The sequence below is a fragment of the Phocoena phocoena genome, chromosome 3 (genome assembly GCF_963924675.1).
Source record: "Phocoena phocoena chromosome 3, mPhoPho1.1, whole genome shotgun sequence".
NCBI lineage: Eukaryota > Metazoa > Chordata > Mammalia > Artiodactyla > Phocoenidae > Phocoena > Phocoena phocoena.
Window position 1 is genome coordinate 64,897,698 of NC_089221.1, and position 115,721 is coordinate 65,013,418.

General features: G+C 39.2%; 2 protein-coding genes across 2 annotated transcripts; one reads left to right on the plus strand and one right to left on the minus strand.

Annotated features, from left to right (window-relative positions):
- The first annotated feature begins 15,768 nt into the window (after window positions 1-15,768).
- Window positions 15,769-24,510, plus strand: ZCCHC9 (zinc finger CCHC-type containing 9). Its single transcript, XM_065874382.1, has 6 exons — window positions 15,769-15,833; window positions 16,969-17,375; window positions 20,037-20,187; window positions 20,506-20,598; window positions 22,555-22,623; window positions 23,902-24,510. Exons 2-6 carry the CDS (start codon window positions 16,992-16,994, stop codon window positions 24,018-24,020), a joined length of 816 nt encoding a protein of 271 aa, XP_065730454.1. The 5' UTR covers window positions 15,769-15,833; window positions 16,969-16,991; the 3' UTR covers window positions 24,021-24,510.
- Window positions 24,511-33,845: 9,335 nt separating this feature from the next.
- Window positions 33,846-81,867, minus strand: ACOT12 (acyl-CoA thioesterase 12). Its single transcript, XM_065874975.1, has 15 exons — window positions 81,615-81,867; window positions 76,752-76,821; window positions 71,583-71,643; window positions 60,282-60,383; window positions 55,741-55,876; window positions 51,085-51,241; window positions 49,409-49,528; window positions 48,396-48,546; window positions 47,834-47,889; window positions 47,485-47,548; window positions 46,726-46,809; window positions 37,627-37,760; window positions 35,756-35,884; window positions 34,261-34,387; window positions 33,846-33,995 (listed from the first exon to the last, which is right to left on the minus strand). Exons 1-15 carry the CDS (start codon window positions 81,745-81,747, stop codon window positions 33,846-33,848), a joined length of 1,674 nt encoding a protein of 557 aa, XP_065731047.1. The 5' UTR covers window positions 81,748-81,867.
- Between the last annotated feature and the right edge of the window lie 33,854 nt (window positions 81,868-115,721).

Genomic DNA, 115,721 nt, shown 5'->3' on the forward strand with positions numbered 1-115,721 from the left:
GTTTTAAGTCAGAATCCGACACTTATTTTTGGACGCATGTGGCCCACCCGTTATTTTATTTACCACTTCCGTCCACGCCTCTTTCCTGCACTGCACCCTTGTCTCACTCACAGTTTTGGTAAGCCCGCAAGCTAATCCTAGCCAAACTGAGTAAAAACCAAACGTTGTTGGAGAGCTTCTTTGAAAGGGGGGAAAGACCCAATGATGAGACAGCAGAAGACTCTAAGACTGCCAGCAAAAAGCTGCATTTAAAAGAAAATAACAAGAGTCCTACTTAAATTATGGTTTCATTGCAACAGGTGATTCACTTTCTCCAAGCCCGCTCTGTATAATATGTGGCGACTGGCTATCCAACAAAGCTGTAAAACCTTCAAAACTGCTTTGCCACATGGAGACCAAGCACCCTGCCTTAAAGGACAAGGCTTTGGACTATTTCAAAAGAAAAAAACGTGAACACGAAGAACAGAAGCAATTATTGAAGGCCCACTTCATCAAATGTGTCTGCACTGAAAGCACCATTCTTAGTGGTTAACGGCATTGCTAAAGCTAAGAAGCCCTTTATTACTAGGGAAGAGTTGATCCTGCCTGCTGCTGAGGACATCTGTCTTGAACTTTTAGGAGAGGCTGCATGCAGTTCAAAAGGTGGCACGTGTTCCTCTTTCGGCTAGCACCACAACTAGATGAGTTGATGAAATAGCAGAGGATACTGAGGCACAATTGTCAGAGAGGATTAATGAGTCACCGTGGTAGGCAATCCAGGTTGACCAGTCTACCGATGTTGACAACAAGGCAACAGTGCTTGTTTCTGTGCTATATATTTTTCAGGAGGATGTGCATGAGGATATGTTATGTGCACTTTTGTTGGCAACCAACACCACAACTGCAGAACTATTGAAGTCTTTGAATGATTGCACATCAGGAAAACTGACTTGGTCATTTTGTGTTGGTATATGCATGGACGGAGCAGCTGCCATGACTGGATGGCTTTCTTATTTCACTACTTGGGTCAAAGAGGTCGCTTCTGAATGTGAGTCTATGCATTGTGTCATCCCTAGAGAAATGCTGGCTAGCCGAAAAATGTCACCTGAACTTAACAAAGTTTGCAGGATGTGTTTAAAATTATCAACCACGTTAAAGTACATGCCCTTAACTCACATCTGTTCACGCTGCTCTGTGAGGAGATGGACCCAGAGCACACGTCTTCTCTTATACACAGAAGTGAGATAGCTTTCTAAAGGTAGATCACTAGCCAGAGTTTTTGAGTTATGAGAGCCACTCCAGAGATTACTTTTAGAAGAACAGTCACCACTGGCAGCACCTTTCGGTGACACAGAATGGGTCACAAAACTTGCTTATTTGTGTGACACATTCAACCTGCTCAGTGAACTCAATCTGTCAGTTCAGGGGAGAAAGACAACTGTGTTCAAGTCGGCAGATAAAGTGGCTGCATTCAAAGCCAAACTGGAATTATGGGAGCGACAAGTGAACATTAGGATTTTTGACATGTTTCAAACAGAGATTTTGAAAGAGACTGAACCAGGGCCTTCTTTCTCCCAGATGGTGCATGATCACTTATCTCAGCTTTCAAAAGAGATTGAGCATTACTTCCCAACTACTAAAGACCCCCAAACTGGGAAGGAATGGATCTGCGACCCATTTGTGAATAAGCTGGGTGAATTGACTTTGTCGGAGCTAGAAGAGGATCAACTGCTTGAGATCACAAGTGACGGGGGGCCTTAAAAGTATGCTTGAGACAATGTCAAATCTCCATACGTTCTGGATTAAAGTCAAGGAGGAATATCCTGAGATTGCCACAAAGGCACTGAAAAGCCTGCTTCCATTTCCAATATCCAATCTTTGTGAAGCAGGGTTTTCTGCAGTGACAGCGACCAAAACGAGATCACGGAGGAGACTGGACATAAGAAACACACTTCGGGTCACTGTCTCCCATCACCCCTGGATGGGACCATGTAGTTGCAGGAAAACAAGCTCAGGGCTCCCACCGATTCTGCATTATGGTGAGTTGTATAATTAGTTCATTATATGTTACAGTGTAATAATGATAGAAATAAAGTACACAATAAATGTAATGCCCTTGAATCATCCCGAAACCATTCCCCACCTACCAGGGTCCGTGGAAAAATTGTCTTCCACGAAACTGGTCCCTGGTGCCAAAAAGGTTGGGGACCACTGCTTTATTGTATTACCTGGAATATACTCATGTGTGACTTTACTCTTTCAGAGCAAGATATTCATAACTAAATGCAGTCATTTAAACAAAATCTGCAATGGATTCCTAAATACTCAGTCTGGCACCTCAGGTTTTGTTAAAACCTTCCATATTCATCAAATATCCTTCCCTGACAGCTCTTCAATTTTCAGAGCATGGAATAGCACTTAAATTGGATACAAGAATATTCTTTCTCCTCAAACATTGCCGGATATTTGAATGATGTGATCCTCTTTGCAGAAGTTGTGATTTCTTTTGCTACAGGAAACAAACGCATTGGCGATGTTACAGTGAAAATAAGAGATCTTTTATGTAACAAATGGGTCAATTGAAAGAGATAAAAAGACTTAAATATTAGTTAAATTCTAATTGAATGCCATATCTTTCAGCCAAAGTAGTCACAGCATGCAAAGACTTCCTGTTTACTAAGGTCTCGTTCAATCAATATTCATTGAGCAATGATGTGAACAAAGCATGGTTTTGTGTCACAAGACTTAAAATTTGCAATACTCCTTGTATCTGGGGCAGAATGCAGCTAGATTAGACTTTGATGGCTAGGAAACCATTCTGGCTATCTTCCTTGGGTCCTTCTCTTTGACTTCTGTGCTGCCACAGTATGTCTGCTTATGTGGAAATGTCTATGCCCACTTTCTGGAGAGTTTTTATTATAAATGGGTGTTGAATTTTGTCAAAAGCTTTTTCTGCATTTACTGAGATGATCATATGGTTTTTATTCCTTAATTTGTTAATGTGGTGTGTCACAGTGATTTATTTGTGTATATTGAAGAATCCTTGCATCCCTGGGATAAATCCCACTTGATTATGGTGTTTGATCCTTTTAATGTGTTGTTGGATTCTGTTTGCTAGTATTTTTTTTGAGGATTTTTGCGTCTATATTCACCAGTGATATTGGTCTGTAATTTTCTTTTTTTGTAGTATCTTTGTCTGGTTTTGGTATCAGGGTGATGGTGGCCTCATAGAAAGAATGTGGGAGTGTTCCTTCCTCTGCAATTTTTTGGAAGAGTTTGAGAAGGATGGGTGTTAGCTCTTCTCTAAATGTTTGATAGAATTCACCTGTGAAGCCATCTGGTCCTGCGCTCTTGTTTGTTGGAAGATTTTAAATCACAGTTTCAATTTCATTAGTTGTGATTGGTCTGTTCATATTTTCTATTTCTTCCTGGTTCAGTCTTGGAAGGTTATACCTTTCTAAGAATTTGTCCATTTCTTCCAGGTTGTCCATTTTATTGGCATAGAGTTGCTTGTAGTAGCCTCCTAGGATGCTTTGTATTTCTGCAGTGTCTGTTGTAACTTCCCCTTTTGCATTTCTAATTTTATTGATTTGAATCTTCTTCCTCTTTTTCTTGATGAGTCTGGCTAGTGATGTATCAAATTTGTTTATCTTGTCAAAGAACCAGCTTTTAGTTTTATTGATCTTTGCTATTGTTTTCTTTGTTTCTATTTCATTTATTTCTGCTCTGATCTTTATGATTTCTTTCCTTGTACTAACTTTGGGTTTTGTTTGTTCTTCTTTCTCTAGTTCCTTTAGGTGTAAGGTTAGATTGTTTATTGGAGATTTTTCTTGTTTCTTGAGGTAGGCTTGTATAGCTATAAACTTCCTTCTTAGAACTGCCTTTGCTGCATCCCATAGGTTTTGGATCGTCATGTTTTCATTGTCATTTGTCTCTAGGTATTTTTTGATTTCCTCTTTGATTTCTTCAGTGATCTCTTGGTTATTTAGTAATGTATTGTTTAGCCTCCATGTGTTTGTGATTTTAGGTTTTTTCCCCTGTAATTGATTTCTAATCTCATAGCGTTGTGGTCAGAAAAGATGCTTGATATGATTTCAATTTTCTTAAATTTACTGAGGCTTGATTTGTGATCCAAGATGTGATCTATCCTGGAGAATCTAATGTGTGCACTTGAGAAGAAAGTGTAATCTGCTATTTTTGGGTGGAATGTCCTATAAATATCAATTAAATCAATCTGGTCTATTGTGTCATTTAAAGCTTGTGTTTCCTTATTAATTTTCTGTCTGGATGCTCTGTCCATTGGTGTAAGTGAGGTGTTAGAGTCCCCCACTATTACTGTGTTACTGTTGATTTCCTCTTTTATAGCTGTTAGTAGTTGCCTTATGTATTGAGGTGCTCCTATGCTGGGTGCATATATAGTTATAATTGTTATATCTTCTTCTTGGATTGATCCCTTGATCACTGTGTAGTGTCCTTCCTTGTCTCTTGTAACATTCTTTATTTTAAAGTCTATTTTATCTGATATGAGTATTGCTACCCCAGCTTTCTTTTGATTTCCATTTGCATGGAATATCTTTTTCCATCCCCTCACTTTCAGTCTGTATGTGTCCCTAGGTCTGAGGTGGGTCTCTTGTAGACAGCATATATATGGGTCTTGTTTTTGTATCCATTCAGCAAGCCTGTGTCTCTTGGTTGGAGCATTTAATCCATTCAAATTGAAGGTAATTATCGATATGTATGTTCCTATTACCATTTTCTTAATTGTTATGGGTTTGTTTTTTTAGGTCCTTTTCTTCTCTTGTGTTTCCCACTTAGAGAAGTTCCTTTAGCATTTGTTGTAGAGCCGGTTTGGTGGTGCTGAATTCTCTTAGCTTTTGCTTGTCTGTAAAGCTTTTGATTTCTCCGTCGAATCTGAATGAGCTCCTTGCCGGTAGAGTAATCTTGGTTGTAGGTTCTTCCCTTTCATCACTTTAAATATATCGTGCCACTCCCTTCTGGCTTGTAGTGTTTCTGCTGAGAAATCAGTGTTAACCTTATGGGAGTTCCTTCTATGTTATTTGTCTTTTCCCTTGCTGCTTTCAATAATTTTTCTTTGTCTTTAATTTTTGTCAACTTGATTACTATGTGTCTCGGCGTGTTTCTCCATGGGTTCATGCTTCCTGGGACTCTCTGCACTTCCTGGACTTGGGTGGCTATTTCCTTTCCCATGTTATGGAAGTTTTCGACTGTAATCTCTTCAAATATTTTCTCGGGTCCTTTCTCTCTGTCTTCTCCTTCTGGGACCTCTATAACGCGAATGTTGGTGCGTTTAATGTTGTCCCAGAGGTCTCTTAGGCTGTCTTCATTTCTTTTCATTCTTTTTTCTTTACTCTGTTCTGTGGCAGTGAATTCCACCATTCTGTCTTCCAGGCCACTTATCCGTTCTTCTGCCTCAGTTATTCTGCTATTGATTCCTTCTAGTGTATTTTTCATTTCAGTTATTGTATTGTTCATCTCTGTTTGTTTATTTTTTAATTCTTCTAGGTGTTTGTTCTTTAATTCTTCTAGGTCTTTGTTAAACATTTCTTGCATCTTCTCGACCTTTGCCTCCATTCTTTTTCTGAGGTCCTGGATCATCTCTACTATCATTATTCTGAATTCTTTTTCTGGAAGGTTGCCTAGCTCCACTTCATTTAGTTGTTTTTCTGCAGTTTTATCTTGTTGCTTCATCTGGTACATAGCCCTCTGCCTTTTCATCTTGTCTATCTTTCTGTGAGTGTGGTTTTTGTTCCACAGGCTGCAGGATTGTAGTTTTTGCTTCTGCTGTCTGCCCTCTGGTGCATGAGGCTATCCAAGAGGCTTGTGCAGGTTTCCTGATGGGAGGTTCTGGTGGTGGGTAGAGCTGACTGTTTCTCTGGTGGGCAGAGCTCAGTAAAACTTTAATCCACTTGACTGCTGAGGGGTGGGGCTGGGTTCCCTTCCTGTTGATTGTTTGGCCTGAGGCAACTGAACACTGGAGCCTACCTGGGCTTATTGGTGGGGCTAATGGCAGACTCTGGGAGGGCTCACACCAAGGAGTACTTCCCAGAACTTCTGCTGCCAGTGTCCTTGTCCCCACCGTGAGCCTCAGCCACACCCCGCCTCTGCAGGAGACGCTCCAACACTAGCAGGTAGGTCTGGTTCAGTCTCTCCTGGGGTCAGTGCTTCTTCCCCTGGGTCCCCGTGCGCACACTACTTTGTGTGTGCCCTCCAAGAGTGGAGTCCCTGTTTCCTCCAGTCCTGTCAAAGTCCTGCAATCAAATCCTACTAGCCTTCAAAGTCTGATTCTCTAGGAATTCCTCCTCCCATTGCTGGACCCCCAGGTTGGGAAACCTGATGTGGGGCTCAGAACCTTCACTCCAGTGGGTGGACTTCTGTGGTATAAGTGTTCTCCAGTCTGTGAGTCACCCACCCAGCTGTCATGGGCTTTGATTTTATTGTGATTGCATCCCTCCTACCGTCTCATTGTGGCTTCTCCTTTGTCTTTGGATATGCAGTATCTTTTTGGTGAGTTCCAGTGTCTTCCTGTCGATGGTTATTCAGCAGTTAGCTGTGATTCCCATGCTCTTGCAAGAGGGAGTGAGCACACATCCTTCTACTCCGCCATCTTGAACCAATCTCTATCAGCAATTCTTTCACAAGTGCCCTGATTTGGATCAAGAAATTGTTTTGAGGTCAAAAGATCTGCCTTAAGTTCAAGCTCAGCCACTAACCAGGTGTATAACCAAGGGCAAATGATTTAACTTAATAGAGTCTTGGTTTCATTTGTAAAATGGAGATAATTTGCCTTACAAAGTTTTTATGATGATTAAATAATATAAGGCAGTGACTTGCATTTTTTTCTTTCACTGTAACCTCTGGGAAGAAATATATTTTACATTAGAATCTGGTACCCACATATATGAGTAAGCAAGTGAGTGTGTATGTGTATGTATGTAAAACCCAAATAAAAGTTTCAGGTAATAATAGTTATCTGTACTATGTGAGATGCACTTGATGCTTTTCTATTCTATATTAACTTATTCTCTTTCAGTTTAAAAAAAATTCTGATTGTGATCCTCTAAACTGATGTCACATTTTTGGGATGAAATTCACATTTTCAAAGACACAGACCTAGTTACCTGACTCAATAAACATTAAATTCTCTCCTTCTCCCACCCCCTTCTTTCAGTTCTAAATATTTTGTTCCACTACCTTCTGATTTTCATGGTATTTGGTGATTACCCTTTTCACAATGATGAATCCTCACCTGCTGGTCCCCAGACATAAGAAGTCTTTTATTGCTTTTTGAATGTCAAAAATATTTCATAACAACTTTTAAAAATTTGACATTTAATCATGCCTAATTTTTTTAATGTGAAAGGATACACAGTTGCTATTAATTTTAGTGGAGAAAAACTTTGGTACAAAGTATGCAATATCTACTGTATTTAATCCAATAATCAAGGTAGAAATGAAATAATCACCATCTCTCTACATTAAAAATATTCATTCTTTCTATCATCTGTGTAGGGAACTATACAAGGCTTTAGAATTTTATTGGGGAAGAAAACATATCTGAGGGAGCCTCAAAACCCTCAAAAGTGAAAAAAAGTAAATTTGCCATCTGACAACTAGAAAAATTTGCACATAATGGAGATTAGCCACCTGGAAGACTAAATCAAAGAACTGCCTGGGATCTAAGACTAAACCAAAGAACTGCAAGACTGGAATCAGATGATTCAGAAAAGGAAGCCAAATTAACTACATTTTACCCTTTCTGCAAAAAGCCTATGTGAAGAGAAGGCAAATGGTTATCATGGAACTTAGAAAAGGGGGATGAAGAGACCACATTTGGTGAAAGTGCCTTTAGCATCATTGGAGAAAGCCCCACTCGGGTGCTACTCATGTCCAAATCCTCTTTAGTTAGTTCCTATGATGGGGATGGGGTTAGATTGTTTGATCTTCTTGCTTTGGGTCTATATATTCAGAGAGTCACTTATTCTAGTACTGCGAAAATACTCGTACTAGAGATCAAGGATTAGAGGTGCCCCATAATTAATTGTGTTTTCAATCTGTAAGCTAAACCTGTATTTGACAATGAGTAAATCTAGTTTGAGAGATGTAATTATGGAATTCTAAGAGGATTTAAGAAGAGGTTTTTCTAAAAAATGAGTTTTATGAAACAGTTACAGTGGAAAGGCAAAACTGATATTCATTTACTTTCTAACATATACATGAGACTCCCTACTTTTCAAAAGTGCATTTGTCTCATATCTATATTCAGTCTGAAGATCTGAGGAAGAAATGTCATATTTTGGCATCTCCACAAAATCTTTTTTTTTTTGTTTGCACAGAACTCGGTTGTAGTATAAAAGCAGCTCTGAAAATAGAAATCTCTTTAAAATAATGTAGGTAAGGTCAAAAAGGAAGATGCTGGGCTCCTGGAATGTAAAAGCTGTGCTGTTGAAGACATGGGCAAACAGGCATAGAGTAGATGTAAATAAAGACATAATTTGTGATCACTCTGCAAACATGGCCTGAATTACTTGGAACTCATCAGTACTGATGAGGCACTAACTGCATTCAGGTGCACTTCAATCAGAACTAGATTATACCATTAAAATTAATGAAGCACTAGAAGACTTTAATGAGTAAAAGAGGGTTGGTTTTAAAGTCTTTTATGCATTCTATTCACATGACAACAATTTGGTTCACAGTGCAATCACAGCTCTCTCTGGTAGACAGGTAAAAAATTTTGGTTATTAAAGGTTTTAAGTAACACATTATGTTCAACATACTCCCTGACACATCTCTTCAACATTCATTTAAATGGCCTATAGGTTTAGCTTAATTAAAACAGAAGCTGAGTTATCTGTCTTTTGCTGTCCTGTTTTTTTTTTTAAAATAGAAACTAAATAATTGTTCTCTCTCAGATTCCAAATTTTCTCATTATATTGCTGAGATGTCATTTTTCCCTCTTTTAAGCTGCCTAGCACTTTTATAAGCCAATGCGGCCCCTGTTTTTTTTTTATCTTTTCTAGGAATGTATATATGTGTGTGTATGTATATATATATATATGATGCTTGGCGAGGGAATCTGTGTAGTCAAGCATATATCTTGGTAAAAGATTAATGCTAGTCACAAAGAACCGGTATGTCAAGTTAATGATTTCAGAGTTTCTCTATGTATGGGAAGATGCAAGAATCTAGGTTCATTAAAATTCTTCCTGAGATATACATCTAACTATGTATGGGGCCTGCTTGTCCAAAGCACAGCGCATCCTGTTATGGTCTTAATTTCCTCTCGGAGTGCAGTGTCAGTCAGTGACTGCAGCAGGTTATGACTTAATCCTTGCAGAATTGGGTGGTGAATAAAAACGCTCTTTGTTTACACTGGTAATTAAAAGGCAGACATAAGGCAGATTAATAGGAAAAAAATCAAATGTATTACATATGCATGGGAAAATCCTCATAAATATGAAGAATTCTGAAGATGGCAAGATGAGGTATATCTGTTATTCTGGACTAAAGAGAAGTAGGTAAGGGTCTAGGACTTCAAAGGGAAGTAAGGTAATTCACAGGATGGTAAAAAAGAGTTAACGTTTGGTAAACAAATGTTTGCTGGGCCATCCAAAGACAATGGGGCACAGAGACGACTTTGATCAAATGGACCTTGCTAGGTTTCTTCCTGTCTACCACTCTTAGTTCATATTTAAAATAGTTGTTATTTATGGTGATAACTCCTTCCTGGGACAAGCTTCCTATCTTAAATTCTTTTAGGCAGTATGGGGGATGTTCAAACGGTCTTCTCGAGTATTCTGGGGCTTGCTTGTTTTCAGCTGAAAATAATCAGCATGCCAGAGTGGCACATCTTAGAGCAACCTGCCCTGAGCCCCATCACTGTACATTCGGATCAGTTCTTGAAAGAAATCCCTCTGGTTTGCTGTCCTGCTCCAGGACATGGTTTAGAGATCTAAAGCAACATACACCCAATATAGGCAATTTCTATTTGAAAACTTGCTGGTGATTTCCTTATTGCGCTGCCTTGGACATACCCGGGCACACCTCCACATTTGCCTTCCTTCATTTACTCCTTGGGAGTATTATTGGCTTACTTTCCTGAATCCTCCACTAGATTACAGATTCTTCTGGGGTTATGGATGGTGCCCAATTCATCTTCATAGAGCTCACCATTATATACTCCCATCTTCCAGAATAAATGCAATATGATTGTACATTTTACTGGTCCATAAACGTTTCTTAAAATGTTGTGGGGGGGGTTTCCCTGGTGGCGCAGTGGTTGAGAGTCCGCCTGCTGATGCAGGGGACACGGGTTCGTGCCCCGGTCCGGGAGGATCCCATATGCCGCGGAGCGGCTGGGCCCGTGAGCCATGGCCTCTGAGCCTGGCTCCGGAGGCTCGCGTCTGGAGCCTGTGCCCTGCAACGGGAGAGGGCACAGCAGTGAGAGGCCCGTGTACCGCACAAAAAAAAGAAAAATAGTTGTGGGACCTCTTTTCCCATGATCATTTATTTGCTATGCCATAATTTTTAGAGGCCTAACTTTTTCCTACTATGTGGTATTCTTAAATTAATTATTATTATTTTTTTACCCAGAGACTTGTAGGTAGATTACTTAGTCACTAAATCTGTACTAAATATTTTGGCCATCTGGTTGTGTTCACTTTGGTCTTTTATAAAGTATTACCTTAAATTCGTGCATATATGTGTGTGTGTGATCGCGCCCTATTTACATGAAACATTTCAGCTTATTGAAGAGGATGGTTAGATTTTTTTCTTTTTTATTGACTCCTCCCCATAACCTCCCAAATCCCTCTTTCCAGTTGTCTGCAACACATTCTATTGTGAGGTTTTCCAAAAATCTCCCAGGAAGAATGACTTTATCTGTAATCTGTACTGCCGGTGTAGTTCCTTCACTTACCACCTTACTAGTGGTTTAGGAGTCTGCATGTCTTACCCTCACAGGCTGTTGGCTGCTTAAAGGCAAGGACTGTCATTTATATATATTATATCTAGTGTTTAACAAGGTATTGGCAAACAGTAGATATAAAAAAATGCTTTTTCCTCACCTACCCCATTTTATAGAATTCCATTTGTAACTACAGACCTCTCACTTTTCCTTTGGAAGGGACAATCTAAGGCCCATATCAGGTAGCATTTCCTCAGGCCTAAGGAGGAGGGGAGAAGTACTCACTTCAGAGAAGAGAGCTTGCAAATCTTACCACTTACTTGTAATTTAGGTTTAAGTATTCATTTGAAGCACTTGACACTCTAACCACTAAAATGCTTGATTAGGAACTCAAACAGAAGGGGGTGAGAGTCAGAAGACCACATCATTTTTGTGATTAATGTTTCCAGTGCTACTCTTTCTCATGTTTAAGCAAAGAATATGAAAAAGATTCAAGCGGAAGAACACAAACTTCATATTATTTCTATTCCTTAGCCCTTAGCAACCTCAAGCAACTTCCACTAACAGGTTTCTCCTGTTAGGCACTTCAGATCTTGCTTGTAACATTATTATTGAGAAAACCAACAATCAAATGAAAAACTAAAAATATAAGGCCATCTCTATGTGCATATCAGGTAATAAAATTCTGTGTCCTATGGCAATCACTTCTCTGACCTGTAAAACAAGATTTTTAAAGGTATGTATTTCTATGAATCTATATGTAATTGGAAATTCTCATGTGCTGTCTCAAAATATCCATGGATTAAAAAAGCTCTTTAATAATGATTTTAAAGGTAATTTATGCTCATTAAGGAACATTTGTAAAAATAATATTTAAAGAAGAGAAAAGGAACTCATAATTCTATTACCCATTGGTGTTATTGTAAGGGTCCTAAAGCAGATTAAAAAAAAAAATCACTGACAGATTTTTAATAAAGAAGCTGTTAGAATGTCACTGGTCTGGATCTCATTTTTATTTCCAACAGTAGAATCACTAATTCTTTTTCTCTACTGTGCTATTTTTCTGTATATTTAATGAAGTTCAGCAAGTGTCCAGAGGGTCCTGAGCACTGCATAAAGTACATTTTTCTACATACAACCCTCTTATGTATAGGTCTTCATTGCTTAAGCTCTAAAGGATAAAATACAAACACTTTGATTTGGCATTTTTAAAAAACCCTTTAATTTAGTAAAATCTGGTGCCAGCCCACCTTTTTAGATGCACTAACCCTTCATTCCAAATTACTCTACAGCTAAATAGGTGTTCGAAGCTGCTCGTGCTATGTGACTCAACTTGAGGGCTGGCTCATCCGGGGTGGGTCTTGGGCACTCCTAGCCCTACAGCACCTACTGGTGACTTTAGCCAGGCTGACAAGCGCTTCTTACTCTGAGAGAATCCAGGCAAGAATGAGGATTTAAAATTCTAATGGTAGTGGTTCCAATTCCAGGTAAGATGGAATGAGCACACCTCCACCCTGTCTCACAGTGAGTCCAGCTATAAAAGATAATGCATACATCAGCTATTTGAGCACTCTGAAATCTAGTAGCAGGTAAATTAGGGAAGATCAGAATTCAAAGTACCACTGAATCAGTGCTAAGTTTACATTCTGGGTTTTATCCTGGACATTATGGATGTTATTTTATATATACTCTGAGTTCTGTTTTATTCTTAGGGAAAAAATCTTTAAGCAGGCAATTAACTTATGTAGACTTGGGCTACAGGTTTGCCTCACTTTTTGTCAGTGGAAATTCAAATCTCAGTTTATTCTTTTAGCCTCCAAGTTTGTCTTGTGCATGTGGGTTCAGGGACCACCTTGAGATTTGTGAGGGATACATATACATACATCTACATCTACATCTTCATATACATATACATACAAATACAAAGGGAGCTTCGTGTGGCACTCTTCCTTCCAGGATCTTCTCCCCTCACTCTCCAGGGATGGCTGTTGCCTGCTTCTTCCCCTGGTTCCTCCAACCAGAAAGTTGATGGTGGGGTTTCCATTGCAGTTTTAGCTGTTCATGTACTTTGTGACTGTGGCCCACTCTCATGGCAAAGACACAAACACACAAAAGGACACACAATCATGTGCCAATTGCTTCTTCATATTTTGACTCCCCTCCACAAATGTCTGCTTTTACTTACTCTTCAGAATCCTCAGGTAATTGTTTTTTATATTTTATCCAGAATATATAGTCATCAGGATAAGAGATGGTTTGTAGAAAGCTTATATCATTATAACAAACTACTTTTGTTTGAAACATTAAAATGTACGACCTCTGCAAAAAAAATTAATATGATTTGAAACAATATCTGGCAATTGTCAGCTTCTTAAACTGGGCAGTGTTTACATGAACATGTGCTTTATGATTACTTCATATGTCATATACTTTTCTGTATGCATCATACACTTCACAATTTTCTAAAAATGAGGTACTTCAGCCCTTCATAACCAGAACTTCAGTTCCTTACTTAACATTTGTCCTCTGGATCATATTGTTTTGAAAATAACACATTTACAGTGTTTTAATGATATCTGAATGAAAAAATTTAATAAAAAGATAGTCCATTGAACTGTAAAAGTGAATACATTCTAAAAATAAATAAATAAAGTCTCATATGGGCAAGGCTAACTGAGTAAGTCTATTTTAAAGTGGGTTCAAGCTGGCAAACAATCCCCTATAGTATTTCAACATAGTGGAGCTCACACCTTTGGACTGAGCTTATGGTTCAAATCCTGACTCTGCCTCTTACTAAATGTGTGACCTTGGATAAGTCACTTTAGCTCTCTGAGCTTGTTTCTTCATTATAAAGTGGAGAAAATAATAGTTTCTACCTCTCAGGATACTGGGTGGATTAATGAGTTAATGAATGGAAAGCATTAAGCACAGAGTGCTAGGTACCTATAAAACGTTCAGTGGAAGTTAGCTATAATTAGTACTAATCCTTTCTTCTGAATCCCAAAGGATTTCTATGGCTGATTTGCTCAATTTCTAATTTTTATTTGATGCATTTCCACAAAAGCAAATTGAGATCATGTTCCTTCACTTCCAGGAATATACAACCTTCTACAGATTAAAATTCAGCACAATACTAAAGATGAGTTTTAGTTGAATGCACCCTCTAGTGGCATACATTATGTGCAAAAACCTGGCATCTACCAAAGAAAACCTCTTTATGAAATGTCAGGTTTTAGGTCGGCACTTAGAGCCTGAAGCCGGCTGGTTAAGAACATGATGGTATGAGTGGCACTCTCACATCTTTTAGGAAGCTCCCTCTCTTCCAGAGCTGGAGGATTTTTTAAAAAAAATCTTTTAAAACTTTCCCCACCTTAAGACCTAGGATATTTGTGATATTTACCATACCAAATTCCAATATTCCTATAGCATTGACTTTAATCTTTCCTCTTAAAATACAGTCATTTTCTAGCTTACTTTAACAAGCATTGCAAAATACTTATTCTTCATTTAGCTAACAAACCATACTGAGCATCAACTATGTACCAGGCAATTGGGATACAACAAAGAACTTATTACACAATTCATTATGCAATTACGAATTTGAAAAGCGCCATAAAGAAGTATAGAGTGCCATGACTGTATACTAGGGATTGATCTAGTTTGGGGAGGGGGCTTTGGAAGGCTTACTTGAGGATAAAACGTTAAAAACCTTGAAGGGTGAGTAGAAATTAATTGGAAGAAGAGAAGGAGGAGTACCATACAAAGAGAAGAGCATATATAAGGGCTTGGAGATAGCAAGATGCATGTGGCATTTGACAAACTGAGGAGACTCCTATGCATGGAGCTCAAAGAAGAAGCCGAACTTGTGCAGCGTGAGGCTAGAGAAATAGGCAGGGACTTATCTTGTTAATGAGTTTGAACTTCATCCTAAGAACAATGGGAAACTATGGAAGGGTTTAAAGCAGGGAGCAACAATCTGATTTACATTTCAAAAGTTTGCTTCCCTAAGGCACGGAAAATGGATTTGAGGGAGTGCAACAAGAACGGATGCCCAGATCAGCTGCCAGTAATCCAGGCGAGACATGATGAAAGCTGGAACAAGGGAGGTAGCAGTAGCGATAAAGTGGACAGATATTTAAGAGGTAAAAGGGATCGAGCATGATGATGGGGATGGGAGAAGTTATCCTGGTGAACTGAGTGGACTGCCAATTTTTCCACTAAGCACAAATGCTGGTGGTAGCCGGGTTTTTTTTGTTGGGGGGCACGGGGGGAGGGGTGGCTAGTTGAGATAAAGAGTTGCTCAGGAGACTACAATTTCTCTCTTAAAGGAGAACGTCTTTGGCTCCACAGGGTGGTATTTCAATTGAACGCTGAACTAGCATTGGGCAGGACTATGGGGCACCGCCCTTCACCTAGTAGGGCCCCAAATGTCCGTTTTTACATTTCTATCACAGTGATCCATTCCCACTGCGCTAATAGTTTTACTTTACTTCGGATAGAAAAACGTAACTCCCTCCCGCCGCTAATCCCAAGAAATATTTGCTTTATCTTTCGAAGTCCAGTACAAAGATCATTTCTCAGGGAAGTCTTTCGGGCCTTTCCCACCCCACGAATCCTTCCATCCATCTCGCCCACTATGCTGTGCGTTCCATACAGCACAGATTGCGCACTCTCAACTTCGCGTCTCCGGAGTCCAGAGCGGAGCCCTTCAAACACTGCGAGCTTCACATTTTCTAATTAGCCACATTTACTGGCGCTGAGATACACCATAGCGCCTGACAGCCGCACCTCAGCGTGTGAACCAATTGCCCCCCGGAAGTGACGCGCTGTCAGGGATGACGTGCTTCCGCTCCCGACTGTCGCGCCGCCGCAGCGGGACGGGTTTCTCTGGCTTGCCAGCTCTGCTGCTCTGGAGGATTCGTGCGTGGTAAGAAGCTGCGCGTGGGGGAGTAAGGTCGTGGGACCCCCTCTTTCGTTCCCTGGGACGCGGCGGGAGGGCGGAGGGAGTGGCAGCTAGGTCCCCGAGGGCCCCCAGCGCCAGGTGGGGCTGAAGCACCGGGCTCCGCGGCGGCACCAGGCCGCCGGTGACGGGATCCGCCTCAGCTGTAGGAGGCTGGCCGCTTGGGCCGGCGCGGGCCAGCCCCACTGGCACCCGTCGGGTCGAATGAATCCGGTCGACCGGGTACTCAGAGCTTCCCCTGTTCCATGTACTCAGGGGAAGGATAACCTTTCTCTTTTTGAACAGCTCCAGTTCCCATTGTGACAGTCACAGGATCTGCAGCGACGAGTGCGCGCGCGTGGTGTAAAGTGGCGTGCACAGCACCACACCTGTTTATTGGCTCCGCCCCGCAGCTTGTGCTGAAGGGATGTAGTGGCAGGAACTGAGGTTTTCCGCACGGGATGCTGCCCTAAAAGAGGGGCGTCTTAATAACTGAAAATTATTTGAAACAGCTGGGCTGGAAGTAACTTACGCTCTGATTAATAAAAGGAAGACTCGGTATTATCACGTGACTGCAAACACATATTTTGCTTATCAATCTGCCGGAAAGAGTTGTCATGACAGACTTCAGGTCAAAGGACAGGAGTTGTGTATACTTACTAATTTGCTGTGCAAATTATTTGCGATGAAATGGCAGACTAAGCAAGAAGATTGGAAGAAAGTAGACCTGGGACTTAGAGATAGGAAAATAAACCGCTAAGAAAACTGCAGAATTTGGGAAAAGTAACTTCATTTACTATTACTATGTGATTTAATTTTGGAAATAATTTGGTTTCTTAATGAATTGTTTTCCAGTTTGAAGCAAGTATTTATATCCTTGTGTTTTTTGTTGTTGCTGTTTGTTTTCTTACTGGTGTGGTAGCAAGGGCTAGATTTACATTACAGGCATATCTCTGCAGCATGTTATAGAATTAAATATACAGATATATAAATTAAGTTAAAAAGTGTTTTAATAATTAAAACTGTAACATATGGGTACAGGTTATATAGTGATATAGCATGTATCTTTTTTTTTCATTTTTTTATTTGAGATGGTGACTAACTGGCCATGCTTGTCTTAAAGACGGATAAACATCTGATGAAGCCATGACCAGGTGGGCACGAGTTACTACCACACAGAACAAAAGACCCTTCCCTGCAACATCATGGGAGGACATGAAGAAGGGGTCCTTTGAGGGAAAAAGCCAAAACCTACCAAAGAGTAAACAACTTGAAGCTGATAGTCTGTCCCTTAAAAATCATGCACCCCAAGCAAAACACAAAAAGAATAAAAAGAAAAAGGAGTATTTAAATGAAGATGTGAATGGATTCATGGAATATCTAAGGCAAAACTCACAGATGGTTCACAATGGGGAGATGATAGCAGCAGACAGTCAGGAAGTCAGGGAAGAAATTGCAGTTGCTTTAAAGAAAGATAGTCGCCGGGAAGGAAGACGATTAAAAAGACAAGCAGCAAAGAAAAATGCAATGGTAAGATTATCACTTCTACTAAAATGTTACTTTGTATGGCTAGAAACTATTATTCATACACTCAGATATGTATTTTAGCAGAGTCTGATTGTGGTTATGTACTAGACTTATACGGCATCTTTTTGAGGGCTAGTAATGACACTAGGACTTTTTTTGAACACCTTCTCTATGCTAGACACTTGATGTACTGATTAATTATCACAACATACAAAGATGGTAGCATTATTTCCATGTTTTGGGTAGAAAACACTGGTGTGCAGCTAGGTTAAGTATCTTGCTGAAAGCCACTTAGCGAGTAGCAGAGGAGAAATTCAAACCCAGGAAAAGGTGTTAATATTTGATTACTTAGAATCATGGTTGGCACTTTATAAGTATATGCGTTATTAAATAAATGTGAACCTAAATGAGCTGCTAACTCTATGTAGTTCAGCCAAAAGAAAAAAAGAAGATATTTAAACCCAGAGTCTGACTTTAAGACCTATGTTCTCACCCCTTCCAGTAGCCCTTTTTCAAACAGCCATTTTTAAAAAAGATCAAAATAAGGGGGAAGGTTAAGTACAACAGGTTAGATATGTGTGGTTCCCATTAGTTGGAAAGGATGTCTCCTTTTATCTTTATCCATGAAAAACTGATTGCACAGAAAGGAGATCTAATAAGAATCATACTGGTTGGTAACAGAGCAGAGTAATAGCAGAGTTAAAGCTCCTTGAGACTCTCCCTAGTCATTGCTCCCTCCTTCCCCATGTTACACTGAGAGGAGTGCTGGGGGCTACAGGTTTATTTCCGTGGTGCCAAGACCTAGATTTTAAACTGTGTCAGACACAGGAAATGAAATACTTGGTATAATTCTTTCCCTTCTCTAGCAAGGGATCTTCTAGCAGGATACTACATAAGAATCAGGATTTGTTGCTATTTTAAAGTTTTATTTTTTATCAGAATTACTACATGTAGAGCACTGTTTACACCAGTGTAGATTTGAAATGTTACAGCCTCCATAAATGTGGCTTCTGACTATGTGCAGGATTAGTTTTATGCAGTGTCATATTTAAAGATTCTTTTGTGGAGATGATACTGATAAAATGTTCCTTATGGATAAATTGGGATAGAAAAGATAATCATTTCTATTTGGACAAGATAGTTTTGTTTAAATTATACAATTTTTAAATATTTTAAAGTCAAGTTAATGTAAGGATAATGTAAAGATAATTTCATTGACATAGGCGGTGTGGTGAATTGCATACTTTTTGAAAAAGTTTAGTATTGTGACCTTTTAAGAGAAGTTTTATGTTTTTAATTAAGGGGAAGGACATTGTTTTTCCAAAAAAAAAAAGGAATTCTTTATATTAAAGCGTGTGCTTTAAATAGTATATGGCTTGTTGAGACCGTTCAAACTAATTTTCTTGTTTTTCTTTTTAATACCTCAGACTAAGCAGACTAAGCATCAGTTCTATTGTTAATAAGTTGACATCTAGAAATTTACCAGTCCACTCTCCACAATCCCATCTACATTAAATTTAAGGATCATTCAAAAAGTTTGTATTTGGTGAAGATTAGGTTTTTACAGATAAAACCCCAGTCAGTAAGCTATCAGGTTACTAGAGACAACTTTGACTTCACCAAGAATACAAGACTTCTTATGTTGGTGATCCAGTTTTGGGTAGTAACTTTTCCTGCAGTTGTAGAATAAATGAATTCTCTTTGTTTGCACTAGCTCATTTTAAATGTAAAAGTTAATAAAGACTAAAGGGACTCATTCTTTTCCAGTATGTTATTAAACAGGAAAAAAAGAAAGTGAGGACATAGTTGCAAAATATTATTTTGCCTACTGAATTTGCTTTTTAAAAACCTTGTGCTTATTTCGAAAAAAAATTAAATGATGAAATATTTGTTATCCAAAAAATGTACCTTTTTCCAGTTTAAATAAAATACTTTAGCTCTCTACCATCTTTGATTATGACTGATATTCTCATTCATTGCAGCGAAAAATATCCTGCAAATTGCTAGGTAGTGTGTAAAGAAACCAAACCATTGTTCAATGTTAGGCTGGAGCCAAATAATTCATCTTAGAATTATACCTTGAAAATGTGCATATATTCTAAAATGAAACATCTATCTATTTATGAATACTAAGGAATACGTATGAAAGATATAAAAATTTAAGTATACATTTTGGTATGAAATATATCTTATGATTCGAATCATAATTTCAATGGAATCACTTGACCCAAATTCATTCAATTATGTGAACTTTAAAAGTGAAAGTATTAATTTTGAGTGATAATTTTTATGGTCATTGTCCATCTCCTCCAGAAAACTCGGTGTTTCTAGGTACAGACATCCCCATTAATGAAATGAATAGTCCATATTTGCTTAATTCATTTAAGCAATTACCTCCTACAAAGACATTTATAACTTGTGTCTGAGACTGAGAGATTGATGGATTGAGGGTTTTCAAAAGCACTGAAACTCTCTGATGGAAATGCATTTCTTATGGTTTAGGAATATGTGAAACACTTTTTTCTACAGATAAAATACTGAGATTTCAGAAAAAGAACTAGATAACTTTAAAATGAGGAATGTTTTAAAGACATTTTTGATGACTAGAATTAATAAAGCCAGTGTAGTGTTGCAGTGTGGAAACTCACATTTTTGTTTTCCTAGGTATGTTTCCATTGTAGAAAACCTGGCCATGGGATTGCAGATTGCCCAGCTGCCCTTGAGAATCAAGAAATGGGCACTGGAATATGTTACCGGTGTGGATCCACAGAGCATGAAATAACCAAGTGCAAGGCTAAAGTAGACCCAGCTTTTGGTATTAATGTATCTTTTTTTCTATCAATTTTTTATTTGGTTAATGGGGAAAGTGGCCAGTAAGTAGCCAACTTGTTTTTTTCGTTGTTGACAGGGTTTGTTATGAGTGTGTCACTTAATATTTTGAAATCAAATGAGATTAAACTTTGAATCATGTAAAAACAAATATTTTTTTAAACACTCTGAGAATATAGTGTTTTAAAATAATACGAATTACATGATGTGTGTGTGTGTGTGTGTGTGTGTGTGTGTATATATATATATATATATATATATATATATATATAACTAACTTAACAGGAACTGTTGATTGTTACAGGTGAATTTCCTTTTGCAAAATGTTTTGTTTGTGGGGAAATGGGACATCTGTCCAGATCTTGTCCTGATAATCCCAAAGGACTCTATGCTGATGGTGAGTACTTTTACTCTTATGTCGAAAATGGTGAGTCATCATGCAGTTGTGATTTAGTTTATACTTAAACTTACTCAAGAATTATTTAAAAACTAAATTTATTTAGTTTTTAAATAAATTCTTGAGTAAGTAGCAAAATCTTGAGAATTTCATTATCTTTATCAAGCACTATTCTATGTACTAGACTTCTTGTGTAATGTAACTTGGTATTATTTTTAATACATCAAATCAGAAAAAACTGACGTGTATATTTCAAAATATCTGTGCTTGCTTCAGCATCATTTGTGAGAGTATAAGTATCTACTTTTAAACGTAACAGAAGCAAAGGGATAATTTCTCAAACTAGGAGAAGATTTAAAAAATAGTGTTGTGAATTTAATGTCAGTCTAGCATACCATTTTGGGTAGAAGGGTTGGTACACACTATTCATATTTGTAGTAACTTTTGTTTCTGAATATTTTCCTTAGTTAGTTGTCTGGCATGGGAATCAAGTAACTTTCTTACCTTTAGCTCAACTAATGGCTTAAGGTGCCCACAGTAAAGTCTGTGATGTTTAAAGCTTTAAGGAGGAGGTTGTCATCTGTTAATGTGAGTCATTTGTTAATGTGATGCTGGTACCATCAGGTTCTAGAAACCTTGTGTTGTGACTGGGTCCCCTTGCAGAAGTCCAGTGAAAAAGCATAGCTTTGGAGTTAGACCAGTTATAGCCTCAGCACTACCACTCACTAACTGTGGGACTTTGGCCAAGTTAACTTCTCTCTTCTCAGTTTCCTTACCTGTAAAATGGAGATGAGAGAATTGTATTTCATTGATTCTAAAATGTACATTTTTTTCACATTTTAGTATCTCTGAACTCATTGTATCTTACTATTGGGGCGTGTCACATAATTGGAAGTTTTTTTTTCCAGAGAGCAATATAAAATAATGATACATCTTATAATCAGTGGTATCTTAGATTTGATGAATTATGGTATTTTACCTTGAAGAGTTATGAGGATTAAAATATATTATTCAAGTGCCCCTTCTATTTCACTATGGCATCTACAATAGTAAAGAGTCCTGGACCTGGAAGATGCTCAAAAGTGCCTTTCAGTTTTGAACTTAAGAAACAGGTCATATAATATGACTAGTGAGCAAAGATGCCTTTGTATGGTCAACCAAAATGACTAGATATAAAAAAGTGCAGCAAGGGGAGTAGGTCACATAGAAGTGAGAATTCATCCTACTAGGATCATTTTTCTGAGTGAGTCACTTAACATTATGAGCATGATCGTGATAATGCTTGACCGTTAAGCAGTAGTGTTCGACCATCCAGTGAAGACTCATTTTAGAAACCAAATGTGTTGTAATTCACTGTCCTGGAATGTTGCTTAAAGAAGGGCAATAGGCATTTTTACTCGAGTTAGGATGCCTGGCAGATAGAAGGTACTGAAACAAAAGTTAATTTCATTCCTTTTGTAATTGCTCACCCCCATCTGACCTGTACAGCAGAGCAGTGGTTCCTAACTCTTTGGGGACCTCATAGCACCTCATGGTTAAACATTCTGATCATTAAAGAATCTGATTAAAAACTGTGGGCATTCTCCTCAAAAAATGCATCTGCCCACAGATTTTTCAGAGTTCACAAACCCTTCCCTGTCTAACCATGGTTAAGATCCAGGCTTCTGTGCAGTGGCTCTTGGACACTCCAGAGGACACGTACCTTCCGTCATATCTCACTTCTTTTTCCCACATATGCCCTGAAGGCCAGGGGCAAGAAATGGTGGGTAGGTACAGTTTAGTGCTCTTTGAAGTCAAGAGGAATGGAGAATGGACTTAATAGGAGTAAGTTCCTGGCTCCAGCTACCTTTGCAACTAACAAGGTTGTGAGGACCAAATAAGATATGAAAGTGCTTTGAGACCTTAAAAGCCCTATGTAAGTATTAGAGGTTTTCAATTACTCTGTTCTTTTTATAGGTGGTTGCTGCAGACTTTGTGGCTCTGTGGAACATCTTAAGAAAGATTGCCCCAAAAGTCAGAATTCAGGTGAGATCTCTGGGCCTCCATTTAGAAGGGGTGAGATTAGTATTCCTCTGTGTTTTTGCTGGATTTTGTTACTGATAACTTGTTGATGTACAACTGATTTTAAGGCTGCCTGGTTTCCTACTGCAGTAATGACTTCATCATTTCTTTATCAGCAGTACTAACTGAGCATCAGCTGCTGTTCTCAGGTGGGAAAAAAAATGACCAGTAAGCCCCAGAGGACCCTGATTTTATAAAGCATCTTATTCATAAATATTTTTATTTGCTAACCCATGTATTTAATAATAGAGCCAATTCTGTCACTTGAAGAAAAGTATGAGAAAAGTATTTCTCACTAAGAGAAAATAAGAAATTTGAGAATAACTTACAGTATTCTTATGATTGAGTATCCTCATGTATGCTATGAAACCAAAAGGATTCAGTTAGTTGCAAAAACTGCCGAAAATATTAAAATTGTGTTATCTACACAGCATCTGGCCAGTTATATTTTCTTCCCAGTGAAATACTACCCTCGGTCATCGAAAACTTCATAAATGTTCACCAAACCTAAGGCAGATGTTTTTGGGATGTGGAGACCATTATTACATTAGTTTACCTAGCTTAAAATGATGATAATCCTGAGTGAAAGAAAGCAAGACAGTAGGATAGCCCACTAGTGCTTCTTGGGGAAAAAGCACATTTCTTTTTATATCATATAGTCATAGTACCACACAAATAAGTCTGCTCATTCTTACTTCCTACCCCTAGCATTTGAATCTGAAAACCAAGAGTTCTTGTTTACAATCTTGTCTAGAAGAAGATAGTCTTTACTACACTGTAGGCAGTGAGATTGAAATGATGAAGTGGAATTTGAATTCTCCCTCCTGGGAGGATTGCCTCTTCCCAAATGACAAGACTGACAAGCAGATGTTGTATAATTTCACAGGTGGAATCTTGTTCATTTGAAGCTGATGCTTCATAAGTCTTGCTGTTTACAGACTCTTGGAATTCATTGACTCTATAATGATGAACTCTGGGAAAGAATGAAAGAGCTTTCTCATCAATTTGTGCATTGCAAAGCAGTTGCTGCATTTCCCTAATTGGGATGAGAAATTGCCTGTGGTACTCTGAAATCAAGGGTTATAATCAATTACAGAATTGCTCACTTTCCTTTAGTGATGGAGTCTTCTCTCTTTGTGATGATTCATGTCAAAACTAGTTCCTTTGCTAAACCAATACCAGTCTAGCTGATGTATTTGATGACTGTTTCTCTTACATTCTGACTTTTCTGTGTCTTTACAGATCGAATGGTCACGGTTGGTCGCTGGGCAAAGGGAATGAGTGCGGACTATGAAGACATTTTGGATGTGCCTCAACCACAGAAACCCCAAACAAAGATACCTAAAGTTGTTAATTTTTGATTAGTGCTGTCGTTTGTTAGCACCTCATTGTTAAACATTCTGAACTGGGCCTACTTCGTAAGTTGGAGCTGGACTCTCCCTTGGAGTCCTGTATTGTAGATTTCAATATAATCTAGGTGTGGTCAAACCAGTTCCTGAGTTCTGTCCATCAGGGAGCACTACTACAGTTGTTTGGAGAAAATCACTGAAAAAAAGTTTAATACGTTCAAAATGGATTTTCTAAAAGAATATATTTTTAACCAACAGAACTTAGGTGTAACTAAGTGGTTATATACCTGATTGTAACAATCATCTTTTTCTAAAAACAAAATTATGCATTAATATGAACTATCCCTAAACATGGGGTACCTGCTTTGCATTTGGAAATGAATTTTTGTTATATTGTTTTCTTGGCTCAAAGCATCAATTTATTGTTATATTAGAAATTAATTTAAAATTGCCACAAAATCTGTATTTTAAAAATATTTAATAAAAACTCACTTGCTATTTACTTATTTTTCTGAATACCTAATTTTGGATTGAATGAGCCATTGTCCATTAATGTCCATGTAACAATCCCTTTGGAAACACAGTCTTTATGAATCCTAGATGAGCTTAATTTTTTTTTTTTTTTTTACTCCAAGGATTTTATTTATTTATTTATTTTTAATGAATTTATTTATTTTTGGCTGTGTTGGGTCTTCGTTGCTATGTGCAGGCTTTCTCTAGTTGCAGTGAGCGGGGGCTACGCTTCGTTGCGGTGCTCGGGCTTCTCATCGCGGTGGCTTCTCTTGTTGCAGAGCACGGGCTCTAGCCACACAGGCTTCAGTAGTTGCAGCTTGCAGGCTCAGTAGTTGTGGCTCACAGGCTCTAGAGCACAGGCTCAGTAGTTGTGGCACATGGGCTTAGTTGCTCTGCGGCATCTTCCCAGACCAGGGATCGAACCCGTGTCCCCTGCATTGGCAGGCGGATTCTCAACCACTGCGCCACTAGGGAAGCCCGAGCTTAATTTTTATTAATTTTTGTTTTAGTTTTGACATAACAAATTATTGAGGTTAAAATAGAAGAGTATCTCAATAGCAGCTCTTTCTTTGCCCCTGATTTTCAAGAGAGAAATTCTAGCCAAAATTCAGTTTGTGCTATTTAACCAGAATGATGATGGCACATAACAGATTGTCTGTCAAACTTAATAGCATTTTGTTCACATGTTTTAGATGAGTCAGGATGAGATGCAAGCATCGTCATCATCAAAACAGAGTTAGAACACTAATCAGAGACCCATTAGCTTCTTTGTTTGATTTGATGAATACATGCATACTTAATACATATATTTCACAAGGCTTAAGCCTCCCATTGTACTGTATAATGGAATGACTGTTGGATTGTGTGCTTCATTTGGAATTTTACCTGATTGGATACATTTGTAATGAAAGGAAACAGCTGTGATTAGTTACTGATGTTTCAAAAGCAAAATATTTACCAAATAAGAAAAGGAACACTTTTCTGTTTTAATGTCTGTACCTCTGAACATTTCTAATCTTAATAGGAGCTGTTCTTTTTTTTTTTTTCAGTGACAGGAAAACATGAACAGAATATGGCTCAGCATCCCAGAACTTAAGGAGATGAGTGCCATTTAAAAGGAATGGTACAAGTCATGCAGCTGGAAAAGGACAGCAGTGCTGCCCTGGTCATTTAGTCTGAACACACCCAGATTTATTTCACCTGTCCTATCAGGAGCAAAAGGCTCTGGAAAGTCAAAAACCTGTCAGCTGCAAGTTAAGTCTACTGTTTTTTATGTAGTCTTCAATGCAGGGATGTCCATTTTGTCTTCTTTGGGGTTACTTTGTTTACATTTTAATGGTCTATAAAGTAGACAGTGAAATCATTGGAAATAAATTGAAGGTGCTGACTGTAACATTGGAAAACTATGTGGACACTTTGTTAAAGAAACTCACCAGCGACAGAAATTCTGACATCCTGAGATTGTGTATTGCTTGATGTTGGTTATTTTCTTAACTAAGAATGCCAAAAGAAGAAGGCACACATTTACTTTATTCATTATATATTTTCCAAGGACGTACTATGTTCCTGGTACTCTTTCAGGCACTTGAGATTGTGGCAGTGAATAAGACAAACAAGGCCACATGCATTCTGCTGGGGCTGAAGAATGGAGAGGAGACTTAGGAACAAAAAATACATATCAGAAATATCAGTAAAAATAATAGAGGGATATTTTATACATTTTATAAATATTTTGTTGAATCCCCTAAGACTTAGTGGTTAGCACTCTTTTCTTCCTTTAGTCCTTTGGAAGTGTCATCTCTCTTTACAAGCTTATCCTTCACTTTTCCGTGGCTGACTCCTAAATCTCCATCTTGCCCTAAAATCCCTGGTTTCGGTTCTGTCTTCTCACCTGCCTGCTGGACATTCTTACTTGGATGTTGCACTAACACCTCAAATTCATAATAGCTTTAAATCTCATCACTTCCCCTGAGGGAAAAAATGGGCTAATTCCCTTTGTCTCCATTTTATTCAGTACAATTATATTCCAAGCCTGTAGGCTCGTATCTCAAGTTATGCTTTTCTTGACATTCTCCCCACCACACTCCAGAATCAACCCTCTCTTACTTCGTTCAGGCGTCTGCTTATAATCTGCCTAATAGAGAGTCTTTTATGACCAGCCTTATAGGAAATAGCTTTTTCCTCATCCCAATAACTTTTCATTCTCTTGCTGTCTAAATTTTCTCCATAATTTATGTCCTTACATAACACTATTTGTCCCCTCTCCACCGGATTATAGGTTACATGAGGGCAGGAATTTTGTCTTACTCATTATCCTCAGAAGTGCTTGGTGCATACAGAGCATTCACACTGTTGAATGAATGAGTGAATTAAATGAATATGTGATAGAATTCACACACAGATGATACAAGAGGCTGGGTAGCTACTTCAGATTGGATAATCAGGGGAAGCCCTCTGAGAGGAGGACTTTTAAGCTGAAATCTGGATGACAAGAAGAAATCTGTTGTGAAGATAATGAGGAAGAGCGTTTAGGGAGAGAAAATAGTCAAAGCCATGAGCTTGCCATATTTGAGGGGCAGAAAGATGTGATCTTTTTGGCTAGCTTCCTTCACTTAGCATAATGTTTTCAAGGTTCATTTGTCATGTTACACTGTATAGTACACAGGGAGGTATTAGGGAGAAAGCCTTGGATATCTTGATGCGAGGTAATAAGTAAATGCAATGATACTGAGGAAGGAGCCTGCCTGGTATAGTTGGAAAACAGCAAAGAGGCGAATATGGTTGGAAAAGAGAGGGATAAACTAGTAGAAGATCAGAGAGTTAACAGGGATCCTATCTTACAGCCTCTACCAGTTTCTGCCACATAAAAACCACAAACTCTCAGAAGCATACACGAATGCGCGGTTATTTAGCTCATGCCTATGAGTCAGATCTAGACTGGGCTTATCTGGACAGCTCTGCTCATCTCATTTGGGCTTGCTCACATCCATAAGAAGTTTGGTTTGGGGTCAGCTGATCTAAGCTAGACTCAGATGAAGAAGCTCTATTGCATGTGTCTCTCTTCCTTTTCCTGGGACCAGCAGGCTAGCCCTGACATGTTTTTCTCAGGACAATGGCAGAGATGTAAGAGGGCAGGTCCACTTGCAAAACCATTTTCAAGCCTTTGGTTGCATCATGTCTGTTGATGAGTCACACAGTCGAGCTCAGAGATAAGAGTTAGAATAGTGCGCTCCATTTGTGGAGGTGGGGATGGTGGTGAGGGAGTGAATACTTCTGAAAAATAATCCAACGTACCACAACATACCCCAGACCATTATAAAGCTTTGGCTTTCACTCTGTGATACGCAAAATTTTTCACATGTTTGGGGAGAAATGTGACATGATCTGATTGCCGAGTTGAGAGCAGAGTGAAGGGAGGAGTAAGGATAAAAACAGGTTATAATTCAGGTGAGAGAAGATGGTGTGAATGAGGGTTGTTGTGGAGTTGTTAGAAGGGGTCAGGTTCTGATTATGTTGATACTTTTAACATAGAGCTAATAAGATTTCCTGAAGGAAGAAGAATTTATGGGGGGAAAGGTGGCAGAATTAAGAGATCTATTTTGGAAATGTGGACTTTGAGATGACGATTATCTTAGTGGAAATGTCAGATAAGTAGTTAGATATACAAGTGTGGAGTTCAGGAGAGTTTAGGGCTTGAGACACAGATTTGGGAGTTATTGGCAAGTAGATGTCTTTTAAAACCCAGAGGCTGGGTGGACTCACTGAGGAATGGAGATAGAGGAGAAGAGGCCAAGAACAGAGCCCTGGGTAGTCTAATATTTAGAGATCTGGTGGAGGAGGAAGAACTTTAAGAGGATTTAAAAGTGTGACTGGTCACACAGGAGGAAATCCAAGAGTGTGGCATCATGGAAGCCAAGCGGAGACAATGCTGCAAAAAGAAGGAACTAGTCAACTTTGTTAATGCTGCTCAGAGGCTAAATAAGCTAAGAACAGGTCCATTAGTGTGGCAATGAGAGGTCTTTGTGGAGTAACAGAGGGAGAAGTACAGTTCGGTAAATGAAATAAGGATATGAAGACCACATTTATAGATAATTGGAGTAGAGATGGTGGCCTTTAGGAAACTGGATCAGGTGAAGTGTTGTTTTGCTTTGTTTTGATTTATTTTAAGATAAGAGATAATAGTGGCTATGAAAATAATCCAGGAAAGACTCCTGAAATAGAGAAAAAAAGAGAATTGGAGGAGGGAAGCCTTGGAGAAGGTTAGAGAAATGGTTCTTTGCTAGGGCAGAGATGTTTAATTCATTGTGTTAGGAGGGATGGCAAAGATGTGGAATGTACATAGATGGGGAGATGAGACAACTTCTGCCTAATGGTTTATATTTTCCTCGAATTATTTTCTAAATTTCATTAACTGAGAAAGGGTAAGAGACATGAGAAACTTGAAGGAAGAGAAGGCAGTGTGAAATAGCAAACATATAGGAAATGTAGTAGTATTATCAGAGCCCTTTTGAAATCTGTGGTCATAAATTTCAGGTGAGACCCATCCACAATTTTCAGATGCTTAGTGCAGGGGTGAGGTATTACAAATACTTTAACCACAGTTTTGAGTTTGCCGGACAAGTCGAATGAAAGGAAAAGGTACAGGTGTTTTCCAGGGTGTGATATTAATGATAGACCATGGAATCTAAGCCAGATGAAGAAAGAAGGGAGGACATGGAGAGGGATAATGAGCTATGGAAATGATCTAAATATTAATTTCGAATCTATTTTCAAATGTCCCTAAAAATGTCACAAAATGAGGAAGGGAAAGATGGCATCAGATGTGTAATTTTTATATGGTACTTTATACCTTCAAGTACACTGAGAAAGACATTTTATAATATTTCTTTGACTTTTGAATCTGGAGGTGGGTTACTATCAAGAACTGTGAAGGGTCTGAGGTTCTTAATACACTAGTCTGTTACTGTTTCATGGACGTCAACAAGGCATGAGAATCCTGGTTCAGAGACAAAAGATAGTATTCATGGCAGAGCAAACACCATGAGTATCGTGAGTATCAACTTATTTCTGTTGCTTCCCTTTTTCCCTTAGTCCCCACAGGGTGACATGATGGGCCCAGATGGATGCTATAGACATAGCCGGTTTGTGTCACAGCTGAGGAACAAGTTGCAAACACTGTAGCACAGAGCAAACAAGCCAGCCTTCCTACGCCCAGAGAGTGAGCCATTACACTGAAGTCAAGCTGTGGTCACCTTGACCTACTTAATTGCCTATGGGACTAGCATTTGCCTGTGGATAAATAAGTCTTGAAGTTTGGCACACTCAGCAATAATATGCAGGACCCCTCTGGGCCCGTGGTGAAGTGTCTGTCCCAGTAGTTACACTACCTTCAAATGGGTAAAAATGAGTCATGAACAAGGTTCATAGTTTACATTTCAATAATTTATTCTAAACATAAAATATTCCTTAACATACACATTTTCAACATATATTTTCAAAACTACTCCTATAAATATACCAATAAAAATTTCCAAGGTTGTCTCTGAAATGTGCAATAAGAAATACGAACAAAACCATGTGATGGTATATATAAAAATACTCTGGATTTCTCTAGGTTTAATTAAAATTGTTCATTATTTCCTAGAGGTGTTAGACCATAACGGTAAACTATATTCTAAACTGTATAGATCAATTTTTACATTTTTTTCCTCGAGAATTCTTTAAAAATATGATAGAAAAACTGAATATAAATCAGAAACTCAGTTGCATTAAAACCAGGAAGAATTAATAGGGAAGAACTTCCTTTCTTAATCAAAAAGCTTTCAGTCCTGTTAGACGCACTGGAAAACCCTTACTATCAAGAAAGGTATGAAATCTTTAGTGTTCCTGGAGGATATTTTGACACTCCAAAGGAGAAAATAAGCATGACTACATTTTTCTGTTCCCTCTGTCCTTAGTCTCCAGCGGCTTGAGGCTGAGTGCTGATGAACGAGCTTTGCTGCTTATCCTTGGTTCAGGCGTGTTTGCTTAAAGTCAGGGCACCAAAGAAATCCAGAAAAGGCTGTCGTTAATTCATCTGTCTTTAATTACCTCTCTATTCCAGCCTCTCCAGCGTCTGCTTTTCCTGGAATGTGCCAGAAACACATTCCCATCTCAAAGGCTGTGCCTGGGCTAGTTCTTCTGCAGGAAACATGCTATCTCCAGAGATCCTCATGGTTCAGTCCCTCTCTGCCTTCAGGTTTTCACTGAAATATCCCTCAGTGGGGCCTACTCTGACCACCCTATCCATCAGGCCATCAATAACCAAAAGCCCGAATCCTGGATGTATATATTGCTACATTCGTTATATAGAATATTTACTATCTTTCAGTGTGAACTCCCCCCAACACCTTCTTGTTGTTTGACAAAAGTCATGTTTCATGGCCAGAGAAATGTTATTAAATTTTATGTCTTTAACTTGCAGTTCCCTTAAGGAGTAGATGTGAAGCTTCACACTTCTGACCCCTGGTCCACATGCCTGCAATTCCCAGGCATGAGGGCAACTCCTGGAACTCCTCACAAGGCCCCTCCAGCCCTGGCCCAGCTGGAGTGTGGGCGGCCGAGGTAAGGAGTGGGGGGCTGGGGCATCCTGCAAAGTCAGCGGGGCTGAGGGACCCAGGTCTCTGCACTGAGCCATAGCACTGGCCTCCCAGCCCTGGGGAGGGGGGCCCAGAAGCAGCAGAAGCATTTTCCTGCGGCTTCTGGCAAGTGGCCACCCTATTTAAAATATGAACAACTACCTCCAACACCTCCCCAGCACTCACATCCTTTACCCTGCTTTATTTTTCCATTTAACACTTATCTCCTAAATATTCTATTTATTTATCAATATTTTATTATGATGTTATCAGTATGCTTCTGTTCCTTGCTGAACCCACAGTGCCTAAAAGTGTCTAACACAAAGTAGGTTCTTAATAAATATTTATTGAATGAGTGAAAGAGCAATCAAATACATTTCCATTAAAAAAGGAAATGTAGGGCTTCCCTGGTGGCGCAGTGGTTAAGAATCCGCCTGCCAATGCAGGGGACACGGGTTCGATCCCTGGTCCGGGAAGATGCCACATGCTGTGGAACAACAGAGTCGTGCACCACAACTACTGAGCCTGCGCTCTAGAGCCCACAAGCCACAACCACTGAAGCCCCTGCACCTAGAGCCCGTGCTCCACAACAAGAGAAGCCACTGCGATGAGAAGCCTGTGCACCACAACGAAGAGTAGCCCCTGCTGTCCGCAACTAGAGAAAAGCCCGCATGCAGCAACGAAGACCCAACACAGCCAAAAATGAATAAATAAAATAAATAAATTTATAAAAAAAGAAAAGAAAAAGGAAATGTAAACCTAAGGGCTGTTGTTGAATTTTGCAATAGGAATGCCCTAGTCAGTTGTGTCATGGTTTGAGGCACAGATTTTAAACTTTTTGAGGTGCCCTATGTAGAGCCTGAATGCATTGCTATCTTTTCCAGTGTCATGCCCTTTTAAAGTCTCTTTAGTCCAGTAGTCTGAAAGTGAGCACTTCAAATTAGGCCATGATGACCACTTGACTGATAATATTGAAGTGGGGCTAGTGTGGCTGATGTTTAAATTTTATTTAAGTTTGATTAATTTAAATGGTCACATGTGACTAGTGCCTACCATATTGGACAGTGCTTGACTATGCCTGTGTTACAAGTTAGAGTGGGCAACATCTTTATGTCTAAAAGTGATCCAGCCAAAGTTACTCTATTCCTTCAACCTCACAATGTTTCTGTTACTGTTCAGGAGAAAGATTCAAAAAAAATAAATAAATTCAGAGGTGTAGGAGAGACAGCAGTTAGAAGTGTTTCAATTGTAGGAGAGGGCTGAAATTTTAGCATACAAAACTCTAGTGTACTGTAACCCTCCTTATTGCTCCTTTTTTTCACCTTTTTAAAACCTAAAAATATTCTCAAAAATCTTTCTACTTTTGGAATGTAATGTATAAGCATGTTTTAATCGACATATCCACTCTTCTTATTGAATATAAATGTTAATTCATAAAATTGGGACACAGTCCAAAGTTCATATAAATAACCTGCTGGCACAGATTAATAAAAATAATTACAACCAAATTTGGACAGAAGTAAAGATTTGACAAACTAAAGCAGGATGTAACTAATCTCTTAAGTGCTTTAAACTCTTAATGGAGAAGTCCTTTAACTTTTAGAAATTGTCCTGTAGAGGAGGCTAACTTGACGTATGCTGGTTTGTCTTATGAGTTAAGACAAATCACAGACAGAGTAAAATAATAAATGTTAAAGCCTAGGGGGACTTCCTTGGTGGTGCCGTGGTTAAGAATCCGTCTGCCAATGCAGGGGACACGGGTTTGATCCCTGGTCCGGGAAGATCCCACGTGCCGCGGAGCAACTAAGCCCATGCACCACAACTACTGAGCCCACGTACAACTACTGAAGCCCACGCACCGTGGATCCTGTGCTCCACAACAAGAGAAGCCACCACGGTGAGAAACCTGTGTACCGCAATGAAGAGTAGCGCCTACTCGCCGCAACTAGAGAAATCGCATGCGCAGCAACAAAGACCCAACACAGACAAAAATAAAATAAATTTTTTTTAAGAAGTCTAGGGAATAAAGTTCTAATGTAATGATTATTAAAGTAGAGCTCAGTTAATGCTTTCTCTACAATATCACATTTTGCAGGTACTTTGTGAGTGTAGATAGAGCAATAGATACTAAATTGGTCAGCTAACTTGATATATGTTAAATGACACTAGGAAAGTAGTTCCTGTTACTAAAATTGATTGGATTCCATTATGTTTTAATGTCTTCCTAACTTAAAGCTCTAAAACATAATACATCTTGTCAGATGCTCTTGACATACAGATACCTGCTGTACATGGAACAACCCCATACTATTAATCAACTAGCCAACTTATCATTTCTGATTTTATAAAATTTTGTAAACTTTCAAACAGAACATGTAGCCTAAAAATGTTTTGATTATTTTAACCTAACTTCCACCATTTTACAGAACACACAATATTGCATGTGGGAATTTTCCATTGCCTGTGCCCCTGGAAGGGAGCAAAGCCACGGGTGATCTAAAAGAGAGTTTTAAAGCTCTTTTAATGTTAACCCAAATCACTGGTATTGGACTTGGGATGCATTTTGTTTTTTAACCTCTTCATAACTGCATTTTGCTTAGACTGATATTAAATTATTTGTGGCCCAGAAGCTTGTCAAGTGTCAGAGCTAAGGGTGCTTGAAATTGAAAGTGGAAAATAAAATGACAGATAATTTAAACTTTATCATTTAAAATATGCTTATCAACCCATCATCAGTAGTGTTCTCTATGAATTGTATACAGGAGGCTGCTGTCTCTTCAATGGATTTTGACCAGCCACCAAGATTTCCAGCAAAGTAAGGAAGGATGCTAGCAGAAATCTGGTTAAAGTAAGATACCTGTTTCAAAAAACAAAGCAAAACAAAACAATATTTTAATTTCTTACTGACTTGGAGCTTTTTCAAGCAGGGATCTCAATCTTGTTGGTGTAGGGGAGGCTATGACCCTAATCTTTTGGGAATGGATCTGAAAGGATGACCTTAGGATTCCCTGGTGGGTGTGGGTGGACACATTGCAGAATTAGAGTTAATTAGTAAATCCAGGTAAAAGGTTCCTCTGTATCTGTAGGAACAAATTAATCTGCAGATGTTTCATCAAACTTACGGTACATGAACTGCTGTCAATAGCACGGATGAGAAATCCAGCACTTATGATTTCACTTCTGCTGTACTGTGGAGAAGGTGGGACTGATCGCAGAATAACTGACCTCACTGCCACCGTGTAAGTGTGACTGAAAGATAACAGGACATTTTCAAAGTTCTTGAGAGAAACAAAGAATAGTTGTTAGAAAATAAATTCCTACAGTTAATGCAACTTGTTTATATAGTAGAAGTAAAACTATAGACACCCAGATCTTTTAGATGAGTGGTATACATAGGAAAACATTCTCTGGATACATTCAAGTATAGCAAATAATAATAAGGGCCATAGGTGTTTTCTGCCTAAGAATTACATATACTTTGTATAACTCCGCAAAGCTGCAGTCAACCTCCAAACTGGTTTTTTTTTTTTCTGGGTGCCCTAATGGGTTGTAATTTCAGTCTCTTCTTTTTTTAATGAAAAATAATACCATTGTTTTAAAGAACCTTCAAACAATAGAGAACCCTATACATTAGAAAATAGAAGTCATCCTTCAGTCCACCATAAGCACAATACATACTTACCCTAGAGATGACCACGTTATATTGTGATCCTCCAGATCTTTTTATAAATATATATAACATTTATGTAAGCAAATGGACATATGTAGATTTTTACATAAATATAATCATTTTACAAATATTGGTCTATAATTTGGTTTTTCACCTAATGGTGAAACTTTGGAGGTGTTGCTGTATCAATGCCTCTGTGACTACTTCATCCTTTTTAATGCTGGTATAGTGTTCTGTAGTATGGTTCTACCATAATTAATAAGATGGAGCTTCAGTTTATTTCTAATATCTTTTGCCATAGTAAATGATACTACACTGAACATCCATGTGCATTAATCCCACACGGGAGGGATTATTTCTATAGGCCAGCTTTGACATCAGAAATAATGCTGGCTAGTTCCAGGGGTAGACCATAACTGCCCTGGCAGCTTCCACTTCTTGTCCCTTTGAACACCTGCTCTTGGGACCCTTCCCCTTAGAACCTAGACACTATTCTCTGAGAAGCCCAATGCCCGTGGAGAAGCCATGAACAGACACTCTAATTGACAGCCAGCCATTTTGGGTGTCTAGCACAGTTGAGTCTTTGTAAATTCTGAACCAAAACCAATTCCTGGTATTTTATTTGGCTTTCACTGCATTTTTACAATAACGGAATATTCTGAAGGTTTGCTGAATATCCGTTTTACATCTGCATAGAGCAAAAGGAAAGGGAACTGCTTTACGAGTCTCACAGATGCTTTGCACATGGCTGGCACTTAATAGATAATTGTTTCTTTCTGGTTCTTTGTTTTTTAATGATAACTAAAGCCTCATCTAGAAAAAATTCACATGAACATCATTCAAGACCAGAAATGCTTATTCCATTGACTTCTTGTTTTCATATCAACTTTTTCTTTCTACTCTATATTATAAGACATTGCTATAACACTTGAATTACATATACTCACCCATCTTTGAGAGGCCTTCTTCGTGAAACAAGTACTACCAAGTCTTTGGGTTTGTCATCATTGACCACAGGACAAGTGATATAATATATCTGATCATCTTCACTTACCCAGTCTATGACTTCACAGGACCTATGTAAATAGAACAGTGACAGAAAGTCTACATTTTACTATCTGGTAGAATAAGGCATTCCTTTCTTTTGTTTGCGTAACTTCATTATTGGTGTCCATATTCACCCTTCTGCTCACATAACCATCCCCCCAAAGCCAGCATCATTTCTTAAAGTCTGTTTTTAGAGTTGTTTGGCCAGAAGGAATAATTCTGCATGTGATGAAAAGAATGCTGGCCATCTGACTCTAAGGTCACTGCCCTCAACACTGCAGAAAAAGGCACTTTTCTTTTTTCCACAAAATTATTTTTCTCTAGGATCAAGTAATAATATTTTGAAGACTAGTGAATTATATAGACAATCCAACGACTCTGAGGTAAAGGAATATGGTATATTGGGAAAGAGAATTAAGCTTGGAATCAAGCAACTTGCCTTTGAGTCTCAGATTGCTTAGTAGCTATGTTATGTTAGGCAAGTCACTTTTTTTTCATCTATAAAAGGTAGATAATAGTACCTAAGGGGTTATTGTGAGGATCAAGTGAAAACACCTGGCACAGTACCTGAATCATGATAGATGCACCAAAATAGTAAGTGGAATTAGAATTCATTCATTCAAGTTCAGTTAGGCTAGAATGTCAGGTGATATAGAAAGTAATGGGAGATACATTTGAAAAAAGCAGCAAGTTTAGGCATTATTCTTGCTAAAATCTTTGTACTTATAGAGTTATCTACAAAGATCTACGCAAGAAAATCGTCAAGTGTTTCCTCTTCTCTCCGAATGTTTATTATTGTAACATTAACCAGGATGTATCATTCTGGCATCTATGCAAATGTAACACATGAACCCAGAGATGTTTCACTTTAATGGTGTTAAATTGTCTATTACATGCTGTTAATCACAGTGAGATTTGGACATTTAAAAGATGAAACTCTACTTCATCCAAATTAGGAAGTAAATGGTAATGCTGAATATAATAGGTATAATCTTACTAATCCTTTCCTTCAAGCAAGGTGTCCATGAGGCCTGAGCCCTGCAGCCCAGGAGCTTGGACTCCTTGAAGAAGGGGGTGTTACCCTGACAGTGCAGTTGACAAGATGCCCAGCTCTGCATTCCAGGAAAGGAGGGAGAGTGGAGAAGATTGGATTAGGGATGTGGGAGACAATGAGTAACAGAAGAGATGCAGGCTGACGGGAGTGGGCCCTGATCAGACATGGAGAGCAGGAAGGAATGTACTCATAGAGCTGCTTCTCCCAGCTTCTCACCAGGGAGTGCTGCTTCACAGAAAGAGAGGGGACTACCAAATAAAGATCAAGAGTGGGAAGTTGGAGAGACTATTTGATAATCACTTCCTCAAGAGCAATGAGACTGTGTATTAAAGTACAAGAGTGTGGAATTCAGAGCCTGACAGACCTGGGTTCCAATTCAGGTTCCATTGCTTTTACTGCCTGTGTAATGTTGGCAAGTCTTGGGATCTCTCTCTTGTTAAATAGGAATAATATCAACTTTGAAGAGTTATTGATAGGAGTACAATAGGTGTGGGTAAAGCATGTCAACTCAATATAGATGAAAAATAGATGATTATAATCATTTTTGTGTCTCTCAGTAGCACCTGATGTAGTTTTCCATGCAGAGCAAACTTTAGCAAATACTGTTTAATAAAACAATAGGTCATACATTGGGCAATGGAGATACACTGCAATGTAGAGGTCATCTTTTACATGATGTCAGGGTTGAATAAGAAAATATTTAAAATTTATTCTTACATGTAATGGGGGTCCCACAAAGGTCGCTTGGTAAAGTCAGACAAGAGATGATAAGCCAAGTGTGCTGGTCTTTCCACATGCTTTTCAACACAAACAGATAAAATATTGTGCTCTTCCAGAGTATATATTTTTATCTAAAAGAAAATAATAAGAAAAACATTACAAAAGAAAATTAGGTGTTTTTACATTAAAACCACAGCATATATATGTAGTCATAGGCGGATTGCACTAGCTAAGGCATCTTGGCACCTGGGTAATAATGAAGCCAAATGATGGCAAGTTCACTTTAAATACTTGGATGTCTAGAGCTCAGACCAGGATGCTATGCCCCTGTGTCATCTAAATAATATGTGACTTGAGGGTGGTTTATTATTGTGCAATAGTTTTTCTCATGAAAAATTAAGAACATAAGCCTTTCTTTCTTTATCCCTTTGTGGTATTTCCCTGCCTCTATCCAGGAAGAGCAGAAATTATAACCAGACTGCTGGGCAAGTCAGTGCTTCATGTCCCCCTAAGACCTTGGAGCCAAGGCTGCAGCCTAACGTACTTTCTCAGGATGTCAGGCATGCCTTCACGTGGGCTGAGGGAGCCCAGGGAGTAAGTCAACGCCTCTAGAGCCAACTCAGCCTCTCAACAGGGCCGCTGAAGCGTTTCTTCAGCACAAAGAATTCTTTCATTTGTGAATCACAAGAGCTCATCTTTCAAGGCGGCCAATTCCTGGGTTTCTAGTGCTTATTATTCCTTAGATAAGAGGAGGCTTGTCGTGGGGATCCATTTGATGTATACTTAAACATTCATGTATCCCTTGTTACTCTGAACTTTCCTTCTACTCTGCTTTGGCCAGTAATCAGAGATACATGTTCAGCTAAGAGCATGTTTCTATCCTGCCCATTTTCTCCATCTCTTTCAGGGTGCTTTGAAGACAGTGTTGAAATTTGCTATCTTATAATCATTCCCATGGCAACAAGCTGTGAGAAGACAAACAAACATAGGGTTAAGACTTCACTGCAGGAATCAAGCAGATGGAAAAATCAGGCTGTGAGGGAGAAAACCTTTATTTAAACATAAATATCTTTAGGAAGAGAATGAAGAAATGAGAAACTGACTAAAAGCAGCTTAGAAAGGTAAGAAGTGACTATTTGCTTATGCTTTTACCTCTCTAATTGACCTCAGTGTGAAGCCTGTCTTTAAATTGAGCCTGCAAAGGAGGACATGATGTAGGCTGTGGGCACTTATCAAAGAGAAAGAAAACCATGAATGCAGCTGTAGTTGGTGGCTGAGACTCACCCCAGCATAGACATGCCTACCTTTGCCCCCCATACAGCAGAAGTCGAAGCAGGTTCATTGGTGTAAATCCAGAGGGAAGTCACCTTATCAAAGCCTGGTGTCCATGTGGCTCTTAGCCAGCCTGTTGGGGCTCTGCAGTCTCAGAGGAGGCAAGGGCAGGGGGCCAGAGTGAATCCCATCACCTCAGTCAGATTCTGGCCATGGGGCAACCATGGTTAACCTTGGTGGAACCAGGGTGGAGTAGGATGTAACACTGGACTGAGCATTGTTTAAGGGTTGAATTGTGTGTCCCCCGCCCCCCAATTCATATATTAAAGTCCTAACCCCCAGTAGCTCAGAATGTGACCTTATTTGGAAATAGGGTCATTGCAGGTGTAATAAGTTAAGATGAGGTTATACTGCAGTAGAATGGGCCCCTAACCCAATATGACTGGTGTCTTTATAAAAAATGGCAATGTGGACACGTAAACATACACACACGCACACACACTGGGAGAATCCCATATGAAGGTGAAGGCAGAGGTCAGGTGGTGCATCTACAATCCAGGGAATGCCAAAGATTGCCAGCAAAGCACCGGAAGTTAGGGGAAAGACCTGGAGTAGACTCTCACTCACTCCCTCAGAAGGAACCAACACTGCCAACACCTTGATCTCAGACTTCCAGCTTCCAAAACTGCAAGGCACCCAGTTTGTGGTACTCTTAGGGCAGCCCTAGGAAACTATCACAGCACTTTTCCAGGAAGCTGCTCCCCAGGTTGCAGATACATGCTGCTGCTTCCTATCCTGGAACCAAAGCAAACTTCACGCTAAGTAGCCGTCATTAAATTCTGTCCTTATAAAACTCACTTGACTTATCCAGTGCCAAGTGCAGTATTGGATGAGTGGATGATATTTTGATCCTTTCCGCAAAGTTAAAAGTAGCAGACAATCAGGGTTAATGACATTGATGCAGACACAGCAGACAAGGAAAGGCAGCGGTTGTTGTTGGTTCTCTTTAAACTGTACTATTTTAGGAAAGCCAACTTTGGCTTAGTGTAAAAATTCTCCAAGACCAACTCTCCAAGAAAACGAGTTCCCTTTCATGCTTGGAAGAAGACAGGTTAAATTCCATTTATCATCTCAAATGTTTTATCATTTGGTGCCTGGAGAATTTTAGTCTATGAAATGAAGCTTATAGTAGGCCCAAAATCTGCTGGAGCTTGTTAACATTTTACTAATGATATATTTTTTTCATTCTAATAAGATTCTGTTTAATGGGTTTGGATCTTATACAAATAGCACAAGAGGAAATAACTCAAAGTTTTAGAATTTTATACTATCTGTTGACAGATATGTTATTGATACTATATTGCGGAAAGGAGGACAAAACTCGTTTTTACAGAGTCATGGGGACAGGGGTAGAGTCCTTGGAGGTAGGTTACCCCCTGGGCTAAGGGGAGGAGACATGATCAGGTAGAGCTCTGGGACCAGCCCCAGCTTCAATGAGAATATCTCTTCTTTGGTCTGTTTCCTGTGGATTTTGTCCTGTGTGAAGGTTTTCACATGATCCTTGCCATTCTGGCTTCTAGTACACTCTCAGCGACTCCCTAAATAAAAAGCTACTCCTGTCAGGCCAATCTCTTACCCATGCCAATTCCAACCAGGAAGGTTTGGCTCAAAGCTACTCACTGCTTAGAAAGCACCCTTTACCCCTCCAGCAATTTACCCTTACACTATCTTCAAGGAGGAAAGAATCAACTCCTCTCCAAAGCTGTCTCTAAACAACTGTCTTCCCTGACTTTGAATTGCCTAAGAGCTGACCTTTGCGGTTTAAATACTACAATCTCTCACTTGTTTATAAACTACCTTAAAATTATCTTTCAGCTATGATATGTATATATGTGATGCTTTCAAAATAGACTATAAGCTCCTTTAAGATGGTGGTTCATCTTTTGCTCCTTGTATTACTGGTATTATTAATTCCAATACTATATATTGAAAATGAAATATGGTTTAAAACAGTAAGTACTGCCCAATTTCATTACAAATACTAGAAATTTTAGAATTTTGCCATCTATCAAAATTTATATCAAAATGAGTATAGATTTTTATAACCCAAAATAAGTATAATTCTTAACAGACTGTTTTGTTGTAAGAATTTATTCAGCTAAAAGTTGACAGAAAAAAATGTGAGCTGTATTTTTAAATTAAAAGCATATAATGGTGAAGGTGGTTAAAAAAACCACATAAAAGCTTTAAAAAGTGGGAGAGAAAAGGGGGATGACTCAGAAAGAAAAAATTAGATTGTTATTATAAATACAATCTAAAAAAAAAGGAGGGCTTCAAATTCAACAGAGATAACATAAGAATGTTTAATTATACAGTGTTTTCTAATAAGTATCTGTACAAAACTTAAGAATTAATTATTGATGGCTCTCCTTAGACACTAGCAAATATACGTTTATTTGTTTAGATTGGTTTCTGGCACCAAACTCTTTAAGACTTGAAATTTTAATGACTTCACTAAATATGTTCTCGTCCTTCATTCCAGACATGAGTTTGTCCTTTGCTATGCTGCTCATGAATGCTCGGATGCCAGCAATGATGCAAGAAACAGATTTCATATTAGTAAAAGAAAACAGTCTTGAAGCAGCTTTTATGAGGGATAAAGAGAAGCAAGTAACTTAGTTATGTTAAACCTGTATTTCTGCATCACTGAACCAAACACACAGATGGAAACCTAACTGGATCCAAAGAAGGTAAGGAAGACTCTGAAAGGATTCAGAATTGAGCACCAAGACATAATAAAAGCAAACAACCAAAGCCAAAACACGCAGAGGAGGTCAAAGTCAGAGCTGAAAACAATAAGTGAAGTAACTGAATTTGCTTTGATTTCAGGGTAAGTGACCATATAACTTATTATCCAAAGTGGAACACTTAGGCACTGTTAATAATTATGATGGGAAAACCAGGACTGTCCCAGGAAAACCAGAACATATGGTAATCATATTTTAGAGGCTACTGTTTCATTGATGATGAAAAACAGTACACACTGAAATGTGAACATAGACAAAATGTCAGCATTATTGAGCATCTCCTGAATGCCAGGCAGTGCTGTGTTCTGGGACTATAGTCATGAACAAAATGGTCCTTAAAGAGCTTATAATCTGTTTAGTGTAGACATCAGCCTCAAAGGGTCTCCTGATATACCTTTGAAATTAGATAAAATTAAAATCCAAATGATATACATTAATTTAAATTTGATGACATGCAAAGCATTGTAAAAGGTGCTGAGAAGAAAGATGTCAAGACAAGGCTTCTTTCTTAAGATGTTTATAATCTAGGGAAAAAGACCATATGTAAAAAGTTAAATTACTATGAAAGACAAATACTAACTCAACATAGCTGTGGGAGAAATGTCATGAGATAATGCATAATTAATTGACAAGTTAATCATAAAGAAGTAATTGTTAAAGGAATTCCTAGAGGGATAAGTTCCTTCAGTCAGGGGTGATTGGCTTTATGGAAAAGCATTTGTCCTGGGTCATGAAGACCAGGTAGGACTGGGGTAGATAGGAGAAGGAGAGAGAGGTGGAACATGAGAACGAAGCTCAGAGGTAGGAATGTGTAGGGCGATTTGAAGGACCCTAGATCAGCCAGTGTGGAGGAGTAGAGACAGGGCTGGAAAGATACTTGACTCTTAAAAAAATTTCCCTCAAAGATTTTTTTACCTTTTAAAAAATCGAAATACAGTTTATTTACAATATTATATTAGTTTCAGGTGTATAACATAGTGATTTAATATTTTTATAGCTTATACTCCTATATATATGAATATATATGTGACTATATATGAATCTATGTAGATGTACATATCTATATTTATACATTAGATATATACCCAGTAGTAGAATTGCTGGATCATATGGTTGTTCTATTTTTAATTTTTTGAGGTACCTCCATACTGTTTTCCAAGTGGCTGTACCAGTCTGCATTCCCACAAACAGTGTACTAGGGTTCCCTTTTCTCCATTTCTTCACCAATATTTGTTATTTGTGGTCTTTTTGTTGATAGCCATTCTGACAGGTGTAAGGTGATACCTCATTGTGGTTTTAATTTGTATTTCTCTGATGATTAGGACTGTTGAGCATCTTTTCATGTGCCTGTTAGCCATCTGTATGTCTTTGGAAAAATATCTATTCAGGTCTTCTGCCCATTTTTTAATCAGGTTGTTTATTTTTTTTGATATTGAGTTGTATGAGCTGTTTATATGTATGAGCTGTTTATATATATGAGTTGTATGAGCTGTTTATATGGCCCCTTATTGGTCATGTCATTTGCAAATATTTTCTTCCATTCAGCAGGTGTTGATGGTTTCCCTTGCTGTGCAAAAGCTTTTAGCTTCAAAGCTAAATGCTCTGGGGGCTTCTCCTCCCGATGCCAGACCCCCAGACTGGGGAGCCTGACATGGGGCTCAGAACTCTCACTCCTGTGGCAGAACCTCTGCGATATAATTATTTTCCAGTTTGTGGGTCGCCCACCTGGTGAGCATGTAATTTGATTGTATTGCAAATGCACCCCTACTACCGTCTCATTGTGGCTACTTTGTCTTTGGATGTAGAATATCTTTTTTGGTAGGTTCCAGTCTTTTTTGTCAATGGTTGTTCAGCAGTTGTTATTTTGGTGTTTTCATGAGAGGAGGTGAGCTCAAGTCCTTCTACTTCACTATCTTGTCTTCCTCTCCTTTATCGTTATATAATGCCCTTCCTTGTCTTTTGTTATAGACTTTGTTTTAAAGTCTATTTTGTCTAATATGATTATTGCTACCCCTGCCTTCTTGCTGTTTCTGTTTGTATAAAATCTTTTTCCATTCCCTCATTTTTGGTCTGTGTGTGTGTTTAGCTCTGAAGTCAGTCTCTTGTAGGCAGCATATAGAAGGGTCTTGTTTTTTATCCAGTCAACCACCCTGTGTCTTTTGATTAGAGCATTTAGCCCGTTGACGTTTAAAGTAATTATTGATATTATTGCCATCTTATTACTTGTTTTCCAGTGTTTTTGGTAGTTCTTCTTGTTTATTTCTTTTTGTTTGTTTGTTTCTTCCCTTGTGGTTTGATTATTTTCTTTAGTAGTATGCTTGAGTTCCTTTCTTTTTGCATCTATTTAGGTTTCTGATTTGGGGTTACCATGGTGTTCATATATGTTGTCATGTAACTATATGCTTGTTTCAAACTGACAGTCCTTTAAGTTCAAACACATTCTAAAAGATCTACATTTTTTTCTCTCCTCCCTCACATTTTATGATTTTGATGTTTATCCCTTAACTTTTATGATTTTGATGTTTATCCCTTAGTTATATTTTATTTTATTTATAGTTTTTGTCTTTTAATATTTATACTAGCTTATTTAAATGGTTGATCCACAGCCTTTACTAGTGGGGTTTTTCCTTTCCTATGACTTCTTACTTCTTGTTGTAGCCTTTTCTTTTCCACTTAGGGAAGACTTTAACATTTATTTTAGGGTTGGTTTAGTACTGATGAACTCCTTTATTTTTTGCTTGTCTGAGAAGTTCTTTAGCATTCCTTCAACTCTAGATGATAATCTTGCTGGGTAGAGTATCCTAGGTTGTAGGTTTTTCCCTTTCAGCACTTTAAATATATTATGCCACTCCCTTCTTTCTTGTAAAGTTTCTGCAGAAAAATCAGCTGATAGCCTATTGGGGACTTGGTGTCTTGTCCTTGTATGTGTCTCTGTTTTTTCTCTTGCTGTCTTTAGAATTCTCTCTTTTTCTTTAACTTTTGCCATTTTAATTATGATATGTCTTGATGTGGGTCTCTCTGTGCTTCCTGTACTTGAATATCTGTTTCCTTTTTCAGGTTCAGGAAGTTTTCAATCATAACTTTTCCAAATACATTTTTGACCACTTTCTCTCTTCTCCTTCTGGGACCCCTATAATATGAATGTTAGTATGCTTGATGTTGTCCCAGAGGTCCCTTAAACAAACTAGTCTTATTTTTTTTTAATTTATTTTTCTTTTTGCTGTTCTGATTGGGTGATTTCCATTATTCTATCTTCCATGTTACTTATGTGTTCTTTATTACCTAGGCTGCTTTTAAATCCTTCTAGTGTGTTTTTCATTTCCATTATTGTATTTTTCAGCTCTGACTGGTTCTTTTTTTTTTTTTTTAATTGGAGTATAGTTGATTAACAATGTTGTGTTAGTTTCAGGTATACAGTAAAGTGATTCAGTTATATATACACATATGTCCATTCTTTTTCAGATTCTTTTCCCATATAGGTTATTTCAGAATACTGAGTAGAGTTCCCTGTGCTATACAGTAGGTCCTTGTTGATTATCTCTTTTATATATAGTAGTGTGTATATGTTAATTCCTGACTCCTAATTTATCCCTGACTTGTTCTTTTTTTAATATTTTCTAGTTCCTTGTTAAAATTCTCACTGTGTTCATCTATTCTTTTCCCTAGTTCAGTTAGTATTTCTTATTACTAATGCTTTGAGCTCTTTATCTGGTAAATTATTTATCTCTGTTTCATTAGTTGTTTTATCAGGGTTTTTTGTTCTTTCATTTAAAACAAATTCCTCTGTTTTCTCATTTTGCTTAACTTTCTCTGTCTCTATGAAATTAGGTGAAACAGCTACTTATCCTGGTCTTGAAGGGTATCCTTGTGTGGGAACGTCCATATGCAGTCCATATCTGCCCTGTGGCTTTGGTGGGAGAGCTGGATCTGACGTGAGCGTGAGTCACATCTTCCCCCAGGGTGTGCTGGCAGCTGTCACCTTGGTGGGAGCGGGGGGCTGGATATGGAGGGGCTAAAGTCAGAGCTAGCTGTGAGCTAGGGCTTCTCCTATGCTTAGTGGCCATTACTGCCCTACTGGGGGCAGTGAGGGGGTCCCAAGGTGCTGGCGCAGAAGCCCTGAGGGTTGGGTCCAAGCTAGTTCTGTTCCATCTAAGTGTGCGCTCTCCCCTATTCCAGCAGTGGCACCATCACCACAGAGGGGAGGAATGCTGGAGCAAGAAGGCCCAGAGTAGGTACCCAGTATAGGCTGGGATATGTGCTAGGCAGTCTTGGCACACCAGTCAGAGCTCCAGACTGCTCGTGATCCACCACCTTCACGAGCACCAGTAATGGCCACCCTTGCCCTGTTTAGATGCAGTGCCTGGTCTGAGCTGGCTCCGTTTCCGCCAGTTGTGCGACCTCCTCAGCAGTGGCAACCTTCACCCTAGTGGGGAGCTGCAGTGGAGCTAGAGGGGCTGGAGTGGATGCTTGGCATGGGCCAGGGTGTGCACTGGGGTGGTTGCAGGAAACCAGCCAGAGCCCTGGGAAGTTTCAATCTGCTTCCTTTGCCTGGTTCCCAGGAGTAAGGAAGCATGTGTATGCTCTTTAAGAGCAGAGTCTAGGTTTCTTATAGCCCTCCTGTTAGTCCCACTGGTTTTTAAACAAGCTAAGGGGACTCCTTCTCCCGGTATGAGACCCCAGGGCTGAGGTGTCCTCTCCTAGGGCTGCAGGTCCTGACCTGATTGCTTCTCTTCCCCTCCTACCTGACTCCATGTGGATCTTTCTCTACAGCCTTGTTTGTTGTATAAGAGTCTTTCTGCCACTCTCCAGTTTGTTTTCAGTGTGAATTGCTCCACATGTAGATGTATTTTTGATGTGTTCGTAGTGGGAGGTGAGCTCAGTGTCCTTGTACTCTGCCGTCTTGATCTCCATTTTTTCCTTCTTAAAAGCAGCATTAGAAGTAGCAGAACAACCACTACCATGACAACTTTCATTTGTGATGGGCAGTGGGTTGTGTGTATACCTGGATGCCTCCTACCTTTTCTACAGCACTGGTAACCTCCCAACCACTTTTGGCTGCCAGGCTTTTGAGAGCCTCCACATTGCCATTACTCAAGGATACCTAAAACACAAATATTTGAAATGCTGTGAGTTCAGTGCAGATATGTGATCAAATATTTTCTGCTTAGAAAGTGGGCACTGTTAGAGCCAAAGTGATGATGTTGAGGTTAGAACTAAGTTATAGGAACATAATTTCTGTCTCAAACTCTTCATGCCGAATTCAAACAGGTAATGTGAGTCATATATGCTTAGCAGATTAGTATCATTTTAATTAGCATCCTAAGCAAAGACAAGAACACCCTTCAGTATGACTTGTAATCAACGGGTAATAAGTAAACTTGGATTTCCCTTCACATTTTATGGTCAAAAACATTAAAATGACTAATACTTCTCTATTGCGTTATAAAAATGCAAGCCAGTGGGCATGTCATTCAACACAAGCTATAATGAAACACCAGATCTCAATGTCCTATGTTGCTTGAATGCATTTGATGGCAGAGCATCCAGAGTTTGTATTCAGGAACTATACATATAATTCAAACAAGGCAGTGAAGTAGCTGGCTGATAACTAGTTACTGATAGCTTGGTTTTGTTTCATTTTGAGATGACTGGTTGCTATAATTCACCTTTTCATCTAACCTGTGTAGGCACAACATGAGTCAGTTAAATGAGGGCATTTCCATTTTTGTAATGAACTGATTTTTACATGAAGAGCTTCAGATCATAAAACTGTCACCTGGTTGCCAGTATCCCAGTGTATGCAAAGTGGAACCTCTCCTTTGTGGGAAATAATGTATTTTCTGGAAAAAAATTAAAATATTAAATAACAGTTTTCTTCCCTGTATTTAGCACACAGCAATAACTATGACAGTTTCTTGAAATGAAATCAGCAGTTTTAAAAAGCTGCCTTTACTGGTGGAACAATCAGAAAGAACAATTTCCATCACAGTAGTCTCCACAGTCAAAAAGCATCAGACCTTCTCTTTTTACGTTATGTGGGAATAGAGACACAGAGAGGGCTCTTTGCTATGTAATTTGTCAGATGAGAGAAGATTCCATAAAATCCTTACACCTAAGTCCCTTACCTGCCTAGGCGAATTCTCTTGCGTGCAAGAGCTCCACGATACCGTCTAAAATCATCCTTAAATAAAAAACAAAGTAAAATCAATAAATTTCTAATATTTTAGTGCTACAATCCTTAAGTTTCTCTCTCCTAAGTCAGTTGAAAAGGCTAATTGGGACAAGGGGTCTCTACGTGAACTATCTTCAGGTCAGAGTTGGCAGTAAGGCAGCTTATTCCGAAAGACTTAATTCCGATGAGTGTAGAGCAGCATAGAGAACTGGGTGTAAGGTGGGAGAAGAGAGTCAGAAATGAGACACAGAAGACGATATGCTTCCAACAGCAGCATGTGGCTGAGTAGATGTGAAGTCTTCAGGGACTTCACCATTTAAAGAAATGACTAGAGTGATTTGGAAAAAGAAGAAAAAGACCATTTTACTTTGTGATGCAGAAAAGAAAGAAAACCAAAGGGGAATAGACATGGAGGTTGTTGCCAGTTCAGGAAAAGATTCTGTGTGGAGCTCTGTACCCACAGCTTCCCCAGAATAAGTGGTCTGATTACTGAACCATACATGCTAATAACTGACCTTTGACATCGGTTTGATTCTGGGAAATGTGATCAGTTCTTCCTTATCATCGACAGCATTATAAATGAGAAACGCACTGTTGATATGACGGCCCCGGCCCCCAGACCACTCCTGGCAGTCAAAGGCCTCCACGCGCACTCCCACTTCGACACTGCAGACGGGTGACAAGGGCAGTGGGCAGAGAACCTGAGCATGCCAGGCCTACTCTGCCCACTGCCCCACCACCTCCTCCAGGGAAAGAAGAGATTGAGGACCCTGGGTTGTTTCATTGTCATCTGCTAATCTATGCAACTGTTAACATCCATTTCATCAGGTCGATTGATCTGATGTACAAGCTCCTAGGAGCATTTCTGCTTTACTTTCCCACTTGCAAGTGGTAGAAAGGCCAGTGGAACTTTATATACCTTCATGAACCTATTTTGGTAATGGGGGAGGGGTGGTTAAATTGTGCCAAAGTCAAGTTTTCTCTCCGAAAAACAATAGTTCTGTAATTTAAAAGCATCAAACACTGAAACTGGATAGGAAACACAGATGTTCTTTTTTACATTTAAAAAGAAAAAAATACTAAATTAAATATTTTCTTTGTGTATCAAGAATAATAAAAATAACTGGGACGTGGTTTGGACTTCATGGTGATAAATGATGGGTCCATTATGAAGTGGTTGACCACACAGTCACTGGGACTCTTTTGAGAGTGAAAGGAAGAATTAATAATTATGACAGGTGCAAAAACCAAGACCATCCTGGATCAAATAGGACATACAGTCACACTTATTATGAGACAAAAACCAACTTATCCTAACAGTGTTAGGAGGCCTGGAGTGGAACAGAGAGTTAAAATGTGTGTCTATGGATTTCGAAGATTAAGTGAAGTTTAAAAATAATTAGAAGGAACTTGATTTTTTTAAACTAGTCACTATACTTACCTCCAGATTGAAATAAAACAAAAAATATTGCTTATGTGCAAGTTTGAATTCATTTATAGCAGCCTAAGAGCACCAGACATGCTTTACCAGGTCTGAAATGTATTGTTGACAATGGCATTGAAGACAAGACGATCTCCAACTGTAGATGGTCCCCGGAACTTAAACATGTCCACGGACTTCAGAAGGGGATGCGCTCGACACAGGCGGCTGATGAAATGAAGGGAAGGAGAGAGAGAAGAAAGTGATCATTCTCCAGAATATTTTCAGGAACTGTTGCTTTGCTTAATGGATGCAATAGGCCAGTGTTCAGGGTGCTTTCTAAATGAATATCTCTTTTAGCTCAAGAGGGAAATGAATAACTGGATTGTGTGTGTTGAGAGTGGTCCTGTACATTACCTGCAAATATTTTAGGAAATGCCACACGTCACCAGGCCGTGAGGTCTTTACCAAGATGCTGCTGCTCCTGCTCTTGTGGTGGCAGTCCTGCTCTTGTTTTGTGCCCTATGGAAGTGTCTCCAAAAAACAAACCACTGTCGTTTGTTCTAATTTAAGGGATTTTTTTCCCTCCTGACAGCTCATGACTACAGTCACAGAAAGCTGTGACTCCCAGGTTGGAGTGGGGCACAGTGAAGAGAACTGTCAGCTGGTGCCATTCACATGCATTCCTTGGCTTCACTGTTACTTGAGTTCACCCGCATGTCAAAGACTAATTTTTTTCCCCTAAAGAAAAATTACCTGGATTGCTGCACAAAGCCTGAAAGGCTACAAAGAATACATTTTACAATTTTTGTAGTGTGCGGAGTTTTGAAAATCTATAAAGAAAATTTAATCTCAGAAAGTTACTTCCATAATTTGCTACATTTTAGATTCCCACTGTAGTCATCCAATTACTCTAAAGAATTGTGCCAACAATAAGTGAACAGACTCTGCCATAGTTAGTTATATTGTAAGCCTTTACAATAGAACAGGTTCAAGTGCTTTATTGTCATTAAGAGTGACAATGTCATTTTAAAAACAAGCTCTTATATTTGTGCACAATTTATAGGAAGGATAACCACAGGTTTCTAATTATAGTCGTAACTGTAGACATATTACTAATAAAATTCCTCTAATTTGGGGGAAATAAAACCTTAACAGTTTTCAGTGGTTACAAAAATTGTCGGAAGGGCAGATCCTGTTCAAATGCATTTTCAGAGAACACAGTGTTCTTTAAAGCTGCTCAATTACCTACATGGCTTCATTAAGAATAAAGGAGCCCTTTTTGGAACTGAGGAGCATTTAAAAGTACTTTTCTAAGTTCTTTCCTCTTTCTCATCTTATTTTTCAGTTAATCCTTTGGCCATGGTGATTCTAACCAGCACCTTCAGAGATCAGACCTAATTGTAAACCGCCTTTATAAAAGTTTGTATCTTGACCATTTTTAAGTGTAAAGGCTATCTTCTGTTTCTATCCTGCATCTACTTTGTCATAAGTAATGTGACAAGGAGTTGCAGTGTCATAAGATCAACAGTCATAATTCAGAATCAAGTATAAGAACTGTCATTTCATTTTTATGTTTGAACCAAGAATTTAAACATTCACCTTCAAAAAAGGACAGAATAATTCTAAGGTAAACAGGAAAATGACTTATCATTTTCTCGTTTTGATAAAAGGCAACATTGTTCTCTACTTGTTTCCTTGACTGCCCAATAGCTGAACCTCAGACCCTTCTATCCTCTCCCCACTGGTCTCAAGATCACAAGCCAAAGGTCCAAACCAAGAACCTTGCAGAAATAGTAGCCACTGTCTCCATCCAAGCCATGATCTGGCCACCAAATGTATTTCCATGATGATTTGCATGGGGTGGGAGGACAAGTTCAATGCTCTGCACAGAGGTGCCCCTCGTGGAAACCATTCCTTCTTCTTCATCACAAGTGGGATCTGAAAGGTGAATGTGAACAAAGGTGGTGGAGTTAAATGCAGAACCTGAGGCTACAGCCTTTCCTTCAACTCATGGGATTTTTTAGAAAACATAAATTATTACCAAAGACTTAAAACTCCTGAAGAAATGAATAGGCTTTATTTACAGTGAATTGGATAAGACCACAGATCAGAAAGGGCATTTTAGAGATTGTATTCCAACCCTGTTTTACAAGTCAACCAGAATTTTTTTTTTTTTTTTTTTGAGGTACGCGGGCCTCTCACTGTTGTGGCCTCTCCCGTTGCGGAGCACAGGCTCCGGACGCGCAGGTTCAGCGGCCATGGCTCACAGGCCCAGCCGCTCCGTGGCATGTGGGATCTTCCCGGACTGGGGCACGAACCCGTGTCCCCTGCATCGGCAGGCGGACTCTCAACCACTGCACCACCAGGGAAGCCCTCAACCAGAATTTTGATTAAAAGAATGTTTAAGTTTAAGTTTGAGTTGCTTCAGGTGGAAGAGGGGCAGATCAGAACAGGTCAGGGCAGAAAGAAATTTGGGGATTGATGGATATATTATTATCTTGATTGTGGTGATGGTTTCATGGGGGTATACATGTCTCAAGACCTATCAAGTTGTACACTTTAAGTATGGGCCATTTATGGTATGTTAATAAAGTTATTAAAAAGAAAGGGATTTGAGCTTTAAAGGGCCACAGACACTGAAAATCTAGAATAGTTTGCTGTTTGATAAACTTCAGAATGGGAATATGGCCTCCCGTAGTTACTGTTTTGTAATGAATGCAGTCACAAACAGAAAAGACACAATACATTGTACTTCTTAGTGTCATTCTACTTCTTTTGAATCATATCTGCTTCATTTACTGACAAATTGGTTTTGACTCTCAACAATGGAGAAATCATCTACTTTGGCGGCAAAGCAGTAAAATGTATTCAGTTATATTGCCTGCATCATCAAGGGAATTACCAGCTAGGCTTATATCTCACGTACTATTGTTGAGGAGGTGGGAGAAAGAATTACACAGTAGGGCACCATCCTGGTTGTACCGTCAGAGGCACAGCTGAGCTTTCAGTGTGAGAGCACAGACATGCCCGGCTGTTTTTGGTAACTGGGAATGGAGCCTTTCTTATCACAGTCACATATAAGTGAGCAGAGAAGAGTGGTTACAGAGATTTAACTCCATTTCCTGATCTAATTATTATATTTTTCATTAATTGATGGTATTTTTCTTTTATGTTTTTTCCCCTTCATTCCACTGATCATTTCAGTACCCTGCTTAAAAACATGCAGTGACTTCCCCTTGGCCTATTAGAAGAACCTAAATCATTCCTATGGCCCCAAGCCCTTCCTTTCCTGTCTGGCCTATGCCTACCTCTCCAGCCCCAGCTAGTCTGATTTGCTCCTAGCACCCTTTCCCCTCTCAAGCTCTCTCTCCCTTTGTTCCAACCACAATAGCCCTTTTTCAGTTCCTGTAACTAAATGTTGCCCTCAACATCAGGGCATTTGTACATGGTGCTCCTTCTGTCGGCGGCAGTTCCACCGGCCACCCACACTTTCTTCCACTTACCTCCTATTCTCTCTTGGCCCATCTCAGTCACTACTTCCTCAGAAAAGCCTTCTCTGACCACAGCAACCCCACTATTATGAGCTCCCACTTGTACCTTTCTTTCACGGTTATAATTTTATGTTTATTTGTGTGATCTTTGATTATCTGACCCCCTATATCCTAAGCTCCTTTGGGCAAGGACTGATTTTTTAAAATTCTAATAAAATTCCAGAATGTGGGTGCTCAGTCAATATTTATTGAATGAATAAATGGATGAATAAACTTAACTTTGCTGATTTATTCCACGTTCACAGTCCTTACTAACAACAGAATATTTTTAGGTAACAAAATGATTGTACTGATTTATACTTCTGTCTGTTATTACAGTTCCTACTGCTCCCCATTTTCACTTAAATAGTATTGTGGACTCCTCAATTTTTCCAATTTCATGGGTGTGAAATAGTGTCTCATGGAGGTTATAATTTGCATTTCCCTGATTAATGATGAGGTCCAACATCTTTTCATATGTATATGGAACTTTCATGTTACCCTTTAATGAAATGTCAATGTTGTTTGCTTCAAATGTTACTTCTCCCCCTTTCTTTTTCTCCTCTCTTCCTGGAACTTTGATTAGATGCTTGTTAGACTTCTTACTCCATTCTCTATATCTCCTAATCTCTCATATATTTCCCATTTCTTTGTCTATCCATCTGCATTCTAGGTAACTTCTTCAGATTTACTTTTCCAGTTTACTATCTTAGATGCTGTTTAATTCATCCATTGAGTTTTTTTTTTAATTTTTATTTATTTATTTTGTTTGCATTGGGTCTTCATTGCTGCACGTGGGCTTTCTCTAGTTGTGGCGAGCCGGGGCTACTCTTCGTTGTGGTGCACGGGCTTCTCATTGTGGTGGCTTCTCTTGTTGGGGAACATGGGCTCTAGGCACACGGGCTTCAGTAGTTGTGGCGTGTGGACTCAGTAGTTGTGGCTCACAGGCTCTAGAACGCAGGCTCAGTAGTTGTGGCACACAGACTTAGTTGCTCCATGGCATGTAGGAACTTCCCAGACCAGGGATCAAGCCCATGTCCCCTGCACTGGCAGGCAGATTCTTAAGCACTGTACCACCAGGGAAGTCCCATTCACTGAGTTTCAAATTTTAATTATTATATATTCTTTTTATAGAAATTCCTTTTGCTTCTTTGTCAAGTAGTCTAGGTCATTTTCTTGTTCCTATATAATACTTTTGATACTCTTTTCTTAAAATATATTAATGTTCTTACTGCACATTCTTTATATGGTAAATTCAATATCTGTAGTCTTTGTGGACCACATTCTATGGTCTGGTGCTTTTTTGGATTTAGGTGACTTATTTTTGTCTTTTATAATTTTTGACTAGGAGCTCACATTCCTTGGATCTTTATCTGTGACAGTTCTTAAGGGCTGGACTTAAAGTCATTTCTTCACAGAGGATTTGTATTTGTGGCTGCAGATCATCCGTGGGTACATAGCACAGTACCACTTCACACTAAGTATCACTTGGTCTGTTTTGGGCCAAACAAATTATGTGAATTCTGACACCAGATCTGCTTGAGAATGTAGTTGTGATTGAACCCTCAAAGAGAAACAGTTTTTTTCCATTCCACCTAGGGCTAAGTGGAAAGCATCCCTACCAGAGCTCTCTGAGGGGTGGGATTTTTCCAGTTGACCCACTGAGGGTATCATTTTGGGGGTGTTGCAGCTCCAGGTATGGTTCCTTGATCCAACCTTCCACCTGGCTGTGTCTCCTGAGCCCTGGCAGGCCCATTAAAACACAGCTCTAGGTCTGGCACATACAGGTTCCTCCTGAGTAAATGCCAACTCTTGTATCTCCTTATACTGCTGAATTTGTGTTTCTAATCATTTGTGGACTTCAAGGCTTTCTCTTATTTTTTTGCCTGCTGAGATGTGTTTGCAAAGATGTTTGTAAATATTTCATCCAGAAATTTTAGTTTTTTTCAGACTCCAAGTCCACCATAGTGCTGTAATCAGAATTGGATTGTTTCCTAAAGTGATCCTTAAAAAGCATATGAAGTCTTAAATCCCTTCCAACTTCTTTTTTAAGTACTGATTTTGTTAGATAATTTTCTATAAACATCCAAAACCAGTATTGATTGAGATTTTTTAAGGTTAATTTCTCTTACTCAAATGGTACTTTTTTGTTTCAAAATAAATTAATATAAATTATCTGTAAACTATATTGTTAAATGAAAAAAAGAAAGGTGCATACTTGTTTGAATATTGTGTTACCAGGATAAAATAAAAAATTGAGAGGACCTTATACTGTGAGAGACATTGTAAAGACTCAAATATAAGGCAACTCCTTTTCTGAGGGATAATTAAAGAAAAAGCTACTTGATTCCTATGAAGACATACATGGCCTACACTAGGACACATAGAGGAGATAACTAGGGCAGGTCATATGTGTATAAGCATCAGCTATGACATCTACGCAGAAATATATTGAGTATAGGGGACCTTGGTGCAGAAGTATGCCTATTTGAGGTAATTGCCAATCAATGGGGAAATAGGGCTCTTCCAGGTTTAGAGATCAGTCTAGGCTCACAGCTCTGGCTGTGTACCCATGTTAAGTACAATAAACAAATGTCACCCTTTCTACAGGCTTCCAAACAGGGGCATACTCATCTGGAGGTCAATTTCAATTCTTGTAATTTGGATGTTCATTAAGTATTGTGTCATTCTGCTTGGACAATTTTACATTTATCCCGCATTTTCTGGTCAGGAACTCTGACCTGAATTGAGGTTATTCTAGCTCTGGTTTTCTTTCTCATTACTGGAAAGGATCAATAAACCACAGAATACACATTCTTCTCAAGTGCACATGGAACATTCTCCAGGATAGATCACATGCTAGGCCACAGTCATATAATTAAAGTTCCTGTAAGTAGATCTACTGACCATCAAACTTGCCACTTTCCTTCATCAAGTTTTTAAAAGTATCTTCATGTTGTAATCGAACTTTCCTTCTCTCAGAAGCCAGATTATGTTCCACATGATCTTGTTCAGTTAGAAGTGTGACTGGTTTTAAATGAATCTAGAGAAAGAAAAACAGTTATCTTTCATTGCCCTGTTAAACTATAAAAGCACATCATGAATTTCGCAAAAACAAATGATATGCTACATTGTTTTCTAACTCAAAGTAAATAGAGCATTTATGGGTGTTTATATATGCATTTTATTTTGACTTAATTTTTTTCTTAAAATATTTTTAAACTAAAAAAAATCAACATAGACTTAATTATTTGTTCATATAATATGTGCCTTAAAAAGTTTTCCAAATATTAATTTTCCCTGATTTAAAAAATTTTCAACAGAACTACAAAATTAAAAATTCTTCAGATTAATGAGTGAGGGGAGGGACTTTGACTCCACTAAATTCTTATCAAGAAATGCTTTCTACCTTTTGCAAAATTAATCTATCAAAGGGAGAGAATAAAGATGTTCTAGAGAAAGCTATCATGTACCAAGAGATATTCCCAATTTGGAAATTTCAACACATGGTGAAAACATTGTCTAATAAGCAAACTGAAAAAATCAGTAAGTCAGAATAAAACTCTAACTGACCTCCAGAAACCTGGAAATGTGATGCAACAGAATGAAATATAAACAAAGAAAACAGTAGCAAAGATCAATAAAACTAAAAGCTGGTTCTTTGAGCAGATAAACAAAATTGATAAACCTTTACCCAGACTCATCAAGAAAAAGAGGGAGAGGACTCAAATCAATAAAATTAGAAATGAAAAAGGAGAAGATACAATGGACACTGCAGAAATACAAAGCATCCTAAGAGACTACTACCAGCAACTCTATGCCAATGAAATGGATAACCTGGAAGAAATGGACAAATTCTTATAAAGGTATAACCTTCCAAGACTGAACCAGGAAGAAATAGAATATATGAACAGACTGATCACAAGTAATGAAATTGAAACTGTGATTAAAAATCTTCCAACGCGGCTTCCCTGGTGGTGCAGTGGTTGAGAGTCTGCCTGCCAATGCAGGGGACGCGGGTTCGTGCCCCGGTCCGGGAGGATCCCACATGCCGCGGAGCGGCTAGGACCGTGAGCCATGGCCGCTGAGCCTGTGCGTCCGGAGCCTGTGCTCCGCAATGGGAGAGGCCACAACAGTGAGAGGCCCGTGTACCAAAAAAAAAAAAAAAAATCTTCCAACAAACAAAAGTCCAGGGCCAGATGGCTTCACAGGTGAATTCTATCAAACATTTAGAGAAGAGCTAACACATCCTTCTCAAACTCTTCCAAAAAATTGCAGAGGAAGGAACACTCCCACACTCTTTCTATGAGGCCACCATCACCCTGATACCAAAACAAGACAAAGATACTACAAAAAAAAAAATTACAGACCAATATCACTGATGAATATAGATGCAGAAATCCGCAACAAAATGCTAGGAAACAGAATCCAACAACACATTAAACAGATCATACACAATGATTAAGTGGGGTTTATCCTAGGAATGTAAGGATTCTCCAATATACACAAACCATTCAATGTGATACACCATATTAACAAATTGAAGGATAAAAACCATATGATAATCTCAATAGATGCAGCAAAAGCTTTTGACAAAAGTCAACACCCATTTTATTATAAAAACTCTCCACAAAGTGGGCATAGAGGGAACCTACCTCAACATAATAAAGCCCATATATGGCAAATCCACAGCAAACATCACTCTCAATGGTGAAAAACTGAAAGCATTTCATCTAAGACCAGGAACAATACAAGTATGTACACTCTCACCACTATTATTCAACACAGTTTTGGAAGTCCTAGCCAGGGCAATCAGAGAGGAAAAACAGGAAAGGAATACAAATTGGAAAAGAAGAAGTAAAACTGTTACTGTTTGCAGATCACATGATAATCCTAAAGATGACACCAGAAAGCAACTAGAACTAATCAATGAATTTGGTAAAGTTTCAGGATACAAAATTAACGCACAGAAATCTCTTGCATTCCTATACACTAACAATGAAAGTTCAGAAAGAGAAATTAAGGAAACAATCCTATTCACCATTGCAACAAAAAGAATAAAATACTTAGGAATAAACCTACCTAAGGAGGTAAAAGACCTGTATGCAGAAAACTAGAAGGCACTGATGAAAGAAATCAAAGATTTCACAAACAGATGGAGAGATATACCATGTTCTTGGATTGGAAGAATCAATATTGTGAAAATGACTATACTACCCAAAGCAATCCAGAGATTCAATGCAATCCATATCAAATTACCAATGATATTTATTACAGAACTAGAACAAAAAATCTTAAAATTTCTATGGAGACACAAAAGATCCTGAATAGCCAAAGCAATCTTGAGGGAAAAACACAGAGCTGGATGAATCAGACTCCCTGACTTCAGACTATACTACAAAGCTACAGTAATCAAGACAATATGGTACTGGCACAAAAACAGAAATATAGTTCAATGGAACAGGATAGAAATCCCAGAGATAAACCCATGCACCTGTTGTCAACTAATCTATGACAAAGGCAGCAAGGATATACAGTGGAGAAAAAAACAGTCTCTTCAATAAGTGGTGATTGGAAAACTGAACAGCTGCATGTAAAACAATGAAATTAGAACACTCCCTAACACCATACACAAAAATAAACTCAAAATGGATTAAAGACCTAAATGTAAGACCAGACACTATAAAATTCTTAGAGGAAAACATAGGAAGAACACTCTTTGCCATAAATCACAGCAACATCTTTTTTGACTCACCTCCTAGAGTAATGGAAATAAAAACAAAAGTAAACAAATGGGACCTAATGAAACTTAAACACTTTTGCACAGCAAAGGAAACTACAAACAAGACAAAAAGACAACACTCAGAATGGGAGAAAATATTTGCAAACGTATCAACAGACAAAGGATAAATCTCCAAAATATATAAATAGCTCATGCAGCTCAATATTAAAAAAACAAACAGCCCAATCCCAAAGTGGGCAGAACACCTAAATAGACTTTTCTCCAAAGAAGACATACAGATGGCCAGGAAGCACATGTAAAGCTGCTCAACATTACTAATTCTTAGAGGAATTGCAAATCAAAACTACAATGAGGTATCACCTCACACCAGTTAGAATGGACATCATCAGAAAATCTACAAAGAACAAATGCTGGAGAGGGCATGGAGGAAAGGGAACCCTCTTGCACTGTTGGTGGGAATGTAAACTGATACAACCACTATGGAGAACAGTATGGAGCTTAAAAAACTAAAAATAGAATTACCATATGACCCAGCAATCCCACTACTGGGCATATACTCAGAGAAAACCATAATTCAAAAAGACACATGCACCCCAATGTTCATTACAGCACTATTTACAATAGCCAGGTCATGGAAGCAACCTAAATGCCCATCAACAGACGAATGGATAAAGAAGATGTGGTACATATATACAATGGAATATTATTCAGCCATAAAAAGGAATGAAATTGGGTCATTTGTAGAGACATGGATGGACCTAGAGACTGTCATATGGAGTGAAGTAAGTCAGAATGAGAAAAACAAATATCGTATATTAACACATATATGTGGAATCAAGAAAAATTGTACAGATGAAACGGTTTGCAAGGCAGAAATAGAGACACAGATGTAGAGAACAAACTTATGGACACCAACGGGGGAAAGAGTGGGTGGGGGAGTGGCAGTGGGATGAATTGGGAGATTGGGATTGACATATATACACTAATAATGTATAAAATAGACAACTAATGAGAACTTGCTGTATAAACTAACTAAATAAATAAAATGTTAAAAAAAATAACGCTTAGACTAAATGCAGATCCTCCCCTAGGCACTCTGACCCTAAAAAGAAAAGCCAAGAAATTATGAGTAAGTCCGCAGCAGACAAGGGACATGCTGCTCTGGGCCAAAGCAAGGCAAGCCCACTGGGCACCCACATGAGGCCAACATATTTCTTTTAAGGGTGTTTTTACCCTATATATGCCCTGCAGCTTATGTTTAAACTTCAATAACTCAGCAACTTTGACATTATTCCTTTAGGTATGAAAAAGTGATTGGACCATAAGACACAACTGCTAGCTAAAATGCACTTGCTTTAAAAAAATATTTTAACTCAATTTTGAGTTATATAACCACAAAAGAAAAGAACTAAACCAGCAAGCAATATTGTGGGGAAACAGACATGACCTTCAGATCATTTAAAACACGTTTTTTTCTCTTTCACGAACTGGCTACATCTCTCATTTTCTCTAAGCAGTTAATACTATGATATTACCACATAAATATTGGTGAAAATTACGATAAGTATTGGTGAGTAACAAATCTTGGGAAAGTATATCTCACGGTGAAAAGAAATGTCCCTTATTCCATAATAATTCTGATGCTTGTACTTCTGTTGATATGTCCCTGAATTACATGCTAGATACTCTTCACAAAGAAATTTACCTTTTCTTTTCCAACTGGTTTGGCTACAAACGTAGAGAAAGCCACACTAACAAGTTTCTCAATGCCAGTGAACATGTCCTGTACTGTGACCTTGATGCTGATCTAAAAAGGAAAGAAAAATAAATTCAAAACTTTTCAGCCATCTAGACAACAGATGAGACTGCAGCATTCAAAATTCATTTATGCACTTCACCATTGTTTTGTTTTTTGAATAAAACCAGCATTTCAATTTACTTTTAACCAATACTGTCCTCTCAATGATTTTCTATAAAATTGGAAAAATATTTTTTTCTGATTATAGAAAAATATATATTTACCATGAAAAATTTGGTAAGTATAAAAATAGATAAATGATAAAGATGGAATCTGACAATCAAGAGTAAATATTATCAGTAATTCCATCACTCAGATTAATAGTTACTAACCTTTATATAAAATTTCTTCCAGTTTTATATATATACATATGTATGAAATGTATCTATATGTATATAGTTGTGTCTGTATGTGTGTATACACACACACACAAAAGATTATTATACTGTATTTACAATTTTAAAACGAAATTTTTTGGCATTTATATGATAAGTATTTTCTAATCCCACTATTACTAAATGTGCTTTTGAAAACAAGATATTAATGAATTCCTTATAGCCCATCAGAGAGATGCACCATAACTTTTTTTTAAATCTTTAGTCTGAGTTTTATAACCAAGATGACATGGACAGAATGTTATTTGCAGTCATGTTATTTGCAGCTTTGTTTTCTCTTTCAGGAGTTTTATTTTTCAGGAATAGCAAGAAAGTAGTTGAGACATTTTATGGTGACACCACAGTGGACTGGATTTCCCCATGTGAAGAACTCTGAAGCTCTGGTTTCATGATCACACACTGCAGAAGTGTAGGTAAACTCGGGAACATAGCCCAGAGAAATAATACTACCTTCTTGAAATAGTGGGCAACCTCGGGCATCTTAGTTCAGCACTGTGTTATCAATGATTAATATCTATTTCTACATCTTCGCCAAGTACATCACGCACAAAAATAATCATCAATTGGTGATTCACTTAACTTATGAAACCAAATTAGTATTTGCATGGTAAACATAAGTTAACTAGATGGTGATTAACCAAATTTAAACCATCCATTTTCAACTCCCAACAACTCTCAACCCCACATAGCTTTCTACTTTCAGAAAAATAGGCAAATGAAAAATAGAATAGACAACTAATAGTAAAAACAAAGTTACAATTCTGGAGAGTTAAAACAAGTTCCAAACATTGTCTTCTATTAGAACAGTTAATTTAGTTATATACAATGGCCAAATGTCTCGAAAACATATGCCAGGGAGAATTTCACTTTGTGTCATTACAGAGTGGGTCAGATTGGAATTACGTCCTATGAAAACAACTGGAAAATTAGACCAAGTATAGGAAGCAACTATTTTCACACATAGGACAACAGACAACACAGACCTGTGATCTCCAAGGAAAGGGAGATAAATGAAGGGAGCACTTGCATTTCCTGGGTTCTCAGCCTGCACATAATTCCCAGACTATGACCAAGGAGGGGAAATGGAAACTTGCAGAATTGAAGAACCAGAAATCAAGGAGATCAAGGCAGCTGAGATTATCCCAGAAAGGAGGGAGCTACAAAAGGAAAGAATTCCAGGTATGTGCATATTGTTCCTGTTGAGTGTTCGGGTTGATACCAGTCTGAGCATGTGTAGGGTGAAATCCGACAAAGCCAGAAAAGAACAGCTTCTGAGGAAGAAACAGTTATTGTAAGGTAAACAGTTCCAAGAGCTCATACAACGCTAGGAATCTGGTGTTCCCTCCAGCCAGACCTCAGTGAATACACAACACATTCATAGAGGCCATAGAAGACCACAACTTAGTAGAGGGACTAAATTAGCCCTAGATGGGGCTAGCATTTATTTTTCTTAAGATAAGAAATCTGTGCTTTCAAACTCACCGGGTTCTTTTTGTAGCTTTTAGTCAAACTTCCTCTGGAAATTCTAGCTGCTATCAGGGAATAGGAAGAAAGGAGAAAAGAAAGGGAACTTTCATCTGTGTATGGGCTGAATATAAAGGAGAGTGCTGTCTCTCAGGGGAAAGGCTAGACCCAGAGGCTACTGTGAGGCAAAGCTCAAGAACCCCATAGCTGAGAAATCAGGATCCAAAAGCACCATCATAAACTGTCTCTGACAGAGCTCATTTTATCCACAAGTTTTTATTACCTTTCTGATTTCTTCACGTTTTTTTCTATTCTATTTATAAACATACTGGGAGAAAGTGACTAAATCAGGGTAAAGCCATCACCATAGGTGTGGTTATTGCCAAAATAGTTCTTTTATGGGTTGATTTGTGTCCCTCACCAAATCTGGTACCTCAGAATGTGACCTTATTTGAAAATAGGGTGTAATTAGTTGAGATGAGATCCCTCTGGAGTAGGATGGACCCCTAATCCAATATGACTGATGTCCTTATAAAAAGGGAAAATTTGGGGTGGGTGCCTTCAAGATGGCAGAGGAGTAAGACATGGAGATCACCTTCCTCCCCACAAATACATCAAAATTACATCTACATGTGGAACAACTCCTAAAGAACACCTACTGAATGCTGGCAGAAGATCTCAGACTTCCCAAAAGGCAAGAAACTCCTCAGGTACCTGCGAAGGGCAAAAGAAAAAAGGAAAAACAGACAAAAGAATAGGGACCTGACCTGCACTTTGGGGAGGGAGCTGTAGGAGGAAAAACTTCCACACACTAGGAAGCCCGTTCACGGGCAGGGACAGGGGTGGGGGGTGGGGGGGAAGCTTTGGAACCACGGAGGAGAGCTCAGCAACAGGGGTGCAGAGGGCAAAGCGGAGAGATTCCCACACAGAAGATCGGTGCTGACCAGCACTCACCAGGCCAAAAGACTCGTCTGCTCACCCGCCGGGGCGGGCGGGGGCTGGGAGCTGAGGCTGGGCTTTGGAGGTCACATCCCAGGGAGAGGACTGGGGTTGGCTGCATGAACACAGCCTGGAGGGGGCTAGTGCACCACAGCTAGCTGGGAGGGAGTCCAAGAAAAAGTCTGGACCTGCCTAAGAGGTAAGAGACCATTGTTTAGGGGTGTGTGAGGAGAGGGAATTCAGAGCACCGCCTAAATGAGCTCCAGAGTTGGGCGTGAGCCGTGGCTATCAGCGCAGACACCAGGGATGGGCATGAAATGCTAAGGCTGCTGCTGCAGCCACCTAAGAGCCTGTGTGCAAGCACAGGTCACTATCCATACCTCCCCTCCCGGGAGCCTGTGCAGCCCGCCACTGCCAGGGTCCTATGATCCACGGACAACTTCCCCGGGAGAACACACGGCACACTTCAGGTTATTGCAACGTCACACTGGTCACTGCTGCTGCAGGCTCGCCCCACCTTCCATACCCCACCTACCCCCAGCATGAGTGAGCCAGAGCCCCGTAATCAGCCGCTCCTTTAACCCTGTCCTGTCTGGATAGGGAACAGATGCCCTCAGGAAACTTACACGCAGAGGCGGGGCCAAATCCAAAGCTGAACCCCAGGAGCTGTGGGAACAAAGAAGAGAAAGGGAAATTTCTCCCAGCAGCCTCAGGAGCAGCGAATTAAACCTCCACAATCAACTTGATGTACTCTGCATCTGTGGAATACCTGAATAGATAACAAATCATCCCAAAATTGAGGTGATGGACTTTGGGAGCAGCTGTAGATTTGGAGTGTGCTTTCTCCAAATAATTTGTTTCTGGTTTTATGTTTATCATAGTTTAGTATTTAGAGCTTATTCTCATTGGTAGATTTCTTTATTGATTTGGTTGCTCTCTTCTTTAATTTTTTTTTTGTGGTATGCGGGCCTCTCACTGTTGTGGCCTCTCCTGTTGAAGACCACAGGCTCCGGACGTGCAGGCTCAGCGGCCATGGCTCACGGGCCTAGCTGCTCCACGGCATGTGGAATATTCGCGGACTGGGGCGCAAACCTGCCTCTCCTGCATCGGCAGGCGGACTCTCAACCACTGTGCCACCAGGGAAGCCCTAATTTTTATCCTTTTTCTCTTTTTGTGAGTGTGTATGTGTATGCTTCTTTTTGTGATTTGTCTGTATAGCTTTGCTTTTGCCATTTGTCCTAGGGTTCTGACTGTCCATTTTGTTTGTTTGCTTGTAACTATAGTTTTTAGTGCTATAACCAACTTTTTTGGTTTGGTTACTCTCTTCTTTCTTTCTCTCTTTTTTAAATTATTTTTTTATTTTTAATAACATATTTTATTCTTTTTTTCTCTCTTCCTCCTTCCCTCACTCCATCTCTTCCTTCCTTCCTTCCTTCCTTTCTCCCTTTTTTTTCTGAGACGTGTGGCTGACAGGGTCTTGGTGCTCTGGCTGGGTGTCAGACCTCAGGCGGGAGAGCCGAGTTCAGGACATTGGTCCACCAGACACCTCCAAGCCCCACATAATATCAAATGACAAAAACTCTCCCAGAGATCTCCATCTCAAAGCTAAGACCCAGCTCCACTCAACGACCAGCAGGCTACAGTGGTGGACACTCTATGCCAAACAACTAGAAAGACAGGAACACAGACACACCCATTAGCAGAGAGGCTGCTTAAAATCATAATAAGTTCACAGACACCCCAAAACACACCACCGGGCCTGGTCCTGCCCACCAGAAAGACAAGATCCAGCATCATCCACCAGAACGCAGGCACCAGTCCCCTCTACCAGGAAGCCTACACAACCCACTGAACCATGCTTACCCACTAGGAGCAGACACCAAAAACAATGGGAACTATGAACCTGCAGGCTGTGAAACGGAGACCCCAAACACAGTAAGTTAAGCAAAATGAGAAGACAGAGAAATACACGGCATATGAAGCAGCAAGGTAAAAACCTACCAGACCAAACAAATGGAGAGGAAATAGGCAGTCTACCTGAAAAAGAATTCAGAGTAATGATAGTAAAGATGATCCAAAATCTTGGAAATAAGAATGGAGAATATACAAGAAACATTTAACAAGGATCTAGAAGAACTAAAGAGCAAACAATGATGAACAGCACAATAAATGAAATTAAAAATTTTCTAGAAGGGACTTCCCTGGTGGTGCAGTGGTTGAGAGTCCGCCTGCCGATGCAGGGGACACGGGTTTGTGCCCCAGTCCGGGAGGATCCCACATGCCGCAAAGCAGCTGAGCCTATGAGCCATGGCTGCTGAGCCTGTGCATTTGGAGCCTGTGCTCCACAACAGGAGAGGCCACAACAGTGAGAGGCCCGCATACCATAAAAAAAAAAAAATTCTCCAGAAGGAATTAATAGCAGAATAATAGAAGAACAGATAAGTGACCTAGAAGATAAAATAGTGGAAATTGCTACAGAGCAGAATAAAGCAAAAAAAAAAAAAAAGAAAAAGAAAAGAATTGAGGACAATCTCAGAGACCTCTGGGACAACAATAAACACACCAACGTTCGAATGATAGGGTTCTCAGAATAAGAAGAGGGGATAAAAAGGGACTGGGAAAATATTTGAAGAAATTATAGTTGAAAATTTCCCTACTATGGGTAAGGAAATAATCATGTCCAGGAAATGCAGAGAGTCCCATACAGGATAAATCCAAGGAGAAACATACCAAGACACATATTAATCAAACTATCAAAAATTAAATACAAAGAAAAAATATTAAAAGCAGCAAGGGAAAAGCAACAATTAACATACAAGGGAATCCCCATAAGGTTAACAACTGATTTTTCAGCAGAAACTGCAAGCCAGAAGGGAGTGGCAGGACATATTTAAAGTGATGAAAGGGAAAAACCTATAACCAAGATTACTCTACCCAGCAAGGATCTCATTCAGATTCAACAGAGAAATTAAAACCTTTACAGACAAGCAAAACCTAAGAGAATACAGCACCACCAAACCAACTCTACAAAAAATGCTAAAGGAACTTCTCTAGGCAGGAAACACAAGAGAAAGAAAAGACTTACAATAACAAACCCAAAACAATTAAGAAAATGGTAATAGGAACATACGTATCAATAATTACCTCAAATGTAAATGGATTAAATGCTCCAACCAAAAGACATAGACTGGCTGAATGGATACAAAAACAAGACCTGAAAGAACAAGAAATGTCTATTTAGGTCTTCTGCCCATTCTTGGATTGGGTTGTTTTTTTGACATTGAGCTGCATGAGCTGCTTGTATATTTTGGAGATTAATCCTTTCTCAGTTCCTTCATTTGCAAATATTTTCTCCCATTCTGTGGGTTGTCTTTTCATCTTGTTTATGGTTTCCTTTGCTGTGCAAAAGCTTTTAAGTTTCATTAGGTCCCATTTGTTTACTGTTTTTATTTCCATTTCTCTAGGAGTTGGGTCAAAAAGGATCTTGCTGGGGCTTCCCTGGTGGCGCAGTGGTTGAGAGTCCACCTGCCGATGCAGGGGACCCGGGTTTGTGCCCCGGTCCGGGAAGATCCCACATGCCGCGGAGTGGCTGGGCCCGTGAGCCATGGCCACTGAGCCTGCGTGTCCGGAGCCTGTGCTCCGCAATGGGAGAGGCCACAACAGTGAGAGGCCCATGTACCGCAAAAAAAAAAAAAAGGATCTTGCTGTGATTTATGTCACGTAGTATTCTGCCTATGTTTTCCTCTAAGAATTTTATAGTGTCCGGTCTTACATACAGGTCTCTAATCCATTTTGAGTTTATTTTTGTGTATGGTGTTAGGAAGTGTTCTAATTTCATTCTTTTACATATAGCTGTCCAGTTCTCCCACCACCACTTATTGAAGAGGCTGTCTTTTCTCCATTGTATATTCTTGCCTCCTTTATCAAAGATAAGGTGACCATATGTGCATGGGTTTATCTCTGGGCTTTTTATCCTGTTCCATTGATCTATATTTCTGTTTTTGTGCCAGTACCATACTGTCTTGATTACTGTAGCTTTGTAGTTTACAATGGAGTCAGGGAGCCTGATTCCTCCAGCTCCACTTTTTTTCTCAAGATTGCTTTGGCTATTTGGGGTATTTTTTGTTTCCATACAAACTGTGAAATTTTTTGTTCTAGTTCTGTGACAAATGCCATTGGTAGTTTGATAGGGATTGCATTGAATCTGTAGATTGCTTTGGGTAGTACATTTTCACAATGTTGATTCTTCCAATCCAAGAACACGGTATATTTCTCCATCTGTTTGTATCACCTTTAATTTCTTTCATCAGTGTCTTATAGTTTTCTGCATACAGGTCTTTTGTCTCCCTAGGTAGGTTTATTCCTAGGTATTTTATTCTTTTTGTTGCAATGGTAAATGGGAGTGTTTCCTTAATTTCTCTTTCAGATTTTTCATCATTAGTGTATAGCAATGCAAGAGACTTCTGTGCATTGATTTTGTATCCTGCTACTATACCAAATTCATTGATTAGCTCTAGTAGTTTTCTGGTGGCATCTTTAGGATTCTCTATGTATAGTATCATGCCATCTGCAAACAGTGACAGTTTTACTCCTTTTTTCCCAATTTGTATTCCTTTTATTTCTTTTTCTTCTCTGATTGCTGTGGCTAAAACTTCCAAAACTATGTTGAATAATAGTGGTGAGAGTGGGCAACCTTGCCTTGTTCATGATCTTAGTGGAAATGGTTTCAGTTTTTCACCATTGACAATGATGTTTGCTGTGGGTTTGTCATATATGGCCTTTATTATGTTGAGGTAAGTTCCCTCTACGTATACTTTCTCGAGGGTTTTTATCATAAATGGGTGTTGAATATTGTTGAAAGCTTTTTCTGCATCTATTGAGATGATCATATGGCTTTTATCCTACAATTTGTTAATATGGTTTATCACATTGATTGATTTGCATATATTGAAGAATCCTTGCATTCCTGGGATACACCCCACTTGATCATGGTGTGTGATCCTTTTAATGTGATGTTGGATTCTGTTTGCTAGTATTTTGTTGAGGATTTTTGCATCTATGTTCATCAGTAATATTGGCCTGTAGTTTTCTTTCTTTGTCACATCTTCGTCTGGTTTTGGTATCAGGGTGATGGTGGCCTCGTAGAATGAGTTTGGGAGTGTTCCTCCCTTTGCTATATTTTGGAAGTGTTTGAGAAGGATAGGTATTAGCTCTTCTCTAAATGTTTGACAGAATTCACCTGTGAAGCCATCTGGTCCTGGGGTTTTGTTTGTTGGAAGATTTTTAATCACAGTCTCAATTTCAGTTCTTGTGATTGGCCTGTTTGTATTTTCTATTTCTTCCTGGTTCAGTCTCAGGAAGTTGTGCATTTCTAAGAATTTGCCCATTTCTTCCAGGTTGTCCATTTTATTGGCATATAGTTGCTTGTAGTAATCTCTTATGATCCCTTGTATTTCTGCAGTGTCAGTTGTTACTTCTCCTTTTTCATTTTTATTCTACTGATTTCAGTCTGCTCCCTTTTTTTCTTGATGAGTTTGGCTAATGGTTTATCAATTTTGTTTATCTTCTCAAAGAAACCTCTTTTAGTTTTATTGATCTTTGCCTATCGTTTCCTTCATTTCTTTCTCATTTATTTCTGATCTGATCGTATGATTTCTTTCCTTTTTCTAACTTTGGGTTTTTTTGTTCTTCTTTCTCTAATTGCTTTAGGTGTAAAGTTAGGTTGTTTATTTGAGATGTTTCTTGTTTCTTGAGGTAGGATTGTATTGCTATAAACTTCTCTCTTAGAACTGCTTTTGCTACATCCCATAGGTTTTGGGTTGTCATGTTTTCATTGTCATTTGCTCCTAGGTATTTTTTGATTTCCTCTTTGATTTCTTCAGTGATCTCTTGCTTATTCAGTAGCATATTGTTTAGCCTCCATGTGTTTGTATTTTTTACAGATTTTTTTCCTGTAATTGATATCTAGTCTCATAGCATTGTCATCAGAAAAGTTACTTGATACAATTTCAATTTTCTTAAATTTACCAAGGCTTGACTAGTGACCCAAGATATGGTCTATCCTGGAGAATGTTCCAAGGGCACTTGAGAAGAAAGTGTAATCTGATGTTTTTGGAGGGAATGTCCTATAAATATCAATTAAGTCATCTTGTGTAATGTGTCATTTAAAGCTTGTGTTTCCTTATTTATTTTCATTTTGGATGATCTGTCCATTGGTGAAAGTGGGGTGTTAAAATCCCTTACTATTATTGTGTTACTGTTGATTTCCCCTTTTATGGCTGTTAGCTTTTGCCTTATGTATTGAGGTGCTCCTTTTTTGGGTGCATAAATATTTACGATTGTTATATCTTCTTCTTGGATTGATCTCTTGATCATTATGTAGTGTCCTTCTTTGTCTCTTGTAATGGTCTTTATTTTAAAGTCTATTTTTTCTGATATGAGAATTGCTACACCAGCTTTCTTTTGATTTCCATTTGCATGGAATATCTTTTTCCATCCCCTTACTTTCAGTCTGTATGTGTCCCTAGGTCTGAGGTGGGTCTCTTATAGACAGCATATGCAGCTCAATATAAAAAAAACAACCCAATCCAAGAATGGGCAGAAGACCTAAATAGACATTTCTCCAAAGAAGATATACAGATTGCCAACAAACACATGAAAGGATGCTCAACATCACTAATCATTAGAGAAATGCAAATCAAAACTATAATGAGTTATCACCTCACACCTGTCAGAATGGCCATCATCAAAAAATCTACAAACAATAAATGCTGGAGAGGGTGTGGAGAAAAGGGAACCCTCTTGCACTGTTGGTGGGAATGTATATTGATACAGCTACGATGGAGAACAGTATGGAGGGTCCTTAAAAAACTAAAAATAGAACAACCATACGACCTACCAATCCCACTACTGGGCATATACCCTGAGAAAACCATAATTCAAAAAGAGTCATGTACCCCAATGTTTATTGCAGCTCTATTTCCAATAGCCAGGACATGGAAGCAACCTGACTGTCCACCTATTGATGAACAGATATAGAAGATGTGGCACATATATACAATGGAATATTAGCCATATAAAGAAATGAAATTGAGTTATTTGTAGTGAGGTGGATGGACCTTAGAGACTGTCATACAGAGTGAAGTACATCAGAAAGAGAAAAACAAATACCGTATGCTAACACATATATATGGAATCTAAAAAAAAAAAAATTGGGTCTGAAGAACCTAGGGGCAGGACAGGAATAAAGACGCAGACATAGAGAATGGACTTGAGCACCTGAGGAGGGGGTAGGGTAAGCTGGGACGCAGTGAGAGAGTGACATCGACATATATACACTACCAAAAGTAAAATAGATAGCTAGTGGGAAGTAACCACATAGCACAGGGAGATCAGCTCAGTGCTTTGTGTCCACCTAGAGGGATGGGATAGGGATGGTGGGAGGGAGATGCAAGAGGGAGGACATATGGGGATGTATATATATATGTATAGCTGATTGACTTTGTTATAAAGCAGAAACACACCATAGTAAAGCAATTATACTCCAATAAAAATGTTAAAAAAATTTTTTTTAATAGGAAAATTTGGACACATACACACACACACACAGGGAGAACACCATGTGCAGATGAAGGCTGAGATCAGGGTGAAGCAAACCACTGGCAAACCACCAGAGGTTAGGAGGGAGGATGGGGGCAGATTCTCTCCCATAGGCCTTGGAAGGAACCAACCCTACTGACACCTTGATTTAGGACTGCTAGCCTCCAGAACAGTGAGACAATAAATTTCTGTTGTTTAAGGCACCTAATCTGTGAAACTTTGTCATAGAATCCCTAAGAAACAAATGTAAGTCCCTACATGTCTTTTGTGCCCAGAGATCAAAGGGACTGCTACTGAGCAAACTACAAGTTGCAACATGGGATCCATGAACTCCTTTCCTGCTATTTTAACCTGGATAGAGACTTCAAAAGCTCCCAAGAATTTTGTATTCATAGCTATAATAAAGAAAAGAAAACCAGGTAGGCAAAGAAGAAAAATCTAAGCTTCCCTTCTTGCTCCAATTACTCTGCCTTTCAAAAACTAGTTAATCGTGGGGCTAGTTTTCATTATAGGTGCAAATAATTAAGAAATAAAACCTATACCTGGCAAAGAACCAAGGGAGTGCCCTCCCTTGTATGTTTACTTTGTGTATATCCTTTTATGTAAAAATAGTTCATTGCATCACATTTAATTTTAGTAGCAGGGAAACACAGGCTTATTATTTACCTGTGAGCCTGACTACAGATTCAAGGGCCTTCTGAAATTCAGAATCACATGAATTCCAAGTTATTCCAGGCCTCCTCCTCTCTCCTCTGTAAACAATGAAGAAATGAGCACCAACAGGCAGAAGGAAGAAAAGGGAGCCTCTTACCTCCATGCTTGTGCTGAACGCTCTAGTAACTTTCGCTTTGATGGTTATAACTTGTCCAACTCTAGTTAAAAAAAAAAAAACAGTAATTCTAGCACATCTTATTTCAGACTTGAAGATTCACTTAAATGTGTGTGCCATAGAACAGTTCCACCTTATGCTGATAATGTTCATGCATGAGAAACTCAATAACATAACAAGACAGCACTAAAAATAGATACTGATTATTGTAAACCACACAAGAGTTAGCTGACTACCTCTTTTTAACAGAAAACGGCCTTTGCAAAGATGGTGTGCAAAATGATTTCCAAATCTACAACAGATACTTGACTGTACCACAGCTGTTTGGTTAAGAGAAAACGAACACACATGCTAACTTATACAATTGATATTTTTAAATGTTGGTTAACAAATAAATGGTAAACATACAAGCAAGCAAACAAACTGAATACCTTCACTAGGTTTACAGGAGCCCTCAATGTTGCCAGATGATCCATTCACTCCACATTATTACTGGGACTCTGGTCATGTAACCCTAGTTGTTTCAAAGCTTTTGTGTTCTGGCCCTTCAGTCACCTAAGGGTCTACCCAATATAAGCCTCCTCAATTTTTCTCCCTGACTTCAAAGTTGAACTACATTCTCACTATTCTTCCCAATCTTCTGTTTCAGGGGAAGAAAAATAGATCTCTTCCAGACCTCTTTCTTTACCCGTGCCCTTGATCCCATCCTACTCTTACCTTTCCTCCTGCACCATGGCCTGGCTTAGGCAGATCTTTCCTCTTTTGTACCCTCAATCTCTTCCCCCTCCTTGACTCCTTATCAGTCTGTGAAAATGTTCAAGGCTTTTCCTTGCTAAAAATCTTTCTCTCAAGTTTATTCTATCACAACATTTTTTTCTCTTTTCCTCTATATTTCTCCATATTCAAACTTCCTAAAATAATCTTTTTCTTTTTCCAGCTCATACATTTAACAAATGTTTACTAAGTTACAACTAGTCCTGGCACTAAACTAAGACCTCAGGATACAGTGATTAACAAGACAAGGTTGATGACATCAAGGAGACCAGTCTTCACTTGGGACACCAGGATGCAGACAGATGAAGTGCAATGCTATGAAATTTTTCAAAAGGAAGAAAGAGTCAAGTATTGCAAAAACACCCAGAAGTGGCTAATTTGAAAAGTCAAGGAAGGAGCCATAGAAGAGGTAACATCTGAGATGGGTCTCAAAAGATTACAATTTTGTCAGGTTCAGAAGTTTGGGGGTTTTACCTCTCATTCACTTCTCAGCCACTCAAATCTAGCTGTTGCTTCCACATCTTACTCCTGATCTCTCAGAAGTCACTTCCTAACAGCTAAATCCAAGGTCTTCTCTCATTTAACAGCATCAATCAACCTCTTTCTTCAGGAAACCTTGTCTTCCCTTGGCTTCCAAAATACTGTTCTCTCTTCATTCTCAGTTTTCTTCACTGATTTCCCTTTCTTAATCCATCCCTTAATGGTAGCCATCTACCAAATTTATGTTCTTTGTTTTTTTTCATTTCAGCCTCTTCCTGAAGACCTTGTTCTCTTCCACAGTCCTATCATCTTTATAGAGATGATTCTCAAATCTAAATCTTTAGCCCGAACCTCATTCTTGAAACACAGAGCCATATTTTCAAACTTCTCTCAGCAGATTCAGCTAATGGTTATGGAGGCCCTTCTAGGCTGAGTGATAGCTGCTTACACACACATTACCTAATTTAACTTAATCCCCACACTTAGCACATGCAAACCCAAACCAATTTTCTCTTTTCCTTAAATTCGTTCCTCCTAGATTTCCTAGCTCTGTTTGGTAAAGTTTCTAGCAGAGATTTACAGTGATAACATGAGGAAGAGAGTCCCTCTTCAAAGCTACTGTAGTACTTTGTACTCATATACTACCAAAATCTTCTGCCTCTGCCTGTCAGACTCTGAGGAGGGAAAGCATCTTGCCACTTTTTTTTTGGCCACACCATACGGCATGTGTAACTTCCCTGACCAGGGCTCGATCCTGTTCCCCCTGCAGTGGAAGCACTGAGTCTTAACCACTGGACAACCAGGGAAGTCCACCTTGCCATGTTTTTGTCTCTTTTGTGAACTCTGCCCTTCCTTTAAAAGCAGGAGACATTCTGCTTTTCATTCTGCTAAAATCCCAAGTAAAATCAACTTCATAGCATGGCATTCAAGGTCTTCTGTTACCCAGCCCCACACTGCTGCTGGGGCATCATCTCTGCACGCCAGGCTTTCCCTAAGCACCCCCCACTTCTTCCCACCTCAATGCTTAGGCTCTTACATGTATGTACCTCATCTTGTGAAGTCCTTTTCCTAGTCACCAGTGAAAATCTATACCTCATTCAAGGCCCACATTAAATACTACCTCCATCATGATACTCTCATTGGTTCTCCAGTCAAAATGTACCTTTTTCTACCACACAGAATTTATATCTCACCCTAGGCATGCATCCTATCATACTTTCTATTCTGATGACTACATATTTGTCTGACTTTCTTACCAGACTGAGTGACTGCCACACTTCAGCATTGTGTCATAAACATTCACATATTCTATTGAGCCTAGAGCAGTACTTTTGGTATATTCAATATATATTTTGAATTAAAAAAATATCTAATATGGGACTTCCCTGATGGCACAGTGGTTAAGACTCTGTGCTCCCAATGCAGGGGGCCCGGGTTCGATCTCTGGTCTGGAAACTAGATCCCACATGCATGCTGCAACCAAGAGTTTGCATGCCACAACTAAGGAGCCCGCCTGCCACAACTAAGACCCGACGCAACCAAATAAATAAATATTTTAAAAAATCAGGGCTTCCCTGGTGGCGCAGTGGTTGAGAGTCTGCCTGCCGATGCAGGAGACACGGGTTCGTGCCCCGGTCCGGGAGGATCCCACATGCCGCGGAGCGGCTGGGCCCGTGAGCCATGGCCGCTGAGCCTGCGCGTCTGGAGCCTGTGCTCCGCAATGGGAGAGGCTGCGACGGTGAGAGGCCCGCGTACCGCAAAAAAAAAAAAAAAAAAAAAAAATCAATATCGTAAAAAAAATAATATGGCTTTTAAACAAATTGTATGGCTTTCTATATGTAGTTTTCAATTTTCTTTTTTTAATGGTGCAGGTCCCATATATTTTAGTGGCCACAAATCCTTTCTGATAACACAAACACAAAATGGTTCAAATGGCAAACCACACTTTAATGATGAGATTACTAGTTAAGTCTAAGTTACAGAATTTAGAATTGGAAAGTATATAACAGATGTTTTATTGCAATATACTGTTGGCATTCCTAAATTTAATAATGATGCTTTAATCTGTTCCCAAATAAGTTTGGATTTTCAGTAATCTGTAATTGTGTTGAGTTACAAACACATGTCAACTTTTTCTACTTCAGGAAAAATCACATAGCTAGTATCTGTGCTTAGTCAATAGACCCAATAGACCTTTATCTATATCTACAAGTCTCTAGAATGTCAAGGACTCTTTCACTGACACTGCAGCTGCCTATGAGAACAAGCATTAGGAGATGTTCCATAAAGGTTGCTGATCACAAAGATAGAAGAAGTGGGTTGGAGAAAGCACTGGATAGAGCATAAGAAGATCCAGGCTCTAAGTGTCCTCTGTCCTTTGGCTGGCTCTGGGCCTTAGGCTTCAGTTTCTTATCAGTACAAAGAGATGATTGGGTTGAGTTCTAAAGGTCTTTCCATATCTATGATTCTAATGCCTACCAAAAATTTCTTTTGGGTTAGCTTTGGAGATATAACCTCTTTATGCATGTCGTTTTATTTAACTTAATTTTGTTTGTATATAAATGAATAAGTGCCAAATAGATAAATGTAAGCTGGAGGTTGTAGAGATGAAGTGGGCATCTCACTGGACAGACTACTTAGGGTTTTGAAAACAGGTGGCAGCTACCCCGTGGTCCTTGAGAACCATCCCAGACTAGAAACAGATGATCTTCTCTCTTCCTTTTTCTAAACATAACATAAGAAAAAGGAAGAGAGAAGATCATCTGTTTCTAGTCTGGGATGGTTCTTTTAGGATCAAGATATTCAAAAAGAAAAAAAAGAGATACAAACATAAAATCAGATAAATTAAGTAAAACCATATAACCCTAGTTTATTACAGTTATTAATGTAACCTCTTTAAAAAAAATAATTCCTAATTCTGTCCACCAAAAAGGCATAGAAATAATGACCAACCCTGCATCAGTGAGCATGTTAAACAGGTATACAATGAGCAGATACAAAATGTGGTAAATGCTATAGGACAAATGACCAGGTTTCTTTAAAAAACAAATTGCAAGAGAAAAGAAGAAAGGGAAATTTTTATGTTAAAGGTCATATCAGCCATATTGGATCCTGATTCAATCCATAGACCAATTGTTTAAATTAAAAAAAAAATTTTTTTTGAGACCATTGGGTATAATAGTTTTTCTTAATGGTATTGCAGTTACGTTATTATGTTTTCTAAAAGAGCCCTGATCTTTTAGAAATATGTACTGAAATATTCAGAGATGATGTCTGGGATTTGCTTCAAAATAATCCAGGTATGTGGGGGAGTATGGAAGGGTATTGATAAAACAACAGCATTTATGAGTTGATTATTGTTGTAGTTAGGTGTTGGGTCCTTGGGGATACATGGTGGTATTCTCTCTACTTTTGTATATGGTTGAAAGATTTGTGTATCTTGAAATTTTCTATAATAAGAGATGGTAAAACATATACACACTCCTACACATAAAATGTTTTTCATAATTTAACACCTCTACTCAGATGAATTAATGTTTACCCAACAACCTAATGATGAAATTCACCATCATAGAGATACTTATTATCATTAATAGTAAAGGAAGGAGCCATTCAGAACCAGCTTTTAGAAATCCTGCAATGCCTTATACCAGAATGCATTTAATGCTGAGAGCTATTTCTCAACAAAATCAGGGCTGTAAATTTACACTTAATAGTATTTACTAAAAGTAGGTCCTGAAATTATTATTATGTTTTACTGATTTACATTGGTTCAAATGTTACTTATTAACAAATTGGATCCCTGACTCCAAATGAGTATGCTTAGGTGCCACAAATACATGTTGTAAATGAACCAATAAACCCAGGAGAAAGGTGTGATAAAGCAATGCCACTTACCTAGCTGTCTCCTCAAATTGTATGTCATCCACTGAAGCTGTAACACAGGAAACCCCAGCATGTTTTTCAGCTTCAAAAAATAGGTTAAAAATGGGCTGCATTAATAGTTATTTTTAAATATTTCAGCATGCAGGAAAAGGAATAAAACAAGTGGATTTATTCTAGTAACTCATCCTCTTATGCAGTATAGGATCACTGTGCCCACACTTCTGGATGAACTGGATTGATAACAGTTCCTTTGCTCAATAAGTTATTTTTCTGCTGCATGGAAATTACTGTACTTTCTCCGAAGTTTTAACTTATACTGTCTTTGATTTGAAATTCAGCACCAATACCCAGCATATCTAGCTATTCAGATAGTAACTTTAGTAAGTTGGTGTCAAATTTAAATATTTTGTCAGGTACTACCCTTCTTTCGTTTAAAAAAACAATGCATCAAAGCTGTATCTATTATCCCACATAACCAGTAGCTGAATATATTTAAACCACTTAACCAGTGCAAGCACTGAACAGTGTGGAAGACCTTAAGTTCATACCCCAAATCAGAGAGAAACTTGTCCGGGCATCAGAGAAATAGAGATGGGCACATAGTAAGTATTTAATCAATATTTATTATTTATTACTACCAAATTCATATGAAATTCACTATGCATTAATAATGTTGGAGGAGAAAAGCATTGAGTAGGGTGAGAGAAATTAGGGAAGCACTCCAGTTATTTCCATGTTCCCTGCCTGCATTTATTTATTTATTTATAATATTTATTTATTTGTTTGTTTATTTATTTATTTATAGCTGTGTTGTGTCTTCGTTGCTGCCCTTGGGCTTTCTCTAGTTGCAGCGAGCGGGGGCTACTCTTCGTTGCGGTGCACGGGCTTCTCATTGTGGTGGCTTCTCTTGTTGAAGAGCACAGGCTCTAGGTGCATGGGCTTCAGTAGTAGTGGCACATGGGCTCAGTAGTTGTGGCTTGCAGGCTCTAGAGCGCAGGCTCAGTAGTTGTGGTGCATGTGCTTAGTTGCTCTGCGGCATGTGGGATCTTCCTGGACCAGGGCTTGAACCCGTGTTCCCTGCATTGGCAAGCGGATTCTTAACCACTGCGCCACCAGGGAAGTCCCTCTGTCTGCATTTAATTTGTTGAGATTTTTCTTTTTTGATTGTTGGTTTTACTTTATGTAAAAGTATCCGAATTTTTCCTCTTTGGGAAAAATCTTGACATGTGGTTTTTCCAGAATTTCATTTTGAGGAACAGTCAGTTAAAACCCAAACAGACTGCATTAGCTTTTTAAAGAAATTTTAACTCCATTTTAATTTTGGAGACTTCACTCCTGCTGTCATATTATGAAAAAGAGACAGTGAATTATATTGAATTTGCATTCTTTGTGTGTAGTGGATTACTTTAATTGCAATATATATTGATAGTCCCAGGTAAAGTGATATGAGAAAATACTCCAGAGAGCAAGTATTTAAAGCATTCCTCCCTATGATCTAATTCTGTAGAAAACTGGACATTCTGGTTTTACTAGTTGGAAATAACTATTCTTCCAAATATGCAGATAACATAAACTGAGTTACCAGAAAACTAACCATAGCAGAACTCTGTGTGTGAGTGATGGAGGGGGAGAAATGGGTTTCCCAGCTCTAAAGTTCAATTAGAGGAAGGAAACATAGAAGTATTAGACTCTAGAAAGTTGGGTTCAATTTAATTCAGTATATCAAACATTTGTTAAATTCCCATTGATTTCCAGACACTGAGCTGTTATCAGTCCTGTCTTTTAATGAGTCTACTCAGTGACAGAGATCTAGCTATAGTCAATAAAGTGTTGACTAAAGGGTATGTAATAGACATTCATTCTGGTCACCTGACATGAGGGAATGATATGTTGAGTTTATTAAACTATTCTTATAGGTAAAGTGTTACCATGTACACCAACATGAGTTACCAAATTTTGAATGATTTAAATGATAACTAAAGTATGAAAACCAATAAAAGACTAAATTTTTATTGTATATATTGGGTGTCTTCTATGTATATATAGCACAAAGAAACATAATCATAATAATTATGATTTATTATTGGCCTGGCACTGAGCTAAGTATGCATATCAATTACATGAGGTTGATACTGTTATTAGTTCTATTTTACAAAAGAGGCAATTTTGGCTTATAAAAATCAAATACATTGTTCTAAATAGTTATTTTTACTACAGAAGCAACGGGAACTCTGAGAAAAGAAAAGACCAACCAAGGAATGCTCCCTAGAGAAGTACTTGGCTGAATATGGGATTCAGGAGCTCAACTGCCATGTTTTACTTTATAGACTTTCAAGGGCCATTAAATTAAAAATGAAAAATTAAAATATGGGGAACCAACACAGGGCCACAATTTTTACATGTGTTTATTTTCTTTTTACAAGTGTGACAGATATGAATTCAACAGGACCAGTCTGTTCTGGTTCTTGGTTTTGATTGCCCTTCATGCAGTATGCCAGTAAAAGCGGAGAAACCCTAAAGCTATTTCTGATTTCCTGGGGAAACTGAGAGAAGCTGAGGAACAGCTAAGTGGATATAGTCCAGGTATGATGACTGATAAAAATGACGGTGGCTTCATTCATTCTTTCTTTTAACTAATATTGATTGAACACTTGTGCTATGCCAGCCTCTCTGTAAGGTGCTGGAAATATAAAACAGCTACTATCCCTATTCTCATGGAATCTAGTGAGGAGCCAGACATTAATTAAATGAATACATAATAACAAAATGAGTTAGGTGATCTGAAGGAAACATGGATTTTGTGAGGGTCTGTAAACTGAGGAACCACACCTAGGTGGCATGTCAGGGAAGGTTTCCCTGTGGAGAGGATGCTTGAAGTGAGATCTGAAAGATGAGAAGGAGTAAAACAGATGTGTGTTGTGGAGGAGAGCAGGGAAGGGCTTGCTGGGCAGAAGGAACAGTGACTACAAAGGTCCTGGGGGTTTTGTGGCAAAAATTCAAAAAGCAAGAAGGAGAGTAGGTAAGATAAGGCTGAGGGGAAGGCTGAGGATAAACCATGCACAGGGCCTTGAAGCTCTTGGTTGACAATTTTTATAATATTTAGTATTAAAGATATTGTTTCAGTATCTTCTGGTCTCCAGATGAGGCCGGTGGCTAATTCTAACAAGGTCAGTGGCTAATTCTAATCCTTGTTTTCCTACAAGGATTAACATTAACCGTGTTTCCAAACCAACTTTATCATAAAGGTTTCTTCAATATTGTATCATTAGTAATATAACTATTAAAGTCCACAGTAATTGGTTATCAATTGACTCCTGCTGTGATCTGAGTTTCCAAAGGTGTAAAACCATAGAAATCTTAATGAAAATTGCAGGAGGGCAATTGTTTCTCCATTATAGGACAGAAGCACTAAGTGAGGTAACTTTAAAAGTCACATCAATATTCACATAATGAATTCAGTTGCCATGGCAATAGGCATGGCAACTGAATAATTTCTATACTTGTTTCTCATACATGTGAATTACTTTTATATTCATGTCTCCATTATTGTTATTATAACAGACCTCAAATCCTGATAAAAACTGTTAAGACAGAAACCAAACAGACCTATCAACAAACAGAAAATAAACAGATTGGCATCAGATATATGACTGAATTTTGCGGGTGGTTAACACACAGGGGATTAGAAACTCTATGCACACTCATTGAAGAAAACAGGAATTTGTAATCAGCTGAGCTTTACTTTTGTCCTGTATAAAATAAGAGTCCTGGGATACACGATCTTAAGCTCCTTCCAGCTCTAATATTTTATCCTAACATATTTTACTTAAAATGTACATTTGCTAAGTCTATTAAGTGCCTTATGCAAAGCCTGGCTTCCTTTTAGAAATGAGATTCCAAGTTCTGGACCCATCCATCCAATTACCCATCCATATAATCAGGAAGTTTTTATTTAGTGCTTACTTATTAAGTGCTTACTAAGCTTCAGTTTACATGCTAATTGGCCAGGCAGGAAATAAAAGGTGAACATATATGTACACAAAGTAATTACGGATTGTGCTAAGTGGTGTGGAGGAATTTGGAAAGGGTGTTGTGTTGAAAGGGTGCAAATGTAAAGCAGGTAGTTAGGAAAGACTGCTCTGCATAAATGATATTTAGTGGAGATGGAATGCATGGAAAGGGCCAAGAGAAGAGTGTAAAGGCAAAAATAACAGCAGGTGCAAAGGTCCTTCACAGAGACTACATGACGGTGTGGAAGGCAACAAACTGAATTCAGAAGCAGATATAAGAGGTGAGTGATGTATTAAACTAGACATTAAAGAGATTTGCAGAAATGTAAACCAATACCACTTCTCTAAGTACATTTTTGTTCTTGTTGAAAATACAGTTATTTTACAATAAAAATATGTAATGGGTTTTTGTTCTTTTCAAATGAATTATTTTTTAAAATTTCACATATGGTAAATATGGATAAAAGAACAAACATGAAAGCTCTCGGGGTCCTCGTTTATTTTATGGGGTAAAGGAGTCCTAAGACTAAAAGGTTTGAGAACCGCTGGTCTAGGTCATTCCCAGTGTTGGATGAACAATCTCAATCATTACTTCCCAGCAGCACGGGGTTTAAAGTTCTGTCAATACCCTCCTCTCCTTCCTTCTCCCTCCTCACCGATCAGGGGTCCTGGTGTGACAGCATCCCGACCTCTGCCGTCCGGACCCCCGCCACCCCGCATCCCCACATCCCAGCCCGCTTCCCAGTTCCCAGACACGCCCCTTCGCTACACACACTGGGCCCCGCCCCCACCCAGGGCTCCTCCACTCCAGACCCCTGGCACCCTGGGTCTCCCCCATCCTACCCTCCCCTTCCAGCACCCCTACCCGCCAGGCAGGCGGCAGCGTCGATCCACTTGAGCAGCTGAGCCGCGCTCAGCTCTCCGCGGAGGTTGGCGTGCGCGGGCTGGATGGCCTGGCTCACGTGCACCTCGCCGGGCGCCGGCCGCTCCAGCTCCATGGCCGGTCAAAAGTGCGAAGCAACCGGGCCTGGCCGCCGCCCGGCCACCAACTGGGCCCGCCCCCGCTCCAAAGGGCACCAAGCCGCTGCCACCCCGGCCCCGCACCCCGCGCCCTGCTGGCCACTGGGCCACCTGGTGCACCGGGAGGTGAGATTTAAGGGGCCAGGAATACCGCGAGGAGGGCGAAAGGGAACTCTCTTCTGTCTCAGAAGACACTGACTCAGGCGGCCGAGGTTGGCAAAGCTGGAACCAGACCGGGTTTCTCACCTATAAAGGGGGGATAACAGTACTTATCTCAAGCGGACTGTGCAGAGGATTAAATGAGATAAAGTACAAAAGTCATAGCGTGTGCCCGGCTAAGGTGACATAGGTGTTTGCCAAGTAAAGAGTGAGGTTATTATCAGTCTGAAGAACTTGGCAGGTGATGGGGAGTTAATAATTAATTAGTTAAATGCTGTCCAGAGAAATGTAGACCTTTTGCTTTAGAAGTTGATTTTAAAGTATTTGACTTCTTATTTTCTTTTTTTTCTGGCTGTAGACTGCCAGGTAGGGTGGGCACTCACTCTTCCCATCCCTAGTTCAAAATACACCTTCTGAGTCTTAGGATAATATAATGGCTCCAAAAAACCCCGTTATTCATCTTTTTGTTATGAAATTACCTCCACTTTTGTTATGAAATTACCTCCACTGCCAAACAAACGGAGAAAAATTTAAAAAGGGCTGATCAGATTTGCTGGCACATCAGAAGTCACCCAATAAGGGAAGGCAGCCTTTTGGCTTTAATATAGAGAATTTACACTTGAAAGCTGCCAACTTGGACTTCCCTGGTGGCGCAGTGGTTAAGAATCCACCTGCCAATGCAAGGGACGCGGGTTCGAGCCCTGGTCTGGGAAGATTCCACATGCCACAGAGCAACTAAGCCCATGTGCCACAACTACTGATCCTGCGCTCTAGAGCCCGCGAGCCACAACTACCGAGCCCATGTGCTGCAACTATTGAAGCCCACGCGCCTAGAGCCCATGCTCTGCAACAAGAGAAGCCACTGCAATGAGAAGCCTGTGCACCTCAACGAAGAGTAGCCCCCGCTCGACGCAACTAGAGAAAAGCCCATGCGCAGCAACGAAGACCCAACACAGCCATAAATTAATTAATTAATTAATTAATTAATTAAACAAAACAGAAAAACCTGTCAACTCATTACAAATGAGCCCAACAAATCCCAAGAGAATTTCTTCTTTATGAGAGACAGAATCTAGAACATTAAATAAGAGTTCTCATTGTCAAACTTTAGCACATATAAGCTGTTACACTTTCTAGAGCTGAAATCAGTGACTCTACAAAGCAGCTTCCATTATGGAAACAGTGACACCAGAAAACCTCCAGCATGTCATATTGTGAGGGCTGGCTGCATCTGGGATGGGTGAGGAAATGGACACCTGGAGAGAAAACCATGTGTCAGACAGGCAGCTGATGTAAAAGGAGCAGTTAAGATAGTAGAGCACCTGACTTGAACTCAGGACTCCTGACTTACCACAAAGTCTAACTGACTACAACAAATCAGTGCTGCTTTTTTATCCTTGTGCAGATGGCCTGCCAAGCCCCAGCCTGGAGCATCAGAATGGAGATTCTGGTAATTTTGCTTCTCCTTTTAAAGATTTTTTTTTTTTAATGTAAGAGAGGAATGAAGGAAACATGGACTTGATAACTTTTCAGGATCCTCTGTGAGTAGGTTTCTGTCCCATATAAGCATAAATAAGAATTGGATGCATTCAGTTAGGGAAGTATGAAGTTTGACTTTTATAAAAAGCATGAAAATGACTTTTTTAAACAAATTAAAATGTGTGCTTCCAGGATGGTCCCCTCATGTGCTTATATGCTGATTTCAATGACAGTGTTATTACTCATATCACTTTTGGCATTCCTCATTGGAAAGTGCCTCTAGAGTTCTTAATAGCATCTTGGCAGATTAGATCATTGTTCAGCAAATATTCGCTGAGTCTACTAATAACTCCATGTGAGGCACTTATTGGTGTTGGGCCTGGCCACATGACTTGCTTTGGAACGGAATGTGAGGAGGTAACAGTGTACCAATTTGGACCTAGCCCTTGGAGGTACCACATTCTCCTGTTCTCAGGAACATCTGACCTCTGCAGTGAGAAGATGCTAGCCTGAGTTGCTGCCCCATTGGCATCTGGATGCCGGGCTGAATTCACATATTGCAGAGCCATTCCAGCCAACCTGCAGACTTGCAGCCTGAAGCTGAGCCATACAGACTCCTGAATGAGATATAACTATTTATTGTTGCATGTCACTGTGATTGGGGGATTGTTACACAGCAATAAATAATGGTTACATGCATGAATTTCATTTATTAATATTTTAGAAATTTTATTAAGTTATTGGAAATAAAGTATGTGTTTAGGTTGGGTTGTATTGTTTGGGGTAAAAAAAGGTGACTGAAGTGATAATAATATGTAAGTACTTGTGTACTTGCTTTATACGTATACTTGGTGGCTTTCTGAAGTGATTATCTGGAAAGGGATAGCATGTGTCTCTATATGTATGTCTAGGAGCGTTTGATCAAAGAAGCAGACACAGTACACAAAGTCACTATTGTTTTCTTATATATATTTTCTCCTAATTAGATGTCTTGATTATGGTTTCATAGCTTTTGTTGGTTTTGCACTGATTTTCATTTTCATAGCCTCTGCCTGAAACTACTGTTCTTATGTTTTTCTCAATAACATCTGCATGTGTGAACATTTGCTATATCCTTTATCTGTCAAGGATTTTTGCTATTATGTTTGAAAAAAAGGCTTCCATTTTCCATTCCTGTTTAGAGACATCTTTTGGAGATGAGCAGCCTGTGAAGCCAGCTTGATTTTTAGAAGGTCATGCACAAGAGCAGGAAAGCTGATCAGGAAGAGTATGGAAAGTATGATAATCACTAGAATAATAAGAACATCTTTAGAATGTTGGTGTAGGAGGGAAACTAGACAGTGGAACCCCATCATTCTGGAGATGAGGAAATGAGGTGTTGGCCCTGGCTCACATTGCAAAGATAATGGTCAGGCTTTGAGAAAACTGAGAGCAAGGAGCATGACATATAAGAAAAGAGACAGAAAAAAGTGCTTCCACCAGAAGCGGACCCTCCAACAGGAATTTGAGAGCAAGCAGTTTATTTGGGAGAAAACTGCAGAAAGCACCTGTAGGAGAGTCAAAAGTGTGGTCCTGGGCTTCCCTGGTGGCGCAGTGGTTGAGAGTCCACCTGCCGATGCAGGGGACACGGGTTCGTGCCCCGGTCCGGGAGGATCCCACATGCCGCGGAGCAGCTGGGTCCGTGAGCCATGGCCGCTGAGCCTGCGCGTCCGGAGCCTGTGCTCTGCAACGGGAGAGGCCACAACAGTGAGAGGCAAAAAAAAGTGTGGTCCTCAGACCAATATCAGCACCACCTGGGAGCGTGTTAGAAATGCAGAATCTCAGGCCCCACCCCAAACTTGCTAAATCAGAATCTGCATTTTATTAAGATTCCCAAGGGAGTCATAAGCACATCCAAGTTTGTGAAGAACAGCCTGAGTTATTCCTGCTGGAGACATGGAGGAGATTGGAGGTTTCTACCCTCCAGTCTCCACCTTTCATTGGCTGAGAGCTGCTTCCCAGCAATAAATTCCTCAGCACTTACACTGACTGCAGGGCAAGAGCGGGCTCTCAGGCAGAGCTTTGCCTCCTTAGGAAGGGAGGATGCTGTCAGCTTGTACTGGAAGCTGGAATGGCGAGTGCCGAGGGGATGGTGGCAAGGCACCAAGAGCCATGATACTTACTGTTCTGAACACCAGGGGCAGCTGGGAGCCTTTTCTTTTTATGAGACAAATCCCAGGCAGAGGGTTTGGTCATTTAAAGTGTTTCACACAGAGATGAACTTTATTAGCTAGCAGTCTCTATCTCCACCTTTGGTAGAGGTTATGAAAGGTGCCAGGTCAGTGTTTTCAAATTCAAATTTATACGGATATGGTTCAAAGTTTAAATACAGTGTTCCTAAACAAAAAATTCAGAGTGTGTTTCCATGTATTTCAGGTGCCAACTTCTTGCCTGGAGGGTCTTTTTTGCTCCTGGGCCCTATTCTTGGGGTCACGCTGACCTTGGGAAATTGAACTGTCCCATTTAGCGCCTGGAGCCTCAAGCAAAACTTTCTCCTGTTTGTTCCTGTGCCTTCCGTGGCCCCAGCTCTCAGACAAGCATTAGATGTACAAGCCAGGTGTTACCTAATGCATGTGGAGTGCAGCACTTTAGTTTTTTGAACAAAAGCCATGTGTATATAGTCCAATATTTTCTCTTCCCAGGGTTTGCTTGGCCCTACCTTCATTCCAGGAACAGCTCAGTGGAACCCCCTGGCTGCCACCCCCATTGCTTGACAGTAGGCTAGACTCCAGGGATTGCTTTCAAATATGGAGCCAGCCTTGCATCTCTGGAATAACCCCACTTGGTCATGGGGTATAATTCATTTTACATGTTGTTGAAGTCTCTTTGCTGATATTCCATTAAGGATTTTTACATCTACATTTTTGAGACACATTGGTCTCTCCTCTTTTTCTTTTTTTTCTTTACTGTCTTTGGTTTTGGTGTCAGGTTCATAAAATGAATTGGGAAGTGTTCCCTCTATATTCTAGAAGAAATTCTTCTTTAAACATTTGTTAGAATTCTCCAGTGAAACCATCTGAGCTACTCATAACATGCTACACAGCCCTATGAAGTGTGGGTATTATTATAATTCCCATTTTATAGATGAGGAAACTGAAGCAACTTGCCCAAGACCACACAACTAGGAAATAGTAAAGACAGGATTCAAACCCGATAATCTGGCTGGAGTCTCAGCTAGGCTGAGAAGGTGACCAGTGGGGTCAGGACCACACAATTAGGAAATGAGAGAGATGGGAGTTTACCCAGATCTAACTTCAAAGGCCATGCCTCTCTTAGTCAAGCTACCTTCACTCATTCATTCATTCAATCAGTGCATATTTATTGAGTGCCTCCTGTGTCCCAGAGACTGTTCAAGGCACTGGATAAATGAAATGATGAGTGAAATAGATTTAGTCCCTGACTATAGAGTTCATGGTTTAATAAAATGTGCTACAAAAATGTAAATCATTCTAATAAGGATGAAGCAGTGATAAACATGTATGGAAACTAGCTGATGGCTCTAGGCAGCTCCTCAAATTATATCCGGCAGTTGACCATTTACTAGACTGAAGATCACTCCTGATTTGTGTGTGTGTTTTTAGACAGTCACAAACTTGCAGAAAAGTGGAAGTACCATACAAAGATGTGCTTGTTGCTGTTGGAGTGTCACTGCTCCCAGGCTCTCACTGTGGACACAGCTACAAAGTGTAAGTGTGTGTGTATATCTGTCTATAGTGGATTGAATGATGGTCCTCCCCAAAGATATGTCCATGTCCTACTCAGCAGAACATATGAATATTAGCTTATGTGGCAAACAAAAAGAAATATGTGATTAACGATCTGAGAGGAGAAGCTTATCATGGATAATCTAGATGGGACCTAAATGCAATCACATGTATCCTTATAAGATAGACACCCAGAGGACAGGTCACACAGAGGAGAGGAGGAGACAGAGGGTGGTGTGATGTGGTCACGAGCTAAGGAACACACAGCCACCAGAAGCTGGAAGAGGTGGGTACAGATGGAGTGTATCTGTGCCTTCACCTTGACTTCTGACTTCTGGCCTCCAGAACCTTGAGAGGAGCAACGTCTGCTGTTTTAAACCACCCAGTTTGTGGTAACTCATTGCCCTGGGAAACTAATACACTATCTATAAAACCCCAAATTCAGATTTTTTTTTTTTTTTTGGCCACTCTGCATGCAGGACCTTGTTTCCCTGACCAGGGATCGAACCTGCACCCCTTGCATTGGAAGCACGGACTGGACTGCCAGGGAAGTGCCCCCAAATTCAGATGGATACACTAGTTCCCATCCACCAATGCAGGGTTCATTTTATTTCTCTTTCCACATATCTCTAACTCCATTTTCTGACAATGAGAAGCCTGGCTTACATCCCACTTGGCAGATAGCCTTATTTGGTCAGTCCTCCCGTGTGTATCCAATCTACCACCTCCAGGTCATTATTGCCCTTGAGGGGCACCCTCCTCATCTGCTCAGGCTCCAACGCCCAGCCGGGCCCTGTCCTGGGGCCACCTCCCCACTAGGCAGGCACAGCCTCCCGCTCAGGCAACCTGTGCATACACACACCTGCTCACCTCACATGATGGCTTTAGGCTGAGGAAGAGGTGGGCCCCGACTAGGTGTGCCGGCGCCGCCCCTGCTTGCTGAACGCCCTGCAGCCCAGCGCAAGCCCCACTCCCCCTGGGATCTGCGTGAGCCCACCCCAGCGGGGCTAGATGTGGCTGTGACCCTGCAGCGGGTGGGAGGGGCCAGGGGCCGGCGCCCACTGAGACGCCCTCACCCTGCAGGACCAAGTATATCTTTTCCCACGAGGAGTCATCAGCCAGGACTTGGTGACTGGAGTGATGCTGGAAGGTTAAAACCAACTGGAGGTTTCGATACTTTATTTCATTTAGGAAGGGGCCTGTACCTAAACATCAGAGGCATTTCTTGGTGGCAAATTGGATATTTCTCCCCTATTATGTAGGCATCAATCTGCTGTGAAGAAGCCTTCAGATTAAATTTCAAGGATGAAACAAGATTAGTCCTGGCAGGTATATAGATCCTCAAAGAATGTGCAATAACTCCTCACAAAACAGCCTAAAAATATTCTTTCTGTCAGTTCCACACTTTGTAAAGAGGCTTTATGACTTGTGCTTGATAATATACTGCTTAAATTTTAAAATTGTTTAATACCAGCATGACTTTTCTCTCTAAAGAGATTCATTCATCAACTACTTCATTGAACACGTGATCTTAAATATGTAATATTGACCAGACACTGGGCTAGGCATAGGTAAGGGCCTCGTTCTCAGAGCTCAGGGAGCTCTCAGTCTGGTATTTACATCAGTAGTGGACATATCATAAGATACTGTACACAGTGCCATGGGGACACGGAGAGGGGAGGCTCTCCTCTGCATGGTCATCCCCAGAAACTGTTCATCACTTTGTCAGTCAAGCAGCAGGACCTAAGCATCCTAAGCAAAGGGGAATGCTTTGGAGGCTCCCAGAACTGACTAGATTTGGAGAACCAGTCTTGACAGTGGGCAGGTGCAGACGCTGTGCTGCAGGGCTGAGAAGTGCAGCAAATGTTTGTTAAGATTCTGGGGCTTCCCTGGTGGCACAGTGGTTAAGAATCAGCCTGCCAATGCAGGGGATATGGATTCGAGCCCTGGTCCGGGAAGATTCCCACATGCCCTGGAGCAACTAAGCCCATGCACTACAACTACTGAGCCCGCGTGCCTAGAGCCCATGCTCTGCAACAAGAGAAGCCACCGTAATGAGAAGCCCGTGCACCGCAATGAAGTGTAGCCCCCGCTCGTGGCAACTGGAGAAAGCCCGCACGCAGCAATGAACACCCAACACAGCCAAAAATAAATAAATTAATTAAAAAAAAGAGAGACCCTATTAAAAAAAAAAAGAAGAAGATTCTGGTATGGCCTTGCCTCTGCTCCTTCCTTCCTTGTGGACCTTGGTTAAGATCTAAAGTCCCAGGAGAGAGCATCTATCTGCTCAAGCTTAACTCATATGTCTTCTCATGGTCCTAGGACTGGGGAAGGGAAGGGTACAGGAAGGGCAAAACCTGTTTCTCTTGGTTTCAGTAGAGATGAGACAGGTGCCTGGAATTACTTTCCCACTAAGATTAAACCCACTGTAGGAGAAATCATTCTCCCAAAGGAAATTGGATTAGGAATGGAGAAGGGAAGCTAGACAATTTTTAAAAAATTAGCAGTGACTTGTACAAAGGCATTCAGGCATGGGGAAGACAATGGGGAAAGGCAAGTCCTTGATAATGTTCTTCAGCTGCTGGATCAAGCCTCACCTGAAACCAACATACTTTGGAACTTTCCAATTACATGAACAGATAAGTTTTTTCTATGGCCCTTCCTCCCCCCACTTTTTTTTGCTTTTTTGTTTAAGCCCGTTTGAGTCTGGTTATCTGTCATGTGTAACCAAAAGGTTTCTAACTGATACACCGGCACAATGGTCTTACACAATTTCTGGCAGTTCTTTACTTTTCTTTTATTTGCTATGAAAATATTCATTATTTTTCCAGTCTCTGAGTGACATCAGTGCTTCTCATTTTTAGCTCATATCAGGTAAGTGATCCAGCTCCATAATATAACATTTTTATTTTTCTCAAATAGGTGGTATACTTTTATAATGATGTTGATTACACACTTTGCAGCATCCTAATAAAACAAAGGCAACACACAGTGGAAATCGTTTTTTCTTACAGAAATTTTGAAATCAGTTTTTCAGCCGTGCAGCTGACTGGGCTAGAGATGCGAAACCTCCACAGTCATCAGTGTGTCTTTAAATCAGGCAACCGCTCGGTCCCCACAAGGTCTCACCCGCATGAGCCCTGCCTGGGTGCTGTGGGGCACACAAAGCAGCATCAAAGAGATCCAGGTCAGTTCCTGTCCCTATGGGAGACTAGAAAAGTAACCCAACTTTATATAATGCTGCATTATCCTGAGGGGCTTTAGAACCATTAATTAATTCACAAGACACTCTGCATGGGAGCAGCCACTATAATTATTCCAATTTTTCAATGAGAAAACTAAGGTCCAGATATTTACCCTGCATTGTCCACCTAATCAGTAATCAAATCTGAATTCCTAAGTAACTCTGCTTCTTTGGCTTGTTGCCATTTGCGATGTTATTTAGCTAAAATAATATGAATGTTTTAAACAATATCCTAATAATCATTCATCGTATAGCATTTGAAAAGAAAAAAATGTTCTATAATGTAGATATTGACATCTTGGATTTTTCATTAAGGATTTTTTTTCTCTTAATTTTATCACATGAGAGAAAATCAAAGAGGAGAAAATTGAAATTTACATTACAGGACAGTAATTCATAGGTCAAAAAAATGTTGGTTTACAGATTAGAACTAATAAAGACAATTGGAGCTAATAAAGATTTTAATAAATCTTAGAAAAAATATATTTCCTACCTGTTGGAATTACGACTGTCTTGCACATTCTCTCCTCGATAGAATCACACGTGAAGCCTGGGATATCAAAGGAACATAAACATTTCCTTACTATTTTGCTCTTATTCTTGTCAGAATTTGGTCAGAAGAAGTTTGGAGGCAAACGACGACAATAATTAATATTTCAAAATCCTAATACAAATGGGAGTAGGAAGCCAAGAGGGTCCGGAATATTCCCTCAGCAAATGTTGAGAGCTTACCCTGGTCTCAAGGAGCTTACATTCTGCTGAGGGGAGACAGAAGCTGAACAAAATAAACGTGTGTGTGTGTGTGTGTGTGTGTGTGTGTGTGTGATGCTTGGAGAAAAAATGAAGCTGAAGAGGGATGGAGGGAGGTAGGCATGGCTGCAATTTTACACAGGATAGTCAGGAAAGCTTCCCTGAGACCCGATATTTGAGCAAAGGTCAGAAGGAAGTGACAGAGGAGCCATGAGGCCTCTCTAGGGGAGAAGGTTGTCTTTAGGACTGTTCGCTAATGTTCCTGTCCTTCTTCTTCTAGCCACATGGTAGGACTATCCCGTATCTCCCCGAGTATGAATTGATTTGACCAATGAGATGTAAGCAGCAGTGGGTAAAGGACTTTAAGGGTCAGGGCATGATTTGTCGTGTTCCCTTCTCTTCAGCCAGTGGGGTCCGCATAGAAGAGGCCCCCTCAGGAGGCATCTTGGGCACAACAGCATGGGCCAGGGCCTACAGCTAACCCAGAGACTCTGTTGCTGTAACCCTGAGATTTGGGGGTGGTGTGTTATTGCAACATTGCCTAGGTAATTCCGACTAATGTAGCAGTGTTCTGGATAAGGGAGCAGCAGTGCAAAGGCCCTCAGCTGGGGGTGTACCTGGCATGTTGGAGGAACAGAGCAGAGGCTGGGTGGAGCAGATGGAGCCGAAGGGTCCTGAGATGATACCAGAAAGGTAATGAAGGGAGAGAGAAGTTGTGCAGGTCCTTCAAAGTCACTGTAAATATTTTGGCTTTTAGTCTGAATGAAATGGGGAATTAGGGAGCTTTGAGTAGAGGAAAGATAAGATTTGCATTACATTTCAAAAGGATAAGTCCAGCTGCTCTGTTGAGAATAGATTGCTGGGGGCAAAGGTGCAAGAAGGGGAATTAGGAGACCATTGCAGGTCATTGTATGTATATGTAATAGAACCCAAGGGTCTGGGTTGCACGGGATGGAAGTAGGGATGAACCCAATCACTGTTGCTTATGCTGCTTGGAAAATGTGTGATTCCAGTCCTTGCAACTCCCAACTCAGGGCTTTGTGGGTGTAGATCTCCTGATTCCCAAAGGGAGACACTTCTGCTGGGGGTCCAGCAAGAATCCTGGTCACTCCAGGTTCCTTGTGCCAAGAGACCAGCAGGGAGGAAAGGTGTCACCATTCCCACGAGGGCCACTGACCTAAAACTCCAGGAGTAGGTTAGATTTTTGAGGAAGACAAAAATACATTCGGCATGCAGTAATTTTCAGAGCATCTCTTGGTTCTCACTTGCCCAATTTTGGTGATTAATAGACCTGTGCAGCAGCCATGTCCTGTGAAGGACATGATGACAAGGATAAACAAGATCCCTCAGGGATGAGAATGTAATTAACTCACCTGGTAAACTGCCTAAGCCAGTAGAGGTGTAGCCAAGGGGAATCTAGACTGGGCAATTGAGAAGGGTGATTATTAGCATCATCACATTTCTGAAACCAGCTGCAGCATGGGGGATGCAGCTTGTCCCACTAAGTTTCCTATTGTAAGTTTTCTCCAGGAAAAGAGATCAGTTAGAATTTTGGAGCGGCTGGTTCCAAAGTTGTCTGACTTACTGTACAAAGCAAGTGGATCTGAGCAGGCAAGGGGTGGACTTCAGTGGATTTTGTGGTGCACTGCAGACAATACCCGCTTCAGGACCCAAGCTTTCATTCTCCCAGTTACCAAGAGTGTCCCTATTCTTGGATGACACCTGGGCACCTCCCCAGGATTTGCCCTTAGTGGAAGGAAACTGCTGGGTTTTTATTTATGTTCCCTTCCCATAGGGAAGTTGTATTCAGTGACTGGCTAATTTGGGGAGTATAAGGGCCTGGCCTCTTGCTTCACTCTGGGACATCTCTGAAGAACACGCCTGGTTTAGAATCTCTGTGGGATTGGCTGAGGTCTCTGATGTACCTATATCATAGTTCAACTTCTCCCTCTGGCCTGTCTGTTCCCTTCCCTTCTGTGGTAGACAGAATAATGAATGGCTTCCCAGAGATGTCTACATCCTTCTCCCCAGAAACTCATGAATGTGTTGCCTTACACAGCAAAAGGAAATTTGCAGACATGATTAAGTTAACGATCTGGAGATGGAGATATTATCCTTGGTGGACCAAATGTCATCACAAGCGTCCTTCTAAGAGAGAATCAGGAGGTCAGAGAAGAGAAGATGCTTCGCTGCTGGTTTTGAAGATGGAAGAAGGGGCCACAACCCAAAGAATGTAGGTGGCTTCCAGAAGAGGAGAAAAGTCAGGAAAGCAGATTCTCCTCAAGAGCTCCAGAATAAAGGTGGCCCTGATGACTGAGTTTGGACTTTGATCTCTAGAACTATTAAAGGATAAATTGTGCTGTGTTAAGCTACTGTTTGTGTTTGGTTTTTTTTGTTTGTTTGTTTTTTTTACAGGAGCAATAGGAAACAAATGCATGTTCCCTTACAGATAATTTACACCATTAGAGTTTTGTTCCTTTTTGCAGAGGAACTGGGGATATTTGGATGTATTGAACATGTTCATGCCACACTGAAAAAACTTACTATGAGGATGAATTAAAAGGTAGAAGGACAAATGGTTGTCCACTACTCTGCTAGCTTGGGGAAGACAAGATGGAAAAACAGGATAATAAGTTAGAGACCTTAGCCTCACATTTTGCAAAACTAGGAGGACACTAGATGCCACAGATTAAGATTCAGGTGATGACAAAACCTGATTAAGCTAAGAGGTAGAATGTGTGGGAAAGTAATGAGAATAAAAGGGAGTAAAAGAAGCTTTTAAAAATACAGACTGCTGTAGCCAAAAATCGATTTGTACAAAACTACTAGGAATAATAAGAATGAAAGAAAATGACTATATATGAAAAGTAGCATGTATGTTTTTGGTAAAAGAAGGTAAGAGGAGTGGAGGAATTATTCTAAGAGAAAAATCCAGGGTCAAGGTGTATATTTTCCTGCTGTATTGTGTTTCTGTTTCCTATGTGTATATTTTCCTGCTGTATTGTGTTTCTGTTTCCTATGCTAGTGTGATCAATCATCAGAGAAACTGTTTGGGTTAGAAAACTTTGATTAAAATATTTGACTCTCGGGTTTCCCTGGTGGCGCAGTGGTTGAGAGACCGCCTGCCGATGCGGGGGACACGGGTTCGTGCCCCGGTCCCGGAGGATCCCACATGCTGTGGAACGGCTGGGCCCGTGAGCCATGGCCACTGAGCCTGCGCGTCCGGAGCCTGTGCTTCGCAACGGGAGAGGCCACAACAGTGAGAGGCCCGCATACCGCAAAAAAAAAAAAAAAAATTGACTCTTTATAATGTAGTACAGAATTCTCTATTGGCTCACATGAGTTTTCAGATTGTTAGTCTCTTCTTGATGAGAAATTGTAAGCAGGGGATTTTATTTGCCTTTTCAGTGATCTGCCTAGAAAACAAAGATTTTGTGTGGTGTCATTTTTTTTCTCTCATGTCAGGTCTTTGATTATCTAAGAGGGCTGCATCTTACAACTATATATATATATGTTAAATTACGTGGGAAGCATTGTCAAATAAGTATTATGTTGTGTCTAGAAATGATGTAAAATTCCTGGAAATCTGATATGTCCAAATAGAATAACTTTGACAAGTGAGAGTTTTCTGATAACTTTAAGATCATAAAACTGAACTGGGTAGGAATTTCCAGAACTAGATTCAAGCAGAGCAAGAATTAATATGGGGCTGAATTAATTGATGAGGGTGATTATAATTTCTTCCAGATTTAAGGAAAACTTTCCTTTTAGACTAACTATGACTTACAGCACAGATAGGGAGAAAATGATTGTTTCATATCTCTTCATTGCAAGCCTGTTCCTAAAAATTGTACATTTTAGAACAAGAGTCCAAATGGAGGCCCACACTCCATATGTCTAAATATTTAAAAATTATAAATCAAGTGAGCAAATTGTTAAAATAGGTTCTATCCTCCCATCTTAAAATATACATTTATGATGACAAAATAGAAAGTTGGCAAAATACAAAACACAAATGAATTTATTATTACACATGTCTTTGGGCTGATGATGTTTGGATGAGTAACTGTTTCACATTGTAGCAAGTTACACAGCCACTATGTACTACTGTTGCACATACTTCCCTAATTCCCAGGTATCTCCCCAGTCAGGAACTGGAAAAAGAAGGAAAGAAAAAAAGACAGAACTCCCAGGAAATACCTTGGTGTGCAGTAGAATCTATTGTATACATAACCGTCTTACAGTAAAGTTGTCAGGTGAATTAATTTCTCTTTTCACCTACTGAAATTTTTCACTGAACTTCTCCCAATGAAATCCTCCCACATTCTAAAGCAGTGTTTATCTCTGACTGAAAAATCACAAACCTTTATTAAATTCAGACACCTTTGAGGGTGTAGGGCAAGCAGGGTGGAGAGGCATTTCCCTGAGACCTGGACAGTGTTACTCATTAGAATGGATATTTAGGGTTAAGGTTGGTGCCACGTCAGTGAGTGCCAGACCCCAAGAGTATCGCATATATAGTTTAATAAAAATTTGGGTGGGCGTGCCTGTGTTACATGGAGCCCTTTAAAGCGCAGGACCAGGGCAGGGGGCCCCTTTTAATGTAAGGGCATTGTCACTTCATTGTTCCGTGACATAGGGACAGAAGTCTAGGAAACAATGACAGGACTCTATGTGGGGTTTAATCCACTTTTAACCCCCCCACCACACACCCTCAACAACAGAACAATGATGAGGCTACAAACCTACTGTTTAGTGATCATGTTCATTGTTTCCATTCATTCATGTGTCAGATGCTGTTCTAGGCATAACAATGAGCAAAGCAGTCAGAGTTCCTGCTCTCATAGAACTCACATGTTAGTGGGAGAAGACCAAAGATAAACACAAACTATAAGATAATTTATCACCAACGATAAACACATAAACTATAAGTAAGATAATTTATCATAGAAATAAGTGCTATGAAGAAAATAAAGCATGAAATGGGGCAGGGGCAGGGGTGGACAACTTTAGCTACAGGGGTCAGGGAAGAGCTCTCTGGGGAGGTGACTTTTTGGCCAAGACCCACAATAAGAGTAGGAGGCAGTAATGCAAACATTGAACACATTAGCTAACTGGATTCCCTGATATTAGAGGGTTAAGAAGAACCGCTTTTTAAACTTCAGCACTTGATGAACATCTTAAGTACTTAGGCCCACTGTCTTGCTATCATCTGTAGTGCAACAAATATAAAATTTTTCAAAATTGTGGACTTTCTACCACACCTTGATAATTAATGCACAGAATATAAATGTACAATTGTGATCAGACCAAATCTGACCTGAATTCAGAATATACCCTATAAAACACATCACTCAATAGAATTTTTATATCAGCTACCTTGCTGTTCTTTCTCAAATAGCAAAATAATAACAATTGTCTTTGTGATTTCTAATGTTTTTCTAGAACTGATCTTAATATGAAAGACTTGATTTCACTAGGTAAGTTTTTAAAAAGCTAAATCTATATAGAATAAAAATTTAGTCCTATACATGAGATTTTTGATTAAAGAATACTCAAAGTTCTAAGTTCTTAGTCAACCAATGCACCTCATAGACTGAAATGGAGCAAAACCTTAATATTTTTTAATTTGAAAAAAGGAAATTTACCAGCTGGTTTTAAAAGAAATATGCATGTATAATTTGGGATTTTTTAAAAATATAAATTTATTTATTTTTTGGCTGCGTTGGGTCTTTGTTGCTGTGCGCGGGCTTTCTCTAGTTGCGGCGAGCGGGGGCTACTTTCGTTGCGGCGTGCGGGCTTCTCATTGCGGTAGCTTCCGTTTGTTGCAGAGCACGGGCTCTAGGCACATGGGCTGCAGTAGTTGTGGCACGCTGGCTCAGTAGTTGTGGCTCGCGGGCTTAGCTGCTCCACGGTATGTGGGATCTTCCCGGACCGGGGCTTGAACCCGTGTCCTCTACATTGGCAGGTGGATTCTTAACCACTGCACCACCAGGGAAGTCCCTGGGATTTTTTTGTAAACCCTAAATATTTTTTTCACATAATAGAATCAACCTAAAGTAATTTTCATTCAATAATTTCTAATTATAAAAGAGAATCATTAGAATTATTTAGTACTTTATTTATTTTTAGTACTTTATTGTTGCTTGTGCCAGACAACATACGAAGTGATTTACATGCATCATTTCATGTAATTGTCACAAAACCTTGCATGGATTAGTATAAGGTAATACTAAGAATTCCTATTTTATATTTGAGGAAATAAGCACAAGTTAGGCACCTTGTCCAAAGTCACACACAGTGGGAAATTGTGGAACCAGAAATGGAACCTGAGCAGCCTGACTTCAGAGTCAACTTAATGCTTGAGATTATGACAAGCTTCTAGATATTTTATACTGTTTTATTCTTTATAATATTGGCATGATTACATTCTTACATAATCTGAAATTTGCTTAATTCTTAGGAGTTTCTCCAGAAGTTCAGTATATTGAATTTTTAAAATATAATTATAACTGTTTATATAATTTTAATATACTTATATAATTATTTTATATTATATTATATACTTTTTTATAATATGAAACTTTATTCTAAAACATATCCCAAACTGCAAGACACAAGTACCATTGAAACAGGTAAATGTATACGTACGGAGCATGGTGAAACAGAATTTTCGCCTTTAAGAAGTCTTTATCGGGCTTCCGGTAAGATGGCGGAAGAGTAAGACGCGGAGATCACTTTCCTCCCCACAGATACACCAGAAATACATGTACACGTGGAACAACTCCTACAGAACACCTACTGAACGCTGGCAGAAGACCTCAGACTTGCCAAAAGGTAAGAAATCCCCCATGTACCTGGGTAGGGCAAAAGAAAAAAGAATAAACAGTGACAAAAGGGTAGGGACGGGACTTGCACCAGTGGGAGGGAGCTGTGAAGGAGGAAAGGTTTCCATACACTAGGAAGCCCCTTCGCGGGCGGAGACTGCGGGTGGCGGAGCGGGAAAGCTTCGGAGCCGCGGAGGAGAGCACAGTAACAGGGGTGCGGGGGGCAAAACGGGGAGATTCCCGCACAGAGGATTGGTGCCGACCGGCACTCACCAGCCCGAGAGGCTTGTCTGCTCACCCCCCGGGGCGGGCGGGGTTGGGAGCTGAGGCTCGGGTTTCGGGCGGAGGCAGGGAGAGGACTGGGGTTGGCGGCGTGAACACAGCCTGCAGGGGGTTAGTGCACCATGGCTAGCCGGGAGGGAGTCCGGGGAAAAGTCTGGACCTGCCGAAGAGGCAAGAGACTTTTTCTTCCCTCTTTGTTTCCTGGTGCACGTGGAGAGGGGTTTAAGAGCGCTGCTTAAAGGAACTCCAGAGACGGGCGCGAGCCGCGGCTAAAAGCGCGGACCACAGAGACGGGCATGAGATGCTAAGGCTGCATATGCCGCCGCCAAGAAGCCTGTGTGCGAGCACAGGTCACTCTCCACAACCCCATCCGGGGAGCCTGTGCAGCCCGCCAGTGCCAGGGTCCCGGGAACCAGGGACAACTCCCACGGGAGAACGCACGGGGCGCCTCAGGCTGGTGCAATGTCATGCCGGCCTCTGCCGCGGCAGGCTCGGCCCCGCACTCCGTGCCCCTCCCTCCCCCCGGCCTCAGTGAGCCACAGCCCCCGAATCAGCTGCTCCTTTAACCCTATCCTGTCTGAGCAAAGAACAGACGCCCTACGGTGACCTACACGCAGAGGCGGGGCCAAATCCAAAGCTGAGCCCCTGGGAGCTGTGAGAACAAAGAAGAGAAAGGGAAAGCTCTCCCAGCAGCCTCAGAAGCAGCGGATTAAAGCTCCACAATCAATTTGATGTACCCTGCATCTGTGGAATACATGAATAGACAACGAATCATCCCAAATTAAGGAGGTGGACTTTTTTCAATTAAAGAGAGAAGGATTTATGATTTTTTTCCCCTTTTCCTTTTTTTGTGAGTGTGTATGTGTATGCTTCTGTGTGAGATTTTGTCTGCATAGCTTTGCTTCCATCATTTGTCCGAGGGTTATATCCATCCGTTTTGTTTTAAAAAATTTTTTTTTTCTTAATAATTACTTTTTATTTTAATTATTTTATTTTACATTATCTTCATTCTTTCTTTCCTTCCTTCCCTCCTTTAGACAACGAATCATCACAAATTGAGGAGGTGGACTTTGAGAGCAAGATTTATGATTTTTTCCCCTTTTCCTCTTTTTGTGAGTGTGTATGTGTATGCTTCTATGTGAGATTTTGTCTGTATAGCTTTGCTTCCACCATTTGTCCTAGGGCTCTATCCGTCCTTTTTTTTTTTTCTCTTAATTATTTTTTTATTTAAAAAACTTTATTATATTTTATCTTACTTTATTTTACTTTACTTTATCTTCTTTCTTTTTTTCCTTCCTTCCCTCCTTCCTTCCTTCCTCCCTCCCTCCCTCCTTCCCTCCCTCCTTTGTTTCTTTCTACTAATTCTTTCTTTCTACTTTTTCTCCCTTTTATTCTGAGCTGTGTGGATGAAAGGCTCTTGGTGCTGCAGCCAGGACTCAGTGCTGTGCCTCTGAGGTGGGAGAGCTAACTTCAAGACACTGGTCCACAAAAGACCTCCCAGCTCTGCATAATATCAAACGGTGAAAATCTCCCAGAGATCTCCATCTCAACACCAGCACCCAGCTTCACTCAACGACCAGCAAGCTTCAGTGCTGAACATCCTATGCCAAGCAACTAGCAAGACAGGAACACAACACCACCCATTAGCAGAGAGGCTGCCTAAAATCATAATAAGTCCACAGACACCCCAAAACACATCACCAGACGTGGACCTGCCCACCAGAAAGACAAGATCCAGCCTCATCCACCAGAACACAGGCACTAGTCCCCTCCACCAGGAAGCCTACACAACCCACTGAACCAACCTTACCCACTGGGGACAGACACCAAAAACAACGGGAACTATGAACCTGCAGCCTGCAAAAAGGAGACCCCAAACACAGTAGGATAAGCAAAATGAGAAGACAGAAAAACACACAGCAGATAAAGGAGTAAGATAAAAACCCACCAGACCTAACAAATGGAGAGGAAATAGGCAGTCTACCTGAAAAAGAATTCAGAATAATGATAGTAAAGATGATCCAAAATCTTGGAAATAGACAAAATGCAAGAAACATTTAACAAGGACCTAGAAAAACTAAAGATGAAGCAAACAATGATGAACAACACAATAAATGAAATGAAAAATACTCTAGATGGGATCAATAGCAGAATAACTGAGGCAGAAGAATGGATAAGTGACCTGGAAGATAAAATAGTAGAAATAATTACTGCAGAGCAGAATAAAGAAAAAAGAATGAAAAGAACTGAGGACAGTCTCAGAGACCTCTGGGACAACATTAAACGCACCAACATTCGAAATATAGGGGTTCCAGAAGAAGAAGAGAAAAAGAAAGGGACTGAGAAAATATTTGAAGAGATTATAGTTGAAAACTTCCCTAATATGGGAAAGGAAATAGTTAATCAAGTCCAGGAAGCACAGAGAGTCCCATACAGGATAAATCCAAGGAAAAATATGCCAAGACACATATTAATCAAACTGTCAAAAGTTAAATACAAAGAAAACATCTTAAAAGCAGCAAGGGAAAAACAACAAATAACACACAAGGGAATCCCCATAAGGTTAACAGCTGATCTTTCAGCAGAAACTCTGCAAGCCAGAAGGGACTGGCAGGACATATTTAAAGTGATGAAGGAGAAAAACCTGCAAGCAAGATTACTCTACCCAGCAAGGATCTCATTCAGATTTGATGGAGAAATTAAAACCCTTACAGACAAGCAAAAGCTGAGAGAGTTCAGTAGCACCAAACCAGCTCTACAACAACTGCTAAAGGAACTTCTCTAGGCAAGAAACACAGGAGAAGGAAAAGACCTACAATAAGGAACCCAAAACAATTAAGAAAATGGGAATAGGAACATACATATCGATAATTACCTTAAATGTAAATGGACTAAATGCTCTCACCAAAAGACACAGATTGGCTGAATGGATACAAAAACAAGACCCATATATTTGCTGTCTACAAGAGACCCACTTCAGACCTAGAGACACATACAGACTGAAAGTAAGGGGATGGAAAAAGATATTTCATGCAAATGGGAACCAAAAAAAAGCTGGAGTAGCAATTCTCATATCAGACAAAATAGACTTTAAAATAAAGACTATTAGAAGAGACAAATAAGGGCACTACATAATGATCAAGGGATTGATCCAAGAAGAAGATATAGCAATTGTAAATATTCATGCACCCAACATAGGAGCACCTCAATACATAAGGCAAATACTAACAGCCATAAAAGGGGAAATCAACAGTAACACATTCATAGATGGGGACTTTAACACCCCGCTTTCACCAATGGACAGATCATCCAAAATGAAAATAAATAAGGAAACACAAGCTTTAAATGATACATTAAATAAGATGGACTGAATTGATATTTATAGGACATTCCATCCAAAAAAACCAGAATACACATTTTTCTCTAGTGCTCATGGAACATTCTCCAGGATAGATCATATCTTGGGTCACAAATCAAGCCTTGGTAAATTTAAGAAAACTGAAATTGTATCAAGTATCTTCTCCGACCGCAACGCTATGAGACTAGATATCAATTACAGGAAAAGATCTGTAAAAAATACAAACACATGGAGGCTAAACAATACACTACTTAATAACGAAGTGATCACTGAAGAAATCAAACAGGAAATTAAAAAATACCTAGAAACAAATGACAATGGAGACACGATGACGCAAAATCTATGGGATGCAGCAAAAGCAGTTCTAAGAGGGAAGTTTATAGCACTACAATTCTACCTTAAGAAACGGGAAACATCTCGAATAAACAACCTAGCCTTGCACCTAAAGCAATTAGAGAAAGAAGAACAAAACCCCCCCAAAGTTAGCAGAAGGAAAGAAATCTTAAAAATCAAATCAGAAATAAATGAAAAAGAAATGAAGGAAACGATAGCAAAGATCAATAAAACTAAAAGCTGGTTCTTTGAGAAGATAAACAAAATTGATAAACCATTAGCCAGACTCATCAAGAAAAAAAGGGAGAAGACTCAAATCAATAGAATTAGAAATGAAAAAAGAGAAGTAACAACTGACACTGCAGAAATACAAAAGTTCATGAGAGATTACTACAAGCAACTCTATGCCAATAAAATGGACAACCTGGAAGAAATGGATAAATTCTTAGAATTGCACAGCCTGCCAAGACTGAATTAGGAAGAAATAGAAAATATGAACAGATCAGTCACAAGCACTGAAATTGAAACTGTGATTAACAATCTTCCAACAAACAAAAGCCCAGGACAAGATGGCGTCACAGGCGAATTCTATCAAACATTTAGAGAAGAGCTAACACCTATCATTCTCAAACACTTCCAAAATATAGCAGAGGGAGGAACACTCCCAAACTCATTCTACGAGGCCAGCACCACCCTGATACCAAAACCAGACAAGGATGTCACAAAGAAAGAAAACTACAGGCCAATATCACTGATGAACATAGATGCAAAAATCCTCAACAAAATACTAGTAAAGAGAATCCAACAGCACACTAAACGGATCATACACCATGATCAAGTGGGGTTTATTCCAGGAATGCAAGGATTCTTCAATATACGCAAATCAATCAACGTGATACACCATATTAACAAACTGAAGGAGAAAAACCATATGATCATCTCAATAGATGCTGAGAAAGCTTTAGAGAAAATTCAACACCCATTTATGATAAAAACCCTGCAGAAAGTAGGCATAGATGGAACTTTCTTCAACATAATAAAGGCCATATATGACAAGCCCACAGCTAACATCGTCCTCAGTGGTGAAAAACTGAAAGCATTTCTGCTAAGATCAGGAGCAGGACAAGGTTGCCCACTCTCACCACTCTTATTCAACATAGTTTTGGAAGTTTTAGCCACAGCAGTCAGAGAAGAAAAAGAAATAAAAGAAATCCAAATCAGAAAAGAAGAAGTAAAGCTGTCACTGTTTGCAGATGACATGATACTATACATAGAGAATCCTAAAGATGCTACCAGAAAACTGCCAGAGCTAATCAATGAATTTGGTTAAGTAGCAGGATACAAAATTAATGCACAGAAATCTCTGGCATTCCTATACATTAATGATGAAAAATCTGAAAGTGAAATCAAAAAAACACTCCCATTTACCATTGCAACAAAACAAATAAAATATCTAGGAATAAACCTACCTAAGGAGACAAAAGACCTGTATGCAGAAAATTATAAGACACTGATGAAAGAAATTAAAGACGATACAAATAGATGGAGAGATATACCATGTTCTTGGATTGGAAGAATCAACATTGTGAAAATGACTCTACTACCCAAAGCAATCTACAGATTCAGTGCAATCCCTATCAAACTACCACTGGCATTTTTCACAGAACTAGAAAAAAAAATTCACAATTTGTATGGAAACACAAAAGACCCCAAATAGCCAAAGCAATCTTGAGAAAGAAAAACGGAGCTGGAGGAATCAGGTTCCCTGACTTCAGACTATACTACACAGCTACAGTAATCAAGACAGTGTGGTACTGGCACAAGAACAGAAAGATAGATCAATGGGACAGGATAGAAAGCCAAGAGATAAACCCATGCACATATGGTCACCTTATCTTGATAAAAGAGGCAGGAATGTACAGTGGAGAAAGGACAGCCTCTTCAATAAGTGGTGCTGGGAAAACTGGACTGGTACATGTAAAAGTATGAAATTAGATCACTCCCTAACACCATACACAAAAATAAGCTCAACATGGATTAAAGACCTAAATGTAACGCCAGAAACTATCAAACTCTTAGAGGAAAACATAGGCAGGACACTCTATGACATAAATCACAGCAAGATCCTTTTTGACCCACCTCCTAGAGAAATGGAAATAAAAACAAAAATAAAAAATGGGACCTAATGAAACTTCAAAGCTTTTGCACAGCAAAGGAAACCATAAACAAGACCAAAAGACAACCCTCAGAATGGGAGAAAATATTTGCAAATGAAGCAACTGACAAAGGATTAATCTCCAAAATTTATAAGCAGCTCATGAGCTTAATAACAAAAAAACAAACAGCCCAATCCAAAAATGGGCAGAAGACCTAAATAGACATTTTTCCAAAGAAGATATACAGATCGCCAAGAAACACATGAAAGGATGCTGAACATCACTAATCATTAGAGAAATGCAAATCAAAACTACAATGAGGTATCACCTCACACTGGTCAGAATGGCTATCATCAAAAAATCTACAAACAATAAATGCTGGAGAAGGTGTGGAGAAAGGGAACCCTCTTGCAGTGTTGGTGGGAATGTAAATTGATACAGCCACTGTGGAGAACAGTATGGAGGTTCCTTAAAAAACTGCAAATAGAACTACCATATGACCCAGCAATCCCACTACTGGGCATATACCCTGAGAAAACCATAATTCAAAAAGAGTCATGCACCAAAATGTTCATTGCAGCTCTATTTACAATAGCCCGGAGATGGAAACAACCTAAGTGTCCATCATTGGATGAATGGATAAAGAAGATGTGGCACATATATACAATGGAATATTACTCAGCCTTAAAAATAAACAAAATTGAGCTATTTGTAATGAGGTGAATAGACCTAGAGTCTGTCATACAGAGTGAAGTAAGTCAGAAAGAGAAAAACAAATACCGTATGCTAACACATATATATGGAATTTAAGAAAAAAAGTATCATGAAGAACCTAGGGGTAAGACAGGAATAAAGACACAGACCTACTAGAGAATGGACTTGAGGATATGGGAAGGGGGAAGGGTAAGCTGTGACAAAGCGAGAGAGAGGCATGGTCATATATACACTACCAAACGTAAGGTAGATAGCTAGTGGGAAGCAGCCGCATAGCACAGGGAGATCAGCTTGGTGCTTTGTGATTGCCTGGAGGGGTGGGATAGGGAGGGTGGGAGGGAGGGAGACGCAAGAGGGAAGAGATATGGGGTCATACGTATATATATAACTGATTCATTTTGTTGTAAAGCAGAAACTAACACACCGTTGTAAACCAATTATTCTCCAATAAAGATGTTAAAAAAAAAGAAGTCTTTATCAATAAAAACCCAATATAAAGATTTGTTTCAAAACAAATCACATATATTAACTAGCATAATTCTAAAAAATAGTCAAAGTAAAACACAAAACTATGTAAACTGTGAATTCAAGTACAAAAACAAGATATATGTACATTTGAATCTGTGCAGAGTGCTTCAAATTAATTGTAGTCTAATTCCAAACAGATTGCATAACAAGTCCACAACAAGTCATAGACTAATGAACAACGATTTCATAAAATGACTAAATGATTTATCTCTAAAATCTCCTGTATGATCTGGCAACTGCCACCTCTACCTCTTTCCTTACCTCTAAAATAAATCAGGTTCTGTCACATCTGATGTTAACCACTGTATGGCTTATTAGATTTTGGGCATTTTGATTGAAACCTTTTCATTAAATTTGCTTTCCTGTGACATCTTTCTTCATCAGTATGTCTTCTAAATTCTGAATATTTCAGGTACCAAAATCTCATTACTGCATGGTATAATTACGGTAGCTTCCTTCGTTCAAGTGGACATTTAGAGTTCCATTCAAATGAATGAAAAAGAAGAGCAGACAACTCCACACGAACAAGGTAACTTCATAAATATACTTCTTTATTATTTAATACTCTTGAAATATTCTTAGTAAGTAACTCCCCAGGTCAGAGTTTTAGAGCTTAGATGTAGTAAAATCTCAGAATGTAGTCAAGGGAACAAAAGCTAGTCCTATAGAGAGATGTGGGTACATTTTAAAATTTTGTTAAATATGTGAAAGGGCTAATGCATTGGGCAGGGGATGCATTTAATCATGTCACTTCTGACTCTCATCACTTCTTAGCTGCTTCTTTCTTTAGGAACCTAAAGTCTGAAAAGATTGATATTATTAGATAACTTCTCTGGCATTTTCAATAGCAACATAGGAAAATTGGTTGTTAACATAGGAAAGTGAACTCAAAAATGGTGGTAAACTTTCAGAAAAGTCAGGCCTCCAAATCTGCTTTTATTATCAGACTGTTTCTCTACCTCAATAAAATTTTCTAGCTATTTATAAGATCTTATCTTGACATTAACAGGGTTAAATATAGTATTATTAGTAGTATTATCAAAATGCAATAGCTTTAAGAAGAGATATTTTATCATTGTTACTTTCTTGAAGTTTATGATGCTTAGAGATTTTTCAAATCCATGATCTTATTTTAGAGCTGAACAAACTGAGGCTCAGAGAAAAACATAACCTGTTGAGTCATATCATGACAGCAAGATTATAACGCCCACTTCTTTCTGTCTGCTAATACTATGGTCACTGTGACACTATACTCTACTGCTTCTAATCAGGTCTTTAATTTCTTAATTTTAAAAATAACCAAAATATTTTAATAAGCAAAAGTAACAAAACTTTGAAAGTTAATATCTGAAGGGTTTCGTTTTTTTTTTTTTTTTTTTTTGGCCATAGTTTACACGTATTCCTTATTAGGAATATGTCTCCATCTTCTTGTTTGGGGTGAGTCAAATTTTTATGTTTTGTTTCACTTAAACATAAAACCTGAAACTGTTAACACTCTTAGAAAATATAGAGGAGTTCCTAGACATTGATTTTTGGCAATGACTTTCTGGATATGACAGCAAAAGCAAAATAAATAAATGAGATTATATCAAACTAAAAAGCTTCTGCACAGCAAAGGAAATATTCAGCAGAATGAAAAAGCAACCTATGGAATGGAGAAAGTATTTTCAAACCATATGTCTATTAAGGGCTTAACATGCAAAATATAAGGAACTCGTATTACTCAATATCAAAACATGGGCAAAGGACCTGAATAAACATGTTTCCAAAGAATACTTAGAAATGGCCCACAGGATCTGAAAAGGTGTTCAGCATCACTAATTATTAGGGAAATGCAAATAAAAATTACAATGAAATATTATACCTGTTAGGATATTGCTTATTAAAAAAATAATGTGTTGAGAAGTGTAGAGAAAAGGGAGCACTTGTACACTGTTGGTGGCAACGTAAAGTGGTGCAGCCACTGTGGAAAAGAGTATTTAGGTTCCTCAAAAACTTAAAAATAGAGCACCATATAGTCCAGCTATCCACTTATGGGTATTGATCCAAAGGATGGATGGACCTGCAGGACATTATGCTAACTGAAAGAAGCCAGACACAAAGATGGATGTTGTATGTGGAATCTAAAAATCATCAAACCCATAGAAACAGTAGAATGGTGTTTGCCAGGAATTGGGGGAAGTAGGAAATGGGAAGATAATGTTCAAAGGGTAGAAAGCTTGAATTATGTAAGATAATTTCTGGAGACCTCTTATTCAGCATAGTGCCAACAGCTAACAGTACCGTACTCTTAACACACACACACACACACGTACGTGACAGATTGGGTGAGAGGAAACTTTGGGAGGTGATGGATATGTCTGTGTTCCTGATGGTTTCATGGGTGTATACTTATACCCAAACTTAGCAATATGTATATATAAAATATGTACAGCTCTTTACATGTCAGTCATACCTCAATAAAATGATTTAAAACAAACAAAACATGTAGACTTTAAAGATTAAGAATTTTGCTGCTCTTTGATGCTATTTGCCCACTGGGAACATACTGGCGCTGTGATTTCTGGAGACCGTTAGGCTTTCATGTACCGTTCAGGCTCAGGGAGAGGGAGCTTACCTCGGAGAGGGGCATGTACTCATTCAGCTACACAGCAGCCGTGTCTGCCAAGCTGGCCAGAGGAGCTGCTTGCACTTCTCCATCCCACCTACACGCCCCACTTTAATCTTAGCCTTTGAGTAGACATGTGAGTCACTTGGGACACAGAGTGAAATCACAGCATTTTAATCAGCATACTCACTTGTTAATTTTACTTGTTTCCTATGAGGGAGGAAGTCTCATCTCAGGGGAGTAACCAGTTAATTATTGTAAGCAATCATCAAATACTCAGGTTTCAGAAGTATGCTGGGCTATGATTTAATTATTTTCCTTAAGAAATGCTTCCTATTTTAATTTTTCAAAGCCATATAACTAATGTGTTTTTGCTGGATATGACTGCCTTACCACCAAGAGTCTCCCCTTTCCCTCACATCAGATATTGAGATAATTGAATGTGTTTAGATGAAAAAATACTGCATTAGCATGTTTTAATGAATTAGGTTCACAGAAGAAATTCATAGATGTAATGAGCATGCATCTAAAATATTTAAATTACTTATTTATAGGTTTTTAGAAGTCTTAGAAGCCTAGGTATGTTTACTATAAACCACATTGAGGAACTGTTGATGGAAGAGGTGGAGGCGGCTTGTTATAAAACAATCAGCTCACACTTCATCCATGTAAAGGATCAATAATGAAAGAGGAAGGGGCATGCTCTCGCCCTCCCCTCCTCTCCCCCATTGCTTCAAAACATTGGGAAGAAAACTACACATTTATAATATTCCATCAAAGCTAATTTGTAAGATATTAATAGATGTTTGTCTCAGTGTTACCTTATGTGGAGCCAAAAAACCAGAGTGAGCTCAGGGTCTTCAAGAATCATACGCCTACCTAATAGGACATGCTTAACAGTTATCAGTAGAAACCAGTAATCATGTTTAATAAAAAGGTAATCAGTTCGTTGTTGAGCTATCATGTTCTATCAGTCACTGAACACTTTCTTTCCTTAACAACTGCTAACACCCAGATAGACAAGTAAAAGGAAAAAAACAAAAACAAAAAACCTTGAAAAACAAAACCCAAACTGACACAATGCAACTATAGAAGTTGGAGGTAAAACGTAGAATAGCTAAAAGTTTTGTGGGTCTCCATGGGGACTGACAGAGACTGGGGGACGGGTACAAGGAAGGGAAGCAGTGAGGCTTCATTCTGAGTAGCTGCTAATGCGTGCTGTAAACCACCTGCTGCAGATTCAAACAGGACTCCAGGAACCAATGGGGAGGGGTACAAGTAGGGAGAGATTGAGAAAGGTTACCTTTAACTGGCTTGAATGTAAATAATGGGTCTTGTGGTAGAGGTGAAGAGTGTAGTTAGCCCCAAAGCAAAACATCTTGAAAGATTGCTTAATGGAGAAATGGAATTCTTTTATCAAATTGTAATCTTTCATTACAGGAAAGATTATAGTAATTGTGAGATGCCATTACCACTTGCCACAGTAGTTTTAAGATTTGTATCAACTTGGCTTTATTTACCTGGGTTTTCCTGGAGTTATTTATTTATTTGTGCCTTAATAAGCTTCCAAAAAAGATTGGACACTGTTCTTACCAGTGTCAAAGTTACTCCTTGAGGAATAAGGTAGTTGTTTCAAGAGCCACATTAATCCTTTAAAAGTAATAACTATTTATGAAGGTGCATTAACTTTTCAATAATTCTACATGGTACCTTAACTACAAGGACTAATTGTAGGTACTAGAGATAACAGGACTCCCGAATGAGAGAGAAAGATATATAGAGAGGATTTAATGTAATTCTACTTACAAAAATTATATGAATTTCTTATTAGACAAGTTTGATTTCACTTGATCAAGATAATGCATGATTGGGTAACTAAGTTTTTCATTGACCTGTAAGAGTTTTTTCTATGTACTCTTCTATTGTGAAAGGAAAATAGTTGTTTTTTTTTCTAAAGCTGAAAATAGGGTTTGTTTATTTTAAAGCCGCCTTCTTGAAGTTTCCATTCTCATCCCTCCATCTTAACTCACCCTCTTTGTTTTAAACGTGGCTTGAGAAATAAGGTTTTGTGATGCAGGCAGAAGCTGTCGAACTAACTGCAGGAAAAGGAGTGTTGTGCTCAGGTTGGATATATGAATGGAATTATTTCAAAGGAAGACAGAGGAACCAACCCTGCACATAAATTTCTTGGTTCTTTGCAGCAAGACTCCTCTGGTCTCATCTCTTCTAGAATGTAAAGGTCAAAGTAAACTTCACACAGCTAGCTTCTTATCTCCGTATACTGGCTAAATGTCTTAGGAGGACAAAGTTTACCTAATGGGAAAGTAATCTTATAATTCTGTTTGCATTCCAGAAATGTTCAGATTATGTTTTCCAGTTGAAACAGTTCTATATACAAACATCTTCAAAAACCAGTTCTTTAAGATGTCTGATTTATTTTTTCTTGTTACTGAAATATACTTGATTTACAATATTAGTTTCACAAGTATTGCATAGTGATTCAGTATTTTTACAGATTATACTCCATTAAAAGTTATTATAGGATAATGGCTATAATTCCCTGTGCTGTACAATATAGCCTTGTTGCTTATCTATTTTATACATACTAGTTTGTATCTGTTAATCATATACCCCTAACATGCTCCTTGCCCCTTCCCCCGCGCCACTGGTAACCAGTAGTTTATTTTCTATATCTGTGAGACTGTTTCTGTTTTGCTATATATATTCATCAGTATTATTTTTTAGATTCCACATATAAGTGATATCATATAGTATTTGTCTTTCTCTGATGTATTTCACTAAGCATGATATTTTCTAGGTCCATCTATGTTGCTACAAATAGCAGAATTTCATTTTTATGTCTAAGTAATATAATATTGTATATATGTATATATATATTCTACATCTTTATTATCCATTTGTCTCTTCATGGGCACTTGGGTTGCTTCCATATCATGGCTATTGGAAGTAGTGCTGCTATGAACACTGGGGTGCATGTATCTTTTCAAATTAGTGTTTTCATCTTTTTCTGGATATGTACCCAGGAGTAGAACTGTTAGATCATATGGCAGTTCTATTATATATTTAGTTTTTTGAGAAACCTCCATACAGTTTCCCATAGTGACTGCACTATCTACATTCCCACCAACAGTGTATGAGAGTTTCCTTTCCTCCACATCCTCGTCAACATTTGTTATTTGTAGATTTTTTGAAGGTAAGTATTCTGACAGGTGTGAGGTGATATCTCATGGTGCTTTTGATTTGTTTACACTCCTCTGATTAGCGACGTTGAGCATCTTTTCATGTGCCTGTTGGCTATCTCTATGTCTTCTTTGGAAAAATGTCTGTTCAGTTCTTCTGCCCATTTTTTAAGTTGGGTTGTTTGTTTTGATGTTGAGTTGTATGAGCCGTTCATGTATTTTGGATATTTACCCCTTGTCAGTCACATCATTTGTAAATAATTTCTCCCAATCAGTATGTTGACTTTTAGTTTTGTTGATGGTTTCCTTTGCTGTGTGTAAGTTTTTAAGTTTAATTAGGTCCCATTTGTTTCTTTTTGCTTTTGTTTCCTTTACCTTAGGAGACAGATTGAAAAAAATATTGCTACAATTTATGTCAAAGTGTTCTGCCAATGTTTTCTACTAGTAGGTTTATGGTTTCAGGTCTCAAATTTAGGTCTTTAATCCATTTTGAGTTTATTTGTGAGAAAACGTTCTACTTTCGTTCTTTCACATATAGCTGTCCAGTTTTCCCAGCACTATTTATTGAAGAGATGGTCTTTTCTCCATTGTATATTCTTACCTCCTTTGTAGGTTAACTGACCATAAGTGTGTGGGTTTATTCTGGACTTTCCATTTTGTTCTATTGATCTATTTATCTGTTTTTGTGCCAGTGCTGTTTTGATTACTGTAGCTTTGTAGTATAGTCTAGAGTCAGTGTGATTCCTCTAGCTCTGTTCTTTCTCAAGAACATTTGGACTATTTGGGGTTTTCCATACAAATCTTATTTGTTCTATTTCTGTGAAAAAATGCCATTGGTATTTTGATAGGGATTGCATTGAATCTGTAGATGGCCTTGGGTAGTATGGTTATTTTAACAATATTACTTCTTCTAATCCATGAACAGGTTATATCTTTCCATCTGTTTGTTTTTTGTCTTCAGTTACTTTCATCAGTGTCATAGATTTCTGAGTACAGGTCTTTTACCTCCTTAGGTAGGTTTATTCCTGGGTATTTTATTCTTTCGGATGGGATTGTAAATGGGGTTGTGTTCTTAATTTCTCTTTCTGACATTTCACTGTCAGTGTATAGAAATGCAACAGATTTCTGTATATTAAATTTGTATTCTGCAAGTTAACCGAATTCTTTGAGCTCTGTTTAATGGTGGTATCTTTAGGATTTTGTATGGGTAGTATCATGTCATCTGCAAACAATGACAGTTTTATTTCTTCCTTTCCAATTTATTGGATTCCTTTTATTTCTCTTTCTCCTGACTGCTGTGGCTTCGACTTCCAAAACTGCATTGAATAAAAGTGGAGAGGGTGGACATCCTTGTCTTGTTCTTGATCTTAGAAGAAATGCTTTAAGCTTTTCACCATTGAGTATGATGTTAGCTGTGGGTTTGTTATATATGGCCTTTATTATATTGAGGTATGTTCCCTCTATGCCCTCTTTCTAGAGAGTTTTTATCATAAGGGATGTTGAATTTTGTCAAAAGCTTTTTTTGCATCTATTGAGATGATCATATGGTTTTTATTCAATTTGTTAATGTGGTGTATCACTTTGATTGATTTTATGGATATTGAAAAATCCTTGCATCCCTGGGATAAATCCCACTTGATCATAGTGTATGACTCTTTTGAGGTAGTGTGGGATTTGTGTTTGCTAATATTTTATGGAAGATTTTTAAATCTATGTTTATCAGTGATATTGGCCTGTAATTTTCTTTTTTGTGTGATATCTTTGTTTGGTTTTGGTATCAGGGTAATGTTGGCCTCATGGAATGAGTTTGGAAGCATTCCTTCCTCTGCAATTTTTTGGAATAGTTTGAGAAGGATAGGTGTTAACTCTTCTGTAAATGTTTGTAGAATTTGCCTGTGAAGCCATCTGGTCCTGGATTTGGTTTGTTGGTAGTTTTTTTTTAATTACTATTTTTGTTTTCACTACTAGTGACTGGTCTGTTCAAGTTGTCTGTTTCTTCTTGATTCAGTCTTGGCAAGTGCATGTTGTTAGAAACTTGTCCATTTCTTCTAGGTTGTCCAATTTATTGGCATATAACTGTTCACAGTATTATGATTTTTTTGTATCTGAATGGTATCTGTTGTTATCTGTTCTCTTTCAGTTTTCATTTTGTTTTAATTGGATCCTCTTTCTTCTCTTCCTGGTGAGCCTGGCTAAAGTTTTATCTTTTTTTTTTTTTGAGGTACATGAGCCTCTCACTGTTGTGGCCTCTCCCGTTGCGGAGCACAGGCTCTGGACACTCAGGGCCAGTGGCCATGGCTCACGGGCCCAGCCGCTCCGCGGCATGTGGGATCTTCCTGGACTGGGGCACGAACCTGAGTCCCCTGCATCAGCAGGTAGACTCTCAACCACTGCGCCACCAGGGAAGCCCTATCATTTTTTTAATCTTTTCAAAAACAAAAAAAACAAAAAAACCCAACTGTTCTTGCTTTCATTGATCTTTTCTATCTTTTAAATCTCTATTTTAATTATTTCCTCTCTGACATTTATTATTCCCTTCCTTCTGCTGACTTTGGGCTGTGTTTGTTCTTTTTTAAATTCCTATAGGTGGTAGTTTAGGTTGTCTATTTGAGATCCTTACTGTTTCTTGAGGAAGGTTGGTATCACTGTAAACTTCCCTCAGAACTGCTTTTGCTGCATCCTGTAGATTTTGGAGTATTGTGTTTCGATTTTCATTTATCTTGAGGTATTTTCTGATTTCCTGTTTGATTTCTTCACTGACCTATTTGATTTTTAGTAGCATGTTGTTTAGTCTCCAAGTGCTTGTTCTTTTCCCATTTTTCTTTCTGTACTTCTAGTTTCATGCTGTGTGGTTGGAAAAATGCTTGAAATAACTTCTATCCTCTTAAATTTGTTAAGACTATTTTGTGGGCTAGCATGTGACCTATTGTGGAGAACATTCCATATCCTTGAAAAGAATGTGTATTCTTCTGTTTTGGGATGGAATAACCTGTAGATATTAAATCCAACTTGTCTAAGGTGTCATTTAAAACCACTGTTTCCTTTTTGATTTTCTATCTGGTTGATCTGTCCACTGATGTAAATAGGCTGTTAAAGTCTCCTACTATTATGGTGTTATTGTCAATTTCTCCCTTTATGTCTGTTAATATTTGCTTTCTATATTTAGGTGCTCCAGTATTGGGTGCATATAGGTTGATGAGTGTACTGTCCTCTTTTTGTATTGATCCCTTTATCATTATATAATGTCCCTCTTTGTCTTTTGTTATAGCCTTTGTTTTAAAGTCTAATTTGTCTGGTATGAGTATTGTTACCCCTGCTTTCTTGTTTCTGTTTGTATAAAATCTTTTCCCATCCTCTCACTTTGTGTGTGTCTTTAGCTCTGAAGTGAGTCTCTTGTAGGCAGCATATAGAAGGGTCATTTTTTTAAATCCAATCAGCCATCCTGTGTCTTTTGTTTGGAGCATTTATGTACTTACTGCCATTTTATTACTTGTTTTCCATTTTTCTTTCTTTTCTCTTTTTTAGTTCCTCTCTGTTCATTTCTTCTTTTTGCTTTTTCATTTCTTCTTTTTGCTTTTTCCCTTGTGGTTTGATTTTCTTCAGTAGTATGCTTGTGTTCCTTTCTTTTTAGTTTTTATGAATCTGTGTAGGTTTTTGATTTGTGGTTACTATGGAGTTCACATATGTTGTCCTATAGGTATATCTACTTATTTCAAACTTGTAGTCATTTAAGTTCAAACACATTCTAAAATATCTAAATTTTTATTCCCCTATCCCACTTTTTGCACTTTTTATGTCGTATTTTATATCTTCATGTTTATCTCTTAACTGTTTATTATAGTTGTAGTTGATTTTATAGTTTTTGTCTTTTAATCTTCAGACTGGCTTAAGTGGTTGATCCTCAGTCTTTACAATATATTTGCCTGTCCTAGTGGGATTTTCCTTTTGCCATAGATACTTACCTGTTTTCCACTTAGAGAAGAACCTTTTAACATTTCTTTAGGGTAGGTTTAGTATTGATGAACTCTTTTAGTCTTTGCCTATCTGAGAAGTTCTTCATCTCTCATTCTATTGTAAATGATAATCTTGCTGGGTATAGTATCCTAGGCTGCATATTTTTCCTTTTCAGAGCTTTGAATTTATCGTGCCACTCCCTTCTGGCCTGCAAAGTTTCTGCAGAGAAATCATAAGGCTGATTGATAGCCTTATGGGGATTCCCTTGTATATGACTCTTTGTTTTTCTCTTGCTGCCTTTAGAATTCTCTATCTTTTTGTCATTTTGATTCTGATATGTCTTGATGTGGGTCTGTTTGGGTTCATCTTTTTTGGGACCCTGTGTGATTCCTGTACATGGATATCTATTTCCTTCTTGATGTTTGGGAAGTTTTTAGTCGTAATTTCCTCAAATACATTTTTGATCCCCTTTTCACTCTCTTCTCTTCTGGGATCCTTATAATGTGAATGTTGGTATACTTAATGTTATACCAGAGATCTCTTACATTGTTTTCATTTAAGAATTTTTGTTTTTCTTTAGATATTCTAATAATTGGGTGATATCCATTATTCTATTT

Coding starts and splice junctions, on each gene's coding strand:
- ACOT12 (XM_065874975.1), bottom strand. CDS start 81,747: ATGGAGCTGGAGCGGCCGGCGCCCGGCGAGGTGCACGTGAGCCAGGCC. Junction 51,242..55,740: donor GGAAAGTGGCAAGTTTGATG/GTCAGTAGATCT, acceptor TTCACCTTTCAG/ATCCCACTTGTGATGAAGAA. Junction 47,549..47,833: donor AAGAGAATTCGCCTAGGCAG/GTAAGGGACTTA, acceptor ATTTTTTTCCAG/AAAATACATTATTTCCCACA.
- ZCCHC9 (XM_065874382.1), top strand. CDS start 16,992: ATGACCAGGTGGGCACGAGTTACTACCACACAGAACAAAAGACCCTTC. Junction 20,599..22,554: donor CAAAGGACTCTATGCTGATG/GTGAGTACTTTT, acceptor TTCTTTTTATAG/GTGGTTGCTGCAGACTTTGT. Junction 22,624..23,901: donor CCCCAAAAGTCAGAATTCAG/GTGAGATCTCTG, acceptor GTGTCTTTACAG/ATCGAATGGTCACGGTTGGT.